The 144179-nt window shown below is 33.9% G+C and overlaps 14 protein-coding genes, 1 long non-coding RNA gene and 1 other non-coding gene across 22 annotated transcripts; 11 read left to right on the forward strand and 5 right to left on the reverse strand.

Moving 5' to 3' along the window:
• The first annotated feature begins 776 nt into the window (after positions 1–776).
• LOC141715168 (thioredoxin-like 3-3) lies at positions 777–2428 on the forward strand. Its single transcript, XM_074518646.1, has 4 exons — positions 777–1010; positions 1093–1118; positions 2199–2217; positions 2279–2428. Exons 1-4 carry the CDS (start codon positions 918–920, stop codon positions 2426–2428), a joined length of 288 nt encoding a protein of 95 aa, XP_074374747.1. The 5' UTR covers positions 777–917.
• A 20662-nt stretch (positions 2429–23090) lies between these two features.
• Positions 23091–24151, forward strand: LOC141715169 (uncharacterized). Its single transcript, XM_074518648.1, has 3 exons — positions 23091–23438; positions 23537–23981; positions 24069–24151. The coding sequence occupies exons 1-3, from the start codon at positions 23091–23093 to the stop codon at positions 24149–24151; spliced, it is 876 nt and encodes a 291-aa protein (XP_074374749.1).
• Positions 24152–24157: 6 nt separating this feature from the next.
• Positions 24158–25017, forward strand: LOC141715170 (uncharacterized). The gene is made up of 2 exons (XM_074518649.1): positions 24158–24503; positions 24668–25017. Exons 1-2 carry the CDS (start codon positions 24158–24160, stop codon positions 25015–25017), a joined length of 696 nt encoding a protein of 231 aa, XP_074374750.1.
• Positions 25018–49752: 24735 nt separating this feature from the next.
• Positions 49753–51637, forward strand: LOC141711128 (uncharacterized). Of its 2 annotated transcripts, none has more exons than XM_074513561.1 (3): positions 49753–49985; positions 50139–50268; positions 50746–51637. In XM_074513561.1, exons 1-3 carry the CDS (start codon positions 49850–49852, stop codon positions 51425–51427), a joined length of 948 nt encoding a protein of 315 aa, XP_074369662.1. In that variant the 5' UTR covers positions 49753–49849; the 3' UTR covers positions 51428–51637. The 2 variants fall into 2 exon arrangements, with proteins under 2 accessions (XP_074369662.1, XP_074369663.1); XM_074513562.1 differs by having other exon boundaries at positions 49801–50016.
• A 7598-nt stretch (positions 51638–59235) lies between these two features.
• Positions 59236–60756, reverse strand: LOC141713570 (bud site selection protein 20). The gene is made up of 3 exons (XM_074517044.1): positions 60460–60756; positions 60292–60354; positions 59236–59484 (listed from the first exon to the last, which is right to left on the reverse strand). Exons 1-3 carry the CDS (start codon positions 60663–60665, stop codon positions 59382–59384), a joined length of 372 nt encoding a protein of 123 aa, XP_074373145.1. The 5' UTR covers positions 60666–60756; the 3' UTR covers positions 59236–59381.
• Positions 60757–61460: 704 nt separating this feature from the next.
• Positions 61461–67230, reverse strand: LOC141713572 (transcription factor-like protein DPB). Of its 3 annotated transcripts, none has more exons than XM_074517047.1 (9): positions 66796–67223; positions 65896–65975; positions 65741–65784; positions 64750–64812; positions 64495–64638; positions 64230–64298; positions 63974–64072; positions 63149–63219; positions 61461–62056 (listed from the first exon to the last, which is right to left on the reverse strand). In XM_074517047.1, the coding sequence occupies exons 1-9, from the start codon at positions 66972–66974 to the stop codon at positions 61762–61764; spliced, it is 1044 nt and encodes a 347-aa protein (XP_074373148.1). In that variant the 5' UTR covers positions 66975–67223; the 3' UTR covers positions 61461–61761. The 3 variants fall into 3 exon arrangements, with proteins under 3 accessions (XP_074373148.1, XP_074373147.1, XP_074373149.1); XM_074517046.1 differs by having other exon boundaries at positions 64495–64641; positions 66796–67221; XM_074517048.1 differs by lacking the exon at positions 63149–63219 and having other exon boundaries at positions 61905–62056; positions 64495–64641; positions 66796–67230.
• A 3631-nt stretch (positions 67231–70861) lies between these two features.
• Positions 70862–78582, reverse strand: LOC141713573 (uncharacterized). Its single transcript, XR_012571996.1, has 2 exons — positions 78400–78582; positions 70862–71348 (listed from the first exon to the last, which is right to left on the reverse strand). It is a non-coding gene; the product is annotated as an uncharacterized LOC141713573 (long non-coding RNA).
• Positions 74512–77904, forward strand: LOC141713571 (glucomannan 4-beta-mannosyltransferase 1-like). Its single transcript, XM_074517045.1, has 9 exons — positions 74512–74829; positions 75433–75531; positions 75613–75865; positions 76059–76169; positions 76264–76400; positions 76506–76619; positions 76723–76922; positions 77022–77216; positions 77605–77904. The coding sequence occupies exons 1-9, from the start codon at positions 74512–74514 to the stop codon at positions 77759–77761; spliced, it is 1584 nt and encodes a 527-aa protein (XP_074373146.1). The 3' UTR covers positions 77762–77904.
• Positions 78583–84279: 5697 nt separating the features above from the next.
• Positions 84280–86578, forward strand: LOC141713575 (heavy metal-associated isoprenylated plant protein 6-like). Its single transcript, XM_074517049.1, has 5 exons — positions 84280–84450; positions 84590–84707; positions 84941–85137; positions 85397–85478; positions 85783–86578. Exons 1-5 carry the CDS (start codon positions 84442–84444, stop codon positions 86331–86333), a joined length of 957 nt encoding a protein of 318 aa, XP_074373150.1. The 5' UTR covers positions 84280–84441; the 3' UTR covers positions 86334–86578.
• Positions 86579–89050: 2472 nt separating this feature from the next.
• Positions 89051–89583, forward strand: LOC141715171 (uncharacterized). The gene is made up of 2 exons (XM_074518650.1): positions 89051–89077; positions 89317–89583. Exons 1-2 carry the CDS (start codon positions 89051–89053, stop codon positions 89581–89583), a joined length of 294 nt encoding a protein of 97 aa, XP_074374751.1.
• Positions 89584–90316: 733 nt separating this feature from the next.
• On the reverse strand, positions 90317–90697 carry LOC141715172 (indole-3-acetic acid-induced protein ARG7-like). Its single transcript, XM_074518651.1, has one exon. It carries the CDS (start codon positions 90695–90697, stop codon positions 90317–90319), a length of 381 nt encoding a protein of 126 aa, XP_074374752.1.
• A 6989-nt stretch (positions 90698–97686) lies between these two features.
• On the forward strand, positions 97687–100520 carry LOC141715173 (TSL-kinase interacting protein 1-like). The gene is made up of 9 exons (XM_074518652.1): positions 97687–97825; positions 97926–98023; positions 98119–98166; positions 98303–98412; positions 98533–98611; positions 98707–98863; positions 99709–99843; positions 99944–100095; positions 100272–100520. The coding sequence occupies exons 1-9, from the start codon at positions 97687–97689 to the stop codon at positions 100518–100520; spliced, it is 1167 nt and encodes a 388-aa protein (XP_074374753.1).
• Positions 100521–104534: 4014 nt separating this feature from the next.
• TRNAG-GCC (transfer RNA glycine (anticodon GCC)) lies at positions 104535–104605 on the forward strand. The gene has a single exon. It is a non-coding gene; the product is annotated as a tRNA-Gly (tRNA).
• A 61-nt stretch (positions 104606–104666) lies between these two features.
• Positions 104667–107977, forward strand: LOC141713576 (uncharacterized). 4 transcript variants are annotated; one of them, XM_074517052.1, is made up of 6 exons: positions 104667–106610; positions 106704–106798; positions 106879–106968; positions 107179–107379; positions 107476–107532; positions 107625–107977. In XM_074517052.1, exon 1 carries the CDS (start codon positions 104721–104723, stop codon positions 106557–106559), a length of 1839 nt encoding a protein of 612 aa, XP_074373153.1. In that variant the 5' UTR covers positions 104667–104720; the 3' UTR covers positions 106560–106610; positions 106704–106798; positions 106879–106968; positions 107179–107379; positions 107476–107532; positions 107625–107977. The 4 variants fall into 4 exon arrangements, with proteins under 4 accessions (XP_074373153.1, XP_074373155.1, XP_074373151.1 ...); XM_074517054.1 differs by having other exon boundaries at positions 106750–106798; XM_074517050.1 differs by having other exon boundaries at positions 106704–106968.
• A 20507-nt stretch (positions 107978–128484) lies between these two features.
• LOC141713577 (uncharacterized) lies at positions 128485–132512 on the forward strand. Its single transcript, XM_074517055.1, has 6 exons — positions 128485–128737; positions 129526–129595; positions 129708–130564; positions 131560–131790; positions 131889–131945; positions 132157–132512. Exons 1-6 carry the CDS (start codon positions 128729–128731, stop codon positions 132358–132360), a joined length of 1428 nt encoding a protein of 475 aa, XP_074373156.1. The 5' UTR covers positions 128485–128728; the 3' UTR covers positions 132361–132512.
• A 1466-nt stretch (positions 132513–133978) lies between these two features.
• On the reverse strand, positions 133979–137262 carry LOC141713578 (phenylalanine ammonia-lyase 3). Its single transcript, XM_074517056.1, has 2 exons — positions 136712–137262; positions 133979–135922 (listed from the first exon to the last, which is right to left on the reverse strand). Exons 1-2 carry the CDS (start codon positions 137119–137121, stop codon positions 134170–134172), a joined length of 2163 nt encoding a protein of 720 aa, XP_074373157.1. The 5' UTR covers positions 137122–137262; the 3' UTR covers positions 133979–134169.
• Between the last annotated feature and the right edge of the window lie 6917 nt (positions 137263–144179).

Raw genomic sequence — 144179 nt, forward strand, 5'->3', positions numbered from 1 at the left:
AATCGTCCTTACAATTTGTGTTATGGCACATTTATTTGTTCTATTTCCTGGTTATTTATGTCCAGGTATCTAGTCCAATTTCATTCCATCTATTAAAAAAAACACTATTAATGCATTTCAATAATCAGTGTTCATGAGTATTTTGATCGAAGCTTTTCGTTGACCTATATGAATCTATTATTTATTTGGAGTTAGATTGTACAACAAAAATTATGTTTACCACCCAAATTATAAAAAAAAAATGTTATGGGATTCTCTTTCTTTTTTAAAATAAGTTTTGACAAAAATTAAAAAAAAAATCATATACATTACTCCCTCTCCCTATGTCCCAACCATTTCTTTACACTTTCCTTTTTAGATATCTCATCCAATTATTTACATTTCAAAACTTACCATAAATAGTCAATGGCTCCCACCATTTTCTCACTTTTCCTTCCTTTTCACACTACTTTTATTTCACTATCTTCTTTTTATACATTAAAAATCAATGGGTCTCACCACTTCACCCGTTTTTCTTTCTCTTTTTCACTACTTTATACTCCCTCAGTCCCTTATAATTGTTTACATTTCTCAGAAAGTGTCCGACACGCATTTTAAGGTTTATAAAAAGTATAGTTATGTAACTTATTTTTACAATTTTTTTTTTCTGAATAAAAGTTGAATGTTTTAATTTTTATTCTAAAAAACAAAATTGCAAAAAACATTTACAGAACTATACTTTATATGCACCTTAAACTCTCTAAAAAATGTAAAAAGGGAAGGAAAGAGTATATATTTCTTGACCTCCGTGCCCAAATCAAACGTAAAGAATTGGTTGGGACGGAGGGAGTATATAATTTCGAGAGTTTTGAATTGGGGATGAAATAAAACAATACTAGGAGGACTTGCAGCCAAACAGGGCCTTGGGGCTAGTACAAATGGCAGAGGTTGAGAGCGGTCGTGTTACCACAGCTGCTGGAGATGAGAAACTCAAAGAAATATTCAATGGTATCAGAACTTCTAAATCCCCTGTAAGCCCACTTATTATTTCTCTTTTAGTTTCAATTCTATACCACTTCGTTTTTTTTTGTTTTCACCGATGATTATTTGCAGGCGGTCATCAATTATGGCGCTTCTTGGTATGCTCACCATCTGTTTGTTCAAATGCTCCAATCAACTTCCTTCTTTTTTTAACTTCAAATTTTTGCATAACTATGAATATATTCAGCAATAATGATATCTCGAGTAGTTAAGAGTTTATGTCCCAGGTCTGAGTTCGATCCTCGCTCACCCCGAGAATTTATGAGAAGAACATATACTCATTTATAAGGTTATAAGCCATATTTGTCAAAAAAATAAAATTCGTAAGTAGAACGAAACACAACGCAGCATAAAAACACGAGTGAACCTGTTACAAGATAATCTATTAATGCTCGCAGAGATTACAGTTTAAATTGTTTGCATGGAGTGGTGTTTCAGGTTGTGTCCTATACTTGCATTATATGATCCATCGTCTGTGTAATTTCAATTTTCATCATAGTGTAATTGTGTTTCACGGAGTTTCAGCTGCATATGCTTACCCTCCCCTGCTTCTTCCTAGTAACTAGGAATATCTTCGCCAATTATATAAAATTCGTAAGTAGAACCAAAAATAACGCAGCATAAGAACATGAGATGAGGAGATGAGGAGAGTTTAATACAGTGGATAACATGACTGACCATCCAAAATTAATTTTTCTCAATATAATCAGAGATGATCCATTGACTGTGTCGTTGTAATGTTTGATTATTTATTTTGAATGATGGATGTTGCATGACTTTGGAAGTTATAATTCTTAAAGGATTGCAATTTGCAGATATGCAGTTTTTGTGTAACAGTCCACCTTGAGTAGCTAATTGATTGAACAATCAGTTAAAGGCTTTATGTGTTGGTTGTGTCTCAGTTTATTAATAATACCCAAAACGTAATACTTGTGGAAGCAGCATTTTCGTACAACAGATCCTCGTGCCTACATTCATTCATCCACTATGAATATTAGTTCGGACAGAGTTGCTGTTTCCTTATTATGGCGGAATCAAATAAATAACATCTTTGTTTCAAAAACATTGATAGCACACCTATAGAACTGCTATTTTATTTTAGTTTACATATTCTAGTTTTTATTATTGTTGAAATTTATACTAGGGTCTGTTATAATTTATTTAAATATTTATGTCAGGTGTCGTGTCTGCAGCCAGGTACTCCCTGCCTATTTCCAGTTAAGCAAGAAATTCCCCAAACTGTCTTTTTTCTATGCAGATATTGATGAATGTCCAGAAACAACACAGCATATTCGATATACCCCCACCTTTCATTTCTATCGAGATGGTGAAAGAGTTGATGAGATGTTTGGTGCTGGAGAGGAGCGATTGCACGATCGATTGTGGTTGCACTCTTAAAGTTGTTTAGCCTGCTATGACAAAATTTATATGTAACCTATAGAAATCTTTGTATTAAGATCTTGGCAGTATCATCCTTGCCGAGTTTGTTGTAACCCTGCTCTACTGCTACAAGACATATATTTCTGCTAACAATTGCAGACTTTAGTAAGGCGTTTTATCGAATTGGCTTGAATTGACTTACTGCTTTCTTTTCCTTTCTTCGAGCTGCTTTTCTTGAAAAAGAGGAATATATTTGCCCTCTCCGAAGTACTAATATGAATCGACTAAAGGAATAAATCGGTATGAAAAAGAGGAATATTTTTGCCTTCTCACAAACCAAAGTGGACAATATGAATAATGGACTCAGTAAAGCCCAAATAAATCTTGGTTTCCTCCGTTTGCATCTTTTGCTATGAGCGGTTTCTGACCTCATCATGACATTTTTTTTTATTCCATTCTCTATATTTTAACATTGTAATTTGTATGTGAGGCATAATTATTTGACATTATATAATATTTGAAATATATAATTTTTGATAACTTCCTCCGTCCCATTTTTATTATCCACTATTATTATTTTCCTCTGTAACAAAATAATTGTCAAAGTTATTAAATATAATATATAAAATGATAAATAAATGGTATGTAAAAGGTAAATAAAAGAAAAAAATTATTGTGCTAATTTTATATTATGACAACTATCATTCTATTTGATTTGATTGAATAAAAAATATTTTAAATTTGCGAACAAGAAAAACGGAACGAATGGAGTATGAGAGCATCTCGAAAGCTGACATCTAAAACTATTAGCAAAAATATGATTAGTTAAAATTTTATTGAACATGTAAGCATTTTTGCTCCGGGGCATTAACTATAACTATTACCTATATATATAATATTATTGTTTTTATTAATTTTAAATATAAAGCTAAAATAAGTTTAGTTAATTATTTTTTTAATGAGAGTTTAGTTAATTATGTTCTATATTAGTGGAAATAAAATAATATATTTAATAAAAAGATATTTAATAATAATATTATAACATTTTTATATTTATAAAATTATTTTAAAGTAAACATTATGAAATAAAAATGAGTAAGTACTATGAACATTAAATAAAATATATGACTAAAACATATCATATAAAATTAATTTTTTTATAAATTTAGTTAACAATAAAATAACTTTATTACACTTAATATTATTTAACAATATTGTTTTATAAATAAAAATAAAAACAGTACATTTATACATCTATACATATAATAATTATGAAGATATATATATCATTTTTATATTATAATATAATATATTTAAACCTTAAATATGTTATAAAAAATAAAAAAATAAAATTTAGACTAGATTAGGGTTAACGTAGGCCGGAAATGAAATGGAGTATTCTAGATAATGGCGGAGGCGTGCGTCTTTTTCGTTATCTTTATCTATATAATATACCAACATATGTATAAAACCAATGAGATATTTTATTTATGAGTTAAAATGACTTATTTGCCCATATATTTATATTTTAGTTAAAAAAATGTGTCGTTGGCTAGGATCGAACTCGAGCCTATACCTTCACCAATAGATGTTTATACAACATTGACACATATGTTATTAATAATACACATAATATGTGAGTGTCATAGATAACAAGATATTTGAATTTTCACTTCAAACATAATTTAGTAGGTTATTTGTACAATTAATTTAAAAAAAATAAATTTATCTATCTATCTAACTTCTTGCATCCTCGTATACCAACATGGGTATAAAACTAGTGAGATATTTTATTCATGAGTTAAAATGACTTATTTGCCCCTATATTTAAATTTTAGTTTTAAAAATGTGTCGTTGGTTAGGATCAAACTCTAGCATATACCTTCACAAATAGATGTTCAGACCATTACACCACATTGTCACATATGTTATTAATAATACACATAATATATGAGTGTCGTAAATAATAAGATATTTTAATTTTCACTTCAGACATAATTTAGTAGATTATTTGTATAATTAATTTAAAAATAAATAAATTTATCTATCTAACTTCTTGCATTCTCGTGTATTAATGTGTTAGAGACTTTTACATTGACAAACCAATAAATAATGTATATCAAAATTTTTAACTTAATTTATTATGATTTATCATGGACTTGACCAGATTTTTGAAAGGTACTCAGTATTTGGTCCAGATTATCGCACAATCAGGTAAAGCTACCAGCTTTGTACTCGACCAACTTTTTTTCCATATTCCACTTTGTTAAAACAATATGTACATTAATATCAAAATTTAAACTATGTGTATGTGATTTTTTTAATAAAGGTAAATTATTAAAAAGCAAATTTTAAATGTATATTTATATTTCATACACAATTAAATGAAAAATATTATTTTTTTTATAATTTTTTTAAATAATCCTAGCACTTAATGTAATTTGGAAAATGTATTGACTTCAACGGTTTTTGAAAGGCATATGTCATAGCCTATTCGTTTATTCGAGGATTTAACTCAACTCAAATAAGAATGTAATAAGTAAATAGTGGATCTATCATCAGAGAGATCTCACTAAGTAACATCTGTCAAAGGATAAAGAAACCTGCAGACTTGAAGATTCACTGGAAGAAGTTCAAGAATTTGATCATGCCTCAGTGATATAAATCAAGATCGTGGATTTAATCAAGTGACAGAGATCTCGTCAGGGTATCATTTATTACAAGGATTCAATCAGAATATCAAAGTCAAGACATGAAGAAACGTCACCGAAGTTAGTCACTCATGAACCAGACAGTACATCGAGTGTCAGCATTGAAGTGGCGGAATTGATTCATAAGTCTCAGTGACTTTCAGAAGATTGTCAGAAGAATGGATGCTGCTCAGGGTTAGTATTAATTCTCTATTAATTAATTAAGTCATATAATTTAATTAAGGAAATAAATTATATCTGCAAAGATTAATTTATTGATTAATTGAATTAAATTGATTAATTAATTTAGAATTAATATTAAGGATTTACAAGATTTTAATTGGTTTAAAATCTGCTTAAATTCAGCAAGACAATTCATTTGAACTAGTATGACAATCGGTATGACAATTGATAGTCATACCGAAAGTCATGCCAATACATTTAATTGTCTTATTAGAATTTCTGTTTAGATTAAAATCTGTTATTAATTCAGCAAGACAATTTATTTGAACTAATATGACAATCGGTATGACAATCAATAGTCATACCGAAAGTCTTGCTAGCTCATTTTAATTGTCTTGCTAGTTGTAAATTTTGTCATACCAAAAGTCTTGCTGGCCAAAGAAGATTGTCATGCCAGTACATGTTTACATTCGGCTGTTTGATAAAAAGGAGCAGAAGTCTATTATTTCACAATCAAAATAAAACAGAACACGGACTCAAGAACAAAAGAAAAAGGAGCATAAAAATATTTCATCTCATCTGCAACTTCAAGATCAATTTCTAGATTGTAAAGTTAAATCCAATCAACTAGAAATACTTATCTTGTTCTTGTGTATCAATCTAGCGGATTAAAATTCCTAGAACTTAATCTCAAATCGCCTTTAGCATTTGATCTTTTAATTACAAAAATAGAAAAAGTTCATGTCGAATTTATTCTAGATTTGTAATAATTGATTTGAGATTAATCCCTTGTAACCGATACCGTAGTTGTAACACCTTTCAAGTTTAATAAAAGTTTTATTTAACTTGAATTTTGTTTCACAATTTTATTCCGCATTTTATTCGATTAAACGGTATTGTTTGCATTCAACCCCCCTTCTACAAACAAATCGGGACCTAACAATTGGTATCAGAGCCTTCTGATTAACGTACAAATCTTGATCCTAGACTTTTGTGTTTCTTTCACTTCTTGAATTTTCTATTCACTCAAAAATTCATAATGACTACACAAAAAGTTGGAACCGTTAAAATTCCACTTTTCGATAAAGAAAATTATGTTATGTGGAAGAAGAAGATGCTACTGTTTTTACAGGTTGCTAATCCCAAATATTTGCAAGTGTTGAAGAAGGGTCCAAAAATTCCTATGGTTATTGAACCAGAGATAATAGAAAATGATGTGGTGATCACCAAAGCGAGAACTTATGTGAAGGATCCTGAGGACTTCTCTCCTGCTGAAATAGAAGAAGCCTCCCTGGATGCTAGCCTTCAATTAATCTTAGTAGATTCCCTTAATCCCCTGATGAATAGACATGTGATGAATTGTAAAGATTCCAAACATATCTGGGAAACTATTGAGATTATTAATGAAGGCACAGAGGAAGTTAGGGAGAACAAACTAGAAATCCTAACCTCTGAGTATGAATACTTTAAATCCAATCCAGGGGAAGGAATCACTGAAGTGTTTGAGAGGTACAATGCATTGATCAACAACCTGAACATTAATGGTAAATACTATTCCATCAGGGAGGTCAACAAAAAGTTCCTTTTAACACTGCCAACTCATCTCGAACATAGAATCACTGCCATAAGAGAAGCAAGAGATCTGAGTGAGATTTCTTTGGAAAGGCTCTATGGTGTGTTAAAGACTTACGAGTTGGAGCAGATTCAGCAGAAGGAAGTTTACGGGAAAGGAAGAGTGGTCAGCACGTCTACTGCTCTAGTAGTTGATGAACAACAACAACAACCACAATATCAACGACAATCTCAACAGTCAGAAAGAATGGTACAGTCTTCCAAGGTTGAAGATAATGTGATAGTAGCAGAATTTGATTCTCCTACTACAAATCAATCAGGAGATGATTATTATTCCTTGGAAGAACTGGAGCAATTGGAGGATGAGTCAATGGCCCTGATTGTCAAGAGATTCTCAAATGTCAGATTCAAAAGGAATCCCAAGTTCAAGTACAAGTCCAACTACAACAGATTCCAGAAAGGTGGATCTTCATCCTCTAACACCAGCAGTGGTGGGTATAAAACAGGGATGGTTGATCGAAGCACCATTCGATGCTTCAACTGTAATGAGTTGGGACACTTTGCCACAGAATGCAGGAAGCCAAAACAAGCTAGGAAGAACTCTTACGATTCTAATCAGAAGAGTAAATCTGAAAGGGCTTACCTGGCAAAGGGAAGAAGCTGGGATGATACTGACAGTGAAGATGAAGAAGTTGGGAATCTTGCTCTCATGGCTAGTGATGTAAGCACCTCATCGTCAAGAAAAGAGGTAAAATTTACTGATGCTGAATTAGTTTATCATCTAGGAGGTTCCTTAGATTGTGCTCGTCGTGATAATGAATTGTTAAATCAACAAATCAAAGACCTTGAGAAAGAGGTCAATGAATTAAGACTTGTGCACATTAATCAAGATAAACTAAAAGAACAAGTATCTTTTCTAGAGAATAGAGTTGACTGTTATAGACAACTCGAAACTATTCTCAAAGACAAGATAACCGGTCTTGAGGCTAAGGTTAAAGCTTACTTTAATTCTTGTTCGAAGTCCAAAGAGTTTTACAATAAGCAAGCTGTTAATCAAACATCTGGTATAGGTTATGATTACAATGCTGCTATTGGAAAATTAGGCATAAACTCCCCTCCACATGTATGTGCTAAAGGCAGGGAAGTACCACATGTGCTTAAGGGTGTTAATGAACCCCTCTATAAAGAATCAATTGTTGAACCATTTGATGAGACCTCTTTTATTATTCAAGAAGAAATCCGTGCTGAAGATAATGCTCATGAGAAAGCTGTCTCCAAGTCAAGTGTGTCAAAAGTTTCAGTCAAGGTTGTAAAAGCAACTGAGACCAACTCAGACACACATGAGTTGGATAACACAAATGCCATGTCTACCATGCATAAGTTGCCTGTTGTTAATCCTTCTCATAAATCATGTGGTGTTCCTGATTGTATGTCTTGTGCTTTTAATCTAATGTATGCTTATTTTAATGGTAAGCATGTTTCTAATGATAAGACTACTCCCCGTCAGCATGTGAATAATAGAAAGCATGATAGGTCCAAGACTGCTAGTCCTCCTAAAGCTAGAAAGGAGACATTTGCACCTAAGCCTAAACAGAAATTTGTCAAGGCTGTTTCAAAGGTCAAATGTTCAGTCACTGAGAACGTTGAGAATATTAAAATTAAGAATGTTGTTTTGCCTGATAAAGGCCAATTTTACAAGTATGCCGGACCCAGCCAAGCTTGGGTTCCGAAGAAGGTCTAATCCATTTGTATTGCAGGGCATTAAACAGGTACAACCGGTAGTGTGGATTCTTGACAGCGGATCGTCGAGACATATGACCGGAGATAGAGCCCTGCTATCAAATGTGGTTGAGAAAGCTGGCCCAGTGGTTACCTTTGGAGATAACAGCAAAGGTTTAACGGAGGGATATGGCTGTTTACAAGCTGGAAATGTTATCATTAAAAATGTATATGTTGTGCAAGGACTTGAACATAATCTGCTTAGCATTAGTCAGTTCTGTGACAACGGCTACAATGTTTTATTCGACAAGCTGAAGTGTCAGATTCTGCACAAGAAAAGTGAAAAACCCTCTTTAATGGGAATCCGGAAAGGAAATCTGTTCGTAGCTGACATGAACTCTGGAAGCAATCTTGAAGTCAATTGTTTCTATGCAAAGGCATCGTCAGATGAGAGTTGGTTATGGCACAAGAGACTTTCTCATCTCAATTTCAAAACAATGAATTCTCTTGTCAAAAGAGAATTGGTAAGAGGTCTGCCGCAGCTGGAATTCTCTCCAGAAGGACTATGTGAGGCTTGCCAAAAAGGAAAGTCAAAGAAAGCAAGTCACAAAGGCACTGACACATCTTCCATAACTGGTGTTCTGCAATTATTGCACATGGATTTATTTGGTCCAGTTAATATCCTTTCTATGTCAAAAAAGTGTTACGGTCTTGTGATAGTTGATGACTATTCCAAGTATACGTGGGTTTTATTTCTTCACTCTAAGGATGAAACACCACAAGTTGTGATTGATCATATCAAGATGATTGAGTTAGATTCTAACGTCCCTGTTAGAGCAATAAGGTCAGATAATGGGACAGAATTCAAGAATGCACTTCTCAATGGATTCTGTACAGACAAAGGGATTACCAGACAATTTTCAGCTCCTAGAACCCCTCAGCAAAATGGAGTGGTAGAAAGGAAGAATCGTACATTGATTGAAGCTGCAAGAACGATGTTAAGTGAATCAGGTCTTCCAATGTACTTTTGGGCTGAAGCTGTCAATACTGCATGTTATACTCAGAATCGAACTCTAATCAACAAAGACTTCATGAAAACTCCTTATGAGATTTTGAATGAACAAAAACCTTCTATCAAATACTTTCATGTATTTGGTGCCAGATGCTTCGTGCTCAAGGATGGAGATTATCGTCGTGGTAAGTTCGAGGCAAAGGCATATGAGGGTATTTTTGTTGGATATGGAAGAAGATCATATAGAGTGTATATCATTGATCAACACAAAGTAATTGAAAGTGTCAATGTTACATTTGATGACACTAAACTCCCTAGTATCCAAACTGAAGATCCTTCTGAGAAACTGAAGTTTGATGATATGTCAGATTCAGAATCAGAACATGGTCAAGAACCTGAGGTTGTTGCTGGTGAAGAACCTGTTAATCTTGATGATACTCAAGGTAATAGTGATGGAAACTTTGGCAACAATGGAGATACCACTGCTACTGACGGAGAATCTTCAAGTCAACATGGCAACAACTCAGGGGGAGATGCTGAAGGATCATCTAGTAGGACACAACATCACAATGAATTTCAAGGCGAATCATCAAGATCAAATCTTCCAAGACAGACTGTCTGGAATAAAGCTCACCCTTTTGAGTTGATTATTGGTGATCCAGATGTTGGAGTCAGAACTAGACGTGCTACTCAAAATGAGTGTCTGTTCTCAGGATTTCTTTCTGAGATGGAACCTAAGAAGATTGAAGAAGCACTAACTGATCCAGATTGGGTAATTGCTATGCAAGATGAGCTCAATCAGTTTGAAAGTCAACAAGTCTGGAAACTAGTACCTAGACCTACACACAAGAAAGCTGTTGGTACTAGATGGGTATTCAGGGAATAAACTAGATGAAGATGGTGTGGTTACGAGAAACAAGGCAAGACTGGTAGCAAAAGGGTATTCTCAAGCTGAAGGCATTGATTATGATGAAACCTATGCTTCAGTGGCTAGACTTGAGGCCATCAGGATATTTCTGGCATTCGCAGCATTTTCTAACTTTAAAGTTTATCAAATGGATGTCAAGAGCGCTTTTCTGAATGGAAAGCTGGATGAAGAGGTATATGTAGAGCAACCTCCTGGTTTTGAAGATCCGGATCATTTGGATTTTGTCTTCTTTCTTTTCAAGGCTATCTATGGGCTAAAACAGTCTCCAAGAAAATGGTATGACACTCTCTCTGAATTTCTTATTGAAAATAGCTTCATTAGAGGTGTCATAGACAAAACTCTCTTTTCTAAAAAACATAAGAATGATACTATATTAGTCCAAGTCTATGTGGATGATATAATATTTGGGTCTACTAATGATAATCTCTGTAAGAGATTTGCTAAGTTAATGCACAGCAAGTTTGAAATGAGCATGATGGGAGAGCTAAAGTTCTTTCTTGGATTACAAGTAAATCAAAGGATAGATGGAATATTTATTTGTCAATCCAAGTATCTCAAGGAACTCCTCAAAAAGTACAATCTAGAGGATTCTGCATCAGCAAGGACTCCATCAACTACAACTGTTAAGCTTGGACCATGTGAAAACTCCATTAAGGTAGATGTCACAAGCTACAGAGGTATGATTGGCTCGTTACTCTATCTTACTGCAAGTAGACCAGATATTATGTATGCTACATGCTTATGTGCAAGGTTCCAAGCGGATCCTAGAGATATTCATCTCGTTGCTGTTAAACGAATCTTAAGATATCTTAAGGGAACACAAAATCTAGGTATTTGGTACCCTAAAGACTCTGGGTTTAACCTTGTCGGATATACAGATTCAGATTATGCAGGAAGTGTTGTTGATAGGAAAAGCACCTCAGGGAGTTGTCAATTCCTAGGCAGCAGACTAGTCTCATGGTACAGCAAGAAACAACAAACAGTTTCCAACTCAACGGCCGAGGCTGAATATATTGCTGCTGGAAGCTGCTGTGCTCAGATCTTGTGGATTAGGAACCAACTACGAGACTATGGCTCTGTATTGAACAAAATTCCTATTTTATGTGACAATACAAGTGCAATAGCCATCACCAACAACCCTGTGCAGCACTCGAGGACAAAGCACATTGACATCAGGTATCATTTTATTAGAGAGCACGTCATGAATGGTACTGTTGAACTATTTTTTGTTTCAACAGAAGAACAAATAGCAGATATTTTCACTAAACCTCTTGATGAATCCACATTTACCAGATTAGTTGGTAAATTGGGTATGTTGAATAGTTTTAGTGATTAATCTAGTTAATATATGAGATCTGTTCTTAAATAAATTCTCAATTGAATTTTCCATTCATGAAAAATTCATTTGCAAATTTATTTTATCATTTTTTCATAATTTCTTGCTTAATTCTCTGTAATTTATATTATCTTATCTATTTTATTTTCCCTACTTGTTAATTTAAAATATCTCAGAATATTTTATTTTCTATAAAAATATTTTTCTATGAATTTTATTTGCTAAAATTCAATAGAAATCTTTTTTTAAAAAATAATAAATTCTGATATATTGTCTTTGTTTCTGTAAAAATTATAAGTTTTTTTTATTTTCTACTGCAATGACAATCGGCAAGACAATTGAATTGTCTTGCTGAAAGTCATTTCAGTATATATTTGTATATGTTTGTCATTTTAGTATTTTTCAGTATAGTTTATACTGGCAAGACAATCGGTATGACTATCAATTGTCTTGCCAGTTATAAACATTATGTATATATATATTCTATTTCAGTTTATACTGGTATGACAATTGGTATGACTATCAGATTGTCATACCAGTTATAAGTTTTATTCTTATTATTTTCTGTTTTATTTTTCTTTCTTTTGCCTGGTATGACAATCGGTATGACAATCCCGGATTGTCATACCAGCTGTTATATATATAAAGGCGTTTGTTTTGTTTCAGCAGTTCATATCATTTGAGCAGTTCACTTGTTTTCAATTCGAACAGTCAGTCTCTCTCTTCGAACACAATCAATAGAACTGTCCTTTTTCTTGCTCGAGTTTTTACTCAGCAAACTTAATCTTCACTCCTGTGATATATACTTACATATATATTCATACAGGAGTGCTGTCCAAATTTTTCAAAATCTGTGATTAATCAGTTTGACCCTTCAAATTCCATTTGTGTTTGTTGATTTTAAACTTTTTTTTGTTTTATTTTTATTTCTGATTTGTGTCGTTTGGCTTGTGTCATCTGGGTTTGTGAGTTATAGATTTTAACGAGATACATTCCTGTCTAAATTTTTCGATTATAATTAATTTAATTCGAATTATTAAATTAATTTAATTAATTCGAATTTTCTTAATATTATTCTTAAAATTCTGAAAGTGTGTGTCTTATTATTATTTTAAAATGGCTCTCAATTTCCAACTTGTCGCGCATAATCAGGTTGGTTATTTTAATCCAGAAAAATGTGATGTTGAAAAATTTAAGCCTTGGATTAGATTTTTAAATGACCATTCGATTGTTAGCTCTGCTATTAAATCAAATGTGATTTTAAATATCGATCTTCTTAGACTGATTTGCACAACCTCTACTGTGGCCGATGATTCAAAATCTTTTTCATTCACCGTGGCAAACACACAGTATGTAGTTGATGAAACAGTCGTCAATCGTGCGTTAAATTTTCCACTTGACAATTTCTGTAATTTACCCTCTGAAAATGATATCTCAAATTTTTTCCATGCTATTCACTATCAGGGGGTGATTAATTTAACCAAACTTTCCAAGTCCAATTTGGTGTCTGAATGGGATATTTTCTTCGATACACTTTCCAAAGTGTTTGCCAACTGCACAAAATCCAATTTTCATAACATCACTTCCACTCTGCAGTATAATGGTCTTGCGGTTGTTTTCAATCAAATGATCAATTTTGGCAAACTACTTTTTCCCATTCTCTTGAGACGTCTAACTTCTGCTTTACGTGATCATTCTACAAATCGTAGGGTATCATGTTACTATGCTCGTTTTCTCATGCTTATAGCAGATCATCTTCTCACTCCCGAACACAAAGCCCTCTTTGCTAACTCTGCAGTAACCGAACCCCCTCCAGTTAGCAAAAAGATTTACACCCGCCAAGACACAACCTTCAAATTCATGCAAGTTCCGGTACTTGTATCTGCTTTCATGGCCACTTATATTCCTTTACCTATTTTCATTCTTCCTGGTCATGAACAGCAACCTCAACCTCCAGTGGTTCAAGCCACCCAGGCTCCTCCAACATCAGATGCTATTCCATTGGAGGTAGTAATTTCTCACTCTCTTCCTACTTCTGTGGAAAGACCCCCAGTGGTTGATAGGGCTGACCATGAAGTTGTAGAACCACAGCTTCAATCCCAGGTCATAGAGCCAAACACAGCGTCACATTCTATCTCAACCTTTCCCCCACTGTCTAAAATGTTACCCAGAAGATTACTAGGAAGTAGTGCAATGTTAAATATGAGTGAACCCTCAGCTCTGCCTCCACCAAAGAAAAGAAGAACTTATTCTGAGGCATCTGAAAGCCCATCCTTGTCCTCCCAACAGGACATGGACTTTGAAATGCCCAATGAACAGTTACTAGATTCATTCTCTCAACAGGATGAATCTATTGAAATTCGCCATAGGGCCATGGCATCCTGTACTGAGTCAAGCACAATTCCATTACTCACAATGGAACCATACACATCACCAGATCTTACTCAGGACACAGAGCGAGGAGTGCACGTCGAGTCTGTTACAGTGCCTGCCATAGTTACGGCAGAAGAGCAGTCACATGCTTCTGAGGGAAAATCTGACTCTCAGCCACCCTTAATAGAGTCATTTTCTCCCCTCCCAGATCAAACACCTCTGGCTCCCTCACGGGATTCTCCACTCGCAAATTTATCTGGAGAAAGTGGAGGGCAACTCGGTCAATCAATCCCTGAAGCAATTCAGACATCTATTTCACATGAAATGATAGTGTTGACTGAGGATCGGGACTCGCGAATTCCCATTGCACCACCACTGACCTCTCTTGAAGAGGCTAGGGTGATTTTATCTGCAGGTACAGAAGAACAGCAACAGGAAGACTCCTCACGAGAAATTATATTGAGAGAAACACAAGCACGTGAGGTGAGTAAACCAAACACGAGTGAAATTCAGGTGAGAGCACACACAGACACAGATACTCAAATCCTGTCAGCTCAAATTGCTGTTTTAAAATAAGAACTTGCTAAAAGTCAAGCTGAAGCTCAAGCATTCAAAGCACAAGTGGTTGAACGGTCTTCTTCTTCCACCTCTGTCAACAATCAGCTGGCACTCATAAGAAATGATATCTCCAATCTCAAGAACACTGTCACACCAAAGCTTAATTCCATTCAGGCAACTCCTACTTTATCAGCTGATGACGTTTCTAACTTCTGCTCTCTACATACAAGGATGACTTCTCTTGAAGATTTAGTTGACATGAATCATTCTCTGGATTCCTCTCGATTTCTGAAGATAGAGACAGGTATGGAACATCTCAATGAAGGGATGAAGCACCTATATTTCATGATCAAGAATTCTCATTGCCCTAATGAAGAACAAAGAACTTATTTTGAAGGACCGTCTGGTGGAGGATCAGGCTCTGGAGGTGATGGAGGTTCCAAAGCAAAGTCGGTAGAGGATCCCTCAACTAAGGGGGAGAAGAAAGGGAGTAGTAGTGGAAAGGGGAAGGAAAAAGAAACCTCTGCTGGAGGCAAAGGAAAGGCTGATGAAGGAAAGGCTGATGATGCTTACTACAGTGGAGAACAGGATGACTTTGATATCTTTGACGTTCCCACTAAACCAGTCTTGGAAGATAAAGATGGTTTATTTGAAGCTGAGGAGGTAAGTGACTTTGCAGAATGGGAAGAGGAAGCTGCAGTGGATCCTATCTTTGAGAAAGAGTTTCAGCAGGAGCAGTCAGAGATGAAAAGAAAAGAAGCTGAACTCGAAAAGGTCTCTCAGATCATTGACAAGAGGAGAGACATTCAAAGAACAGAAACTCTTCAAAAGCAACGTCTTCATGACATTAAGGCTCAAGAAAGGAGAAGAGATATCAGATTGAAGATTGGTGAGAAATGGGATGAAGCTAGGAGAGTACTTGATATGCCTTAGCTGAGCACTAACAATGATAGACAGTTCCTACATCTTCTTGACAAGCTGGAAATCTCAAATCCTAACAATGACATGTACATGAATGCTATCAAGACTGAAGTCTCAAGGATCACAGCTGCTTTTGATAGATCCCTAAATGAGATGAGCATTTTTGTATATTGTCAGAGTGAAGGATCTTTCAAGGTGTCACTTCATCTGTTTGAGAATCGTTCGTTGTCAGAGATCTGGGTTCTTCTCAACAAGGTAAAAAGAAGCTCAGAATTGAATGAAGTTCTTCGAGAAAGGCTTAAAGAGTTTGCCAGCAGGGTTAGTCCTCAAGTGGTCAACAATCCTCATCAGGTGAGATTCTTTAAGTCTGATTGTCTTCAAATCTGTCAGCTAGATGTACAATCTCTTAAAGACTACTCAGCTAAGCATCTGGTCTGGATGGAACATCATTTAAGAACAGCTGGATATTCATCCATGTTGAAGACTCAAGCTGCTGATTTGATTCAAGCTTATTGTGAAAAGAATGTTAAAAGGTACAATCAGATCAAGAATAAGCTGAAGTCAATTGGAGTTCAACCAGTCAGACCAGCAAGCTACACTTCAGAAAAGGATCGTGTCTTTGACAAGGAATTGCTTCAAGATTTAGAAGAAGGTGAAGTCAGAAGAGAAGACAACTGAAGTCAATTAGCTCAAAACTCAATGTAATATGATTAGAGCTTTATGAATCAAGATAGTCAAATGTAGTTATTTGTTCAGGCTAGAGGAACATCTATCTTGTATTTACTTGTAAATTTCATTTGGAATCTGGAAAATGTTAAATATAATCCAGAACTTTTCTGCTATTTACTTTGCACTACTGTTATATCTTTTTCTTATTTGTTAGTTGAGTTATCCTCTAGGTATTTGTTGTTATTGTTTAACAAGCAAATAGGGGGAGATTGAAAGGCATATGTCATAGCCTATTCGTTTATTCGAGGATTTAACTCAACTCAAATAAGAATGTAATAAGTAAATAGTGGATCTATCATCAGAGAGATCTCACTAAGTAACATCTGTCAAAGGATAAAGAAACCTGCAGACTTGAAGATTCACTGGAAGAAGTTCAAGAATTTGATCATGCCTCAGTGATATAAATCAAGATCGTGGATTTAATCAAGTGACAGAGATCTCGTCAGGGTATCATTTATTACAAGGATTCAATCAGAATATCAAAGTCAAGACATGAAGAAACGTCACCGAAGTTAGTCACTCATGAACCAGACAGTACATCGAGTGTCAGCATTGAAGTGGCGGAATTGATTCATAAGTCTCAGTGACTTTCAGAAGATTGTCAGAAGAATGGATGCTGCTCAGGGTTAGTATTAATTCTCTATTAATTAATTAAGTCATATAATTTAATTAAGGAAATAAATTATATCTGCAAAGATTAATTTATTGATTAATTGAATTAAATTGATTAATTAATTTAGAATTAATATTAAGGATTTACAAGATTTTAATTGGTTTAAAATCTGCTTAAATTCAGCAAGACAATTCATTTGAACTAGTATGACAATCGGTATGACAATTGATAGTCATACCGAAAGTCATGCCAATACATTTAATTGTCTTATTAGAATTTCTGTTTAGATTAAAATCTGTTATTAATTCAGCAAGACAATTTATTTGAACTAATATGACAATCGGTATGACAATCAATAGTCATACCGAAAGTCTTGCTAGCTCATTTTAATTGTCTTGCTAGTTGTAAATTTTGTCATACCGAAAGTCTTGCTGGCCAAAGAAGATTGTCATGCCAGTACATGTTTACATTCGGCTGTTTGATAAAAAGGAGCAGAAGTCTATTATTTCACAATCAAAATAAAACAGAACACGGACTCAAGAACAAAAGAAAAAGGAGCAGAAAAATATTTCATCTCATCTGCAACTTCAAGATCAATTTCTAGATTGTAAAGTTAAATCCAATCAACTAGAAATACTTATCTTGTTCTTGTGTATCAATCTAGCGGATTAAAATCCCTAGAACTTAATCTCAAATCGCCTTTAGCATTTGATCTTTTAATTACAAAAATAGAAAAAGTTCATGTCGAATTTATTCTAGATTTGTAATAATTGATTTGAGATTAATCCCTTGTAACCGATACCGTAGTTGTAACACCTTTCAAGTTTAATAAAAGTTTTATTTAACTTGAATTTTGTTTCATAATTTTATTCCGCATTTTATTCGATTAAACGGTATTGTTTGCATTCAACCCCCCTTCTACAAACAAATCGGGACCTAACAATTGGTATCAGAGCCTTCTGATTAACGTACAAATCTTGATCCTAGACTTTTGTGTTTCTTTCACTTCTTGAATTTTCTATTCACTCAAAAATTCATAATGACTACACAAAAAGTTGGAACCGTTAAATATTATGTGCGACTGATACTGAGCGTGGTCGGAGATCCTCTTATAATATTGTTACCCCTCTCACTTTTCATATGTATGTATAAATTATAATATGAAAAGATCAAGAAAGATTCCATGGGCAAAGGAGTAAAACAAGGAAATCAAGGCTACACGTATATATATACATCACCCAACATTACCCAACTTAATCATAGTAACAAACATGTCCAATTTAATAATATGTTTGTACTAGTTGATGGTGTTTTTTCTCGTTAAATATAAGTCGGCAGAGATCAAGGTTTTTATTTAATGGGGATTGGCTATATATGTGTCCCCGCAGCTTTTATCCAATTGATAGTTAGATATGTGAAATAGTACTATTGTTTAAAGAGGTAACGAATCTTAGTTCGCTGGGGATGGATGATGGGTACTCGATGACTTGTATAGGCAGGGCCTGATTAAAAAAATGAAGCCCAGATATATTCAGTTTCGTTTGGGATTTTTAAAAAAATGTAACTTATAACTTAAAATTGAAAAATTATATAAGTGTTATGAATATTGTAAATTATAAGTTATTTAGGTGTTTGAATAATTTTATGTATAAATTACTTATAAGTTGATAATGTGTTTGATATATTATAACTTATAAGTTATAGTTTTTGAAATAAAATTAAAATATAAATTACAAATTACATGAATTAATAATTTTGATACATAAATATAAAATAATAAATAGAAAATTTAAAAATAAGAATAATGACCTCGGGATAAAATTATATAATATAATATTTACTCCGGCTAAAATAAAATTAAACTATTGATCCGGGTGACAAAATGAAACTACATATAATTAGTTAGATTGTCGATATATTTGTCGAATTAAAACAAAATAATATATACTATTCACCTAGATCAAAAATTTATACGATTAAAATGAGTTATAAAAATTAAAATTACATGTTTGGCCAACCCCTTATAAAGGGCTTATTAACATATAAGTAGGGGTGAACGCAGGTCGGGTTGGGCGGTTTAGAGGTAATAAATCGAACCAACCCGATTAATTCGGTTTTTAAAAAATGAACACGTTAACCAAAAAAATTATTTTCAACCCAACCGTAACCTTTATATATTGGGTCGAGTTGATTTGGGTTGGTTTGGGTTAAAACTCGTATAAAACTATTTAAATATTTTTGGGAGTCAAAATTACAAATAATTTTAATAAAAAGTTGAAGTATACCTCATAATTTAACGGAAGATAAAAATTATTAGATATTATATGTACCGTATATTTTTCTAGTTTAAAGTTAATAATTTATAGTGTGTTACCCGTAAAATAATTATTTTATTTCAAATATATTATTTATTACAATAAATAGATAAATTAAAATTTTAAATAATAATACTTTAATAAAAAAATCGGGTTGGGTTGGGTTAATAAGGATTTAAATTTTTTGAATCGTGACCCAACCCATTATATTCGGGTTGACAAAAAATTAAACCAATTAAAATTCGGGTTTTGGATAGTTCGGCTCCGTCGGCCGAAATAAGGGGCGGGTTGGGTCGGTTTTGCGGTTTGGTCGGTTTTTTGTTCACCCCTACTTATAAGCCGTAATTACTTATCAACGAGTGTTTTTCGACCAAACTTATAAGTTGAATTTATAACTTATAAGCTGATAAGTTGAATATTAGTAATTACGTACTTTTTTCTCAAATTATTTTGATATTTTGCTTTTTAATTAACTTTAGTTTTAAAATACATGTTTTTAAATATTTATCTTATCATAAATTTAAGAAAATTATATTTAAAAATTATTTAATTTAATTCATTCAAGTAAAAAAAATTATGACATATATAAAATTATTCAAATGCTTATATTACTTATAAGTATTCATTTACTTATCATTTAAAAGTCACTTATTCAATTTAAGTCATAAATTATTTATTTTAAGATTTCACAAACAGAAAGCAAACATGATTTAATATTTTCAAATGAACAAATTTCATCAATTAAATTTTAGAAAATTATATTTTATTTAAACTAGTACAAATTTAGACACACTAAATAAGGTAGACAAAAATGAAAATGAAATGGGAAAAGTATCAACATTCAACATTCACTTATGTCATATAAGTTAGACTAATTTGCACTTTGCATCCCAAAACTTTGGTCGAATCTCAGTTCAGGTTTAATATTTTAAACTAAAACAGTTTACACCCCAAAGTTTAGAAACGCCATCATTATGCATCCCTTTAATGTTTCTGAGGTTAAGTCAGACGTTAAAGTTGTTGTCAGAGGGGTATTTATGGTAATGCATATTTTTAAAAAGTTTATGCAAACGTAAATTACAGTTTGCACCCTATATTTTATCTTGAATCTCATTTTAGGTCTATAATTATATACTGTAACAGTTTGCATCCCAAAATTAATTTTAAACAAAATAAATAAATTTATCTAAAATAATTCTATTTTCTTTTACCAAGTTTTGGTATAATTTAAAATAAAGTATAATAAGTCGAAGTATAATATTCCCTCCGCCCCACCCCAATTCTTTACATTGGGGACGGGGGCTCGACACGCATTTTAGACTCGTATAAAAAAAAGTTGTGTCAATTTTTTTTAATTTTTTTTTCTTCTAAATAAAAATATAATTTTCAATTTTTTATACAAAAAAAATAATTTAAAAATCAATTATGAAATTTTGATTTATTATAGCCTCAATTATGGGACGAGGGAGTATTATATTAAGAAAAAGGAGTAAATAATCATTAGCTAAATAAAATAAGCGTAATGAGAATAAATAAAGATAGTCAGATCCTAATACTTGAAAATTAATTTAAACGGTCATGATTATATATTATTTACTTAAATCCATAAATAACTTATGATTTTATGATTTGTAAATTTTATAAATAAAGTAATACCGTATTATGAAATTCTTAATCAACTTTCTCTATATTTTCTTTCTGTTTCTAGTTATATTATAACTGTGAAAACAACACTGAGTTAATCATTATTTTGTGACTTTCGTGTGAGCAGTAAAATTTTATAAATTGCATTTTAGAACTTATAATATAATCAAAATAATAAAGATTCCGCGTCAAAAAATTATATACATTAGACCAAATTAACTAATGGTCCAGTTTCAAAATTTTGATGTGAACATAATAAATAATATAACTCGATTGTTTTTTGAAATTACAATTATTTTTTATTATATTACGAATTACAAAATTCTAGGATGCAAAGTGAGATTTGAAGAAAATATTCGGATGCAAATTGAAATATAAAAGTGTTACCAAAAATGCCCCTCTGACAATTAACGTTAACGTCTGAGTTAACGTCAAAACTGTCAGAGGGATGCAAAAAGTCATCGTTTTTTAAATTTAGGATGCAAACTGTTAAGGTTAAAAGTAATGGGACCAAAGTGAGATTCAACCAAAGTTTTGGGATACAAAGTGCTAATTAGTCTATAAGTTATAAATATGATCGTTCCTAAGTTTTGTCAAACAGGTCGTCGGGAGAAAGCCATTCGTCTTTTAAACCCAATGAACTCTTAGTTATGAGGAACCAAAAATGCACATTATTACATGGATTCAAGCCCGAATATATTTACATGGATTCGACTGAGACAAACGAGTATTACAGTATTTCATTGATACGAAATAAAATAAATCCTGATTGTGTAATTAATATGCATTAATTATATCGGGTTTGGGCTACAAATAAAGCTCATTTAAAGTGGGACCCAAAATCCTGAATATTAATTAATTTCATAGTTAATTAATGTGGGTAAAAATAGATGACAAGTAAAAGTCCAAATAAGAATACAATTTCTTGGAGATTGGCCTCTAAGAAACCTCGTGGAACAAGGAATCAATTTTCTGCACTCTAGGACTCCAAAATCCACTCTAAATCTGAGACTTGTCCACCAAGTCTCCTAACCCTAATTCAATTCAAGGCATCCTATGCCTATATACGAGGACTCAACCCACAAATCAGAACTACATTTTTTACTTGATCCTTAGCACATAGCAAGGTACGTAGACATCTTGTGAAGGCAGTTTGAGTCACGAAACACGAGAGCAGTCAAATAGAGCCTTGAAGCTCACGAACCTTAGCAAGAAATACACCCTAATTTTTTATCCATAACATTTGGTACCGTCTGTGGGGAACCAACAACAACCATGGTGAACACACGGAGCAGAAGCAACGTCCCTGAAGGAACGCCGACTAGACCACCCAAACAATTTCATCCGCTATTGAGATTCCCCCACACTCGACTTATTCCCAAGTGATAACGGATCTACTGAATCCACGATCTGAATCACGTCCACCCCCAATCCTAGGGGCGAATCCTCAAAATCCAAATCTAAATGCATCTTTGGGAACCCAATCCGCAGGCTTTGAGATGTCAACTATAGTACATCACACACCCTTGAATCCCCCCTATGGAATGCCGATCTACTTGGAGGCTGGAGGGAGTAGGCCACCCTTACCACCTCGATCCCAGCCTTGGGATGACCCTAATTATCTTAGAGGTCTGCAACTAATCACCAATGAAAAGGATGTATCAGGACCCTATACTACTGACGAAAGTAGAGAATCAACTGATGAGGACGCCCATCATAGAAGGAGAAGAAGGATAAGGAGCTCATTAGAGTTGGAAGGCGTGTTAAGCCCATTGGAGACAGACAACCCGCATTTCAAAAAGTACAGGGAGTGGCATCTTAGACTTTCGAGGAAAGAATACGTGCCAATGAGGCAAAAATCCTGATGCTAAAGAGGGATATGGAGATGAGTCAGGCTAGGCAGCCAACGGGGACCAACCAAGCTAGAGAAAAACGCAGATCAACGATTTGGAGGAAGCTCCTAAGAGAAAATCAGTGGATGCTCCCCCCCCCCCCCGTGGAAACCCATTTTTGAGTTGCTGCCCCTCGGAGATTCAGATGATCCAACCCCACCTTTCGTCAGAAATCATGAACACCCATATCACAAGGAAGTTCAAGATGCCGACTATAAAGTCTTATGATGGAACGAGGGATCCCGCTAATCACGTCAGGACATTCTCTAATGCATTGTTGCTACAGCCTGTGAATAATGCAATCAAATGTCGAGCTTTTCCCCAAACCTTATCCGGAATGGCTCAAAGGTGGTATAGTCGTTTGCCTCCAAACTCAATTGGGTCCTTAAGAGATTTAAGTCAAGCTTTCATAAAGCAATTCATCAGTGGGAAGGTGCATGAAATTTTTTTTGCTTCTCTCATGAGTATAGTGCAAGGGGCAAATGAGTCTCTTAAGAATTACTTGAATCAATTCACCAAGGAGGCCTTCAAAGTCCAAGATCTTGATGACAAGGTAACTATGATAACGTTACAACAGGGAACCGAGGATGAGTTCTTCAAGATGTCTTTGGCCAAGCGACCACCAGAAAATATGCTACAGCTCTAGAGTAGGGCAGGAAAATATATCCAGGTGGAAGAGAGCATGAGAAAATCGTGATAAATAATGAGCCCGCTGGAGGTAAGAATAGGAAAACAGATAAAGAATACAGTGTCAGGGAAAAGTATCCTAGAGTTGAGAAAGACATTGACTCGGCCTCGAAGAAGGGAGGACCTGGACAAAAATTTACCGAATATACGAGGCTGAATGCTCCTAAGAGCCAGATCTTGACGGAAATCGAGAAATATAGGGATGTTCGTTGGCCTAAACCCCTGAGGAATGATCCCGGAAAGCTAGATAAAAGCAAATATTGTAGATTCCACAAGGACGCTGCTCATTACACCGATGAGTGCCACCAACTGAAGGATGAAATCGAATTCCTAATCCGAAAAGGGAGATTGAGTAAGTATACTGGGGACGGAGAGAAACACAATAGTGGAAGAAAGAACTTTGATGATCGTAGGAGGGACCAAGATGATCAGGGGCGAAATCCCCAACCCCGAGGATCGATGATAAATACAATCTTTGGAGGGCCAACTACTGCAGGTTCATCTAAGAACTCAAGGAAAGCTTATGCTAGAGAAGTCATGCATATAGTAGGGGAAGTTCCGAAAAGGGATAGGGTATGAGTAGCAATGGTATTTGATGATTTAGACCTGGAAGGGGTCAAGTTTAACCATGATGATCCCCTAGTCATAACACCCATAATAGGGAACAGTCTGGTGAAGAGAGTCCTGGTAGACAATGGAGCTTCGGTAGACATCTTACTCTATGATACTTTCATTAGAATGGGATACAATGACTCTCAATTAACCCCAACTGACATGCCGATATATGGTTTCGCTGAAGTCGAATGCTCCGTGGACGGGATAATTAAGCTACCTCTAACAATGGGTCAGGAGCCAAGACAAGCCACACAGATGCTGAACTTTGTGGTAGTGAAGGCTGGATCAATATATAATACAATAATAGGAAGGACAGGTATACATGGCTTCAAGGAAGTTCCCTCATCCTACCATTCTGTGATCAAATTTCCAACCAGAGACGGGATAGGAGAAGAAAGGGGAGACCATAAAATGGCCAGAAGCTGTTATGTAGCCTCGCTGAGGGCAGATAGAGTAGGGGGCAGGTCTTGCCTATTGAAGACCTGGATATCCGTGAGAATGATGAGAAATGGGAAAAATCAGCGGAAGACTTGATACCGGTTCCTTTGGCTCCCGAGGACCCCAAAAAAGTAACTTTCATTGGAGCGTCGTTGGAAGAGCCCCTTAGAGGGAAGTTAGTGAGGTTCTTACAAGAGAACAATGATGTGTCTGCATGGTCAGCAGAAGATATGCCAGGCATAGACCCGAAATTGATCACCCACAAGTTGAACATGGATCCTAGTCGGAAGAACGTGAAGCAAAAGAAAAGGAGTTTTGCCGCTGAAAGGCAAGAAGCCATCAAGCAAGAAGTGGAGAAACTCTTAGAGGCTGGTTTCATTGAAGAGATATAATTCCCGAAATGGTTAGCAAATCCCGTAATGGTAAAGATGGCTAATGGAAAATGGAGAATGTGTGTGGGTTTCACTGATCTGAATGATGCATGCCCAAAAGATTGTTTCACATTACCAAGGATAGATACTTTGATAGACGCAACAACGGGACACGAGTTGCTAAGCTTTATGGATGGGTTCAGCGGATATAATCAGATCAAGATGCATAAGGATGACATCCCCAAGGTATCATTTATCACTGACTTTGGTGTCTTTTGTTACCTTATTATGGCATTCGGTCTCAAGAATACAGGAGCCACATACCAAAGACTGGTGAACAAAATTTTTAAGGATCTTATTGGGAAAACTATGGAGGTTTATGTGGATGACATGTTAGTCAAGAGTCTCGAAAGGGAAGATCATATAAACCACTTTAAGGAAGCGTTTCAGGTGCTAAGATATCACAAGATGATGTTGAATCCTTCCAAGTGCGCCTCCGGAGTGGGATCTGGAATTTTTTTGGGATTAATAGTCTCTAAGAGGGGAATTGAGGCCAATCCCGACAAGATAAAGGCCATATTGGACAAGGAGTCACCATGTTCTATAAAGGATGTTCAGATACTCACTGGAAGGGTTGCATCTTTGGGTCAATTTATCTCCAAGTCCGGGGACAAGTGTTTACCATTCTTCAAGGATTTGAAGAAAGTGAAAGATTTTGCATGGACTGATGAAAGCCAAACGTAGTACATGGTTCAAGCATCGCTGTTGGCCAAACCAATCATTGATGAAACGTAGTACTTATATTTGGCTGTTTCAGAAAATGCCTTGAGCGCAGTGTTGGTTAAGGAGGAACTTAAAGTCCATAAACCTATATATTATGTTAGTAAGATTCTACACGGGGCTGAATTGAATTATTCGACCATTGAAAATTTTTCTTTAGCTTTGGTGGCCTCAAGAAAGTTGCGTCCTTACTTCCAAACTCATAAGATTGAGGTACTAACAAATCAGCCTTTGAGAAACATTATTTACAGTCCTAAAGCCAGTGGAAGGTTGATTAAATGGGCCATAGAGCTGGGGGAATTTGACATAAAGTATAAGCCACGAACGGCGATAAAAGCCCATGCCTAGGCTGACTTCGTGGTTGGATGTACCATTCCCAACCAAAAAGTCGGGGGCAGGAAGGTACTGTGCCTCAGGGCATGGAGGAAAAAAAGGAGAATGAAGGAGAACAGACCATGGACAAGAAATTATAGGTTCTCTATTTTGATGGAGCATCAAAAACAAATTCGAGCGGAGCGGGCTGGTTTTACAAATCCCCGCTGGTTTCTTAATTGAATATGCTATGAATTTAGATTTTCCAACAACAAACAATGAGGCTGAGTATGAAGCTCTGATAGCTGGCCTTGTCCTAGCTGGAACATTGAGGGTTAAAAACTTGTAAGTTTGTGAAGATTCGAAACTAGTGATATCCCAGGTCAAGGGAGAGTTCGAAGCAAGAGACGAAACCATGGTGAAATATGTGTGACTAGTGAGAGCGGTGATGACTCAACTCGACGAGTGTCATTTTGAGCACATTCCTAGAGAAGAAAATGCTAAGGCCGATGCATTGTCAAAGTTCGCCTCATCGGAGGTAGAAGAAAGTTCTGGGAGCATGTACTTTCATGTTTTGAAAACACGCAACATTGATGTTAAGCTTGTTGCCCGTATAGGGCTTGGGGAATCATGAATCGATCCCATTAAGGCCCACATCCAAACTGGATGGCTCCCGAATGATGTGACGAAAGCACGAAAATTGGTTGTGTGAGTACTGAGGTACTCTCTAATTGACGGGATTCTATACAAGAGATCTTATGTGGTTCCCTACTTAAGGTGTCTTAGGCCCGACGAGGCACGTTTATATATCCCTCGAGGAAGTACACGAAGGTATTTATGGACAACACTTGGGGGGCAGAGCCCTTGCGCACAAGATAACCCGTCTAGGTTTATATTGGTCGGAAATGATGGTTGATGCCAAAGACTATGTGAAGAAGTGTGATCGTTGTTAAAAGCATGCACCAGTTGTCCAACAACCCCCCGAGATGCTGACTTCCATTAACTCTCCTATTCCCTTCACTATGTGGGGAATGGATATTTCCGGGCCTTTCCCCATGGCCACAACGCAAAGAAAGTTTTTGATTGTGGCTATTAACTACTTCACTAAGTGGATCGATGTCAAGCCTTTAGCCAAGATTACTTCAAAGCAAGTTGCACAATTCTTGTGGGAAAACATCATCTGCAGATACGAAATTCCTTGCATCTTGGTAAATGATAATGGAACATAATTCAATAATGAGGAGTTTAGGAAGTATTGTAAGGAGAATGAGATTGAGCTACGGTTCACTTCCGTAGCCCATCCCCAGGCCAATGGGCAAGCAGAAGTGGCAAATCGAATTATTTTGGATGGATTAAAGTAGAGGATTGAAAAGTCCAAGAATAACTGGGTAGATGAGATACTTCCGATACTTTGGGCTTACAGGACCACTTGCAGAGTCACTACAGGAGCAACACCATTTATGTTCGCATATAAAGCAGAAGCGGTCGTTCCAGTGGAGATGTCACATTCATCTCCAAGAATCCAAACATACAATGCCGAAGAAAATGAGGAGGGGCAAATGTTAACCCTGGATTTAATAGATGAAGTGCGGGATGGAGCACATAAAAAGATTATGGAATATCAGAAAAAAGCTTTATTTTACTACAACCTAAGGATGAAAGAAAGATTTTTTAAGGAAGGTGATTTGGTCTTAAGGAAGGTGGAAGCTTCTAGAGTAGGACACATGGGAAAACTTACCCCAAATTGGGAAGGGCCGTACAAGATTAAAAGCTTCAAGGAAGAGGATCCTACAAGTTGGAAACTATGGATGGTGACGAAATACCAAGGACTTGGCATGCTCAGAATCTGAAAATTTATTACATATAGTTCATTGGAAAGGAAGTGATTACTTATGGTTCAAAAGCATCATGAAGCTTTGCTTGCTTAGGATTTCATATTTCAGTTCAATAGGGTTTCTATTTCTAGTTTAGTTGACAAAAAACTATGTAAGTGATGAATCCCAAAAAATCATGAAGTTTATGAAGTTTTCGATATACGATATTAAGTTCCAACGAAGTATAGAATGATTATAAGCAAAACAAATGCAGATAGATACGAGAACAATTAAGTTCCATAATTTAAGAAACTACATGTCCTGAGCATAAATAAACATAAATAACTAAGCCACGCAGGGCCAATAAGACTCTAAGGAGCAGAAGTCTCCTCTTCATCCATCTCATCATCTCCCCCGCTCTCACTCGATGTCTTTGCAGTGCCGATATCGCTGGAAGAAGAGCTGGGATCCTTCGTGGCATGTCTAGAAGATCACTCTGGAGGAGGAAGAAGCTGGGTATGAGGGATATCCTCAAAGACGACTACGCATGTACTAAACCTTTGTAGTAAAGCCGGACAAGGGTAGTCCGCCGAGTTAATATCCGGGCAGACATCGTTCACGGTCCCAAGGGCCGTGTCTATGAAGGGTTTCGAGCACATAAACGCAATAAAAACAGTAAATAAAAACGTGAAAAATCAAAACTTTCGAAACCCTCCGCAGGATCCATGCGGAAAATATATATTTAATTCATAGATTAGATTGTTTACCTTATGAAGCTTTATAAATTGGTTGACTAATGGAGATCCAATCTTTTTCAATTACCACGCATCCCGCTCTCGCGATCTACGCTCTATCGGTATCCACACGAATGCTTGAACTCAAGGATTGGATGTGTACTAGCACAAACTCGTTTCTTCTTGCTCTCTCCATCTTCTCTCTTGGTGGCTAGGGTTTTAGTAAAAGTCTTGCTTACAAAATCAGCCACACAAGAGATATTATATAGAGAGTAGAAAAAGAATTATAACTCTTAACTAATTAGGAGTTATAATTAATTCAAAATTCCTATTTATATAATAATTAAGTCACACTTAATTATTTAACAAATGAATTTCATAATTAATATTAGTAAATTCGAATATCAATATTTATCTAATTAATTAAGTCATACTTAATTAATATTATAAATAATTCGAATTACTTCAATATAATTTAAATCCAATTTAAATTAAATCTTTCAAGCATTCTTTGTGTGTGACCCTATAGGTTATTATTATGTTGACAACGAATTTTAAATCTAATTTAAAATCGTAAACAATGAGCGGCATCTGGTAATACATCATTGCTACCCAAGTAATAATAATTGAATCAGTGATCGATTAAACCTTTCGTGAATAATGTACAATGTAATATAATCCCTTTAACCAAATATTATAGATTAAACTAGAGACATATAATGTGTCATCCTCATCATAGTTTAATCCAAGTTTCCTTGATCAATGAGTAGACTATCATATCAAATAAACATTTGAGCGTGGCTACGCATTTCATAGTCTAGCTCACACAAGAGGCCAATAATATCACTCCTAAAATAGGAGGTTAAATCTCATCTAGATCATTCATATTTCTCATATGATTCATAATATACCCAATGTCCACTCTTATCATTACCCGGTCAAGGATAACTTTTAATGGAATCAATATATATTAATTCTCGTATAGAAATATAATGACTTCAGGTCTAAGGACCATTACATCATTATCACTGTGAGAATTACTTATGACACAACAGACATGTATAATCTCACATTGGGTTTGTCCAGCACCATGTACATATACATATGCCTGTATTTTTTACTTTAGTATCATCATACCTATGATCAATGAGATATGATCATCAATCAACAAACACACCAGTCTTAATGCATTATTATTGTCCCTTAATAATAATACTCGACTAGGGACCTTTAGGAATATTGATACTATTCTCAAAATCTCATTTCTAAGTCACGTACTTAGAGATATAGAATTGCATATCATATTCCAAGGACATTTATTAATCTAACATTTATATCGCAGTAAATTAAGAATTAATAAATTATAAAGGGAATAATCGATAGAACATAAACATTAATAATCCTAATGTCTTTAACTAAAATATCATAGTGTTGTCTCTAGGGCACAAACACTAACATCAACCAGTCCTGAAAAAACCGGGAAATACCGTATCATCCCCAACCCGCATGGTTTGAGCGAACTCGTTTGTGTACAAGTAGGCGTTGATGATTCTGTCCTTCTCAGCTTTAAGCTTCACCAACTCCGCATTGGCTTCAGAAAGTTCCTCCTCCTTGCGTTTCATCTTCATCTCCAAGGCCGTATGCTTGACCTTCTGCTTCCTTAAGACCCTGTTGGATTTTTTCCGAAGCCTTCTGCCAAGACTCGGCATGCCGCACAGCCGCATGGAAATGAGCATTAGTCTGAAACAGAAATAAGCATAAGGCAAGGTTTATGCTTCAAAAAAAAGGGGATGGTTAAAATTAGAAAGCGAAAAAGCATACCGAAGTAATGGACTGGGCTCCCGTGAGCTTCACACGCTCCAGGTCTCGGCCGGCCATGATGTCTATGAAGTCCTTAGGAGTAATGGAATGATAGGACCAATCCCAAACATGCTTCATGGAACCAACCACAGTGTCCCCTCGACGAAAACCCTAGAGAGGCTGGAATGAGCTTCAGTGCCTGCTGAGGAGGCCTCCACTACAGGCTCTTTGTGCTTTCTCAGGAAGCTGGGTTCAGTAGCCTTCCCACGGGGATTTAGCCCTGCATGTCGGGCCTTCTTCATCCTGGCCGTTTCCTCAACGACCAGCATGGTGGCGTTGTTTATCTCCTGGGATGATGAAAAGGAAACATAAACAAAGAATAAGTTATGTTAATAACGTATAAAAAAGGAAAACAAAGTGTAGAGAATGATAAATACCCTGCAGAGTGACTGTAGAAAGTCCCAATGGATCAGGGAAAATTCCTTCAACAAAGTCCAACTGGGAGTCTTGCCCTCATCGTTTATGAGTTCACTGTATATGAGATGTTCCTCATCTGATAGGCGAAGGTTTTTGGGGCTACCATCACTAACTTTACCAAAGGAAGACCTAAAGAGCGTGCCCCAGTCAACATTCTCCCATATCAACCTAACAAAAGTATCCCTCTAATGCTGGTTATTGTCGGGAATGGAGGCACTGTTAAAAATTTGAGGACACTTGGGCCTCTGTCGGATGTAAACCCAACCACAAGAGGATTGGGCACTATTATAGCACTGAATTTTTTTCTTAAAGACAGCTACAGAAAGGGGGAAACCATGCCTAAGACAAAGGACCATGAAATATAGGACATTCCTCCAAGCGTTGGGTGGAAGTTGACAAGGGTTAACTTGTAGGTCAACTAACAATCTAGGGATAAACTCATGGAAGGGAAACCTAAGCCTAGCAGTGAGAGCATCTGCATAAATAAAAAGTTTATCGGGTCTCCAGTGGCATGTACGATCACCACCGTCAACATGAATTATCTTAAGGGGAGGACAAACATTATAAGTTGTGTTAAGTTTGTTAATTCCAGCTACGTTATACCATTTGTTGCAATAATCAAAAGAATCTAGATGAACATCTGATGGGTATTCGTCTCCCCTAGAGTTTATCATTTCTAATAAAGACATGTAAGAAAAACGAACATGAATATCATTACCTCTCTTTGAAGCAGAGGAAATCTTACACTACACCATATATGACCTGTTGTAACGGTTTTTTTAGTGTAACGAGCTAAAGTGTGACCATAGGTGCCTTAAAATTATTTTTGCCTATCTATGCTTACCCTTTTTTATTATAATCATTGATTTCATTTAGTGTAACCATAGACAACATAAGACATCTACGATTACACCATAACTGATGTTACCATTGGTCTTAAAAAATATGTAACCAATAACCGAAATTTTAGGCGGGTCACTCAAGACATGAGGGGGGAAATGAAAAATTAAAACTTAAACCTAAAACTAAAACCCCCAAAACAAAAAAAAAACTCTGCCTCTTTTCATTTCTTCTCAACTTTCTACCTCTCTTCATCTCTCTCTCTCTCTCTCTCTCTCTAATTTCAACCAATATCTTCACTACAATCGGGTGTCCGAGTTCTTCGATATCTGGTGGTCTTCCCTCAGGTGCCTTGGTTCAATCGATTCACACCAACGGATTTAAGGCTTCACCACAAAAGAATTCAATTGGGCCTTCTTCTTTTTACATTCGTGGTTCTCAGTTGATCCACACACATTGATTTGGGGTTTCACCGAGTCTTCTTGTTCTACAATCAAGTATTCTTCTTCAATCAGGTTTCTCAATTAGGGTTTTAGCTAAAGGTGTTTTTCAGTTAGGTTTTTTCAATTGGGGATTTGATGGGTTTTATGTGTTTTTTTTGTTTTCATATGTTTATATGTGTTTTTATGTATTATAGGTAAATGTTGGATTTACAGATGATACATAAATAAAGGTGTACTAGCAGCTAGAAGGGAGCAAGTTCATGTACCTTGAAATTAACCAAAACGATTGATGATTATGTTGCTATTAAGGTACCTTTTTTTCTTTCAAGAAGTTGATTGTTTGTTTTGGAAGTGACTGTATTTTATTTGGGTATCCGTCTTGTCGGATAAAATTGCCATCCCTGAAATCGGGATTTAGGAGAGTTAGAATGGTCAAAAAGAAACTTAGGCGGCTGTGACAATTTTATGAATTATGTAGAATGGTCAGGTATATATTTAATTTATGGTTGAGCTATGAAGAATTTTGTGAAAAATATCCCAAAAGATGAACACATGGATGTTATACTCCAAGTACGGATTAATAACGGTCCAATAAGCAATGACAATGTTAGTTATTTCTGAACATTTATAGTCATTTTTGAACTTCAACTTGAATAGCAATCACACTGCATAAGAAGAATATTAGGGGTGGTTTGCTTCATTATTTGTTTGTATGCTACTTGTTAAAAAGCATAAGATCACCATCTGAATCACCACAAGGAACGAAATATGTTGTAATTATATGGGATCATTATTATTTACTTTGCTTATAGATATATTTTCTGTAGGAGACGGCTCTTAACCATTTAAAGCATTGGGGCTTACTGGGTGATGGTCTTGGTTCTACACCAAAGCTGTGTAAAAGGAACCTTATTTGGGTTATGGACTTACAGTTGATCGATATCCTAATTGGTAAGACAATACTTATTTTCATGATATTTTTCCTTTCACTATGATTTTGTGATACTAGTTAACTTACAGCCGAATCAGTTTCACCGTTAGTACATTTAACCAGCTATGCTGTGACAGGTACATTTAACTTCAAAGGGTGCATCGATTTTGACTTAGGCCGACATGAGATCTAAATGTGAGGTGTCTATAATGTGATTCTCAGAATATGGGAAATATGGGAGTACATCAGATGTTATATTGATTTCAAAAATATGGAGAGTGATAAGTCGAGAAAAAATCTCACAATGCATCAGACGTGAGATGTTACATCATTCGAATAAAACTCCATGTGATGTGAAGTATCCTTTTAATATAATTAAATAGGATCTTTCACATCCCCATGAGCAATAAATTTTATCCGAATGAAGTAGTATATCCGTCTGATGCATTGTTAGATTTTTTTCCCCTAATGCTCTTGGAAGATCAACCTCGATGAGTCCGAAAATTCGACAAAAGCAGCTGCAGAGTCCGACAAGTCGACAGAAGCAGAGTCACATGAGTCTGATCATTAGGAATAATTTATGCAGTTAACTCATTTTTAGTAGAGTCATATTGTACCTAGCCAGTAATTATCATGATCTTGATGTGGTACCTAGCTAGCTAAGTTAGTTTTAGGCTTGGAACTAGTTGATAGTACTTATCTGGTTGTTGGATTGTTTTTGTTAATGAATGTTTGGTAAACTTTGAAATGGGGAAGTTCTATTTTCAAACATTATATTGCTTTTTTTTCTCATAAAGTGTTGGCAAAGAGCCATGTAAAGTGTTTGATATAAATTGTACATATTCTCTGTTGGTAAATATCAAAAAAAAAATGTTGGTAAAGATTTCAAAGTGTTGGTAAATGCATAAAAGGTCTATATAAAAATGTTACTATAGAGAACAAGTTATAGCTTTTGATAAATTTATTTTTCAAAATTTAGTGTTACAGTAGCTTAAATGGTGTTACCATAGCCCTTATGATTACACCAAATGTGATGTAACAAATACTATAATGGTGTTACCATAGGTCTATAGTTACACCAATTTTAATGTTATCAAAATAACAAAAGTGTTGGCATAGATGGTCTATGGTTACACTTTTTCTGGTGTTACCAAAAATTGAAAAAGTGTTACCTAGACCCCTATGGTAGCGCCGATATTAGTTACGGTCCTATTTTTTGAAAAAGTGTTACGATAGCCATTTTCTTCACTTTCAGCAATGCTTTTTGGCCTTTATTCACATTTTAGGTGTCGTTTATGGTGTAGTGTTAGCAACCCATCCTGTGCTTTTGTCGGCCATTAATGTAGATTGGGATGGAAGCTTGAAATTGAGACTAGAGGAAGAAGATGGAGACTTAACTAGACTTCGATCAAAAGCCTGGTCGGAAAACTTTGCTGATCACCGGAGAAAATTTAGAGAGGAAGGAGAGAAGTGATAAGTGAAATGAAGGGAGTAAGGTAAAATATGATCACACCCCCCCCCCACATATATATACTACTCTAGCCGGTCATTGGGCTTGTAAAAAGGGAAGTTTGATCGGTTATATCCGGTTAAAAGCCCAACCCAAAATCCTGGGCCCAATTCTAGAAACTTCCAAGACATTCTCATATATATATATATATATGTGAAATTTAGAAAACTCTGGAACATTCTGGAAAGGTCAAGAAAAATAAAAGGCCAAAATGACGAACCCAATCAGCAGCCCAGGTTAAGGGCCCATAATTTAGAAAATTCCAGAAAAAAAGGCCCAACAGGCCCAATTAGGAAATCTAGCATAGAAAGCCCAAACAAATGTGGACCATACAAGACCCACAAAAAGATCCCATTTAGGCTTGAATTTAAATTTTGGTTGAATAAATCCAGACCTAATTTTGGTCAGGATTCCTGATCGAAAAACCCGTGGTCGAAAAACTCAAGAGCAGAGTAATTGGAACCTTAATTCGGTCAGAATATTAAGGCCAAGGAAAATCCTGACCAAATTTCGGTCAGGATCCTGGTCAAAATAATCCCGACCGAAAAACTCACGAGCAGAGTTATTGGGACCCTAATTCGGTCAGGATATTAAGGCCAATGAAAATCCTGACCAAATTTCGATCAAGATCCTGGTCGAAATATTCCTGACCGAAAAATTCACGAGCAGAGTAATTGGGACCTTAATTCGATCAGGATATTAAGGCCAAGGAAAATCCTGACCAAATTTCAGTCAGGATCCTGGTCGAAATATTCCTGACCGAAAAACTCACGAGCAGAGTAATTGGGACGTTAATTCAGTCAGGATATAAAGGCCAAGGAAAACCATGACCAAATTTCGGTCAGGATCCTGGTCGAAATATTCCTGACCGAAAAACCCACGAGCAGAGAACATGGGAGCGTAATTCGACCACGATCCTGGTCGAAAATGGATTCCTGGTCGAAATTATGTAAAAAAAAGAAGAAAGAGAAAAGAAAAAATGATGGGAATTTTTGGGAAATTTCAGAAAAATTTCTGGAAAAATTTTCGAAAAGAAAAAGAAAATTTCAGAAAATCTAAGAAATACCAGAAAATTCCTAAAAACAGGAATAAGGTGAAACTAAACATGGAAAAATATGGAAACCAGAAAATATCTTGAAGCCTCAAATAAGGCTAATCATTGTAAATGTGTAGGTCTCTCCACACTTTACGTTAATAACGATACTCTGTAAGGGAATTAAGGAACTTAACTTCTACGAAAACTGTTGTGATTTCCTCTAAGTTGGGGGGCAAATGATAGGAAATAAAATAAACCCTGATTGCGTAATTAATATACATTAATTATACCTGGTTTGGGCTACAAATAAAGTCCATTTAAAGGAGGCTCAAAACTCTGAATATTTATTAATTTCGTAGTTAATTAATGTGGGTAAAAACAACTGACAAGTAAAAGTCCAAATAAGAATACAATTCCTTGGAGATCGGCCTCCAATTGGCCTCCAAGAAACCTCATGGAACAAGTAATCAATTTCCAGCACTCTAGGACTCCAAAGTTCACTCTAAATCTGAGACTTGTCCACCAAGTCTCCTAACCCTAATCCAATTCAAGGCATCTTATGCCTATATAAGGGGACTCAACCCACAAATCAGAACTACATTTTTGACTTGATCATTAGCACATAGCAAGGTACATAGGCATCTTGTGAAGGAATATTGAGTCATCAAACACGAGAGCAGTCAAATAGAGTCTTGAAGCTCACGAACCTTAGCAAGAAATACACCCTAGTTTTTTATCCATAACATTAATGTCACGAATTTTTTACGTGAAATATGTATAATCTGAATATTTTATGAAAATACATGTAATTTGATATATTTTTTATTATATTATAATTTTTTTCCGACAAAAGAAACAGTTTTCATTAATTTGAATATAAAACAACTGGTACCAATATCCAACTGCTGATACAATCAGGTTGAAAAATAAATAACATACTAAAAATAATTAGATGATTTGTTTCCTGATCATTTAACACACGAAATAAAAAATTATTTGAAACTAAAAACGAAATCAAAAACATTCCAAGCGATCCAAACCGTACTAATATCCCTGAAAACAAAAAATCACAATTGATCATATCATATAAAAAGTATTGTTAGCCCCGTGTTTATATACATCCATCGCATTAACTAAGATTGGAGAAGCGACACCCTAGCTATCTATATGTCGAATACCAACTATAGACATGCCGAATGTATCTCGGCTATCTACATGCACACCAGATATAGACTTGCTGAAAGTGTAAACCCTCGAAGGATGAACAATTTTTAGTTGTGAAAGATGAGCTCTTGCAATACTACCACCGTCCCAGGTTTGATGCATGCTTTCCATATTACGAAAAATATCATTAAAATCATCCTCAACCGATCCAATGTCAGATAAACCCAAGTATAACTAAACAAAAATATCACAAAACACACTCCAATAGGAGTGACAAAACACACATTCCAACACGATAGATACACAAACACCTAAAAAATGGGTTTTTTTGAAAAGAAATTATCGAGAACAATAAAAAAATTGGATTTTTTTGAAAAGAAATTATCGAGAACAAAAGAAAATGAAGGGGTTGGAGTTTTTCATAGAAAAAATCAGTGAAAACCCCTCAATTAATTCGAGAAATGACAAAGCCTAGGAGAGGAGAGAGGGAGGCGGCTCGGTTTGAGATATTACTATATTATACGTTTAAATAAACAATAATTTTGAAGAACGAAGAACATATTATTACTATAAATGCAACTCTACAATAATTAGATGCTTGGGGTTATTATGAACCATAAAATTATTGTGAACATGCTGACCGACAGATATTCTCATATCTGTTCAAAAAACTGGATTTGATTTTTTTAATTTATAATTTGTTTTGTAGGATTGACCAAGCAACAAAACAACTATTATTTGCATTTTTACACCGTAAAATCAATATAACATACTTTAGTATTTAATATTATAAACAACATTTTCGTCTAAATTTTATCTCACTGGGTTAAAATTTTCAGGCTTCCCTTTATATCTATAGGAACAAGTTTGATACAGAAAACTTTTGTGAACTGTTATAACGGAAATAATAAAAATTATTATAAACGTAAAAAAAATATAAATAAACAGAAGAAAAAAGTTTTATTGATCTCCAAAAATACAGATTATCACGTATATTTAGGTTAGTACTCTCTAGATGGTTACAGAAAAGATCATAAAACAGGTTCAAAACAAATAATTCATGCGAGACCCCGAAATCCCGCCATTAAAGTCAATTACTGGTTAGGGCATATTCTAATATGAACATCGGGACACGTCATCAATCTGCACTCTTAACACAGCATCCTTATGATATTTTTACTCTCTGTGAATTATTATGAAATACGAATAATTACGAAACAATTGATTATTGTGAACCCGCTATCTTTTAATTTACTTAAACATTTAATTACTGGATACGAAGAACCGTTATTGATCTAAATAGAATTAGAGACACGATATGGTTCACCTCAAATTTAAGTAGTTGAACAACTTTGAATCTATACTAAAATATGTTGATTGTTTAAATAACTAATTGATCACAATAGTAACTAATAATATATTAGTCACTATTGCTCTTACGACTGCACAAAGAAACAAAAAACAAAAAAGTGAACTAGTATAAAAGTTGAGTACGTAGGTGAAAGTGAGGAGAAATTAGACAAGTAGCTCAAGTCGCTAATCAATACACCTTCGAATCTTGTATCAAGGCTAATTTATTATGCTCCGTGGCTTAAGGTTTATTAGGTACAATTAACACCTAGTTAAATGAGCATCATTATGGCTTATACACTTACAAGTTGCAATGCATGGGAAAGGTTAAATTGGAGTTTGAATACAAGTGAATGAGTCTGATCAACGAAAGTCCAAATTTTGAATCGGGTTTTCTAATGTGAGGCTCAAAAGCACACAATAAATATTAACTCTCATAAATTTGGTACATTTTGATTGGTCCTCTAATCATAAATATTGATGTACCATCCTGTATTTAAAACAACTCCACCAATAAAAATGCATCAAATTTATAAAATTTAGTGATTATTGTATACAATTGGGCACACATTAGAAATACCCATTTTAAATTAATAATTTGTTAGTTGATGATGAGAAATGCTCGGAATTGATTCGACCTTGTTGATAAATGCAGCTCTATAGTAGTGGGGACCACAACGAACTTTGCTACAAGTAATACATGCCTATAACGTTGCAATCAAGGTCTAATGTAAGCTTTGAGAATATTTTATTTATTGAAATGGGATAAGCTTTAAATGAGAGTTAAAAGTAAAAAGAGGTGTCTATTTTTTTTAAAAATTAGTAAAATATTAGTCCGAGTTTAAAAATGACATATTGGAAGATATTCAAGTTTCAAATTTTTTGAATAAAAAATTGATATTGTATTTAATTTAATACAATAATAATAATGAATGTGTATCCGTGAATTATGATTTATTAGAAGATAACTCGTGTAAAGTACGGGATCGAGAATTGTTTTAAATTTATTAATGATGAAACAATCAGGGTAATCTATTAATTTATAATTTCAATTATAATTAACTTAATCTATAAATTTAAATTTACAAATTAATTGCAAATTACGTTACCACTTCAACCATTTTTAACATTTCGTTAAAGAATATAGAGTTTTTCGGGTGATAAAGATGTATTGTAATTATAGTATGATTCGAACAAGTATTAGTTTACTATAAATAATAAAAAGCTCTGCGAAAAATAAAAGTATTTACCATTATATGATTTAATATATTTTATTTAATTAACGGCATATAATTAACGGAACTTGACATCCGTCACCTATTAAGTAGTCGGGAGATAAGTTTGGATATTGACTTATCATTTTTAAACCCGTGCCAATATTTTGCTAATTAGAGAAAATTTTAGCCCCTTTATATTTTTTACTTTAAAAATTAAATAGTCCCTAGTGGAGCAATTAAGTATATAATATGAGTATAATAATATTGAATATTGATAACGGTCTCTGTCGTTTTATCTGTATAACACGTTTTTCTTCCTTTTCTACTGTATTGTGTCTTATTTAAAAGATTGAGATGACAATTATTTGTATCCTGCCTGTCCTGAACTTTATTGGATCTAAAAGTCAGTTTAATTTTCAGAACCTTAACATACATGTATATGACTATATGTAGTTATGTTCGCATATTTTATAAATTTTTCTATTAAAAAGTCAAAAATCTCGGAGCTTTCAATATTTGGAGTTCATATTTGTGCTCGATTATAGTAAAGATTTGGATGTTCTTACAGATTTCGGAAATCGAAACTCATCGGTTGATATACAAATTTATAATTTCTCATTTTTTTTAACAACATTGAATATTATCAGCAATTTATCAAATTGCTAAAATATTATAATCAATCGAGAACGTACACAGCCTAGCATAAATTTTTAAAATTATGTATGTACTATGAAAATTAAAATAACTCATGGCATAACATATTCCGAATTCTCCTTTCAATTTGTACCACAATAATTTGACCTTGTCCGATCCAAGTTAAAGGTCTTCCCCCATGTGATAAAACGTAACATGGAGGAAGATAAACATTTCTTGATTGATGGCTACCGTACTATCTCCACAATTTTATAAATGGTTTAAAGTTGACTAATTTTGGTTAACTTCTTTCTGCTTGAAAATTGTATATTAACACCGTAAATTTAGATTATGTGCACTAAAAGAAAACAGGGTAAAATCGACCGGACATAACCGACCGACGTCAGTGGTCGGTTATATGCTAACTAAACGACACCGTATCGATTACGTGGCACACATAAAATCGACCATCCACCGGTGGTCGGTTTTACTGAAAAAAATGACACCGTTTTGCTGATGTGTCCCTTTTAAAACCGACCACCTACATGTGGTCGGTTATATCCACAAATTCTGTAGGTTAAAACCGACCATATCTGATGGTCGGTTTTGTAGAATAATAAAAAATTAATTTAAAGTACAAAAAAAGTACCTGTTACAGAGAAAACGGTGTCGTTTTATATTTCTGCCTAAAATCGACCGCTGACGGTCGGTTTTAACCTATTTTTTTTAATTTTTTTGTTATATCCCTCATTTCTTGATTGTGGGCAAAAAATTAAAAAGACACAAGTGATTGAGGATTGAAGTGGAGGAGTTTTAGAAAATTATAAGTTATTTCCATATTTTGTAATTAATGTTTGTGTGTGTGTTTATGTTGGTGTATGTATTAAATGTTGTTGTATGTATTTAATGTTTTTATTTTTTTTATATAATATTTGTTGTGAGAATTGAAGTTTGGTAGTAGATAATTTGTAAGTTAGTTTCATTTATTGTAATTATAGTGTGTGTGTGTGTGTGTTTTATGAAATACATGAATAATTATGAGATTAATGATAAATTATTTGTGAAATATATTTTTTTTAATTTTAAAAAATATTATTGTAGATGGAAACCATTGATCGAGGTTGGATTGGTAATCAATTGCAAAACGATAAAATTTTATTGACCCCGGAATATAGAATTGGTGTAGAAATTTTTTTAAAATTTGCTAGCGAAAATGGAATGGAAGATGGTATAATGAAGTGTTCGTGTAAACGTTGTAAAAATTTGAATTAGTTAAAGATTGATGATGTTAGATTTCATTTGCTCGCTAAAGGGATGCTTGAGGGTTATACCGTGTGGACGTCGCATGGTGAAAAAATAGGAAGAAAACGTAGTCGAACATCACATCACCGTTATTGTGTTCGGGAACCTTCGAGAGTAGAAGAACCGTTAGATTTGAATGCGATGTTACATGATTTAGCCGGTGAAAATTATCAATTTTATGAAACTACGGATACGGGAACTATGAATGTAGAATAACCTCCAAATGATAGTTCTAAAAAATTATACGAGGTTATTGTTGAAAATGGAGCACCTATTTATCCCGACAATACAAAGTACACAAGATTAAGCTTTACCACCAAATTATTGGAATTAAAAAATAACTCGCATTGTAGTAATAAAGTTTTTGATAGTTTGCTTAAACTTCTTACGGATGTGTTACCAAAAAAACATACATTACACGAAAGTTATTATGCAATGAAAAATATTATGAAGGATTTGAGGGTTGAATATGAAAAAATTGATTTATGTGAGAATGATTGTATGTTATTTTATGGAGATGACAAGGATAAAGTTGTGTGTGATATATGTGGTGAAGATCGTTATCGAGATGTTTCTAGGAAAGATGGTAAAAAATAGCAAAAAAATCTTAAGACACTTTCCTTTGATTCCTCGATTACAACACTTATATATGTCGGCACATACATCCGATCACATGAGATGTTACAAAAATAGAGATGTGAAAGATGGAGAAATAAGTCAACCCGCGGATGGAGAAGAGTGGAAAATTTTTGACCGTCGGTATCCTTCATTTGCTCAAGAGATTCGTAACATAAGGCTCGGTCTTGCGACCGATGGTTTCAACCCTTTTGGCCCTACCGGGAAAAAAACATATAATGTGTGGCCCGTGGTGATAGTTGTCTACAATCTTCCACCATCGATGTGTATGAAAAAGCCTTATATGTTCATGACCAATATAGTTCCGGGTCCAAATAGTATTGGAAAAGATATTAACGTTTATCTAAGGCCTCTCATCGATGAATTGAAGATATTGTGGAATACCGTGGTGAAGGCATACGACCAATCTTTGAAATAAAATTTTACAATGAGAGCGGCTATTATGTGGACAATTAGTGACTATCCCGCTATGAGTATGATAAGTGGGTGGTCGGACAAAGGAAAGATGGGATGTCAAGTGTGTCTTGGAAGCGTGCAAGGGTTTCAATTAAAATATTATGGAAAATATAGTTTCCATGGCACAAACCGAATATTCCTTGAATCAAATGATCCACTCCGTCAAAAAAGTAATTTGTTTGATAACGAAGAAAGAAGATTGTTCCGTGGTCGTTTGTCCGGTGATGGTGTTAAGGAATTGCTTGATGGTTTAGTTTTTTCACCACCCGGAAAGTCTAATTCGAAGGCAAGGAGTGTCAGATAGGGGGAAGAGCATCATTGGACTCATGTCCCAATCTTTTACGAACTCCCTTATTAGTCATCACATAGTTTACGATATTCAATTGACATCACGCATACGGAAAAAATGTTTTTGAAAACATTTTTTTTACTATTGTCAATGCGGTAAAGTCAAAAGATCATAAAAAAACAAGAGCGGATTGCAAGCATTTTGGGGTGTTACCACATTTGTGGATCGATGAACACATTATTCCCTTACTAGAAAATAACGTAAATTTTTGTGTGAATGGATTAGTTCACTAAAACTTCCGGATGGTTATTCCTCAAATATATCACGTTGTTGCAATGTTGAGGAGTGTGCATTTTATGGATTCAAATCGCACGATTGTCACATTTTTCTTCAAAAATTATTGCCTCTCGCAATTCGTGAACTTCTACCGGCGCCTATTGCCGATGCAATCACGGCAATTTCTAACTTTTTCCAAAATTTATGTTCATCCGTGGTTACAAAAACCGACTTGGAAATTATGGAAAAATTGGTTATCAAAGTGTTGTGTTTGTTGGAAACGATTTTTCCTCAAAGTTAGTTTGATTCGATGGAACATTTGGTTGTACATTTAGCCGAAGAAATTAGACTTGTTGGACCTGCTTATTGGCATTGGATGTATCCGATTGAGCATCTGTTGGGCAAATTAAAACAAAAGGTCGGTAATAAAGCAAAGGTTGAGGGGTCAATTGCCGAACGATATATGGAGGAGGAGATTCTTAATATTTGTTCCTTTTATTTTGCCTCTGACACGATCTATAATAAGGTACGTCGTAACGAGGTTTTGTTTAATGTGCAAAATTCCGAGAATTTAGAAGTGTTCAAATATCCAATTCAATCTTTAGGAAAGGAAGGAACTCGATACATGAGTGATGATGAATGAGAGTTAGCGGAAGAATATGTTCTTTGAAACTCTCCTGAAGTTCAACCTTATCTAAGGTACCAAAATCTTACTTAAAAAATATGCGTAATAATTTTTGTTAATGACACATGCATGATTTTTGTTAATTTTTGTTTATATTTTAGGAAGTACCAAGATCGTGTTATGCGACAACGCCCGGAAACAACACCTCAAGATTTAGATCGTATTGTCAAAAGTCGATTTAAAATTTGGTTTAAACAAAAGGTATTTATCTATTTTTAATTTGCATGATTTTTTTTTAAATTCTTATAATTACAATGCCTCATCGATTTGAATTATTTTTAGGTTGATAAAGATGAGGTGGAAGGACCTCGTTTTAGGGACTTACTTGAAGGGCCGGTATTAAAAGTTATGACTTTTGAGACTTGTCAAGTTAATGGATATAAATTTTTAACAAAATCTGCATCTGGTTCTGGTATTGTTGTTAAAGGAAATTTGCACGGAAATAATCTTGATTATTATGGTCAACTACAAGAAATTATTAGACTTATTTATCAAGGATGCAATCATGTATATTTGTTCAAATGTATCTGGTTTGATAGTGTTGGTAATGGTGTGAGGATTGATAAGAATCGTGTGATTACAATTGATATGACTTCAAGATTGAAGTCAAATGAGATTTTTATTTTAGCTAGTCAAGCCTCACAAGTATATTATGCTCCTAGTGTATTGGATCTAAAAGCGAAAATATATACGGTGGTCAAATCAAAAAGTCGCCCAATTGATGAATCTATCATTGCGCAAAATGATATAGAGGACACTTTCCAGGAAGATAGATCTAATGCATCGACCTCGTTTTCGCTCTTTGTCGATTTTGCACAATATGGACAAATACCGTTTATTCAGCGTGAAGAAGACGAAGAAGATGATTTGAAGGATGACGAAGATGAAAATGAAGGAGAAGAAGAAATAAGTGAAAGTGACAATGAGAATGATGATGATGACGAAGATGATGATGGTTTTGATGATTTTGAATAACGTCATTTGTATTTTAAAGATGATTTTTAGTAAATTTTGTAATGATTAGGATACTTTATTTATAAGTTATAGTAAATTTTTAATGGGTTTGTGAATTTTTGGTTTTAATGCTAAATTTTTATGCGTTTACGTTCAGTTAGGGCCAAAAAATCATAATATTTGACCATAATATTTCCCAGAAAACCGACCGTCTTCTTGCCTAAAACCGACCACCTTCTTGATAAAATCGGCCGTCTCCTTAAAGGGGTGGTCGGTTTTAAGATTGGCGGTTATAAGAATTAAATTGGCTTCTGAAATAAAACCGACCACTTTGCACATTTGACCTCGATCGATTTTAGCAGTCTGGTCAAAGTACATTTTTAATACTTATTTTCAACGATCGAACTTTACGGATGTTAACTTCATGTCAAAATATGCTTATGCACAAAAAATTAGCACTTTTGAACGAGTATCATTATGTTTTTATAAGTAAATTAACAAATTTAATTAAAAATTTAAAAAAAATGAATTTGATGTGAAAAGTATAATTTTAAAAGGTATTTTTAACGATCGAACCGTACGGATGTTAAATTCATGTCAAAATATGCTTATGCACAAAAAATTAGCACATTTTAACGAGTACCATTACGTTTTTATAAGTAAATTAGCAAATTTAATAAAAAATTAAAAAAATGAAAAATATAAAATACACATGATCGAACCGTATGGATGGACTGACGCGATGAAAATGAACAAATATACCAAAAATTAGGCTATTTAGAAAATATTATAATCAAAATCATATGGAATATAATTATTTTAGTAAGTATGTCGACATTCCGTAGACAGAATAAGTTGAACTTACCATTCGATACTATAAGTATAATTTTAAATTTTATTTTTAACGATCGAACCGTACGGAGTAAAAAGCAAGGGAGGAGGGCATTTCAAAGTTGTCTTTGAAGCCGCCTTATTGGTCCGTTCCTTTTTGGAAGGACCTTTTGGAGTATTGGGAGAAGAACGAAGGATACTTGCACCGGTCATCGGTTGGATCCGCCAACCGACAACAAGTTGAAAGATTGCATAGTGTCGGTGCAAGATCATTCAATAAAGTTCGGGAGGTAATATTATTATATTCCATCACACACACATACATACACGTTCACCATATTTAATATAATCAACTAATTATTAGGACGTGCTAATATAAGTTGTTTAATATTTTGAAAGGTAATGACGAACAAAAACAAGAAAAAGCCGACGAGACTCGAGGTGTGGGATAAATGTCATAGGAAAGTTAGATCCGATCCGAAAAATCCCGTCTACACTACACCGGCCGCCATGCGTATTGCGGTAAATTTTATGTGATTTTATGACCATTTTATGTGATTTTAAATGCATCTTTAATAAGTGAATTTATATGTATTTTCATGTAATTTTAAATGCATTTTTATGTGATTTTATGACCATTTTATGTGATTTTAAATGCATCTTTAATAAGTGAATTTATATGTATATTCATGTGATTTTAAATGCATTTTTATGTGATTTTATATGCATTTTATGTGATTTTAAATGCATCTTTAATATGTGATTTTATATGTATTTTAATGTGGTTTTATATGCATTTTTATGTGATTTTAAATGCATCGTTAATATGTGATTTTATATGTATTTATGTGATTTTAAATGCATTTTTATATGTGATTTTATATGCATTTTTATGTGATTTTAAATGCATCGTTAATTATTTTAAATGAATTTGTAGGAACGATATGCCGCCATTCTCGAGCGCATGCCCGTGGAGGTTACACAAACGGGTGATCGGGATGAGCCGGGGGATTGGTGGATGGAAGCCTGGGAGGTCCCCCGAGGTACAAGGCCGAAAAAGAATTATGTGGCGGGGTTCCCCAATGCTCGGGCCACCGATCTCTTGCCTACACTTGCTACCCGGTACCGAGATTCCACACAGAATGAAGCCGGCTCATCCTCATCCGCTCCGAGACAACGTGAAGCCATCCCCGACAATGTATATCTTGCCATCGTGAGGAATGTGCTTACGAAGATCCGTGCTAATCCAAATCGGTTTGCTCGCCAACTTTCCGATGCGGAGATAGCTACATTCGCACGTACCGCTCTCGAGGCCTCGGATCCATCCTCCGATCCTGGCCAAAGGTTGCAATGGAATAACCTTATCGGTGGCGAGATCGTGCATATCGTGGGCTCCTTGATTGAAGATATCGTCCAAAAGACGGAAGCTCGTGTTGCGGAGGTATAATTTTTGACCTTGTTTATTTATTTGTTTTCATTCACATGTAAATTTTGTTTCTTCTTTTTAACTAGTTTAATTAAACTTGTGTATCTAGGAAAACAATCGACATGCTATGGAAGTCGATAAGGATTACACGTCCGAGGATGAGGCCTCCGATGATGAGGACTTTGATGATGGCGGCGGTGATGGCGGTGATGGCGGTGGATCGTCCGATGTTGATTTATCGGATTAGTTTATATTGATCGGTTTTAAGACTATTGTAATTTGCTACTTTGATGGTAATGGGATGTAAATTTAATACGTTGTTATGGTTTGATACTTTGTCGGTTATTTAAGATTGCTTATTATGTAATGATATGGTTTGATTCTCCGGTTATCGGAGTTTGTAAATGATTTCATTGGATTTAATTACTATTGTTTAATCATTAAATTTACTAGTTTGGTGGAATGATTTTGAGTAGTATAGGTTATTGATTGGATTGGAGATTTGGTTGTGAATATTGTTTGGTTGTGAATATTGTTTGGTTGTTTAATTTGGTTTTGTATAGGGACTGCAGAAAAACCTGCAATTTTTTTAAAAATCAGACCTTAAAATCGACCGACAAAGGCATAACCGAACACTTTTGACCATTACAAAACCCAGAAAACCGACCGTCAAGGGACATAACCGACCACCTTCTTCATAAAACTGACTGTCGCCTTTAGAGGGTGGTCGGTTTTAGGATGGTCGGTTATGACATTTAAGTTAGCTTCTGAAATAAAACCGACCGATGTGCACTTTTTGACCACGGTCGATTATGAGTTTCAGTCAACTTTTTAAAAACAGGCATAACCGACCACCAACGGTCGGTTATGACTAAGTGATGTGGCAACACGTGTGCCACGTGTACACAGTGTGCCACGTGTACATAGTGACCCCACATATGAATAAAATGCCCAGGCACTTAACCGACCACTATGTTGGTCGGTTATGAGGGTTAAACCCGACCAAAAGTCATAACTGACCAGGCTAAAACCGACCATGCTATGTGGTCGGTTATGACTATTTTAACCGACCGTGTTATTTTAACCAACCGTGTTGCCTCTTAACCGACCATTTTTGACGGTCGGTTTTACCCTGTTTTCTTGTAGTGGTAGTTAGTAACGCAAATATGTTTCGGGTTTAAAAAAAATCGGTTTGGATCAGCTGAAATAGGATTATCTCTTATCGTATTGGTTATATGGCAATCCGTATAAACCCCTGATGGTTACGGTAAATACTCCCTCCGTCCCATAATATTCTTCCCGTTTTGACTTTTCGTACTATTCATGATAAGCGATTGACTACTAATTTACGTCTAATCTATAAGATCAAACATAGTCATAAGTGATTTTGTTGGATTCGTATTTATTAGTATTTTAATACAATGAAGTTTTTATATTTACTGTTATTACGAAATTAAAGATATTAACAATCAAAAGTGTGCATTGGCAAACGTGTCCAACACAAATAGGAAACGTTTTTAGGGACGGAGAGAGTAATAAATAATTATTTTCTGAACAAGAATTGACTTTGAAATGTTGATATCACACATTTTTGCTAAATAAAATTACGTTACAGAACGAAATTTTGGTGAGAGTACATATCAAAGTTAAAATTAAATCGAGTGCGATGAGATAACTTAGATGACATTATATATATATATATATTGAAATCTTAAATATTTTTAAAATTCTGATTTCATACTTTATGTCTTGCTATTTGTTAAAATTGATAATCAAGAGTCAAGACATATAAATATAATTATCCAAAAAAAAATGAAACTAAATCTACAAACCCATTCTTTTGGCGGATGAAAAAATAATACAATAACAATATGAAGTTATGCTTTAGTACTCTAGCAGTCTACCAGAGGCTTTCTTTGCTAGCGGTGAAAAGTACTCGTTCTGTCCCCACCATTTCTTTACACATTTTCATTTTTCGGATTTCTTATCCAATTCTTTATATTTTAAAACTTACCAAAAAATAGTCGATGGATCCCACGATTTTTCCATTTTCCTTTCTTTTCACACTATTTTTACTCCACTATGTCCCTTTTATATATTAAAAATCAATAGGTCTCATCACTTTACCCACTTTTCTTTCTCTTTTCCATTACTTTATACATATTTTTTAACCTCCGTGTCCAAACCAAATCTAAAGAATTGGTTGGCATGGAGGGAGTACGTAATAATGAGCAGCTTTCGTATGATTTATAAGAAATACTGCCATTACTAGCTAGGGCAGACTTTAGATACTTTTTGGGAGAAAAATGTAAAGCAATCAAATGAAAAAGTCTAGCAAGGTCTCTGTTGCAGATGGGAGTGAGGATATATTACAGTACAGTATTATAATAAATAGCTCTCTTAATAAGTTGATGAACAGTTAATAGGGTTTAGAAGAAAGGATCCTACCCTTTGACTTTTCTTATTGCTGATCCTTAATTCGTATTTCAAGAAAAGGTAGTAAAACCATCTTTTTCTTTCCCTTAATAATAAGGGCGCCCCTCTATGTTAGAGATCTTGGACAAATCATATGTTTAAAAAAAAAGTTAATAATAAAAAAAAGTTTAAATCCAAAAATTTAAGCAACAATAAATTGATTGTTGTATGCATTCACATTAATTTCTCTTTCCTCATATTAAATTTATTAGCAAAATTTTTAAGTAAACGACAAATCTGACAATTCACGACTGACAACTTACGATAGAAAAAAGTTCGCGCCTAACTTATCCGGACGAGTACTCTAACCTAATAAGATTGGGATAGTATGTGGGTGTGTAACAATAATATACAGTCTTATATATATTTCCTAACTTAACCAAGTCTTGTGTGCAAACAAAAAGCTCACCTTCCCCCACTAACCCATCTTCAATAGACAATTAAATCTTACTTCTTTGCTCTTCACTTTGGTTAAGAGAGAGATGGGGAGAGCTCCTTGCTGTGACAAGGCAAATGTAAAGAGAGGGCCATGGTCACCTGAAGAAGATCAAAAGCTAAAAGAGTATATAGAGAAGCATGGGACTGGAGGAAATTGGATTGCTCTACCACAAAAGGCTGGTAAATTTACTATACATATTGTGTGGATCAGGTTCAAATAACAGATGATATATTCTAAATTGTTGTGTTTCTAGCTAGCTTTGTTTATATCTTGATATCTGTTTGCTTGTCTTTATTGATCTTGCCGTGTCCATGTTTTGTTTTTATATTCAGGTCTTAGAAGATGTGGGAAAAGCTGCAGATTAAGATGGCTCAATTATCTGAGGCCCAATATTAAACATGGAGAATTCTCAGATGATGAAGATAGGATTATATGCACTCTCTTTGCTAATATAGGGAGCAGGTAACTATATGTACATATGTTTTTCGTCTTTCTTTCTTTACATCTAAAAAATTTATCAATAATTTTCTGCTGCTCATTTAAGCTATATCACTGCATTTTCTTTCTCAAGTGATCATATTCAAAATATATCATCAGTTGATTCTTCTGTTTAGTTCTACATATCTCTCTACATATATCATTTTATGTGAGCGGTGGAATCAGTATTCCAAAACAGCCCGACTTAAAAACATTTATCGCTTATTGTTTGAGCACAACTGAAGCCAAAAAATAATTATCTAGTACTGGTTTTGATCAACTAAATACTTGAATTTGAAAATTAAAAGTATATAAATAATCTTTGACAATTAGCTGGGGTTATAGATTAGATTAGCAAGAATTTGAGACCTAAACTGTCAGAAAGTTAATTTGAATGTTGTTTTGTTTTTCAACTCATATATGTCTGTACACTGTACTCACCCAAACAAAAACAAACTGTAGGTGGTCAATAATAGCTGGTCAGTTACCAGGGAGGACTGACAATGATATCAAAAACTACTGGAACACAAAGCTCAAGAAAAAACTCCTAATGTCTTCATTAATGTTGCCTAATATTCCTTTCAGTTCTTCTAATCACAAATTTGTTAGGCCTTCTAATAATAGTAACTACCAACAACACCTATTATCACCACCACCTTGTTCTTATTCCTCCCCATTGCCACCCACATTGAGATTTTGTAGCAACAACAACAATTATGCAACCCTAGCTGCTGCTAGATCATTCACAAGTGAGGGAATCTCGAATGTTCCAACAAACCTCGTAAATATCGAAAGTCAAGATCAGGTTTTGGGCTCCATGCAAAACTACCAAGACAAAGAATCTCCTCTTATTATGTTTGGAGGTGGAGGTGGTGATGAGCAAGTTGCCAGCAGTGGTGGTTATGAACAGTTAATGATGTTCTCAGACGGCGGGATTAGTGATAATAGTCCTCAACAAGAACAAATAGATGTTGGTCATTTGTCTAATTGTGATCAGTATATGAGCAATGTGTTAAATCAGTATAATATGAGTAGTGATCTTGAGGAGATTAAGCAGCTGATTAGCACTAATAATCTCTCCTGCAATTCTAATCTCAGTTTCTGTGTTGATGAAAAGGAGGAGAAAGTGTTGATGTACTATTGATGTTGATTGTTTCTAGTGCAATATTCAGCTGCAGCTGAGGTAATAATGTGTTATAGTAATAGCCAATAGGTATATAGTACTTGAAGATTCATACAAGAAAGTGTTGTGGGGATGTGATTATGGCATGAACTTTTGTTTCTTTTATTAAGAACATCTTTTTTGGGACAGTACATGCAGTGCTGCTCAGTAGTAATAAAAGTTTCCTTTCTTTTTGGCATTGTTTTTTGGGATAGGATGTGTTTTTTACCGGCTAGAACTTAGGTATTATTTGGATCGTATGGATTTTAACCTGATTATAAGATTTACATGCAAGAAATGTTAAAATCTCACTCTCATTCATATTAACCGGATTGTAATCACATTATCTAAACTGTCACTCTTAATTGAATATAAGGTGTATGTCTAACATTTAACTGTTACAACATATTTCTTATAAATTATAAGTAGGATAAATGAAAATTTTATAAGTCTATATATATTTTTGCCAGGAGATGGAACCCTCAATGAATGAAAAGTCAATGTTACGTGATTGTTCTCGGAATATGTTGTAATAATCATCTGATTGATTGATGAGAACAGATCTCATGGGAACTCGAGAAAGCATAGTTATATATAATTTGGTAAGGAGGAATCATGAATAAAATACGAAATCCCAGCCAGGACATCCCATTTTTCAACATATATTCGTCTCGTAAGTGTGTGACAATGTGCTTGCGTCTTTTATGGTGAGAACTTGGTACCATGTGGGATGTGGCGTTATATACAATGACCTAGACCCTAGTCTCTTCTGAATGTATAAGGAGCACTTGAATCCAAATTCTGACACTGATCGAGCCATCAAGCTCGAAAATTAAACATTCATATACTCTCATGTGTGATATAAGGAACTTATTATATAGTAACTTATAAGCCACTTGTAACTGATAGTACTGGAACAAACACGATTATGCAGAGATGGTCACTAAATCATATTCCCTCCGTCCCAAAAACGTTTCCTATTTGTGTTGGACACGTTTGCCAATGCACAGTTTTAATTGTTAATATCTTTAAATTCGTATTAGTATTAAATTTAAAAATTTCACTGTATTAAAGTACTGATAAATACGAATCCAATGAGATCACTCATGACTATGTTTGATATTATAGATTAGACGTAAATTAGTAGTCAATCGCTTACCGTGAACAGTATCAAAAGTCAAATTAGGCAACGTTTAACGGGACGGAGGGAGTACTAGTATATGTGAGTAGCCATGTTACAGCCACTGAGATCCTTTTCTTAAGAAAATAGTTGATCGCCAGACCTCCGCCCAACTAGGGGGAACAAATATTCAAAAATTTAAGAATTAAATATAACACAGGATCTTAGAAACAAGAGATAAATCTTCGTGCTCGTGGTTGTAAAAATCGATAATCGGTACTAATGGATATAGATACCGATTAGAGATTAATCGGTAAATCAGGTATTAATTGGAGAAATTAATCGAAACAAAAATTGGATATATTTAAATATTTTAATAATATTTAATATATCTACCTTACTTTTTATGAAATCTATAATTTATAAATAATTTATAAATATTAATCGGATTTCAAAAAATAGATCGGCCAAATATTTTTTAAGATTAATCGGGGATTTTTTTTTGAAAATTGGGTATTTTTAGAACACCGCTCATAGAAAAACATAGCATTATATATAAATAGTTTCTAAGAAAAGTTAGTATTCCCTCCGTCCCTTAAAACGTTTCATATTTGTGTTTAACACGTTTGTCAATATACACTTTTGATTGTTAATATCTTTAATTTCATATTAATATTAAATATAAAAATTTCATTACATTAAAATATACATAAATACGAATCCAACAAAATCACTCATGATTATATTTGATCTTATAAATTAGACGTAAATTAATAATCAATCGCTAATATTGAACAGTATTAAAATGGATAACACGTTTTGGGAGGGAGGGAGTACTTGATTGGATTTAGTGTGTTGTTTGGACTTTGGACAGAAACTGAGACATATTTAATAACCCTCGTGGAAAATTAAAGCAAACAGAGGGCTCTTGGAAAATGAATTCACTGACCTGTTCAACGTACGGGTGATCACGATGCTGGTGATGCAAATCAGTCGGTTATTTTTTCAAACCGTTCTAGCACCACATTACATAAAATCGCGGGCGGCGATTTATGTGATTTTTTATTTAAAAAATCTTTTTTGATTTAAATATATATTTTGAATAATATGATAATTTCTAATACTTATTAATAAATTAAATTATTTATATTTTTTCAAATATACAAGTTAAGTTTGGGCCCGTAAAAAGAGATAGAACATGTATTATGACATAATAATAGAGTTGTAAAAGAATCGAACTCGGACAAATTTTTAACGAGCTCGGAAAAAATCTTAACAAACCGAACATTGTTCGATAAATTTATCGGACAAAATTTCTTGGCCGAACTCGAGTTCGGTAATATTCGAACCGAACACGAACTGTTCGCGAACATATCGAACCGAACCGAACACGAACTGTTTGCGAACATCATTTGTATTTTTTTTTAAAAAATTAAATATTATTTTAAGTAAAAAATTATATCAAACTATTAATTATATATTTTTTTATAAATAAAATATTTAATTGAAATAATTATAATATATATTTAATATATATTATTAATAATATATATATTATTTATACATATAAAATTATAAATATACTATTTTTTTCAAACCGAACTCGAGCTTAACGAACTCGAACCGAACTCGAGTCGAACACCTTAAAAATTCGGTTCGGTTCGTTAAGATTATCAGACAAGAAATGTTGTTCGAACTCGAGTTCGATAAGCTTATCGGACGAGCTTATCGAGCTCGAACTCGAACGAATCGGACAAGTTTAACGAACAGCTCGGTTCGTTTATATCTCTACATATTAAGGTTAGAAGCCAATTACAGATTTCGGAAAATCGGAACTATTCGGTTGAGCTACCGATTTATGATTTATCGCACGATTTTAAAAAAATCAAATGATTTATCGGCGATTATCGAAAATCGGTCAAATCGGATAAATATTTTTGACCGATTTTTGAACAATTTATCAGTCATTTTTAAAAAGTCGATCAATTTCTATAACCCAGAAGTTTACATTACAAGTAATAGGCACCAGGAGAACAATAGTAAACAAACCAAACTTAGACGAAATTTTAACGGACGAATTGGTAACTTTGGATTTCTTATTGGCAAAATTTCTAATATGAACTCGAGTTCGGTAATATTTGAACCAAATACCAATTATTCACGAATATATCGAACCAAACCGAACACGAACTATTCGTGAGCATTATATGTATTTTTTCTAAAAAAATTAGAATTTAATTTAAGTAAAAAAATTTATCCAACTATAAATTAAATAAATTTTCATCAATAAAATATTTATTTGAAAAAATTATATGATATAATTAATATATTATTAATAATACATATATCATTTATGCATATAATATTACAAATATATTATTTTTTTAAACTTAATTCGAGCTTAATAAACAAATTAGATATCTTTACATATATCATTTATGTATAGATATTTTTACAAATTTTCTTTGAATCTTATATATCTCAGGCCGAACCTCCATCCTGTTTTTAAAAAAATATAAGATCATGCTCGACATTTCATTTCTGGCCTTTTGGTTTTAGACAGACACGTTTTTAACATCGTATTAGAATTCGGTTTAGGAAGGGATTCGGGTTCGAGTATTATCATCCCCATTTATTTAAGTTAAATATTTATTATTAACATAAATATTGGTATTTATTACATTCATTGTTGTCGATTGTAGCGAAATACATCGTACAAGACCTTAAAATTTTAAAAAATACTCCCTCCGTCCCAATATACGTTTCCTGTTTTGACTTTCGGTACTGTTCACGGTAAGCGATTGACTAGTAATTTACATCTAATCTATAATATCAAACATAGTCATGCGTGATCTCGTTGGATTCGTATTTATCAGTACTTTATTACAGTGAAATTTTTATATTTAATATTAATACGAATTTAAAGATATTAACAATCAAAAATGTATATTGACAAACGTGTTCAACACAAATAAGAAATGTTTTTAGTAACGGAGAGTATCATATAAGGCCTTAAGATTTTATACAGATTGATTAATTACAAATACAATCATCATTTGTCCGGTATCATCTTCATTTATTTGATACGAGTCATATTGGGGTTGACAGCTATTCAAAAACAGTAGCATCTGTAAAATCAATGTCCTTCTGGTGAGCTAGCTTTTTGGAGTATGGATCTTCATGAATGTCTTTTCTAGCAAAACGTCAAAAAGGTCAAAAGGATGTTACACCTACTCACCAAAATATATACATCTCTTTGTGTACTTCCTTTTATCTGTCACAATTATTTAAATACTACTCCCTCCTCCGTCCCACCAGGATGTTTATCTCTGGTGGGCACGGAGACCAATATATATATATATAAAAGTATGTAAAGTAATAAAAAGTGATGAAAATTGGTTAAAATAATGGGACCTATTAATATTTAATAATAGATTTGAGAGAGTGGAGGAAGTTAGTGGGTGTAATAGTGTTTTATATTATTAAAAGTTTACTATTTTTGGAATGTAAAAAATTGGATGGGACGACCCAAAATAGTAACTGTAAAGAAATGGATGGGACAGAGGTAGCAGTAGAATGCAACAAAAGGGTTTGTGCTTTTTTTGGGTAGAGAATGATTTAGCGAACTACCATTTTGTCTCTGTTTCTTCACAAAGATTTGCCTTTCTCCTCATATTAAAAAAATACCGAAAATAAATTGAATCGTCCCTCAATTATGTTATTTTATTATTTGAGTTTCCAAATTAAAAATTTTGTATTTCACATTATTTTATTTTTAATTTTTTTCTGATTAAGTCCATCCGTTAAGAAATTCTAACGACCATCAAAATCTCGCTCTAAAAAATTGAAAAATTCAGTTACCGGAAAATTTTAACTAAGACAAATTCAAGAAAGCCTAAAACATCTCGAAAAAATCAAATAAAAATAATATTAAATTCACAATTAACAGATCTATACATATGCATCAACGAAATAAAAAATGGGCTCGATTTAAAATTTTCCGGTCAAAACTCAAAAAATCCGGCAACATTAAAGTTCGGCCACTAGAAATTTTAAAATTACACCAATCAGCAGCTAAACTTTAACATTTCTGCTGATCTGCAGATGTGTTGCACATTGTTCATCACCTAAAATAAATGTAGCCTGCTTTACAAACTAAGCCTTTCATGACGGTGGGCATTTGGGCCGAATTTAAGATAAGAATATCAGGTCCAATAGACCCGATGCTTCAAGTGTGACTCTCTTCGGCCCATTACATATTCCAAATCATTTTTCCTCCTAAGTTTATTTAAATGTTAAACATTTTACTTTTTGCTTTATTATTTTTTTTATTTGTAGTTTTGTACAAGTACATAAGAAAAGGGTACAGAGTATTGACAAATCTCTACACACGGTATTGACATATCTCTACACACGGACACGTGCAAAATCAAGAAATGTGCCATAATTAGAAATTTTTGAAGTAAATAAAATAATAGAAATATATAAAAATTATATTTTTAACATAATTTTATTAAACTGAAAATTAAAAAAGAATATTATATGTACATAAATAGTAACTTATTTAAATTTATATATGTACATCAATTACTTAATTAATTAATATTTCATAAATGATATCTTATAATTTTACTCAATATAATAATTTACAATTTCTTACCTTTATAATTTTTCGTCCTTTCTTTTATTCATACATTACTTTTTTTGAAAAAATGTGCCCCGCAAAATTTGTATGGAGGCTCTTACGTGTGCTTGCCTTGCTCGAGAAAGACCAGAACTGTTTTTGCACGCCGTCCCTCCACGATGAGAAATTGCCCGTATCATTGCAGTGATAGATGACGGAAAAGTAGCACAACAAGGTTCTCACTCTTGCGGAAAATTAGCACAAGGCTCTCACTCTCATCTAGATAAAAACTATCCTGACAAATGTTACTCGCATATGATATATGATACAGTTGCAGAAGTTTTTGCTCCTACACTTGCCTTCAAGCTCTTACACAGCTCTTTAATATGGTGTTTAACTGAACTACAGAACGTACACTAGTACAAGACTGAAAACCAACAAGATTTTTTTGCAATATTTGTAGTGTAGTGTATGTATTAGGAGCATATAATTGCATAATTTAAATAAATATCCTCCAATTTAATCTTCGATGTATGTTATTTGAATGTAGAGCCGGCAATTTCATACACGGATATATTGTGGATATATTGTGTCTGTTTTGCGTTTATAATTGGGTACACGACACGAAACGAAAGTACACGAAATAAATAAATATTTAAATAAATTTATCAAAATTATATGAATACATATATTTTACAATAATATTTTACATATATTATTTTTAGAAAATAAATACAAAATAGATTCAAATTTAAATTTCATAAAACTTAACTGCACTTGAATATTTATGACTTAATGACTTAAAAACTCGACTAGTAAAAACTTAATATTTAAATATATATTTTATTTATCTTTAATTCTATTATTAATTTTAAATTACACTAAACACGACACGAAACATACACGAAATGAAGGTACACCAACACGAAACGAATTATTAACGATTCGGGTTTGGGTTAGGCATTCATGACACGAAACACGAAATTACATGACACGAAAATACACGACACGAAAGCATACGAAACGAACGAATTGTCAGCTCTATTTGAATGCAACGCCTACTAAACACTTACATGAAAAGAAAACACTGATATCTTACAAGAGAGAAGAATGGCAAGGAAAAACAAACAAAAAGTGGAAATCAATAATGGGATACAGATTGTGTTTGACCGATAACAGAGGCAAGTGTAATTGGGGACATAACAAAAACTTTGGCTAAATGGATAGCTAAGCACTGCCCGAATTCGCATCTCTTCTACTCGACCACTTCCTCGTATCTTTGAAGCTTTCCGTGTATGATTTAATTATAAAGTTTGGAAAACACTATCAACAATTCAACAATATAAAAGGATAAGTCTATATCTAACTAGCAAAAGGGTACTACTTAGACATGTGATGTATATCAACAGTAAATCGGGCATAGAGCGTATTTTTGAAAGGTGAACTGTGACAAGAAGTGGGATCGTCTAAACATATACTTCCACTGAAGCTAATTCTACTGATTCTCATAGAAAGGCTAAAAGTTGAAGTAGATGTATACATACATGGTTGGAATAAAGCAGTTTACAGAGAAAAGGGAGATTACAAAGACATTCGGGGAAGTCCATTTTTCAAAAGGCATCGTATTACTGTGATTAGTTATTGAAAGGAAGCTCTACCTTTTAGTCTAAGATCATAGGATCTTTCATTAGAATGTCAGGAAGAATGGCACGAGTCAGCTAATAACTTTAGCCAAACAAATGGGATGTGAATATAAGAACTCCAGGAAATACTAATAACTCTCATTTCACAACCTCAAGGTATTATCAGTTTGTCTCATTACATGTACAAATAGCCATTGGTGTGTACATTTGATTAAATACAATTAACAAAATCATTTCAAATTGCTTGTTGCTGTGCTATTGACCACAAAATAAAGTAAAGCTAACTACATTTTATATAGCAGCAAACTGAGTGATTCACCAAAGCTAGGATACAGTATTTTCTGAATAATGGTCAACATTTAAAATCTACTGTTGTCATGGAGAAAAAATAATACTAGCAAACTGAGTAAAGTAAAACACTATATTAATGGATCAACATTTGTAACTGCAAATAAATTCTTACAAACATAATAAACGCATCAGTTCAAGTATCTACGAGCCATCTGCAGCTCGGGAACAGAATCCACAACCACAAAATAAGCGGGAAGCTCACATTGACATAAGCTTCGGACCGTTATCTGGCATGCCCATGCCGCCAGCTAGGTCAGCATCAAGCTGAGTATGTGGTGCAGGTCCAGCCATTATCTTCAAGCTGCATATACAGAATAGTTGAGCATCATTATTTATGCCAATTGGCCGCTGAAATAGGAACACGGGGTGTATAATTTATTACATCATCAAGTGAAAATATAAATAATAAGACCACTCTTTGTTACATTTGTTTTCTTTCTGTAGCAATATTTTTCTGTCCAGCATTTGTTGTTTCAGAAAATATTAAAGCAAATTAGCTCAGGAATCAGAAAATATCTTAAACGATTAACATATTTCTATTGATTCTTTAATTTAAGAACACTGGATTCACATTCTTGCTCCTTCACTAATCTAGAGATGAACCAAGCTGCTGGACAGTGTTGGTTCAAAAAGGTTCTGAAATTTGAACATCTTATGTCCAATAAGCTTAATGAACTAAACCAAAAACAACTACTTAAACTTAAGTTTAGCTCAATATTCGATTCAATAAAAAATTAAACTGCTAGATAAAGAAAAAGCCCAGTTTTTTATGACCTTAATCTTCTTAAAATAACAAGTCCAACTGGAATTGAATATTTTTATAACAAAACAAGCTTTCCTAGTGCAATTGGTCAAGAAAATTTATAAACTACAATACATACTCTTCATCTTCTATATAATATATAGTATATACACTGCAAACAAATATCCAATTGTTACAATAGCTCTTCAATTAAACACACCCCATTTGAAAACACAACTCATTATAATATACAGTGTTCTCAATTTAAATGAATTCGTGAAATATGTTATAAGGATAAGGGAGAGAGAGAGAGAGATTGGGGAGAGGATTTGGTTGAGGGCGAGAGAGAGAGAGGATAATTCATACCGCTTCCTATGTTTTTTGGTCTTGAAATGTTCATCTCGCACAGTCACATTTGCAAAATAGCGGCTGGTAATCAAAACAAGAGAGAACCAAAACAAACATAATTAGACAGGCATATAAGTTAAGTTATCAAAAGGAGGTTATGGCAGATAATAATAATGATAATCTTACTCGCAGTGAAGGCAATAGTATTGGCCCATCCCAGGAAGATCTTCATCAAGAGGCAAGGGGGCCTTGGGCTTGTAATCCGGGTCAGTGGTCTTTTTAAGCTCATCATAAACAGCATCGTCGCCCTTGGTTTCAAACTTGTCTCGCCGGAACTGCTTGTGAGAGTATCTGCGCTTCTTTACTTTTCTATGCGGACACTTTCCTCCCATCTCTCCTCTCTCTCTCTCTCTCTCACTCTCTCTCTCTCAATCTCTCTGGGGAGATTAGGGTTTTAGACTTGACTAGATAAAGGGAGAGAGGCATATGTGGGTTTTTGTTGGCGGGTTTTATTGGGACTTGGTTTTGGGCCGTCGTGATATTATTTTGCTTCTGAGTATCAAAGAAATTAGTTTAACCGGCCCAAGCCCAGGACTGTCTAAAAATTAAATGTGGAATACCGGAATTATATTCGGACTATTGAACTTTAAATTAACCTGTGGAATAAAAATCAAAACTTATAAGATTAGATATATGTAAATTTAATAATTTTATATGTAAATAGTATATAACACTTGCAATGCGCGTTCTTTTTTATAAATATATGTTATAAATGATGATTTTTATATGTTGTAATGTTGATTCGAATTTTACACTTTTCATAATAATAAGTTTTAAGTCAATAAGTTTTAAAATTACATATAACGGTAACTATCAATTTAATTTAAAATACTTATTGAATGTGGATTGACTGACCAAATTATGTACGGATTGAGTGACCAAATTATGAATTACTGGATTATCAACAAAATTTTTTAATTTTCCATATTTAATATAATAATATAGACAGATGTATAATGAAAATATTATTTTATTTAGAATATAATTGGCTCCAGCTCCATACACATATATTTTTGGAATGCAGGAAAGATTACGAGCACAAACAAATGCAAAGTATTTGTTGTGTTATTTTTTCGCCGAGAAAACAACAGAAAAAGATCTGAACAAGCAGTGAAAAACAACCAACTCATGTTCTTTGATAAAAAGTTGAGAATCCCGCAAAAAAAATCAAAAATTTACTGCTACTTTCGAAGTCGATGAACAGATGCTATAATGGCTAAAGCTCACAGAAATGTAAAACAAAGATCTGCCAGAACCTGAGCCCCTCCAATATTTCAAAAGTACAAAAGAAAATCTGTAACTCCCTAACACAGCATAACATATAAAGAAAAAAAAATGTCGATGTAATGAGGGCGGCCTACTTTTGGCAAGATACATAATATACATAAGTGATAAATAGGATGATTCTCTAGCATTCAACTTGCGAGACTAATGTTCATGTTTAACACGCGCCTTGAGTATTCCAGGAAGTGGAGGCGAGGTGGGAGTTCTACTCAATGGTAAGCTTAACATGGACGGGTGAGTGCTTCCAGATTGGTACATACCAGGCATGCTGGAGCTTTCACCTCTGTCTGCAGTGCTTCCAGGCTGGTACATACTAGGCATGCTGGAGCTTTCACCTCTATCTGCAGGGATATTGTGTGGCTCATCATTGCCTTGTGGTCTTTCACAAAATTGCATAGCCTTGAGAACGTAGTTGTCGTCATGAAGTTCAAAAGGGGTGCTGCATTGGTACAATTTGTGAACTGAGGAAGTCTGGAGAACCCTTAATAGTAGAAAAATAAACAGTTTTCCATGATAGGTAAAATTTGCCATGAATATTTAAACATAGGAACCGAATTGTGAATCTAACAAAGGCTCTGCCTTTTCCTTGTAAATCTCTTCTCTTGCATTCATATAGAGCAAGTTGCCATCATTGAATTCATATGTTATTAAGAGGGGTAGTCAAAAGTTGGCAATTAACTTCACACATACGAACAAACTCACATTGTGTCTCAACCAGTGTTCTAAAAATCGGCCGATTAACCGATTAATCGGCCGATTAATCGGAGTTCGGACGGGTCCCGTCTCGATTAATCGTTAATCGGGTCAAAGTACGGTTTTTTAAAAAATCGGTCAAAAGGTGGCAGTTCGGAAAAAATCGGCCGAATCGGGTCAAAAATCGGCCGAATCGGTCTAATTTTGAAATTAATAAAAAAAATTAAAGTTTTTTTAAAATAATCATTAACATTTAGCATTTAATAATTAATATTAATAATAATATATTAACATATTGACTCTTTTACACACAGAAATTATCGTATATTCTTATATCCCTAAATCTTCTATACAAATCCCTAATGAATTATTCTCAAATCTCAATACTCAACTTGCTTACTCGATAGATTCACAATTTTGAGGTATTCTAAATTTATTCAATAATTATCACTTAAATATCAAGTAGGTAGTAATTTAAAATCTTAAGATTTGAATTTGTACGTAGTAATTTCTAATTATCAAGTAATATTAGTGAGTAGTCAGTAGTAATTAATTAGTAAAAATTACTTAAATATCAATTATAGACTCGTGATAGTAGTTTTTATAAATCTTACAATTAAAACATCAATACTGAATTAATGATATGTGGTTTTATATTTGTAAATCTAATGGAAGGTCAATGACATTTAAATAGAATTATTTTTATTATTTATTAAATAAATTTCTTCAGATTAATGCTCCGATTAATCAATCTGATTAATCACCGATTATCCGATTAATCACTGAAAGGTCCCTCCACCGAACAATAAAAATATGTATGTGTTGCTCTGCATATTACCTATTGAAGTCAAAGTGCACCAGTTGCATATCTTCTGATATTTCCACCTCTACAGTTGCATGAGGACGGGTCTACAGTTTCAAAAGCTAGAAAGGATGAGAACATTTGCTATACTATAATTAGAAATGCAGGTGCATGAAAAACAACTATTAATGTTCGTGGTGACTGGGTATACAACGCCATAAGCAGAAATCTCATTGTGTGACGCTTAATGAGATCATAGATACAACATCTCTATAGAAGAAATGAAACCCTAATTTTAGTAATCTCCCAACCAACCAAATTATTCAAAAAAACTGTTGGATAACATAATCCTCTCAATTCTATAACCACAAAGTAGTGAAAAGTGGTTGGTTGACACCGATTTCTTTCCATCAAGTTAGCTGTTCCCTTGAAGTAAGGTGTTTAGTTAGAATTGTACTAGAGATGGTCCCCCCTAGCTGCTTTTGTGATTAGGTTTCTATCCCTTCGGCAACGTTTAGAACAAAATCAGATAAAATGTTCTATAAAATAAATCCCTGACCAGTTTCCACATTTTATTTCACTAAATCTGACTCTGAGTGTACTGAAACATGAGGATAGAGATGTAGGATCTGGCAAAGAGGGATGGATAATTTGAGGATTCACAATGCAATTGGTTGGTTATACACTTGTATTAGCAAAAGGACTAAAATTATATCTTGAAACTAGTAACATCCCACTGATTCCTAAACTGAACTATCACAGATATGTTCAGTTATTAAACCACTACATGTAAGGAAAAATATCCAACTTTTACAGCCAGAATTGAAGCACAAAATGAAGTATCTAGATAATCATATCTACCTGCACAAGTATGAAAGGTAAAGCCACCCCTCCACTAGGAGCATCTCCCGAGCTATATAATTGCTCATTCCGTTGTATAAGATTCTGTAGACCTACATACTTTAAGGCAGGAAAGGGACTGTTAGTAATTAGACTAATAGCAACTATAACCGATAGAAATATGTTCATTGCAAAGTACAATAACAAATAGTTGCATGTTGCTTATGGCCTAGGATCTAAACATAGCAGTCAGAACACGATACTAAACACATCTTACTTGGTCCTCTAATTCTTGCAAGTATGCTGCTTTCTTGTCAACTTTACTTTTCAATCCAAGGCGTTCACTCTGCAATTTCACAATAGAAGTGGATCAAATATGAGTATCAATATTTGAAATTCTTTCTTTCTTGCTCTCAGTCTTACTTTTTTCCTTGTAACTTAAAGATGTGACCGATGGAAATCTATTTTCCAGTAAGACTTAATTTGTAATATGAAAGGAAAAAATGATTGGAAGACTGTGCATTTTGACAATATAGAGAGACCTTTAATTCTTCAATATCATTTAAGCTAGTCCGGGGCAGACCCCTCCATTGTATTTCCTTTTTGTCTTTCGAAATAATATCCATAGCCATGAGAACGTTCAGAGCATCATATACCCTTCGCCGAATGTTTTTTTCATCATATTGCTGCTGTTATGTATCAATAAAACAAGGTCACATTCTTCTAAAATTTACACTTCAATTTTAAATTAGAAGATGAGAAGATTGCATTTTCAGAAACCTCTTACTGTGACAAACCTGATCTGGAGATGACAGACTATTCCCGGGGTCAGAGAATTCAGCTACAAGTTCATCTGCAACCTGCAAAAGTTAAAATAGTTAAAAAATATCGTAAAGTAAATGTAAATGAATCATGAGTTAGAATTAATGTATGACCTAGAGATGAACAAAGAGACTGGTCCTATAAAAGATTGGTAAGAAAAAACTCCAGAAAAAGACCCAAATAAGCAGTCCTCTAACTATTAATGAATAATGAGAAACCTAGTATCATTCATTACATTACAAATACGCTTGTGCACTAGTAAATGGCAGCAAAGAAGTTGAAAGATTGATTTCTATATTTATATGTTGTTATTTAGGAATAAAGTTGAGAGTAATTTATTCAAAAGTTTAGTCCTATCAGATTAGTATATTATGACGAACATTACTGTGGTGGAGTAATGTTACCAAAACTCCCTGGTAAGACATGAAAAACCTTATTTACTGGAATAAAACATCTTGCTGCGCAGCCAGTCAACCACCAGATAGAAAGTCCACACTATAGCTTGCCTTTGCCATTTAGCCCCACATATCCTAACCCCAAGGACTCATCTATCTATTAAGTTACGTTATGTTATTATTGCTCATGGCTCTATTGGGAATTTAATTGCTTTGGACGAACATGTTTATAAGAAGCTCATCAAGTGAGATTAACTATGCTACCCTAATGGAAGTCTCACCAATAACTGAGAATATGCAACCCATAGAACACATATAATATTTTAAGGGCATTCCAAAAAAGAAAATGGAAGTTGTAGATATTTTTCGGATCATTATGATGTCCCCTCCATCTCACCAAACTACTTCTAATTCACTAGGTAGTTGGTAAGTAGTACTAATTTTGTAAACTATGTTTTACCATCACACAATCCAGTAATCCATCTACAACAATTCAAAATCCAAAATATTAAGAACAGTCGATTTGAATCCACTCTTAACATCATCAAAAGAAATCTAAAATCAAGCTGACCTCATTATAAGTGGTTCTGCCCTTGCTCTCCACTTTTTCGCAGACTGAGTAGAAAGAAGGTCAAATCACCAATCAGTATGAAACATTTTATTAACCATCACTTGCATACTAAATCAAAAAATAAATTAACTACTGCGACAATATAGTTCACAAACCTTTCATGCTAAACTGGCGGAGTCCTCTACCATTTTTATCCCCTCCAACGGCACGCTGTCCTCTCTTTTTCTTCTTATTACTGTTTTGGACAGGTGATTAATTATATCGCACTCAAAAATAGAACCATTTAGCAAAATAAGCATCAAATACATTGCTAATCAACAACTCCCCTCAACACAAATATGGACATATAAGTCATCAGTTCCAAACTAACCCAACAACCAATTCATATCAACACAGCAACAAAAAATTAACCTCGATACCAAACAAATTGCACAAATTTACAGATCAACAAACCACATTTCTTAATTAACACACAAAATTCATAGTAATAGTCAAAATACCTCCTCCAATTCTTATCAACAATCCACCACAATTACATATACTGCATAACAATTAACAACCAAATTATTCTAACAAAGTATTTACTCAACCCCACAAATTAATCAACACCACCAATACACCACAATACAAACACACACATTAGGGGCATAATTCGAGTCAAACTCGAACTCTCTTAAAATTCAAAATTATCTCAAACTCGTTTATGAGATTCTCAGCTACAAATAAAAAAAAACACACACACATAGGGGCATAATTCGAGTTTTGGCTCGAACTCATTTATAATCAAAATTAACTCGAACTCGTTTATCAAATATCCGACTACAAATAAAAAAAACACACACACATTGCCGCATAATTCGAGTCAAACTCGAATTCTCTAGAAAACCATAATTAACTCGAACTCGTTTATCTAATACCCGACTACAAATAAAAAAAACACACCTTGACTCCAACTCTTTAAAAAATAAAAATAAACCCGAACTCGTTTATTAGATACCCGACTAAAAAAAATATAAAAGCATCGAGAACCAGCGTGAATATCGAGATAATTCAACCTCCAAAAAGTATTCTCACTAGCTCCTCCTCCTCCTCCTCCTGCTCCTGTTGTTGTTATTGCAGAAGGTGACCCCACACTGCCACTAGTGGACACCGATTGGGCCGAGCCCCATGACCTCGTTGCTCCTCCTCTTGACGACGGCCCATTACTTTTATTATTATTATTATGATTATTCATATCATTAACAATTTAATCAAATTCAGATATACGTACAGGATTGAAGATTGTTTGTATAATCGTGGCGGCTGTGGCAGATGATTGTGTGGTGTTCTAGAAGAATGTGATATCAGAAGAAGTTAAAGAAGAAGATCGAGATTGTGAATAAATTTTGATTAATTTTTAAATTTAAAAAATTCGTGGGATGATTTGATTCTTTGTGTGTGATGGAGGCGATGATTCTTTGTTTGTTTTTAAGTAAAGGAGGGAAATTTATATTTGTTTTATTTCATTTTTGTTTATGGGTTTGTTTTCGTGTAAATAGAGGGGAAAAGTAAACAAATTTTAAAGCGAGCAACGTCCCGTCTGCCTTTTTTAAGATAAGAAAAATAGTAGTAGTACACTAGAGCTCTGTAAATAAATATTCGATAGATAAATAATTTCTTCAAACGAATAATATTTTCCAGTCCTAAGATAATAGAAATAGTATATTTTTAATTTTGATTAATAAATAATCTTGTTAAATAAATAAAAAATTTCAGTCTCGAATATATTCATTTAATGAGATTTAACTGTATAATTTTACTCAAATATCATGTCAATATATTTTTTTGAGTATTTTAGGAAATCAGATTATATATTTCACATACTGAATCCAAGGTTTATTTGAATATATGTTATAGTATATATACTATGGCATTTACTCTGTGTAGAACGATCTTATATGAAGAACCGTGGAGAACCATTATTTTTATCATAGAATGTAATCATAAATTGTAAATTTTTATTTTAAAAAATATAAAATTCGATGCTAATCTATAATATAAATATAATAAAAAATTTAACAATTAAAATTTAATAAAATTACTTGATTTTAAATTTGATTATACAGTGGAATAATTTTTAATAAGTGTGATTCTACTGTAATTCTGCTATAAAACCAATTTAAACTTTTTTACTGATTTTTTAAATAAAAAATTGTGTAACTTCGATTTTTAACTTGATAATTAAAATTTTTAACTATATATGATGAAAAATAAAATAAATTATATATTTTATATTTTTTAAATAATGATTCTCCACGATTCTCTACATAAAAGGGTACTCCATGGAGTGCTATCCTATATATTATACTATATTATAATAGACGAAACATTAAATGATTTGTAGTCGGTCGGTTGGTACTTGTTTGAAATTACTTAATTACCCTTAATTATTTATTCTATATCTAATTGATCAAAAGTTTGGTAGTCGGTCTTCGGTAGTAGCTGAAATTACTTAATTACCCTTAATTATTTATTCTATATCTAATTGATCAATTCTAATTCTTACTGATACTGGAGTCAACTTTCTCTATCAATTTAAATTCTATTTCATATCCAATTCTATATTATTATTAATTGATATTAAAGTCAACTCATTAAAAGTTTGGTAGTCGGTTAGTCGGTACTTATTGAAATTAATTAATTACCCTTAATTATTTATTCTATATCTAATTGATCAATTCCAATTCTTATTGACATCGGCGTCAACTTCCTCTATCCATTTAAATTTTATTTCATATCCAACTCTATATCATTATTAATTGATATTAAAATCAACTTTTTCTACCAATTTTAAATTCTAATTCATATTCAGTTCTATATTATTCTAATTGATATTCCAGACTAAAATAAATTTAAACAATCTAATTTTAATTAGTTGAATTTAGTTGATATAATGTGCATCGGGCTAAGAAAATAATAATAAATACTGTCGACTATTCTAAAAAATTATACTATTTAACTAGGATAAACGAAATAATATATATTAGTCATCCAAGATAATTAAAATATAATTCAACCAACTTAAATAAAATCGCATATATTAATTATTCAGGTTAAAACAAATTTATCTTAATGATCCGGACATAAAAATTAAAATTAAACTAAATTTAATTAGTTGAATTGGTCGTAATAATGGAACTTAGGCTAAAATAAAATAAGGTAAATCACTAATATGTGATAAATCAATTTAATATCACATTAAGCATAATTCGTATCATATTGACATGAACCAAAATTTGACTTTTAACAAAACATAATCATAATTATTATTATTCTTAAAATACACACAAAATGATCAATAAAACTATATCGTTCAATCAGTACTATTATATTTTTCAAATAACTCTTATAGTTTATCGATTAAGTAATAACATCTATAAAATAATATTTATGTTAAAATTCCAACATAACAGAAACATTATAATTTTATTCTCAAAAAATTATAAAATTGCTATAATAATATTTTTAAAAAATCATGAACATATATATATATATATTAATATAACTATCACGAACTCATATCATTTAAAAAGGTAGAAATAAAAAAATTAATGTACAAATTTAAAAAATTCAATTTCAAAATATTTTTTTAATTATTTTTATATAATATTAAAAAAGATTTGTATATCCGTGCATCACACGTTTTAAGTCGGTAACTGTATAATAGTATAAGTAACAAATCAATTGAAAATTCAAATAAATGGAGCATATTGTTTGGCTTACATGCTAAATACCAAATATGAGAATGAAAAATCAAGTCGGAGATTATGAAGATATATTTTGAGTATCTTAGGAAATCAGATTATACAGTTTTAAGACAAATAATAAAAATTTGAGAAAGTTAAACTTGTGTGTCACTTCGAGTATTCATAGTCAAAATCGAGTTTTGACTGATTTTTTATCAGAGCAATTTTGAATCTGATTATTTGAAAATCGAATTAGATAAGGGTTTAAAACAATTACTCGGATTGAGTACTCGGCCCACTCGATTATTTGTAGAACATTAAGTTTAATAAAGGAGATATTAACAAAGAAAATAATGAAATTTCAAATAGAGTAATTGGTAAATTAGAAATTTAGTAAAAAATTTAATCAATAATAAGTCATCTATCTATTTTATTAAAAATAAAATATTGAAATTTTGGTTGTTCTCAATTGGTCACTCAATCCAATCCCGATCGATATTTCAAATTAAATTGATGAGTAATGTCACATAAACCTAAAAATTATTATATAAATGTTATAAATTTTGAATCCCGCCAACAACATGTATTAAATTATTATTTATGATATAATATGATAAAAATAACCGTAGTTTATATACTAAAATCAGTAAACAATACAATTCAATATACATTGTTTATTACACCTTTCTTAAAAAATTTACTCTTTCAAAAAATAAAAATTGTTTTCATTTTCATGAATTAATACTAGATTTTAAGAGTTTTTACCGTCTCACAACCTACCAAATTCTTACCGACGATTTTTCGCTTAATAATCATCCATCTAGCAATTAGTCATTAGATTAATCACCACGCTTAATAATCATCCATCTAGCAATTAGTCATTAGATTAATCACTCAAGTGGCCGATTTTCCGAACACTTAAAAAAGTTTATTTTAAAATTGTGTGTGTAATCATTTAATTTATTGAAAGATTTTTATAGTTTTAATTAAAACAATTCAGAAATGTAATTTAACATATTTACAGTTAATAAAGAAGTAGAACAAATAAAAAAATTCAAAAATATATTAATTTGTTAACGCTGTGTGACTTTGCATGTCCTTTTTCCAATTTTATAATTTGAGGTCGCATGTTCAAAATTTAGTAAAGACATACGAATATTTAAATTGATACTAGGCATTATTATCAATTTAAATATTTGCCGCTGACCAAAAATTTTGAAAAAAATGCGTTGAATCGGTCTTAACAGAACATGTACTATTTTACTACTCCATGTCCCATTAATTTCTATACGTTACTTTTCGGCACGCTTTTCAATGTTCATCTAAAACATAATTCCATAATATTTTTTTAATTTTTTTTTTCTGAATAAAAGTTTCATGTTTAAACTTTTATTCAAAAAAAAAAAAATTAAAAAAAACATTACGGAACTATATTTTATAAAGGTCTCAAAATGCGTGCAAATAGTAAACGTATAATAATCAATGGGGCGGAGGGAGTAATATCAACAAGTCTTGAGTCGTGACTTGAGCTTGAGAAATCAACTTTTCACGTTCCTGTTTACATCTTCACAGCTCCATGGCATAACTCTCTCTATACATGAGAAGAGAGGAGCGCAGCTGCATAAGTCAATTCCTACTTTGTTGACAACTATACCTTTCAGCTCCGAGACATGATAGCTGCCTCTCAATAATCATGACACTGCAGTAGCTAAAACCGTAAAACAATCGTCAGTACAGAATACTGGATAATTGCTACATCATTTCTACAAATTAAATTTGAGGTTCCAAGGACATCCATCGTTCTTAGAAATACTATTTTAAGCAACGCTATCCATCATTTATATGATCAACACCAATTTTTTTTCCCTTCAAACAAGATTAACCTGCAAAGAGCGAAGATAAACTGGTCAAGTCGTCTTGTTTCACTTGCTCGTTAACCAGATAGTGAAAAGATAACAAGAGCCAAGATGGTAATAGTTAACAAAGATTACTCCATATACCCCGAGTAAACCATCAAATATATACTGAAAACATTCTGAATAGATTTCAGAAGTATCTGGAAATTGCCAGGACCCTCACTGTCACCAAGATAGAAAAAGTTAACAAAGATTACTCCATATACCCTGAGCAAACCATCAAATATATACTGAAAACATTCTGAATAGATTTCAGAAGTATTTGGAAATTGCCAGGACCTTCACTGTCACGTCATCCCATTTAAACTGAATAAAAAAAATCAAATTTTACAGAATGGGTATAACCTATGCATTCCTAATTACCATAGGCCTGGCAGTTCTTCGTGCTTGTACAAAAATCAAGAAGAAAGCGACACCGACCAATGTTCACTTATTTCCAGATGTAGTTACACTCGTCAGTAACAAAAATCAATCATTTTTTAATAGTTTTCTTTTCACCCGGATTAGACTATTACACACGAGACTCGCATGTGCTCTGGGTTGTAAATGAACTGAGCCCAACTCTCATGTGTTCGTGTATTAGCTCATTAAAAATATCTCGAACTCGAGCTCGAACTTTTATCGAGTCAAATTTTTTGTTTGTATATCGACTTATTAAGAAAAAAGTTGTTCATGAACTATGTTAACAAACAACTTATGAATATCGTTGACGAACTCTTAATCACAAACAACTCACTTTACTAACTCGTTCTCAACATTCCCGATTTTTTGCATGAGTTTCACATATTTTTTTAAAATAAATCTCAAATAAAAACTTTAAAACCCTTACAAACGAAAATAATAATTTTGAGTATTTAGCATTCTGATTTTGATTAAATTTTGTCATTTCAATTTAAATAATTAAATAATGATTTGTACAAATGATTTGAATACATAAACGCAAGTTATATAAAGTAGTTGTATATTTACCATCCAGCATGCGTTATAATTTAAATCCTATAAATATAAAAAATAATCATTGAATTAAAAAAATTGGTAACTATATTTATAGAATTAATATACACACAATTATTAACTAATTAGTGTGTCATAAGTGTGCGTTCATAACATTTTTACGAGTATATATAACCAGTAATTCATATATTTATTCACGAGTTATATCAACGAGCATGTTCACGAATATTACTCACGAACTATATTTAAGAACTAGTTCACGAACATTGTAATCGAGCTTGTTCACGAACTTTTGAACCGGACTATACTGTGCTCAAGTTCAGCTCATTTACAAACTGAACCTTAAAATTATTTTCATATTCTACTCGTTTATAAATTGAACCGAACTCGAGCCGAACTTTTTTCAGGTCGAACAACGAACTGTTCGTGAGCGTATCGACTCATTTACAACCCTACCTCTCATCGAGTCCAACTATCTTTTCTTTCCCGAATGTCTCTGGTACCATTGCCAATTTGGCAACACCTTTTTGTTTTGGGATAAAAAGAAAAAAAGCGGTCACTCCACCATTATAGCTAATTCGATAGCGAAATCCTTTCTTTATCTTTTTATCATGAGAAAGAATTATTCCATCTTACACGGATATCAGTAATCGTCGAATGATCGAGCCCGACCCGGGAAAGAGAAATTTTACCATATGTGACTTTCTGGCTAAGGAATAAGAAATCTTTTTGTGTTCCATAAATCCAAGCCTATCGTTTTCTAAGCAATGTCTTCGTTTGTTGATCCAATAGTGTTATGTTACATAAGAATAGAATTGATAAAAACTAATAACTATTGGAAAGATTATTAGAATAGAAAGATCCATTAAAATTAGATTATAGACTAGTGATTCTAAACCAAATTTGGAAAATAATCAACAATTCAAAGTGCTTTCCTTACGTCTTGATAAAGCATGGTGCATGGTTCTTGCCTTCTATAAAACTCGTATTCAAAATTTTTTCTAACAAGGGAAGAATTAAGGAATGAAACTATAGGAACTCTTTGATTTTCTAGTAAATAATTTGATTATATGTAATATTATTTAAGGGTGTACAAGAGTAATGTGTATCCTACTAACATTTTATTGACTATGTATGTTGACTTTGTTAGCAGCTTAATACCATATCATTATTAGTTAAGTGGAAGTCAAACCACTAATATTTACCAAGTTATTTGATAATTAGGATTCAAAAAAGATCTTTAATAAATAGTTATTTAAGGAGGGTGCATGAGCATAAGCAAGTAACAACATTCTAGAGAATATGTAGAAAAGGCAAAAGTAAGATGACATTTAAGCAAATAGTAATAAAAAAAATTTATGCTCTCAGCCACCACAGGCCATCTAGCTCTAACAGCTAGATTTAGCATCTAACTGGTAGCATGACATTCCACCATAATGGGCGTGGCCATAAAGACAGAGACAACTCGGCAGCAATGACTTCCTAATTCATGGAAGACCAGAAGAAATAGCGCTAAGTTGTGTAAATATAGTCACTTGGTAGCTTCCTAACTTAAAATGATACGAAAATATTATATATCATCATTTTTTAAGTATGTAAAAAGGCAATTTCCTTTCTTATTTTTTATCAGGGTGTGAACAAGACCCTTTAATAAATACCATAAATTATTAATATATATATATAAATATATATATATATATATATATATATATATATATATATATATGTATAAAAGAAGTTGGGGAGCAGTAAGAAGTGTAGTAATAAATAGTGAGACACAAGCAATATTTTGGAGTAACTATATCATTAGCTTGGATAGTTTAATTTATCACTAAAGACCATAATTCCAACTAACATCCATTTTTCGACTTTCATTTATTGCTGGCAGTAAATGCCAAAATTACAGCTAAGAGGTTGCTACTTTGCAACATCTTTACTTGCAAATACGCCGGGTGTCTCACCTACTATGTCTACTTTATTACTCATCTCACGTGGTTCTGCCACCTGATCCAGCGCATATCCTTATCTCCACCCGAAACCATTACAATTTTTCAAATGCACAAAATGCATATCCGGACATAATTGAATGCATCGGCTGTATCAATTCCTTATTTTTCATCTCTCAAGAGTCCTCTTAATAATCAAGTAATTTCTTAGACATCACAGCTCAATCACAATGAGGAATACATTCCATGAAGAGACTGAGATGAGAGCATCTAGTAATATTGCCGGAAAGCTAACTGACCTTTGGCAAGAAAAACGAGTTACTGTAGTTGTCCCAATTTTGACTGTTGCACTTTATATATGTGTAGCCATGTCAATCATGCTTTTCATAGAGAGGCTTTACATGACGTGTGTAATCTTGGGCATAAAGTTTCTCGGAAAGAAAAGATACACCATGTACAGGTTGAACGCTTTAAAGGAAGAGGTAGAGAAGAAAAAGAAAGAATATCCTAAGGTGTTGGTCCAAATACCTATGTATAATGAAAGAGAGGTACAATACAATGCTTTACTTGAATGATTTCTGTTTATACGTACATAATATCGTAACTATAAACAGTTTGTGTGTGACAATTGATATGCACGAATACAATTATAGAAATAATTCGAGGTGAAATTTAGATAATCCACAGAGATTGTGTACTTAAAAGCATATAAAGCCTTCATGTCAGGCAAATATCATAAAGATCATTTCTTAACATAAAATAGAAAAAAATTAGCAGACTCATGTTGATGGAAAGTTAGTAAATCACTCTACAAGTAATTGATACCTTGTAAAGTAACTCGTTGCTCTGGCGCAGTGACGCTTTGCTTGACTAGTTTGCTTACGTCTTGCAATAAGATGTAAAGATTATCTTCAGAGGTCCTGTAGACTAGTATAGCTATAATATAGGCATGAATGACGTAAACATATATTTTAAACATTGTGACGTAATCCAAGTGACCGAGTCTAATTCTTCAATTCTACTCAGAAAGAAGTCGATAACTGCCAAAGTTCTTAGAGACTGAAAAGACCGAATCCAAGGAATGAAAGAAGTTAATTTGAATATAATTAATTATCATAAAGACTCTCACCTCTAATTTCCTCTTGGTTTAGGTTTACAAGCTGTCAATTGGAGCTGTCTGTGCACTTTCCTGGCCATCGCAATGCCTCATTGTTCAAGTTCTGGATGACTCGACCAATAAATCAATTAGGGTATCGCTGTCAATTCAAATTGCGAACGAATTTATATTTGATGCAATGACGAGCTTTAACAATTCTTTTATCCAAATGCAGGATATGGTGCAGGCCGAGTGTGAAAAGTGGAGTTCTAAAGGGGTCAATGTAATGTATGAAAACAGAGACAACAGAAGTGGGTACAAAGCTGGAGCTCTGCGTGAAGGGTTACAGAAGGAGTACGTCCGAGATTGTAAATTTGTCGCGATATTCGATGCAGATTTCCAGCCTGATGATAAATTTCTTTGGAAAACTATTCCTTATCTTCTTGAAAACCCAGAACTTGGTTTGGTTCAGGCCAAATGGAAATTTGGTAACAATTTTGACAATATTATGCTCAAATTAAACATCAAGATTACAGCAATTAGGTTCATGGTGTCCATGCTAAAGATTTTTTATCTAAGACCTCCATGAAATGATTAAATTTAGTGAAGAAATCCCCTACCCCAGCACATGAAATATTGATATTCATATACACATGCTAATGAAATGTCTTAACTTTCTAGTAAATGCGGACGAGTGTCTGATGACCCGGCTCCAAGAGATGTCACTAGACTATCATTTCAATGTGGAGCAAGAAGTAGGATCTTCAACATATCAATTCTTCGGATTCAATGGTAAACCAGATATCATCTTTCAATACAGTATTTTGCATCCCAGAATAATAGTATGTAAGGAAACTTAGTTAAAGTCATGGTTCTATGGTTCCAGGTACTGCCGGTGTTTGGCGGATCGAAGCAATAAATGATGCAGGTGGATGGAAAGATCGAACCACTGTGGAAGACATGGATCTTGCAGTAAGGGCCAGCCTAAAGGGTTGGAAGTTTATCTATGTTGGTGATCTGCCAGTAAGTTCTGTTGCACCCATTTACTATTGTTATAGGCGATACAGAAACTATAAATCCAAAAGAAGACAAATATATGAATAATTCTGTAATCTTTCATCTTTACAGGTCAAGAATGAACTCCCCAGCACCTTCAAAACTTTTCGCTTCCAGCAACACCGCTGGTCATGTGGCCCAGCCAATCTTTTTAAAAAAATGACCAAGGAAATTATATTTTGTGAGGTAAGACAGTTTGGAACAGCCAAGTAAAGTACATCATTTACAAAACTAACACAGTTATTCAAGGACACGATAAAAAAGCTTTCTCTTTCTATTGTTTTGGCAGAGGGTATCAATTTGGAAGAAGATCCAAGTCGTTTACGCATTCTTCTTTGTGAGAAAAATCATTGCACACTGGGTCACATTCTTATTTTACTGTGTGGTCATTCCCGCATGCACTGTGGTTCCGGAGGTCTATCTCCCAAAATTAGTAGCAATCTACATTCCAGCGATAACTACACTCCTAAACTCTGGAGGCACCAAAAGGTAGTACTAATCCTACATTACAAATAGTAAATATAAATCAAAGTGTCGTCCAAGTATCATGCTTTTTCTAATCTATTGAAAGCTCCCATTGGTGTATAGATCCTTGCATCTGATAGTTTTCTGGATCTTGTTTGAGAATGTCATGTCTCTTCATCGATCTAAGGCAGCACTTATAGGACTCCTCGAAGCAAATAGAGTCAACGAATGGGTGGTGACTGAAAAGCTTGGAAACGCAAATAGACAGCGCCAATCCAATCCTCGATTAACAAAGAAACGACAATGCCTCGGAGAAAGGTAATTTCACCTTCCGAATGTAAATTTAATACGAATTACCTAGAAGCATTTTAAGCTTAAAAGATATTCCCTCTGTCCCATCCAATTGTATACCGTTTTTTTTCAATGGCCGACACACGCTTTAAGGTGAATATAAAATATACCTCCATAATTTATTTTTGAATTTTTCTTTTTTTGTATTAAAATTCAAATATCAATTTTTTATTCAGAAGAAAAAAAATTAAAAATTAATTACGAAACTACACTTTAGAGGAGCATTAAAATGTGTCGAGCCCCCGTCCCCGATGCATACAATCTAGGGGGACAGAGGGAGTAGTAGGCAATAAGTCGTGACCAAATACTTTGTACATAGTATAATATCTAATACAAATATTAATATCTTATACAGGATACATATGGGGGAGATATGCGTGGGAATCTACCTACTAATCTGCGCCATAATTAACATGCGCTTACGCAACGATCACTTCTTCGTATATCTGTACATGCAATCTGCAGCATTCTTCATAGTTGGATTTGGATATGTTGGAGCGACACCAAATTAAGGTACTCAGAAAGAGCGCGCTTACAATGCTTGTGCAAAATCTATTGTAGGCGAGAGGTCAATAGCTATAGCACCAAACTTTTGTACTCTCATAAAGTTGCATAAACTAACCGTTGTTTGTTGTTTTAATCTCTTAAACAAAGTTCAGGGTAGTTATGCGTGTAATAGAACCTTGTATACTATAGTAATAGAACTATAGAAGCCAATTCCTTGATACAAGCTCGATAATTGTAAACTAGGCTTTTGGTTCCATACTCATACAAGTTCGAGCTCGATAATTTTAAACTAGGATTTTTTGCTCGATAATTTTGACTCGATAGAAGCTAGAGCTTGATAATTCTAAACTAGGATTTTGGCTCCATATAAGCTTTGATAATTTAAATAAACCGAAAATGAGTACTTAAGAGTTAGTTCCCTGGGCTCGGCTCGGCTCGTTTCGTTTACGGTCCTAGTTATCATGTATGAGATGCTATTGTAATTAGGTCCACAATCTCTTCAACAAAACTGTAGATTCGCCTAAACCTAATTAAAATACTGTAAATGAAATCTTAAAAACTAGAAATTTGTAAGTACACAACATAATCAATTCAAACAACATGCATATAAATTTATATATAGAAAATATGCAAGTGGCCGAACCTCAGTGAGGAGAGGAGATGCAGCTCCGGCGGAGGGAGATCGCCGGAGATGTTTTGGGCTTCAGTTTGTTAAGTCCACAACATGTGATTGGGCCGAGGATAATATAAGCCTTTTTTGGGTAAAAATACAAGCCTTTTTAGTAGTCTAATATGGCGGTGGTTTGTTTTCTTTTTGGGTCAAGAATGAAATAACTTCATTGATCAAATTTTGAAATACAAAGAGTATATCTTTCGATCACAAAGTTTATTATTGAACCGAAAAACACGTAAATTTCCTCCGGACGTTTAGATAATAAAATCTTAATATATGAAATAAATAACCCAAAAAAAGGCCTCTTTAAAACCTAACTCATGAAGGAAAAAGAGTGCCCTTTATTTTATACAAAACTAATAATAACTAGTGTCTCGGAATTAATCGTCCGCAATACCAAAAAAATAGGGTAGAGTATGGACTCGGTTTTCGGATATAACCGGAACCGCGATTATAAATTCTTTTATTTTTTAAAATCTAAAATTGTAACTGTCGTTCGGATTTGATTTCGCTTTCGGTTTAACAAATTCCACGACTCAATTTCGATTATAAAACCAACAAATATAAAAAGTAAATTTGTAAGTAGTGCAGCAGATACACGACATTAAAAAACAATCTAATTTTTTCACATTCAATCACCGATATCAGTCACTCAAGAGCTTGTAAAAAAAAAATTTCATAAACTAGTCAAGCAGCAAAATACTTCAGAGCTTGTAAAAAAAATTCATAATTATATATAAATTATATGTGTAAAATATAAAATTTATTTTTTAATACTAGGAATCGATTCAGTGCGGTTTCGGATCGGTTTTCTCCGGTTTCGGTTTAGTACAGTTTCGATTTTAATTCGGTTTTCTGCTCAGCCCTACTTAAAACAGTCACGAATGCTAGTGTATGATACAGATGGTGAGTTAGAGTTATATGTTAATAGACCTTACAAATCGGATAATCGGATCGATTTCGGATTAGATCAATTTCGTATCGGTTCCAGTTTCGGCATATGATATAATTGGAGGCCATCAGATCGGATCAGATGAGATTCAATTCGGGTCTAATTCGTATTAAGATCAGACAAAATTCAGTTCATATATTTTTAGATCATAATTTATTTATTTTTTCACTTTGTGAGACTTAAAATTTTTTTTTATTAAATGTAGTACTTTTAATATAATATATTGTACTTTTATAAAATATTATGATTAAATAATTATATTATCACAAATATAAAATATTTTTTAGTATGAATTTTGCTTATTTCAGATTATATCCGATCTAGGTGAAAGCAAATTAACAAGTCCTATTAATCTCCCGTCTAGGTACCTGTCATGGGATTGACGAAGGCATGCTTATAGGCATACTTTTGCCAAAAAGCATGCCCAAATCATATAATGACCAAAATGCCTATATTTCAGTTCTGCTTGATCGAAATACCAATTGACAGTAAGTGCTGCCTTTTTACCAACTTTTTACGCATTGCTTAATTGCGTATTCTTACTAATACTGTTGATCACTTTTCTGGCACTTAAAAGGTGAAAACTAATTCCAAAAGTATTAAAACTACACCCTGTTCACGTGTCAAAAGTTGTTGCAGTGAGTACATGTGGTTCCGTCAAAAGAAAAGATGCAGTCTGGCAAGTAGGAAAATATATACTTTTAAAACTATATGTGTTGCGTGTTCAACAATACGCAAAATCAAAATGCGTACATTCCTATATTATGCGCAATATGGGAAATATATTAATGCGCATACTTTCAAAATAATTAAAATATATATATATAATCATTCTTTACGCAAAACTGTTATGCGTATAGTAACAACGCAATTCCTAAATGCGCAGTCAGCAGATATTTTGGTATGTGTATAACTCCTATGGGTATTTTGGGATCTACTTTAACTAAAATGGGGTAAAAAGGGCATTCACCCTGACCAAATGACATGTCATTTATCAATTAAATATAATAAAATTTAAAACATAATTATTATACTAATATACAGTGAACTTGAATATAAAATTAAAATTAGTTGATAGTAACAATCGAATACCATCATAAAACTCATTTATATAAATAACTTTTTAGATATTCAAATATATGTAAATATTTTAGAGTTATATTTATTATTTCTGGATATTTCTAATATTAAAAATAATTATTAAAAATATATAAAAAAATTAATAAAAAGGCATGCCAAATCATGAAAAAAATATCTGGCTAATTGACGTCATGTCAAACCCATATTGACATACCCGTACCGCTGTGACATGCACCCTACTCCCGTCACACTCCCGCAACAATTAAATTATAAATAGAACTGAGTGGTGTCTATTTCGTTCCTGTACTGGTTGAATTTATTTGGTTATTAAATTAAGTTTTGTCCCAATCCAAGTAGCTTCTAGTTACTTGAAACCCCATTACACCGTCATCCAAGACGTGTCCAATTGGCCTTTCTAAGTTTTTAGTAGTATTTTTCAACGGGCTTTTAAATCATTTTATCCATAGTACAATCAAACAGGTAGCCTTTGCATCATGGATGATGAATTCAGATCAGACATGTGAGCCCACAGCTCATTGAGTAGAGAATGTTAAGGCCTAATTGTAATTGTTTACTCGATAGTTTAGTTTTAATTATTGGTAATGTGGATAAGACGCGGGTTTATGAAGAAAACAAAAGATGCTGCTGAAATGATGCCAGTGTGAGTGATTAATAAAAATGTCAAAGGATAATCTAGTTGGGGTCGCGTCTTTTGGTCTAATACTAGAGACTAATCACTCACTTAACCTTTTCTTATCGGGCTTATTTTATCACTACAATCTTATAAATATACTGTTCGTTTCAGAAATCTTAAAATAAGTAACTTATGACTTGAAATGAATAAGTGACTTACCCTTTTGCTCTCGAGTTTTAAAAGGGAAGGAAAGCAAGTGAAATGTAAGTAAATTAGTTTCATTTCGCTTCGTAATCGTGCTCCCGAGTTTTTAAAAGGGGCGAAAACAAGTGTTAATAAATGTAAATTTAACAATCTTTCATTCCAAAACTTTCACTCCTAAATTGGGATGAAAGTACTTTATCTCCTAAACACTTCCTTCCTTCCCATTAAAAAACTCGGGAGCAAGCCCTTATAAGTGACAAGTAGATGGATACTTATAAGTTAAATAAGTGTTTGGTTAAATGTCAGAATATTTTTATTTAACTGAGCTAAAATAAATAAATTTTAAATATATTTATCTTAATTCGTAAATTTAAAATTAGAAAGAAATATAAAAACATAAATTTTAAAACAAAAGTTAATAAAAAGACGAAAAATCAAACTAAGTTGAGAAAAAGTAGGTCGTTGTTAATATTCAACTTATCAGCTTATAAGTTGTAAATTCGATTAGCTGGATCGACAAACACTCATCAATAAGTACTTATTCCTTATTCGCTTATAAGCGAATAAGTGGCTTATTTTTTTAGCCAAACAGGCCCATAGTGTAGATTTTTAATTGTTTGTTTTAAAATTCAAGAAAAGTAAAAAATTAAACTTAAACTAATAAAATGTTAATCCCGTGATTGAAATTTCATAATATTGCGGGAGGTTAAAAGTTCGAAAACAGCGTGTATTTACATAATGGATTAAAGAAAAAAAGTTAAACTTGGGCTTCTTCAACTTGAGCAGTATTTGTGGTGAAAACGCTGATCCGCACACCATCCTGAACCATTCAGATGAAGCAGAAAGTTTTATTTAATCAAAAATTACTAGGTGGTATGTCGATTACAATGTGCGATTAAACTTATAAACGACGTTTTGATGCATTAACCTGTGACGATTAATAAAAGTAGTGGGCCGTAGGTCCATTAACTCTAGAAGCCACGAGCTTTAAAATTTTCCTGGTAAAGTCGTAAGCGTATCTGTACGCTTATTCAAAGCTTTAAAATTAGATTCAAGGACTGCTTCCCTAAATCTTAATTTTGCATAGTTTGCATGTGACTCCGATTCTAAGATAGGAAAAGTGAAGCATTTCCGTGTTTAACCTTATTTTCTGTTCATTTTCCGAACCTAACCTATTTTGTTCAGTTCTTCCCAAAATGACCTACTTTTTTCAACTCTTCCCAAACTAACCTACTTTTTATATTTTCTAACTTTTAGTTATAATTATAAATTATACATTATTATTAAATTATATATATGCTGAATTAATTTTTTAATATAACATTTTCAATAAAAAAATAAAAAATATTAAAATACAGTAATTCATTAATACTTGGTTAAATATAATGCATATTTTAATTTTTTTCTATTTTGTTTCACATATTTTTTGTTTCAGCTATTAAAAAAAAACTTGTTTGGACAACCACACTACATTATTAATATCAGATATGATCAAATATGAAATCTGGACAACCAATAGAAATGCAAATATTGAGATAATGTTTTATCTTTAAAATTTAATAAAATATCTAAAAGTTGTGGTTGATATCAATGTAATCTTGACAACCAATCAATGTTTTTAATATATACATTATTAATTATAGTTTAAATTCCACGATGTACGGGTTCGTTTATATTAAAATATTTTTTTTAATATAATAATTTTAATATATTTACTATATATAAGGCTTAATGACTTTTTAAAACTAAAGTTTTGCACAAATATACCCGTCTCATGTGGTTTCAAAGTGTTACTTTTTGCTCATGAAATACTAAAAATGTACTTTTTAAACCTTGGACCGCCCGTTTGTACCGGTTCTGACTCCTGGTCCTTCGGTTTTTTTCCCCGTTCAATGTTTAAAAGGTACGTTTTTAGTACTTTAAGGGCAAAAAGAAACATTTTGAAATTGCAGGGACAGATAGGTATATTGGTGCAAATTTTGAGGTTTAAAAGATCATTAAACTTTTATATAAATATATAGTAATTATTAATTTATAATAAAAATAATAAAAGAATTAGGAAGAAGTTGTACTCATAGTTTAGTAGGATGCTTTGATCGTAATTTAGGGGAATAAAAAGACTATATTTGATAATTTAGTAGTTTAGCATATATAATACTATTTTTTTATTTATAAAAATTAAAATAAAGGGATAACAGTTAGTTGGGATTGAGTTCTTGTTCCCTCCAAGATGTTAAGAGTTCGAATCTCACATATGCGTGTTTAATTAATTAGTGCAAAATAAAATTATTACAGGTGAAACCTGCATGTCTTGTATACATTGATCCCCAGTCAAATACTAAAACTAGTCCGGGTAGCTTCTGCTTTGCACAAGTGTTTTCTCTTCCCTCTTACTTGGGACTTAACTATCCACTACCCAGTCAAGGATTATGCTACGATTTTAAAATCGATTAATTAATTTATTATTTAAATACTCCATTAGTTTCGGCCAATTGTTATCATTTATGAGAGAGTGTCCGGCATACATTTTAGGATGAATATAAAGTATAATTCTATAACTTTAAAAAAAAATATTTTTCTGAATAAAAATAGAATGTTTAAACTTTTATTCAGAAAAAGATTTTTTTAAAAAAAAATTATTGAACTATACCTTCTGTTTATCTTAAAATCCTGTCGGACACTCTCTTAGAAACGATAACAACCGGGAGGGACGAAGGGAGTACTCATTTTTGGCATTCAACTATTGAAAAAGTCAATTAAATACTCGTTTAAATAAAAATTTATTAATTTTCAAGCATCCAATAAGATTAATTCGAAATTTATCATTTGACAAATATAAAATAAGGTAATTAAATTTCGAATAAAACAAATAAAAAGACCTAAACTGGCACATAAGACAAAGCCGTCCGAGGATAAAATATTTTGGAGATGTATGGGGTTTGGTTGGCTGATATGTCACGGCATCTAAAATCAGTCCAGTATGTACAAGTTAGCAACCGACGGCATAAACTATGACATAAATAATTATTTCTCCTTCCCTTTCATATTTCTATAAATACCATCATTTGCCTCCATTTCTTCTCTTCAAACCAATCACCAATTTTACTTTACCATTCGTCATTCAACAACTTTATTATTCCCCATGGGCGAGGTTAGTCAATTTTCCAGATTATCAAGTTTTGTTAACTTAGTTGTACTCTCGTACTCGGTATCGAGTAACCAGCTCATCAATGACTCAATAGGATCGTATAGTTAACCCTCTGTTTAATTAGCTTATGTAAATTTCGCAGAAAGATGATAAGAAGGACGGAGAGAAGAAAGGCGATGCGATCACCGTCGTTCTGAAGATCGACTTGCATTGCGAAGGTTGTGCCAAAAAAGTTCAAAGCTCCGTTAAACATTTCGAAGGTATGATCTTAATTTTTTAATTTTGTCATCCTCGTTCTGCTGAAATTTAATTTTTGTAATTTCGAAATTAATCATCGATATAACAAGTTTTGGAGGTAACGAGTCAACGACCAATATAACAAGTACCGTTTAGGGGTGATTTAAACTATTTTCGCGGTAATTTAAGTTTTAGGCTCCAGTTCAATACAATTTACAGGAGAAGTTAAATTTTGTGTGTGTTATTGATAATGAAGGTGTGAGCAAAGTGAAAGCTGACAGTGCAAGTAACAAGTTAACGGTGACTTGTACTTTGGAACCGGAGAGGCTGAGAGAAAGAGTTGCATACAAAACGAAGAAGAAGGTGGAGATTGTCTCTCCTCAGCCGAAAAAGGATGAGAAAAAAGCCGAGGCCAAACCAGAGAAAAAGGTCGAGGAGAAGGTCGAGAAGAAGGTATTTAATTTCCAAGCTAATAATTAGTTTGTACCTTAAGTTTACTCATGGCCTAGCGCATACCATTAACGAGGTTGAAGAGTCGAGTCACAGTGAAAATACGCGAATGTCAGAGACAAAATCGAGTGCATTTGACTATCTGAAAAATAAGAAAAAGTGGTTGTTATGGTTCAAATGTCATAGCTGGGATTGGTGATCTTGTTTACTATTTGTACATGTTACCTAATCAGTATTATACTAACTTTGGTTGTTTAATTAGGTGAGCACAGTTGTTCTGAAGATTCGACTTCATTGTGATGGATGCATACATAAGATTAAACGAATAATATCAAAGTCAGAAGGTGAGATTACAGAAGTTTGGATTGTTTGGATCATGGGAATTGAAGCGAGTTAACGGGAATGAGATTGAGGTTCTAGTACATTTTTGTATTGAAATCAAGAATGAGATTGAGGTTCTAGTACATTTTTGTATTGAAATCTCATTCACGTTCCTATTAACCAGATTGAAATCTCATGGTTCAAGCCGACACTTTTTTAATTAATCTAGTTGATCTCATGATCTGTTGAATGAGTAATTACCTACTCAATCAACTATTAATCTGCCTAAGTCAAGTGTTTATTTAAATATCTTTTGATCAATTGCAGGAGTAGATAACGTTTCTGTGGACTCGAAAAATGATCTGATAACAATAAAGGGCACAATGGACGTTAAGCTACTTGTACCTCATTTAAAAGAGAAATTGAGGCGAAATGTGGAGATTGTGCCTGCCAAAAAAGACGATGGAGGAGGCGACAAGAAAGACAAGGCAGGCGGTGGAGACAAGAAAGAAGGCGGTGGAGGCGACAAAAAGGACAAGGGCGGAGATGGAGACAAGAAGAAAGATGGTGGTGGCGGAGCAGCCAATGTGGAAGTGAAAAAAATGGACTACCATGGTTACGACCCTTATACGACATTTATTGTACCACCTTACGGTCACAATCACTCAATTCATGAATATGGTTCGACGTCAACAGCAATGTATAATCAGAGCTACTCTAATCAAGATTATGGTGTAGCAATGCATGATCAAGTTCAAGGTCATGTAACTCAGGGCTATGCTGTTGATCACTACTTACATGCGCCTCCTCCAACTGCGTACTACAGGGGGCCTCAAATGTTCAGTGATGAGAATCCTAATGCGTGTTCAGTAATGTGAAATAGGAGCTCAAAATATATTATCTATGATGCAGAGTGATAAATTGTATATATACTGGGTTATAGTATTTAAAACAAACTTCTACAAGGTATATCTTGATGAAGTAATTGAGAAAAAGGCTGTATAATTAGCTCATTAATTTGATTGAAAGGCATATTTGTTTAAAAAAAATTAAACACTTATGATCAACGCAAAAGTTGTTATCAAATGCGTTAATGAACAGCTCCATTATTTACAATGGCGAAGCGAAATTTGTCGTGTTGTGATTTCTTTTGCCTCAATGATTGGAACAAACTCTACTAAACTGCAACGTTGTTTAGGCTATTTATTATAAAACAATTATTTCATTCAAATAGTAGATTAGAATTTGTAATCTATTTTACAAAAAGGTTAGATGAATAATAAGTAATTAAATCGAAAAGTGAGATTTTTTTAGACAAAGAAACATGTAAGTTTTTACGTTTAACAATTCTTTTAGCCTCCTCTTAAAAACCTAACATTCTCTCAAAAATCAGCATTCTTTTAACGGGGCTTCCGTCGATTTATCCGGTGGAAAGCCCCAAACCTGTTAATTTATTTTATTTCTTTTGTTTCTTTCAATAATCTTCTTTTTCGGGGAATAATTTTTATCTATTTAGTTTGTTTTTAGATCTAATTGTCAGAGTTTGGATTTTCTTTCATCTTAAATTCGATCGGAACATATTGTATTTGAGGGTGAAATGATTATCTCTTTTGAGGGTGAAATGATTATCTCTTTTTAAGTTTGCTTTTTTCATATCTAAATTTTTTATTTAGATTTTCAGTTTATTTTTTCTTCTTGTTGAGAGTGTGTTTGTTTCTCTGCTTTATTATGAGTGTTGGATCTGATTTAGTGCTAGAAGTTTATACTGGGTTACATTTATGGTCGATACCTCAAACGTGTTGGGATTGTGATGAAATAGGTACATATAAATATATCTTCTTCAACATATCGTTTGGTGGTCTCTGCACGAAAACTTGCATGAAGACCGACGATTTGATCCATTTTATACTTGTTCGACTCGATCATTTCTGTAGATGCCGTATAACTTTTTATTATTAAATTAAATCTATTGTTCTTCAAAAAAACAATTCTTTTATTCTTAAAAAGTAAATTTCAACTTATATTCATCATATAAAGTTTCATATTATTAGAATGACTAAACTTTGAAAAATATTAGGTTCCTCAATTTTTTATTCAATTTTTTTTAAATGTTAATAGATCATATAATAAATTACAATTTTCTATAAAAAAATTATGGGATTTCATATATAATTATACTCCCACAAATTAAAAATCGGTCACATGTTAATTGCATAATTTAATAAAATTTTTGAGTAAGATTTACTACCTGCTGAACTTACTTCAACATGAACATGAGAACCTTATCCTAGAAAACACTCGTGGTATGTAGCTGACCAATGCTTGTGTAAGCATTATTTAACAAGCATCCAATCTTTTGCAACTATTTGTTTAAAACACGACCATCCAGAAGCCAATCATTTTCCATATATATAATCATTTTTAACGTATTTCTTTGCGTCATCATCAAGCTTACAAACCCTTGAGGATTTGATTATCACGAAATTCTCTCCCACTCGCTACTAACTCCGAGGCATATATTGTTTGATTGCTGCTCTCCCGTGCCTAAAAACATTTACTATTTATGCTGAACACGTTTCTCAATACACATTTTTTATTATTAATATTTTTAATTTTGTATTAGTATTAAATATAAAAATTTCATTTTATCAAATTACTCATAGATACGAATCCAAAAAAATGGCCTATTACTATGTTTGATATTATAAATTAGACATAAATTAGTAGTTAATCGCTTATCATTAATAGTATAAAAGGTGAAAACGGGAACATCATTTTGGGACGGAGGGAGTAATGCTTAAGAAAAAGGGGTGACGTATTTATAACCGTAGGGTAGGATTCCCTTTGGTTGATGTTTTTACTTTGTGTTTGTAACCAGTGATATATTGTTGTGGTTGGTTTTTCATAATTGTTTTGCTTCTGTAATTGTTATTTCAGACTTAAAATATTATTTTTTTTGACAAATATGGCTTATAACCTTAAAAATTAGTATCTATTCTCTCGTAAATTCTCGGGGTGAGCGAGGATCGAACCCAGTACCTGTACCTGTGTAAATCATTTTTTCTCGATTTTATATAAAAAAATTAATTAATTGCATAGCTTCGCCTAAGGGTATTTAGTGCACATGCGCTTATACGGCCGCCTAGATCGATTTTTAAAACACTATCAAAATCTTGAAATGACAGTGAAGTTTGTTCATTTCATTAAAATAAATACAAATTTCACTTTTTTTTCAAATTTGAACATTTCATTTTAAAATTGAACCACATTAACGATATCGTTTTGAGTTGTCTAGTTTGGTGTTTGAACAAAGAGTCACGAAACATAACACCCATTGTGGTTGATTGCTTAGGAGAAAAGCATTTTGTTTCTTGACTTTTTATATGATATCGATCGATTTGGATAAGCTTTAAAATTATAAAATATGGTTACTTGAATTGACAATTTCACCTTTAACTATGATTAAATCCTACTTAACAGAAAGAGTCAGCAGAATTAGAGCCTTATTCTCCAAATATAGCGCAACTGCATAAGGCCACTCAACATTCATTTCCAATTTCTCATCCCTCAACACACATTTCTCATTGCCTCAACTATGTCAGACTCCGACCAGCTCAAAATGGTAAGTATTCTCCTTCCTGAGTTCCTGTCTTAATTTATCCGTCTTGTTTATATTTTTTTTATCGGGAGTACTGTAGTGAGTTCGGTCCCCGCCAACTAAAAAATATGAAATAATTTGGGTTGGTTCCCGTAAACTATATTCATGGTTCCGCCCCTGGCAGGGAGGTGGGACAGTCATTTAAGCGATAAATTAAAAATGTGTTTTTTCGAAAAATGAAACATTTGGTGTGTGGTGTGCAGGTAAGGCTTGAAATTAAAGGAGTGGTGCAAGGAGTGTGTTACAGAGACTGGACAGTAGAGAATGCAAGTAAGCTAGGATTAAACGGATGGGTTCGTAATCGTAAAGACGGTTCGGTTGAAGCTGTGTTTTCTGGGAATGTTGGTAAGGTTGATGATATGGAACAGCTTTGTCGTAGTGGACCTAGTGGTGCTATTGTCACAAGTCTCAGTTCTTTTCCTTGTTATGAAGATCCTGGCTCTGGCTTTCAACGGAGACCTACTGTTTGATCATCTGTTTTCGATCTTGTGTAATGCAGTACTCTAGTATTTGTTTCCGTTTGTTGTTTTGTTGTTGCTTTTAACCTGGTATGATTCTAACATATTCAAACACAGGTGTATATATTTAATTATAAGCGTAAATAAACATTACTAGTATTCAACCTATAGTTTTATGAGAACTAGTCGCACTTTTGTTCGGACAAGATATATTATATTCGAGAATAGTATCGTATTATTGTGGTGATATGGCCTGCTTAGCAAGTCTAACGTATACATATACACTATATGTTGCTACGGATATATATTGCCTTCTGGCATGATTAGGGATTTTGAAAATCGGAACTATTCGGTTGAGATACCGATTTGCAATTTATCAGGCAGGTTTTTAGAAATCTGATGATTTTTCAGTAATTTATCGGAAATCGGTCAAATCAGACATATATTATTTTTTTCAATTTTTGAGCGATTTGTCGGCGATTTTTGAAAAATCGGCCAATTTCTATAACCATGTCTTCTAGTAACAATTGTTCCGCTGTAAAATTCTTTGAGAAATTTGTAATAGCAAGTGATTAAGTTGCAGATAGTGAGCATAGAATGCAGATATGTACTTCATAGAGTTTTCGACCTTCTTTCTGGGGATTTTAATAAATTGAGTTAAGAGGGCATTAAGTTACCTAAAATCAGTTCTTAACTAACACGTTTACTTCAATCAGAAGAGCCGTGTCTTAATATATAATCATATCTAGTGAGATGCACAAACTGAATAGTTGAGCTTAGGTCTCAGTGATTGTCTTGTAAGAATTTGTTCAAGCTCACTTGCTTCACAAGGTATGACTAGAACTCCTGGTTGATCAAATCCAAATTCTTGTGCTGCTGCTTCCAGAAGCCTGACAAATGGAGGATGTTGCAAATGATATAATGCAACCTGAAATTTCCTCATCCCATGGTTACCTTTAGCAAGCACAGAAAAATAGCCATCCACGAGATTGCCCCGCGCCTCTTTCAACTCTGTAAGGCTGTTGCCAATGTAGTCTTCTGCAATTACAATGTTGTGAAAACTTCTACGGAACTGCCTCAATGCAAGTTTGAACCGGATAAAGAAGCGTATCTTGTTGCATTTCATTTTAGAGTGATGACTATATCTTAGACTTCTTTTCTGGATCATGAACACTTTCTCTGCAACCAGAAACTCTGTCTTTTTTCGTTTGTCTCTTTAGCAGGAGAGCTTCTATCGGATGCGATGTGATGCTTAAAGGGCTGTCTCGGCTTAGTTTATATACAGGACTCTAATTTATTGCCATCTCTGACAAGTCATTTTTGAGGTAATCCAACATGGCCCTCAGGGAAAGCAAAGTTGTGGTACTGGAATGAATTTTGCTACTGTTCCTTGAGCATCCTTATCCTGTTATCTATATTGTTTTCTTTAACACACCTTATTACAATATCACTAAAACTGTGCAGAGAATACAACTCAAGAATCAACGACCACTCTGTTAAGTAAACAGTTCATCTAAGAACTTAAGGTGGTAGAGGAAGACTCGAACATGATTTTATACTCGTTAACACACTCATCATTAGAATTAGCTTTCTACCGAGTTCCGAACCTCGGAATGACAGTATTAGGCTGATTCTAATGTGTGCCTGGCAATTTGTTTCATGTAGAGGTAACCTTGTTCAGAGGGAATAGAGTTTTAGTGTTGAAAAATATCTGTTGTTAAGAGTGTCTACGGAATGCAAGTGGTACGGCCTCACATTTTTGGTGACCGTGGCTATGTAGCAACCATAAAAAGAGTGTACATACATGACATTTGAGAAAATGACACTTCAGAGCTTGTGTTCTTCATGCTGTGTGGAGAATTTGTACATTAGTACAGTACCTGGTTCCAAGAATGCATCTATACAGAGTTTCAAATAGTGCATGCATCTGGTAGAAGATTTTTTTATGCACTGTGAATTTTTCTTAATTTCCTAGATGTGAAGGTAATAAGGCGAAAAATGGTCTAAAATGTCATTTCTAAAAATTATAACCTTAAATGTTACTCTAAAAAGATATATTGTGTAGCATTTATGCAAAAAGTCCAAAACTCTACATCGTGTAGTGTTTTGACATTTTAATTTTTTTTAATAATATGCAAAACGTTAGATAATGTAGAGTTTTAGTTCGAGGCGTTATATCATGTAGCGTTTTGACCCCAAAATTCTACTTTATCTAGCATTTTACACATATAACTTTTAATTTTTTTACCTCAAATAAAAAAATTATTAATTCCTAATATACTAAAAAATTATTTAAATTATTTCTAAAACCCAAAAGGGGATTTGTTGAGCCCTAAATGTTAAAAATTGTTAAATTATGGTATAATCTTTGATTTAAAAAATATCAAATAAAAAATATCGAAAATATAACATTAAATGACATTTCCGGGGCCCTAAACAATACACCAAAAAAAACTTAAATTAAGAAGAAAAAAATTACGCAAAACGTTACATGAAGTAATGTTGACACATTAAAAAAGTAAAAGAAAAATAACAAAACGCTACATCATGTAGTATTTTGGGTGATTTTCCAAACGCTACATGATGTGACGTGATCAAGTGATAATTTGGGCCAGTTTTCAGGAATAATATTTTGGAGCATTTTACATTCCAAAATAATATTTTGGGCCATTTCTCAATGTCGGGTCTCCCCATGTAACTCCCTCCTGCAATTTTAATTAGAGCGGGCAATTGGGTCGTGTCGTGTACTTTCGTATCGTGTAATTTCGTGTTTCATATACGTAAACATGAAACTCATATCCGAGCCGAAATGATTTCGTGTACCCATATGTGAAACTCATATCCGATTCGAATCGTGTCGTGTACTTTTCATGTATTTTCGTGTATATTAAATAAAAAATTAAAATAATATATATACATATAATATATAAAAAAATCTATTTTAATGTATAATTTCATGAAATATGGAGAGTGTATATATAAATATATTTTTACATAGTATTATATAAAAACTTGTAAATATTTATATTATATATATAAATATATGCATGTATTAAATATATTAATTTATAAATATATTTATCTCGTGTAATTTCGTGTATTTTCGTGTACCTAAATTGAAACCCATATCTGGCACTAAATCTGTCGTGTAATTTCGTATTCGTATATATTCGTGTTTCGTGTATCAAAAATTAAAACTCATATCCGTATTTTTTCGTGTCGTTTCGTGTCGTGTTCACGTGTCGTGTACCAAATTGTCCGCTCTAATTTTAATGGTATTTTTGTAAATATAAAAAAATATTATGAATTTACAAAATTAACCTTGTGTATTTGTACCAGAGTCTAAAAGTTGTTATAAACTTAGATAGTTAGATGGTATCCGAATTCCCAAGTCATTCTCATGTCCATGTTTCCCTTTATGTTTTTACAAGTTAATTGGGACTAGGCATTTTTTCTATATTACGGTTTAGTTTATTTGTAAGATTGGCAGGATAATGTTTTAAGATTTTTTAATGATACCTGATTGAAAGTTTTAAATAATTCGGTGATCTAATCGCAAGTTTTTTGAGTTAGATTTGGCTTGTCAATGGATTGGAGGTCAGGTCCGATCCGATTCGGTCCGACCCAAGTCTTAAGATATATATAAATTATATAAAAATGAAACCGATTCAATCCATTAAAAAATTAATATAAATTTTCACTCATCCGGTCCTATCTATTAAAAAGTGAATATGAATTTTCACTCGTCCAGTCCGATAAACATCCGATCCAGACCACTAAAATTATATATTTATAATAATTAAATTTAACTATAATCAATCAATATAATTTACTTTTATATGTATCGATATTCTTATTTTCTAAAATTATTTTATTGTATTTTCATACAAACTATTATTTCAACATATTATAAGTTCTTGTAAACACCATATATCATCATATTCTTATTGGTGAATCACGTGAGTCGGAAATTATTTTCATACATAGCGTTTTATTCGCAATTTATAAAATTTCTCTATTTTAATTTATAAAATTGACATATATGATTAATTTTCATATATTTCTCAATTTATATTATTATTGTTTTGATGTATTCATTTCACAGTTATTTTAAATTCAAAAGTTTCACATATTTTCACATATTTTTAATTTTCACAATATACTTGATTATAAAATAGCATTTTGTGCTTAGGTTTATTCTATTATTGAATTGTGTTAAATTAATATTATTCATCTCAAAAAATTTAAATGGACTCGGAGATCCGATCCGATAATCCAAGATCATAATGAATTTGGATATGGATTATATTATTAAAATTTTGAAAATTGATCCGACCCGGATTCGATCCAAAAAAATTAAATAAATATGCATAGGGCTGATCATTCGGTCGATTCGGTACAAAACCGGACCGGACCGAACCGAATAGACCGAATAGTCATTTTTTCTTGGACCGAACCGGACCGAAGTTATATTATGGACCGAACCGCACCGAACCGAAATAATTCGGTTCGGTCCGGTTTTGGACCGAATAGACCGAATTTTTTTTCAAAAATAAAATTGCATTAAAAATTAAATCATAAATTGTAAATTTTAAAATATAATTAAAGTAATGTGATATGTAGAGTTCTAATACTCCATAAATATAATTACAAATTAAAAATTTTGATTATAATTTTTAAAATATAAGTAAAATATATATAATACAAAATTATAGTATTTATGATTTGGTCTATTCGGTCCGGACCAAAAAATTTGTGAAAAGAACCGAACCGAACCGAATTTTATTTCGGTCTATTCGGTCTGGACCGAATATACCGAATTTCTGAAAACTTTAGGACCGAACCGAACCGAATTAGCATGGTTCGGTTCGGTTTTTCGGTTTCGGTTCGGTTTTGCTCAGCCCTAAATATGCATATGAATTTAGTTAAATCTGATCTAAATCCAACCCCTTGACAAGTCTATGTTAGATGACATACTGACAATTTGAGCTTGAGTGACATTTTTCCCATATAACACCGGTTCTAATTATTTCACATTTAAACCTTATTTTTTAGTGAATCAAATAAGTTAATACTCCTTCTATCCCAAAATAAGTGTGACTTTGACTTATTATAATCGTCAAGGCAAAGCCCATTGCAAAATAACTTCCCATAGAGACAAATTCAACAACTTAGAGCCCTAGAATGAGAACTATTGGGCCTGGCCCACTTCCTTCTGCCATCCAGTCGACAACATTGAAAAACGATATTCATGGAGCATAAAATGAACTGAATTTTATTATTGGCAGATGCGAATTCGAATTTTTTATCAAAATACGAGTTTGATAATATTTTATATCTAATAATTTTAACGAATTAAGCCGAAATTTTAAAGTGTTCGTCTTTGTTTGGGCTTGTTCGTTACGACGGAGTTCGATTCAGAAAATTTAATGCTCCATTCGAGGAATAATTTGCCGGCCTAATCTATTTTATATTTACAACTAATCAATATGACCAAAAATAACATAAAAGTAGATAATAAAAAAATTTTAAAAAAATTATATGATTATTGAACATGTCTATTTTACTTTAAATTGTATTTTTAACCTTATCAAAATCTGGTCAATTTCACGTAAGTAAGTTTGGAGCACAAAATTTAAATAAAATCCATTTGGAAATCTTCGAAATGAACAAATTTTGTAGTGTAACTTAGATTTTAAATATAGTTGGTCAGGTTAAATATAACCACCTTTTTACGAAAAAATTGTGATACATATAATAAAATAGAGAATATATTTTTTTTCAAATTATAAGTATCATTTTTTTAATCGTGAGATTCATGTTGACAATTTCATTTGATTATCAGACAATTTGGGATGGAAACCGGGTCGGTCGAAACGGATTTAACAAAAATCAAACTCAAACTCGATTTTATTTGTCAAACCCTAACCAGAGCCTAAAAAAATCCGAATTACCAAACCCGTACCTGAGGTTTGTAGATTTCTACCAAATTGGAATTCTCATAGACTCAGACCAAGTATTACTAGAATCTGATTTGAGCAAAAGGCTCGTAGATCTGACGATATTAAACTTTTAGGGTTGAATTAGGGGATTCAGAGTATGCAATAGATCAGACTTTTAAGGATGAAATTGTTGATTAAACAATACAACACGTAAAGTATACTTGTATCGAACCCTGCTATTGAAAATATGTTTAACGATAATAGTCCAGTAATGTTAGACTTTAATGCAATAGTTTATACAAAGTATAATATTTTTTAGTACTAATATTAGTAATATATGATATTATATATTATATTAATACTTTCAACATGTAAAATATTATTTATATATTAACACGAGTTTTGGGTTTTCGAGCTCGTTTGAAACGGTACACCTAAAGATTTAAACCCAAATCCTACCCAAAAAAATTAAGTTTAAAAATTAAATTCAAACCTGAAATCAAACCGAAATATTTGAATACAGTAAAATAAGATTGGATCGATACAGATCGGGTATTAATTATCGGTCCGTACATGTTGTCATCCCTATAATAACACTGTTGCTTGTCAAGTGAGTGAGGGGATGATAATCATTTGAAAACGGTTTAGGAAATGTAGTATCTCTTTTATGACCACTCTCTCTGTCCCATCCATTTCTTTACAGTTACTATTTTGGGCCGTCTCATCTATTTTTTTACATTTCAAAAATAGTAAACTTTTAATAATATGAAACACTATTACACCCACTAACTTCCTCCGCTCTCTCAAATCTATTATTAAATATTAATAGGTCCCAATACTTTAACCACTTTTCATCACTTTTCATTACTTTATCTACTTATATATATATATATATATTGGTCTCCGTGCCCACCATAAAGATCCTGGTGGGACGGAGGGAGTATTATAAAATCTTGATCGAATGTTCTTAAATTTTTAAAATTTACACTATATTATAATAGCCGGAATAGAGATAATTTGGTTCAACGGTTTGGTTCAACGATAATTCCTAATTTTGATTATTACAAAAATAGATAAATAGTGTTATATATCTAATAAACTACTAAATTATTAAACTATTACTAAATATAGTATACTTATCCTACTAAACTACGAATACAACTTATCATATTATTAAAAAATATAAATAATAGTGTTACATATATGCTAAACTACTAAATTGTTAAAATATTAGAAATAGTCTATTTATTCTACTAAATTACGACCACATGTTATTCTATTATTTTTATTATAAATTTATAATCATTATATATTTATATAAATATTTTAAAAATATAATATAACTTAATAAATAAAAATTTAAAATATTAATAGAAACCCGTGCATCACACGAGATTTATGCTAGTCTACATTAAATACTAATACTTTTTGCAATAAATATTTTGATATCTTTACCGAACATTTTCGAACGTATTAAATCTTGAAAAATCCAAATCCCATTACACATAATTTTGATATCTTAAATACCATATATCATTTCTATATTTTCGAAAGAAATAAATTCGGGTCTTTAGAACCTTGACATAGCCTGCGATTCACTCGGAGAAAGAAAATAATTCCGGCACCGGTGCAAAAATTCTCAGTCACTTGTCTATTTCATTTTGTAAGTAATTTTCGCTTCTTTATAATAAACCCCCTATTTCTGCATACAATACACACCTTTTGATCATCTGTGGTGTATATCTAGTATGTAATCTAGTTGATGCATTGCAATTTTAGTATTTCTCTCATGCACTCATGTTAAATTTTTAGCTCAGAAATTTAGTATTAAATGATTGATCCAGCTAAAGGTTATTTGGAGTTTTCGAAAATGAAGTAAATTCAATAAATTTGTGTGTGTTAATGTTCAACGTAACATTTTTTGTTAGTTAAACACACTCCCACAACCACCACCCCGTCTTTGACAAGGTTCGAATAGTAGACATTCCGTAAGGGCACGAGAAAAATACCACAACACTGAGAGGTTTTGGGTAATATTATGTTGAACTACTTGTAATTTAACCAATGCTACTGTAATTTGCCAAGGGATGGAAGAATTTAGCAGTCTTTTAGCCGTATTCGCGATTATTTATGGCTAATCTAGTCTTTGTAGGTTGAATGGAAATGTAGAAAAATGGTAAATGCAATGGAGCCACCTGTTTCATCAAACTGTAGAATGATTATCGGTACTGATGAAAATTTGCGCGAAAATGGGACTTCAGGTGTAACTATTACCTCATCTTCACATGATCATGTTACTTCTCAACAGCCAGGTCTAAATTTTATTTAATTTTTTAATATATGTCTTCTTATTTTCGATTGTAAAATTGTTGATTAGTTGAGTCTAATTAGGAAATATGACCTATTTTACAGTTTCTGATGCAGCAGAAGAAAAACAAAAGCGGAAATGGGATGCTTGGACAGATCAAGAAGAGGAAATGTTCTTTACTGCACTTTCTCAATTTGGGAAGGCAAGATTTTGCTAACATTTAGTTGAACTTCTAGCTCTTTGCCTGATGGATTAATATATTTCTTTCGATTGATACATTGTAATATCGTTTGACAGAAATTCAGGAGTATCGCTCGTATTGTTCGAAGTAAAGACATGAATCAGGTTGTTGACTCGACGGATATGGCATGGATTTATTTCAATTGCTTGTAAATTATTAATCGTTTTTTCCAATCCATAGTAGCTAACATTTTTTCTAGTATACTTATCTGTATGTGCTGCACACTTTCTGTATATTCAGTCCAGGTATTATTATTATCGATTTTTGCGTCGTATGAACAAGGTGTTGAGCCCAGAACTTTGTTTTGATGCAAAAAACACTGAAGTCACTAATGCTGCAATGTTCCAATGGTAGGCAACAAGATCATATTGGAACTTCGTTTTAATTGGTTTAGCATGGACTTTAATTAGATCATTGATTACTACACAGAAATTATTCAATTTCTTTTCATTTCTTTACATACCCATCAGGTGGACTCTACTGAAGAGTTGTAAAGTTTCCAAGCTTCGGTTGAAGGTTGAAAATTTAAAGATATTTCTTAAGGATCTGGTTAGTCAAGACTAACTATTTCTGAAAAGACTTTTTCAAAATTAATATTAAGTTATCTTTACTAACTGGACTTGCTTGCTATTACGGATCAAAAGAAGCATCAATTCTTGATGGACTGGACAAAAGATCTAAAACTACGACATGCTCGGAGTGAAGTTTGTTCTACAAAAGCTACAGAAAATGCCTTTAGTCAGGGTAAAGCTTTGGTGAATGATAGACAGGCAGTGGAAGCAGTTCTTCTGGACCGTCAAGGTAATTTAATTCCTTTTAAAGCAGTGATAGACATGCTATGAATATTTCAACAAAGTATAAATTAACAATATGTTTTCAATAGATATCTCTATAATTATTAAATTAAATCTTTTCAAAACGTCGATGCATTGCATAGGTTATAGGTTTGTTATGATTTAGAGCTAGTCAACAAAGTAACAAATTGCTACTGAAATATCGCTTTGATAAACGCACACCTTGTAATGTAGTCAAGTTTTAGCATATATAAGTCGCGTCTTTGGTCAAAGCTAAGAATGTATAGTCAGTTTAAGTAGATTATGATCAAATACTTGGTAGCAGTTTTACTTTGAATATTGTTTTCAAGGCACTTACTGTATGAATATTAGCTGTTATATTTTTCGGTTAGGTTAGTGTAATGATTCTCATTTCCGAATTTTCCATTCATAACACCTCCTTGGTCACTATTTCCATGTTTAGCACATCACATGGTTCTTGATCTCGCGTTGAGGAAGTAGCCGCTTTTTTAACTATGAAAAATTTGTTTAAAACCTAAAGAACTACATATAGCACTTGGCTTTGTTTTTTAGCTGGAAATGAGGTAATATTGACTTTAAAGTCAGTGCAAATAGTTTCAAGTTGTATAGGAAGAAATAAGAATCAGTTTATTGTTGGTTTATGCTTTTTTGTTATCCAGACAGTATTCTTCATCATGTCTCTGAAGCCAAGTTTGTTTTGCCATACCAGTTTTCTTCTTGCTTTTACTCATAAACACGATCTAGTATTTTAAAGTTCAATAAGTGAATATTGAATATCATATTAATCAGCCGTTCACCAAATTTAATGTCTCCTCACTGTACGGGTGACAGGTTATGCTACCTCCGCAGCTGCATATAAAAGTCTAGAAGACGAAGAGGACGCCATTTATGGCATTTCTCTACTTGCTGATGCTGCTGAGCAAATGGAGAAGACTGCCTTTGATAAAACTAATGAACCTGGAAGAGGTAAATATCAGGGATTTGCTGGAGATGGGCCCTTCTGTGCTGTTCTTCACTCTATCGTCTACTTTTTTTTTGTGTTCTCTAAAACTAAAATGCACTTCAGGGGAAAACTGTGTGGATCCTACCGGAAATGTTGTACCTTCCTCGGAAACTTCCTCGCAGACTCTTTGTGTTGATAAAAGTGCACAAGTATCATCGAAGCTCAAGCTGCAACTGTTCCCAATTGATAAAACTACTCGACGAGCATTAGAAAAGGTAGATGCAAAAGTTCAATTGTTTCAGAAGTTTAGATTCAACCTCTTCTAGCATTTCTAATGCTACTTAATTCTGCTAAAACATCGACAGTGATCGAGTATACTTGCTTTGTCTTTGTATCATATATGTCCAGGAATATTAGATAAATATAGGTATACTGAATAATTTGCTTATAGGATGATCACAATCCATACTTGGAGCTTACTTTAAGTGCTCGAAAAAAGATATCATCAGTTTTGGAACATCTCAATCGCAAATGGGGAAAGTCAAGCGCACGTGGAGAATTATTGATTGTACCGTACAGCGTCCAGAAGGAAAACCTAATTAATTATCAGAGATGGACTCGGGATTCTGTTCTTACTGTGGCAGATGTATTTAAAGAGATAGGCAGCCCTTCGATTTTTCGCCTAAGGTTCCTCCTTTAACTTCTTTTTTTTTTTCACTGTTATATTCATTTTAATTTCTCATTTGACTATTCCCTAATTGCAAATTAACAATGCTCACATATTATCTTTTAAGGTACTGTTGGCTCCCCAGACATGGGAATGAATTGTCTGCATGTCAAGGACCTGAACCATTGCCTGGAAATTTTAAGCAAGCAACAAAAGTAAACAACACTGATCAGCAAGATGTGAATAAAGTCCCAGATTTCACTCCTGTGCATGTGCCATATGTTTGACCTTCGTGGAGATGAAGTAGTCTCAACTGAGAACTTTGTTGAACCGGCTACTTCAAACTATAGATGTGGACAAACTACTGAGTGGATTAACACAAACTATAGGTATGAGTTTCACATCTAGTTCCTCTAAATTCATCCGAGTTACCAGTGCACCAGATGGACAGCATTTATGATCTGTGATCGCGCCTTCATACTGTTCTCCGTCTTTAAAAAATAGAACCTACTCATGTAGGACTATACACAGTAAATACTTTGATCAAATGTTCAGAATTTCACATATGCATTGTATATTTTGCTCAGTATCATTATCGAGCGGATTTTGTGAAAATACATCTCATTATGAAGTCGAGGGTGGATACTTTTTCCTTTTTAAATGACCTCAAATTATTATCAATGGTGTAGATATTTGATATTTTTTTTCTTTTATCAAAAATTTTCCGTGCTCTCTCTATCTTTGGATGATTGCTTAGGTATAATATTAACTACATTTAAATAAATTAAGTAGGTTTACTTCTCATACAAGTTGTACACTAGCATATTTCCCTGTTTCATGTTGTAGCTTTGACTATTGCATGATAAATCAATTGTTTAAGGACAATCGATTGTCACGGACCATGACCCTTTTATCAATACTTTGGTGGATAAAAGAGGTGTAGTTGTTCTAGCAGTGAAATTTCATAATCTTTTGGTACATTTGTTCTACAAAATTGACATAATAAAAGTGTTTGTTTTTCACGGTTGTAGTCGGAGGCGGTACTACTGTCAGATTTGGAGAAACCAGCATGTAAATTGATGATCTAATGTCATTCTTTGGCCGGGACAAAATGGAATCAGCAGCTGCGGTTGAATCCTAAGAAAGTGCTTCAGTCCAGATTACAAAATTGCTAGTGAATGTTTCTTATGTTTGAACAAAGAACAAATATTTAGAACTTGCAAAGTTCTAGTGTTTTGCTTATTCTGCATAAGTCTGTATAAGTCTGCTGCCTGTTACCTGGAAACGAGGTATAAGAAAGGAAGGGGGAGCTGCAGCCATCTTCCAGATATTAAGTAATTACTCATACAGGTATAAACATACAAAATGTATGACCCGCTGTTAGAGCATCTCCAATAATCGGCACCCTTCAAGAATCGGCAATTTTGTCACATGATCAAGAATATTACTTTTTATATTCTTTCTCCTCCACATATTTTTTAGCACCAATTTTTTATTTAAAAAAAATACTCCAATAATTTACTACCCACATATCAACTTCACTAATATAACAAAAAAATATATAATACAAAATATATTAGAGAAATAATACGAATGAAGTTGTTACTACTCTATTTTGGATGCCAATTTTTGATACCCCTCTTGACATCTCAATAACTCTAATGAAGTGCTAACAAAGGTGTCCAACCAAAAAAATTGCACCCCTCCTCGGAGAAGAGGCGGTTCCTCTAAGGGGCAAGGCGGTCATCCGACTCCACTTAAATTTTTAGTTTAGTTAAATATGCATATTCAAAATTATATAAAAATTAAAAATGACCTCCTTTAATTTTTGCAAAAAAAAAGTACCCACTACTTAAAGTTTTTTGATTTCAAAAGTCTTTCTATTGGGACACCATTTATAAATGAAAGTTATACATTTTTTATCATTTACAAATGAAAGTAGAAGTTAGGAATACATGACAAAAAAGGACAGGAATAAGTATTGAACGAGCATTTCCGGTGAAGCCACTTTAACACCACTAATTTTGATTTTGATAGAATTATAATAAAGTTAATATGCAGTTAATTGAGGCGAGCCGGCTTGTTTAGTTAAACGAATCTAAGCCTCTGCCCGAACCCGACTCGCCAATTTTCACGAGTCGAGTCGAGCTGAGCCGGCTTATTTAGCTAAACGAGTCGGTTTTAACGAGTCAGGCGAGCCGCCTCATTCAATTTTACACTAAATCGAGCCTAAAACGTTACCCGAATTCGACTCGTTTAATTTCACGAGTCGAGTTGAGACGACTCGTTTAAATAAACGAGCCAAAACCTCTAACCGGACTCGAGCTCGTTTACGTAATGAGCCGAGCCAGTAAAACGAATTTGAGCTGGGCGAGCTCGCGAGCTGCCCGGATCGTATTATAGCCTTACACAAAGATATTAAATATCTTTGAATTTATATGTTGGTAAAATTGTAGGTGATTCCAAAGGTTGCAACTGCAAAAATTAAGAAATGATTTTCAGCCAAAATTTTTCTCATTAATCTAATAAACTTCCTCGGTCCCACTGGATTGTTTACGTTACTTTTCGGCACGATTTTCAATGCTCGTTTAAAGTATATTTCCATAATATTTTTATTTTAAAAAAAGTCTGAAAAAAGTTTCATGTTTAAACTTTTATTCAAAAAAAAAAATTAAAAAAATATTATGAAACTATACTTTATTGAAACTTCGGAATACGTGCAAACAGTGTACGTAAACAAGTATAAGATTGTATTTTTGATTTTTTTTTGAAAAAAAGAGCTTGAGCTTATTTTGAGCCGCACATACCAAATGCTCAGCTCGAACTCGTTAAAATTTTTTTTCGACTCCCATTATATTTAAAACTGGATCCGCCACTGCCCGAGAGCTCCATTAGAGATTCTGAAAATTTTCCCGGGGAAAAGTTTGCGTAATTTTTTTGTTTTTGTAAAGATCACTAAATCCGTTTTTGGAACGTAGAAATCTCATGACCTAGATTGCGTAAACATAACAGAGGTAGGTGTTACCCGACCTGGCAAGTCTGGGGTGCAAGTTAAAGTATGTATCAAATATTCACGTTAATCCTAATGTGTTTAGGAATTAAGTGGGTTGTAATGAAAACAATCCTTTTACGTATTGGAGATTGTTTTAATGTTTGCTTAACTTACTGTCATACAGAATCCACATAGAACTCTGAACCCCCAGACATTCTATAAATACCATCATTAGTCCCCTTCAACAAACACATTGAGAAGGATATATCTGATCACAAAAGTACTCACATTCTTTGAGACAACCTAGTTTGAAGATAATGGAGAATAGTACATTTGATGTTATGAAGAAGAAGGTTGAAGAGCTGGAGCAAAGGAACAAAGTACTAGAGCTGCAATGTAAAGAGAACGAAAACTTGGTGATTCTCATGGGAAAACAAATGGAAGACATGGCTGCTCTCTGCAAACTTACTTTGTTATCTACCACAACAACAAAATCGCATGGAATTACAATGTAGTGTAGATAGATTAATTTTTAATCAAATAATGATGTATTTACAATGTTTGCTTAATAGATTTTGTTTTTGTGCTTTTGCTATCTTTGCCAAATATATAATATTTTCATAATTTCATTACTTTGATTAATAATATTTCTTTTACGGGTTTGTCTATTCACTATCTATATACGGGGCATATACTAACTGTAAAAATTTACAAATTAATCTAATTTTTGTTCATATAATAACTAATCATAATAAATTTAACTTATAAATTTTTGCATACATGTGGACACATACTAAAACAATCATTTTCGAACCTGCGTGATATGTAACACCACCGCAAACATATGTCGCACAGTTTTGTGAACTCAGAGATAAATCAACCATTCATCCTTTTTTGCTATTATAGTTCAATGTTGTAAGAATTAAGAAGACAAATAATTTTCTTAAAAAAATCAAGTCATGCTTATTTACATGGGTCAGAGCCTCATAGAAAAAACAAAAAAAAAACATATTATTTTACAGTCAAATCATAAAAAATCCATCTCCTGCCAATAAGCACCAGTGGTCTAGTGGTAGAATAGTACCCTGCCACGGTACAGACCCGGGTTCGATTCCCGGCTGGTGCATTACTTTTTTTCCTAAAACCCCTTTTCTTCTCTTTTTACAACATATATATATCTGTGAGCTTAAAACCTCTCCATTCTCTACCATTTTGATTAGCAATTTCAATCTCCAAATGTGATGTCGAACTCAAATTTCTTCAACACCGTAAAGAAAGTTTTCCCCACCAACCCATCTTCAAAATCAGATCAAAATCTCGCAAAATCAATTGCTAAAACCCTAATAAACTCAACCTCAAAACCCCTTCAAATCAACACATCCACTCTAAACCCAACCATAATTCGCTTAGTTCTTTCAAACCCACATGTCAAAATCCAATCTTGCTTACATTTCTTTAGATTTCTCAAATCAAACCCCTCTCCATTTGCTCAAAAACCCAATCTTGAAGCTCATATCACTCTTGTTTGCCGCCTTTTTAAGGTCAGAAAGTTTGCAGAAGCCAAGATTTTGCTCAACCAAGTTGTAAGTAATGAAAATCTGGAGTGCCCATCTTGTAATATTGTGTCTTTAATGATTGAAAGTTATGAGGAGCCTTGGATTGTTCATAAGTTGTTTGATATGTTGTTTAGGGTTTATGCTGATAATAATAGGTTTAAAGAATGTTTAGAGGTTTTCAAGTATATGAAGAGTAATGGGTTTGAGATTGATGATAGGTCTTGTATGGTTTACTTGCTTGCACTTAAGAGGTGTGATCGGTTTGAGTCGTTGTATGATTTTTTTAGACGAATGGTTGATGCGGGTGTTAGGATTACGGTTTATTCTATGACATTGGTGATTGATGGTATGTGTAAGGTTGGGGAGGTTGAGAAAGCGAGAGAATTGATGGATGAAATGGTTGGAAGAGGGATTGAGCCTAATGATTATACGTATAATACGTTTATTGATGCGTATATGAAGAAAGTTGATTCTGAGGGTGTTGGAGAAATGTTGAGTGCAATGGAGAAGAGGGGAATTGCTTATAATGTGGCAACGTACACGCTCTTGATTGGTTGGAATTCAAGGTTTGCAAAGATGGAAGAAGCGGAAAGGCTGTTTGAGGAAATGAATGAGAGGGGTATAACGGGTGATGTTCATGCTTATACTAACATGATAAGTTGGAATTGCAAGTTGGGAAATATGAAGAAAGCGTTTAGGCTATTTGATAAAATGGGTGAAAGAGGGTTAGTTCCTAATAGTCATACCTATGCAGCTTTAGTCAATGGTCTGTGCAAGGCTGGACAGATGGAGGGTGTAGAAGTTTTACTGAATGAGATGCAAACTAAAGGATTTGATCAAAATCGAGTAATTTTTAATACTTTGATTGATGGGTATTGTAGGCGAGGTATGATAGATGAAGCATGGAAGTGCCAGAGTATCATGGAGCAGAAAGGTTTTGAGGCTGATGTATTTGCTTACACAACAATTGCTCATGGATTATGCAAGCTAAATCGCCACGAGGAAGCAAAAAGGCTGCTATTATCAATGGTGGATAGAGGTGTGGCTTTAAACATGGTTGCATTTACTACGTTGATTGATATATATTGCAAGCAAGGAAACTTTGTTGAAGCAAAGAGAACGATTCAAGAGATGGAGAATAAGGGAGAAAACCCCACTGTTGTAACGTACAACGCCCTCATTGATGGGTATTGTAAAAAATCGATGATGAAGGAAGCTCATAAAACAAGGAAAGATATGGAAGTTAAAGGGCTGATGGCTGATGTTTATACATACACATCACTTGTACATGGAGAGTGTATCTCTGGAAACATAGATGAAGCAGCTAGGTTGTTCAGTGAGATGCCTCAGAAACGTTTAGTCCCTAATATAATAACTTATAGTGTAATGATTTCTGGTTTGTCAAAGGTTGGAAGGTCAGAAGAAGCTTTTAAATTGTATGATCAGATGAAAGAGGCAGGCCTTACCCCCGACGACAAAGTATATGCTTCCCTCGTGGGTAGTCTTCATTCTCCAACTACTTAACATTCAGAAGTCTTCAAAAGAAATTTCGGGTTTCCCAGTCATTCTATCCGGGTAAATGCTAAGTATGAATTCATGGAAATGCGTTTACATTTAATCCATAGGCAGCATGCAACAATATATTTACTTGCGTTACATCTTTTACAGCACCCAAGGCATTTTTGGCCACTTGAGCTGTTTAAATTCTTTACAGTGCCATGGGTTCTTTACTTGCTTGCACGTAAGAGATGGTTGTTGAGAAGGTATCCTAGTAACTTCCGGATCTGGAATTGATGTTTGATACTGATGACAAACCGGTGGTGAAATCACATTTGTATTGCAGATCCAATACCTCCACTCCACCATTATTTAGATATTGTGGTGATTAATGGACTAGTGATATTGTCTTTCCTGATTGGTCCTTCTGGGGTTGGTAAGTATCAAATTTTAACTCAACTGTTAATAAAATTGTTTCTTTGTATCTTAAATGTTTACTATCTTATAGATTCCTCTGTAAATATTGTTGCGGATCTTGAAAGATATCATCAGATTTATGTTTTGGACTACATTAAATTACATCTATTAGATTAGAATGCTTATATTAAAAACCTCAAAGATTGAAAAGCTGTTGATGCATTTCAAGGGCCGAAATAAATTTGAAAGCATGGGAAATGATACCGAAAGAAATGAGAGAAGGGAACAGTATGGTCATATAAGATACCAGTTGGACAGGGAGCCATACGCTTATTGGAAAGGAAACCCTTTCGTCGTAGACAACAGAAAAAACCTGCTCAAGTGCAATGTTTCTCAAGAACATGACTGGAATGCTCGCCTTTTCGTTCAGGTAAAAAAAATGAATTCACTAGGCCAGTGAGTAAATACCATTTGTTCAAATAATCTGATGAAGGTAATCGATTAAATTTTGGGTTTTCTTTTCCAGGACTGGATTGGGCAACAAGGATTTCAACAGTCAAATGTTGCAGATCAATGCACTTAGGTATGCAAATTTTACCTTAATTTCATATTATAGTAGTTTCTGTTTTCATATTTGTTACTTACAAATTCAGACACATGATCAATAATGTGTAGGTACAAGATTTATATTGAAGGACATGCTTGGTCAGTTAGTGAAAAGTACATATTAGCCTTTGATTCAATCACTTTATTAGTGAAACCAGATTACTATGACTTCTTCGTGAGAAGCCTAAAGCCATTGGAACATCATTACTGGCCAATCAACAAATGCAAGAAATATCTACTACATTCTTTTGTAGAATATAACTTAAATTTTATTTAATTATAAATTGGGGTAAACCATGGCAGCAGTCCATGAAGATATCTACCATTAACTTGTGCACATTCTTAATTTGCAAAGAAACCTAATCTTGACTAAGCTTTTATATATTGATTGATGTAAAAAGTGTTCATTCCGTTTCACAATACCTGTACTTGTGATTTTTAATGATGAAATAAAAAAGAGAGTTTATCAAAAATACAACTTTTTTAAAAATTATTTGTGATTTTATCAACTTTTGAAATTTTTGCAAAAATATATTTTATTCTGAAAATATTTACAAAAATACAATGTTGCATAATATGTTGCGTTTAGCGTGAATATTTAGCATGAATTGTGCAACTGTTTTAGTTTGTATTTTAGGTTACAAATTATGTTACAAATTTGTATTTTCGCAAATATTTTTTTAAAATTCAAGTTGCAAACCTAATTTCAAAGTTGCAGAACATATATTTGCAAATATTTTTAAAAAATGATAGTATTTTTGCAATTTTTTTAAAAAACTTGGATATTTCTAAAAAATCCCATAAAATATAGTTTTATAATAATTTTTCGAATATTCTTTTTTTGAACAAAAGTATAAATTATTAAAATTTAAGATAGAAATGAATATTTAAAAAATAGTACGCGGAGCTATCCGTCATTTATTTTTTGATAGAATAGAGTAATACACCTTAAAATACACTATAGAAAGTTAAAAATTCTTAGTTCTTTTCATATCAGAAAACAAAACGTAAAAAAGTTCTTTTCATATAAAATAACTAGTCGACAAACGTGCGTTACGCAGCGGTCCTAAAAAATATTTTTAAAAAATTTCATTCGAAAATTATTTAAGAAATACATGAACTAAAACAAATAAAAAAAATTAATTATTCATAATTATTGACCATTTTGTGTCAATATTTGTTAGACCGACACCCGTTATAATATACATAATAAAACAAAATTGCGTACATATTTTTTCATGATACCGGTTTATATCACATTTTCTTAAGTCGATAATAATTGTAGTAATTATGATCTTTTGTTAACCCGACGCCTATTATAATAAAAAAAGACTAATTAGATAAATTCTAATATGAACTATTATCACAATTTAGATAAAAATTAGTTTGAGCCGCTCTACCGTTAAACATAATATTGGATTTTATTTTCTAAAATATAGAAACTAAATAAGGAAGTTTTATTTATAAATATAAATAAATATAAATATATATATATAAATATAAATATATACAATACCGGGAAACAATTCTACAGAAACTAGTATTCCAGAAAGCTACTATAAGTTTTCCATTCTATATTGAATAGGAAAAGGGCTCTAACTCTCTGTCTATATAATTGGGAAGGTGATACTGATTTTTTCACCTAGCTGAAATTTTTTATGATCACAAGAATTAAAACTTTCTAGCTAGTATAAAGTTAAGTTTGTTGTTAATCATGGGTGATCATGCTGATTGAAAAGCTCTTCCTGAAAAATTTATCAAACTTATAGCAGGCAGGTTTGATTATTTGTCCGATTTTATAAGGTTCTCGGTTACCTGCAAGTCATGGAATCATGTGGCATCTGAATTACTAGGGAACAACAAGCCATGGAAGGTGATAGGGTACAGGCAACCTGGATAGGGCCCAACTCGGATTTGAGGGGTATCAGACTCAATTGATAAACTAAGATTCCCCTCACCCGCTCAAGGCCAACCTAGGACCTGGATCACCCCCTAACCAGGATCCAGCCTATGATCTGGATCTCCTAATCAGGGTCCAGCCCATGACCTGGATCACCTGCCTACCTAGATCCAGCCTTGAACCAGGATCACCCTGAGGGGGGTCCCAGCAAGCACAAGCACACTCCACAACCCGCCAAGGAAGGGTACGTGGGCACGTGACGCTGACAGCTATCAACAACCAACATATCAGACAAACACGGCGCGTGTCAGAAGGCTGTTAGGACGCCCTGAAGGTGGCCATCCCCTGGACACGTGTGTGCAATCCACCCAAGCCAGGCGTCCTCCGCCTCCAAGAACCAACGGTCCTGATCTAGAGGTACCAACCCCTAAACCCTACTTTTGGGTTATATATACCCCCAAAGATGAAGGGTTTAGGGGTTAGAAAAACACTTTCATTACACACACTCTCATATACTCAGAATATACACACACAGCAACCTTAGTCCTATCTATCTTCATCTTCCCCAACCAGTTTCTTATTCTTACACCGGAGGCGCCGCGGGGACAAAACCCCCCTCTAGTATTGTTTTGCAGGGTCTCAACAGCAGCTACACCTCATTCTCACCCAGAAGGTTCAGGTACGGCGCTGGAAGGAGACGCCCTACTCATCGGAGTTATCATTTGGCGCTATAAGGAGGGGCTCTCCATCCTTGGGTCTCGGTGCCCCTGGATTCACCTTCATCAGCAAACTCTTAAGAGAGTCCACATCTTAAACCTGTAAGAACACAAGCAACCATACCCCCTCTTGAATATGAATGTTCATTTTAGCCACGTTTGTGTGAGCTCATTACTTTAGGCCACGTTTGTGTGAGCCCGCTCTCGTTTGTTAATTTTGGTTGTTTAGGGTTTGATAATCTTGATAGTCTTAAAGCCTGGGGTTTGATAGTCTTGATAGTTTTAAAACCCAGACATGCTTTATTTTGCATATTGTCTTTGTGTTCTAGAGCCTGCTGTTCTTGTTTGGTAGTATTGTTAGCAAAACTTAGAAAGTTTGTTTGGTGTTATTCTGAATTTTTTTTTGTAATCTTCAAAAAAGCAAACTTAGATGCACATTTTTAGCCTCAAATCTTGGTCAGTTGTTTGTACAATTGTGGTAATGGCAAGAGCAGGAAAAAGCACGGTCGGTAGGCCCTCCGCCAGTACCCAGGTTCAGGACCAGGACCACTCTCAGGCTCAAGGACCTGGGGGGACCAAGAGACCCCCCAGGAGCAATCATTGACACAACGTACCCCGATCCGGGATGCCAGGAATGTCATCGAGCTCAGTCAGTATAAGTATACTAATGTTCCGGTGGCAGAGGAGTATATGACCAACTTAACAAGCCATGAGCTGGCTGAAGCAATCAGGCTCTACAGAGATGAACAAGCCCGGGCTCAGATAGAGTATGAGCAAGAAGAGTCCGGGGATTCTCAGCAATCTAGAAGATCTGTCTTCGACCGAATCGGAGCTAAGGAAAAAAAGAATAAAAAAGAACCTAGTAGGAAGGAGACGGAAGCAACCAGGAAGAAAAAATTAGAAGAAATGAGGGAGCAAATAAGAAGGGAAGAAGAGGCAAAGCTTGAGCTAAAGATCCAGAAAATGATGCAACTGGAAAAGGAGATGCTCCTAGCTAAGACAAAAGGCAAGAGGACCCGGAGGGACCCTACCCCCGAGATCATTTCTGATGATGAAGAGGAGGGGCAGAAAGACCTGAAAGACATGATCTATGAGCTCCAGAGAAAGATGGAAAAGGACTCCGGAATGGAAGTTGGGGAAACTCTAACACCCTTCATCCATTCCCTAGAAACCATCCCTCGACAGAAAAATCTCAAGCACCACAACTTTGATTCTTTTGATGGATTGGGGGATCCAGAAGAACACCTGAATTATTTTGAACAGATTGCCCAGATATACTATTACAATAACTTGACAAAGTCTAGATTCTTCGCCTCGACCCTCAAAGGGGGGGTTCAAAGATGGTTCAGCAGGATCCCATCACGAAGCATCCACTCCTGGAAAGAGTTTAGAGGAGCCTTCTTCGGAAGATTCGGAGCCAATAAGACACACGAAATGCACATGTGTCACCTGGAAACCATCTGCCAATATGACAATGAATCACTCTCAGCTTATATGCGGAGGTTCCATGAAGCAATCAACAAAATCTCGAATCTTGATGAGTGAGAGGCACTGAGCATATTTCGAAGGAACCTGGATCCAGAACACAATGAGAGGTATATTGTAGAGTTGATAAACAAAGAGCCACAAAGCCTAGCCGTTGCCTACTCTATGGCATCCAGGTTCATAAAGGAAACAGATGTTCTTCAGGCGATGAGAATGACTCGGAATGGAGGATCCAGGAATAAAACTTCTGATGCCCGACCGAAAGGGGGTTACCATCAGGAGAAGAAGTTCAAGCAAAAGCCAACAAGCACAGCAGACCAATGTCGTGCAAAACACTCCAATATTTCAAAGACTGGGTCCTAAGCCAGAATCTAAAAGCGATCCCGGATGACAATAGTGAATGTCGTCCTACGAGGGTCACACTCTCCCCCTAGGAGCCCGGGCTCAGGAGATGAAGTATTCTCCATCCAATCCTACCCGGATATGGTGATCTCATTCAGCAGCAAAGATTATGAAGGGGTCAACCCGAACCACAATGAAGCTTTGGTAGACACGAAATCTTTGATAATGAAGTAAGAAGGATGTTGATAGACAATGGATCTTCAGTAAACATACTTTTCAAGCATACCGTGGACCGGATGAAGCTTGGGAGCGTACGCTCCAATGAATGCCGAAAGGACCCTCTCTACGGGTTTGGGAATAACTTGGTCCCGATCCAGGGAACCTTATACTTTCCAGTGATATTTGGATTAGTCCCGAACCAGGTCACCCATGTGATAAAGTTCTACGTGATCAACACTCCCTCATCCTACAACGGCATAATCGGGCGCTCAGCCCTGACCAGGATCCAAGCTATCACCTCCATATCACATTTGAAAATCAAATTCCCAACACCAACCAGGGTAAGAGAAGTTAGGGGAGATTATGAAGTCGCTGAAAATGCTATAGCCAAGCTCTGGTCATGGCTGAAACTCATCAAGACAACAAGAGGAAGGCCGCAGTACTTCGAAAATAGCAAAGTATTAAGAAACATCGCCCCCACTCAAGGGATGATGCGAGAAAAGAAGTCCAAATCATAGAATCCCTCCCAGATCCAAAAGCAACCAAGCCAAGCTCGAAAGAGCAAAAAAACAACCAAGTCACAACAAAGATTGAATTGAGCCCAGGCCTCGACCAAGGCAATCCTGCTGTGCAAGCAACCAATCCTGAAACAAGTGAAGTAGGGGAAAGCAACCAAAAAGAGATGACATCCCAGATCTATATGAAGAAGAATGCAGACGCCCGGATCCAGCAGTTGGTATCAAATATGGATCACGCCAAGATTGAGGCCGTTATAGAAACGGAAACAATTCTGATCAGTACAAGTGATCCATCCAAGAAAGTAAAGACAGGTATCGGACTCGAGACCACCTTCAAAGAAGAACTGGTATCATTACTCCGGAGGTACTCTGATATATTTGCCTGGAGCCCGAGAGACATGCCCGGATTGGATGAATCCATAGCAATGCATAGCTTGGACGTCAACCCCGAGAGGAAGCCGGTTAAGCAAAAGAGAAGAAATTTTGCCCTAGAAAGGCATAAAGCAATAGATGAAGAAATTGAGAAACTACTCAAAGTTGGGATCATATATGAAGTCAAGTACCCGGAATGGTTGGCAAACTTTGTAATGGTAAAAAAGGCAAACGGGAAATGGAGAATGTGTATTGACTACACAGACTTAAACAGTGCATGCCCCAAAGATCCTTACTCATTGCAAAATATTGATTAATTGATTGACGCAACATCTGGGCACGTCATTATGAGCTTCATGGACGCCTACTCGGGGTACAATCAGATCAAGATGAATCCCAAGGATATCCTAAAGACAACCTTCATTACTCACAGGGCGGTCTATGCCTATGTAATGCTGCCTTTTGGATTGACTAACGCGGGAACAACCTACCAGAGGGCAATGAATAAAATCTTCAAAGACCAGATTGGAAGGAACTTGGAATCCTATGTTGACGACATGATTGCAAAGTCCACAAGCATCCCCGGTCACATAGGAGACCTAAGAGAATGCTTTGACAACTTGAGAAAATACTCACTCAGGCTCAATCCAGAATAGTGCACATTCGGAGTAGGGGCAGGAAAATTTCTTGGATTCATGATAAGCAACCGGGGAATTGAATCCAACCCATAAAATATAAAGGCAATCCAGGAGATGAAACCTCCCAGAATACAAAAAGATGTGCACAAGCTAGCAGGGTCACTGGCAGCACTCAGAAGATTTATCTCAAAGCTAGCCGAGAGATGCCTATCGTTCTTTGATCTTTTAAAAGGAGCAACCAATAAGAAAGAAGTTAATTGGAGCCCGAAATGCCAAATCGCACTTGAAGAAATTAAAAGGTACCTCTCTCAACCCCCTGTGTTAAAAAAAGCCCAACCCGGAGAGCCCCTATCCCTTTACCTGTCAGCAGGGGCCCTGACAGTTGGAGCAGCCCTGATCAGGGAAGAAAATGGCAAACAGCAACCAGTTTATTATGTGAGCCAAGTGCTAAAAGATGCGGAGACCTGATACCCAAGGATAGAAAAGTTTGCTTTTGCCTTGGTCACAGGATCAAGGAAGCTCAGGCACTACTTCCAGGGAAGGAAGATACAAGTGGTAACTAACCAACCCTTAAGGAAGATAATACATAAGTCAGATATCTCAGGAAGATTGGTAAAGTGGGCGGTTGATCTAAGTCAATTCAATTTGAATTTCATTCTAAGAACAGCAATCAAAGCCCAGGCTCTAGCTGATTTCATCATAGAATGCAACTTCTTAGAAGAAGAACCTGTGCCCATAAGCATTGACACTGATAGAAACACTGATCAAGACATAGGAGCCTGGGTTCTCAAAGTTGATGGTTCCTCAACAAATGAAAGACCAGGAGCCGGGCTCATCCTAAAGAGCCCAGAAGGATTCACAATCCAAACAGCAATCTCCTTTGGCTTTTCAGCAACAAACAACCAAGCGGAATATGAGGCCCTGATAGCAAGATTGAAGCTAGCAAAAACCCTCAGGACCCAGGATCTCAAAATTTACAGCGACTCACATATCGTGGTAAAGCAAACAAACGGCGAGTACATAGCCAAGGATCATGTTCTAGCCAAGTACCAGGCTCTAGTCCAAAGCTACCTGGCCTCAATACCAAAAACACAAATCCTTCAAATCTGCAGAGAGGAGAATTCAGAGGCTGACACACTATCTAAACTAGTTCAAAATTCATCAGACCTGGATTGATCCGTTTACTTCGAAGAGTTACAGAGACCAAGCATGGAATCTGAGGAGGTCATGGAAATAGATAACAGCCCGAATTGGATGACTCCATTTATCAACTACTTGGAGAAGAGAGAGCTCCCGGAAGACAAAAGGAAGACTCAAAGATTAAAAGCCAAGGCAGCAAAATTCTTCATTGAAGAGGGGATACTCTATCACCGGACCTTCTCATCTCCAATCCTAAAGTGCATTGGCCCAGGGGAGGCACAGTACTGTCTGATGGAAGTTCACGAAGGGATATGCGGGGATCATATGTCCGCAAAAGCCCTAGCTCACAAGATCATAAGATAAGGGTACTACTGGCCAACTATTCACCAGGATGCAATAGATTTTGTGAAAAAATGCAAGGAATGCCAGATCTTCAGCAATGTGACCCGGATGAGCCCAGTCCTACCCTCCTCAGTCTTGTCGCCAATCCCTTTTGCTGTATGGGACATTGATATCATGGGACCCTTCCCCAGGGCCAAAGTAGACCTCAGGTACTTGCTAGTCTCAATTGATTATATGACAAAATGGGTAGAAACAAAGGCCATGAGAATAATAAACCAACAAGATTGCATCAAATTCATGGACAACATCTTGATGAGGTTCGGGATCCCGAGAGTACTGGTCTCAGATAACGGGCCACAGTTCGTTGGATCAGAATTTGAATATTACCTTCAAGAGCGGGATATCCGGTACAGGAAATCATCTGTAGCATACCCTCAAGGGAATGGCCAAGTAGAAGTAACCAACCGGATCCTTCTCCGGGGGATCGAGAAGAGGCTCAGGGAAAGCAAAACCAAATGGCCAGAAAAGTTGCCTAATGTACTATGTGCATACTGAACAAGCCCCCGAACAAGCACAGGAGAAACACCATTCAAACTGGCTTATGGAACTGAAGCTATGCTACCAATTGAAGTAGGATCCCCCTCCTATCGAGTAATAAACTTTGATGAAATAGCAAACGAGGAGGGGCTCAGAACAATTATTGAGCTAATTGATGAAGTTCAAGACCAGGCGGTGGCAAGGATGGAGAGGTACAAGGGAAAAACTAAAGAGCACTTCAGCAAGAAGTCCCGGGTCAAAAACTTCTAAGTTGGAGACCTGGTTCTTCGAGACACGGAAGCTTCAGATCCTACCAACACTGGGAAGCTAATGCCAAGGTGGGAAGGCCCATATAAAGTCAAGGAAGTTCTAAGGACAGGAACATACAAGCAATCATCAATCTGGATTGGTAGAATACCCGGATTGAAAGCAATATTATAAGCAAAAATAACACGGATAAGATTCCAGATCCGGGTTACCACAACCATTATGTACTTGGATTGATTTCTAAGTACATAAAGCAAATAAGCACTCATCAATCCGGATTGATATACCATAAGAAAAGAAATATCAACCCTGACAAGGCTTCATACCCGGAACCACCCGGCTATAAAGCCAATCCGGGTTGGGGGACATATCCACAACCCGGATTAAAAGTCAAGATCCGAACTGCTCATGAGAGAAAAAAATTCCGGGTAGAGTGTCCTACCCGGACCAAAAGATAAGCAGAAAATATTTCCTAGGATGAAAGGAAAATACAAGGCAAAGAAAGTCAAATTCAAAGCAGAATCCGGATTGATGCCTAACTCGGAACAAGTCTAAATATTACAGTTAAGTTCAGAAAATCGAAGTGGGAGAATTGGAAATCGTAGAAAAAGGGAAATTATAGGGGCTAGGCCCGAGAAGCTTAACAAAGCTGCAACAGATCTAAAGAAAGCTGGGGCTGGGACTGTCATAGGGTTCCGGTTCACCCTGACCATGTTCGACAGCTGACTTCGCTGCAAGGAACTCCCGGATGAAACTGTCCCAGTTCGCCAAGGGATCGGTTTTGATGTACCGTTCAGCAACGATCCAGGATCTACGAACCTCAGGCACCCCGGCTTGGGCAACCTCGAAGTCATACACATCACTGGCCTTGAACTCAGCAATTATGGCTTCCTTATTTAAATATTCCTTGGCCGCAAGTTCAGCTTTCAGCTTCTCCACCTCCTTAGCAAGACCATAAGCCCGGTCCTGCTCTTCCTTCAACTTTTCCTTCAATCCGGATTCAACAATCTGGAAGCTCTCCCGGGCCTCCTCCAGCTCACCAATTAAACAATCAGCCCGTGACTTCTCAGCACTAGCCCGGTTGTTGGCCTCCCTGATCTCTGTAAAAGCAACGTCCGAACAGATGGATATGACGCTCCCAAGCTGGAAAAAGACAAGGTAGAAACTACGTACAGAAACAAAGTTGGGGGGCACAATCTGGGACTAAAAACTTGGAAATTCAATAATTACCTGCCCTCATTGCCCAATTACCCTCTTCAAGGCAGCAGCCTTGGTGTATCCCTCAACCTCCTCCCAGTCATCTTCAGAAGGGATACTGGACATGAACCCGGCTAGGTCGACCAGAGATTTGGTGCCTATCTTCATGGCTTCTCCATCCGGGCCTTTCCCTTCCGAGTCACAGACGACCCGGTTGGAAACAACAGCTTTGCCCCGGGGAGGTTTGTTTGGAACTGACTTCCTTTTCTTCCTTGGGGGATTCTCGTCACCCGGGATCTCCTGGACCTCAGGCTCAGATTCATGACCCGGATCTGGGATGTTCTGGGGAACAGAAGATTCGGCCCCGCCCTCAATATCGGCAGACCCGGATTCGGGGCCCGAGGCCCCCTTACTAGTCTTGAAGGCCAAACCGAGGGTATTGAACGTCGCAGCGTAAGCAGAAGAAGACATGGTTCTGAGGAAGTTACGGTTGAAATGAGGAAAACCTGAAGAAGTAAAACAAAAGAAGGTCAAATCCCGGAACAAGGGACCCGGATCAAAAGCAAATATATTATGTAAACAGATTACAAGTAAAAAAGCAAACGGGACCTTGATCCGGATCATCAAGCGAAGCAAGAGACCCGGATCGAAAGCCGACATCTTATGTAAACAGATTACAAGTAAAAAAGCAAACGGGACCTTGATCCGAATCATCAAGCGAAGCAAGAGACCCGGATCAAAAGCCGACATCTTATCTAAATGAGTTACAAGTAAAAAGCAAACAGAACCTTGATCCGGATCAGCAAGCGGAGCAAGGGATCCGGATCAAGGGCCAACATAGTTTAAATAGAAACTTACAGCCAAGATTAAAAAGCAACTTATGGTTCATAAACGTGTCCCAGGTCGTCTAGAACTCAAGGGAGTCGCAGAAACACCTCATCTGGTACAAAGCCCGGCCTTCAAGCACAGCCGGGATGAACTTAGTCTGAACACCCTCCATTGTAAAATAGGGGAGATAAGCCAAGTCATATCCCTTCAGCAGAATAATCTCCCCATTCCAGAATTTCAAAGTGAACTGATGCATGATAGGCTTGGCTCTACCCGGGCCATAACCACACTCAGCGGCCCGGAACCTAATCTCGTAAAAAGGCTTCTGACTGGATTTAGAAAGATAGAAGATCCGGTGAAAGAGCTTCAGAGTCGGCAGGAATCCGGATTTGTTGCAGCAAGTGATAAACCAGGTCATCGACTTTATCCCATTCGGTGTGATCTGCATCAGGGATATCTTGTACACATGCTTGCAGAGGTGCTTGATGAACATATGGCACCGGGGGCTCCACCCGGATCTAAGATGTTCCATCCAGACCGGAACAAAGCCGTCTTCCGGGCGGTGATAGATCCTTTCATGAGGTTCCGGTCACCTCCACTCGATATCAGGGGTCAACTGGAAAGCAGCCCAGACTGCCTCATCCATCTCACCTGGATCCGCCTCAGAGAACGAATCTTTCAGCTGGTAATGATCCCGACTTATAGGAAACTCGGTAAACATCCTCTCGAGAGCTTCCTGGTTGTACACCCCGGGGTGACCGCTAGGCTGTCTATCATACCTAACCCTGCTATAATAGACTTCGTTTTCAATCTCCGCGGGCTTCTCAACAAAATGGTATTTTACGTCTATCCAGTAACCCTCAAGTGTGAAGGGGACCGAATTTCCCGAAATCTTCTTATACCTAAATTTCGAAATTATCTCAGAAGTAGGGGAGGCTTTCTTGCCCATCTCTACCCGGATATGTGTCCTCTCGGCTGAATCAGAGTGACTCTCCTCGCTACTAAAACTCGGGTAACAGTTTAAAGCTCTCCTGGGAAGCCTCTTGATCCGGACCATATACCTATTAAAATGAAGGTGCGTTAGTCTGGAATCCTACCATTTTTTAAGTTTCTGCTAAGTGGTCCGGATCAAGGACGTTATGTTAACTTTACCATAACTTAACGACCCGGACTACTAATACAAGTCCAACCCGGAAAAACATCAACGATCCGGATCATGTTAACTATAAGCCAAAAAACCAAAGATCCATAGACCCGGATCCTGGCAGCAAACACCCAGATCCGGATCCAAAGCAGCCAAACACTTTGAAAACCACATTCGTAAAATTATAACCAAATAGACACCACGAATCTGGGTCCTATACCCCCTACCCGGGTCCAAACCAAAACCCTCACCCAAAAATAGCAACTTCGAGAATCAAAAAGCAAATTATACAACTTCCACATATACACACAACTATTTGCTTCCAAGAACACGAAGAACTAACCCAAAAAACCCAGAAAAGCCGAACCCAAAAACCCGATTTTCGTGCAAAAATAAAACAAAAACAACAAAAAACACACAGATATGAACACACAAAGCAACCAAATGGCCATATCAAGAGCAAAGCACAACAAAAATAGTTAATTACACTACCAATTAGCGAAGAAAAAAAACCAAATTGATGAATGCATGAAAATGAAGAAAAGGTGCGAGAAATCGAGAAAAGAAACCGAAGAAAAGCACGAGGAAACTCACAAATCACAGATGAACGGAACAGCGGCGAACCAGCGGGGGAGAAATTCAACAGAAACGCAGCCCTTCGAAAAGCTTTGAGAAGAAAAGGGAGACAACAATTGATTGTTCAGTTTTTGTGGGAATAAAAAACAAGAAAGAAAGGGGGTGCAACCTTTTATAGGCAAGGAGAATTAGAGGGCCCCTGCCACGTGGCAGGGGGTGATTGGTCTGGGGAGCGGTTACAAAAAAGAAAGAAAAATATATATATACACAAATATATACACATTTATGTATATACAAAAAAAAAGCTCATTTACACCCCATAATCATTATGGGGCGGTTTTCAAGGGAATAACTGCCAAAATTCAAAAAACGTGGGGGGAAAGCTGAAAGACGTTACAAATTCATCAATTTACGCAGAACCTGAGCCTCCTACCCGGAATATTGACACCTACGTGGATACAAATGAATCCGGACCTAAAGACGGCAAATTTCAAGCAATCAGCCTCAACCACTTCAATCCGGATTGGGGGACAACCAGGGAGCAGGAATTTTCAAAAGCTGCTAAATTCTTCTAACTTAACCCGGATCTTTATCTACTACTACAGATCCAGATTGGGGGCAACAAGGCGTAGAAAATTTTCTAAAGCAACAAAATTCTTCTACCTTAATCTGGATTGACATCTACCACACCAGATCCGGATTGGGAGCAACCAGGCGCAGAAAATTTTCTAAAGCAACAAAATTCTTCTACCTTAATCCGGATTGGCATCTACCACACCAGATCCGGATTGGGGGCAACCAGGTGCAGAAAATTTTCTAAAGCACCAAAATCCTTCTCACTAATCTGGATGGGCATCTACTACACCAGATCCGGATTGGGGGGCAACCAGGGGTAGAAAATTTTCTAAACCATCAAATTCCTTCTACCTTAATCTGGATTGGCATCTAGTATACCAGATTCGGATTGAAGAACAACAGTGAAGCATAAACTTTTCTCCTAAAGCAACAACTAGGTGATATTACTCTACTCCCTCATCCAGATAATCTGCAAAAGGGAGTGGGGGCAAATGATAGGGTATAGGCAACCTGGATAGGGCCAACCCGGATCTAAGGGGTATCAGGCTCAATTGATGGACCAAGACCCCCCTCACCCAAGATAATCAAGTGGAGAGACCCAGGCTCAAGGCCAACCTAGGACCTGGATCACCCCCTAACCAGGATCCAGCCCATGACCTAGATCTCCTAATCAGGGTCCAGCCCATGACCTGGATCACCTGCCTACCTGGATCCAGCCTTGAACCAGGATCACCCTGAGGGGGGTCCCAGCAAGCACAAGCACACTCCACAACCCGCCAAGGAAGGGTACGTGGGCACGTGACGCTGACAGCTATCAACAACCAACATATCAGACAAACACGGCGCATGTCAGAAGGCTGTTAGGACGCCCTGAAGGTGGCCATCCCCTGGACACGTGTGTGTAATCCACCCAAGCCAGGCGTCCTCCGCCTCCAAGAACCAACGGTCCTGATCTAGAGGTACCAACCCCTAAACCCTACTTTTGGGTTATATATACCCCCAAAGATGAAGGGTTTAGGGGTTAGAAAAACACTTTCATTACACACACTCTCATATACTCAGAATATACACACACAGCAACTTTAGTCCTATATATCTTCATATTCCCCAACCAGTTTCTTATTCTTACACCGGAGGCGCCGCGCGGACAAAACCCCCCTCCGGTGTTATTTTGCAGGCTCCCAACAGCAGCTACACCTCATTCACACCTAGAAGGTCCAGGTACGGCGCTGGAAGGAGACGCCCTGCTCATCGGAGTTATCAGAAGGCCTCTAAATATCCCTGGCTGCTCCTTGCAGAAGACATTGGATTGGATTTAAGCGCGGTTAAGGTCAGTTCTCTCAATGCAGTTCAAAAGCCCTTTGATCCGTTTAGATATTTTGGGGAACCTGATTTTGGAGATGATCAAACAAAAGAAATTGATCGTATAATCGACATTAGTATTGCTGATCTGTATAAGAATATTAGCAGTACTCGCGGTTTGTTCAATCTTGGTACGCAAAAAATATATTATCTTGATTTGCCTGAGGCCACTGACAAATTAGTATTAGGAACAAATAAGGGATGGTTAGTAACATTAGGCAAGGATTTAGAAATCAATCTTTTGCATCCGCTGCTGAGGGAACAAATTCCACTTCCTCCTATGCTCAAATTGCCTAAACATGATAATTACGATGATGATTTTTGTCTACAAGATCTCTGCGATAGGTTTATCAGTAAAGTTGTCATGTCTTCAGAAGTACCTAAGAGAAACGCAATAGAAAATCATGATACATGTCATTTTCCAATGATAATGATCATCTACAGAACTGGACTACTGGCTGTGGCTAGATTAGGAGACAAGGTGTGGAAAAATATGGAACCATCTGACCATTTTCTATTCGGAGATATTATCTATCACAAAAACAAATTTTATGCAATAACTTTTCGGGGGGAAGTATATAAGTGTGACATTGATAATGATCACCAAAGAGGAACAATGATCACATCGATTCTCATTCAAAAGAAGGACTGGTTTCCATGTTATATGGTCGAATCACTATCTGGAACTAATATCTGGGTAGTATTGCGCACCAGGGAGACTGCTTCTGAATCAGCAGTTTCTGGAGAACTTGAGTATTATACAAGTAATTTTGTTGTACTCAAGTTGGCATTACATGACTCTAACTCTACTGATGCTACAACATCATGTACTTGGACAGAAGAAGTAAAAGACTTGGGGAGCGAAGCATTATTCATCGGGAGAGCTTCATCAGTATCCATACCAACGTCAGGATTCATAAAACCGAATATCATTTACTTTACCGATGACAGTATGGATCAATGTATTTGTAAAGAGGAAGGAGGCCATGATATGGGAATCTTTAACTTGAAGACGGGCCAAATCCTGCCTCATTTTCCAGGAACATCTATCAATCCCTTCTCTCAATCACTTTGGTATATGTGAATAATTGAGCAAGGATGTATGTTTATTTTTGCTCTAGTTTTCAAATTTGATGTATTACAGTATTGTGTGTTCAAGTTTCCTTTAAATATCTGGTTTATTCAAACTTCCTTTAAATTATTTATTAAATGCTTAATTTTTACACTTTAGGGTTTTGATGACACAATTATTGTAAAACTAACATGATCCTCGTGCAAATGTGAACCTCACAGGCCATATTCTGTTAATCAGAAAAAGAGCATCTGGTTTTGCAAACAATACTCTTTTTATTTACTCTCTCGCATGATGTAGGAACTAAGCTCTAAACCATAAGGTCCAGAAACCATAATAGGCGATCATACAACTTATATAAGACGATGTAGGAACCGAGCTCTAAACCATAAGGTCCACAAACCATAATAGGCGTCTCGTTCATACAACTTATATAAGACTTCTTGAATCCTCTGCTCACTCTCTTCATTTATTCCTGCTGATCTGTCCTCTTTCAGCACATATTCAACATTCAATGACTAAAAGGTTCATCCCTGACCTCAGATGGAAAAATTATTTTGACAAAATTTTAAATAACTCAGCACTCAGCAGCTTCTGAATCCTATTTACCATCAAGTAACTGAGTATACTAATTAAAAAATACCCAGCTGAAAAGGAAAGTTGAAACGTTTAAGCCAACTATAAAATCCCAAATGGCATTGTAGTTCGCTTTCGTCCTTGGTAAGCCAACTATAAAATCCATAGCAATGTGCTCCCACTTCCATTCTGGAATCTCTAGTGGTTGTAATAATCCGCTTGGTCTCTGGTGCTCCGCCTTAACTCTTTGACACGTGTAACATTTGCTAACTCATTCCGCAATTTCTCTCTTCATGTCTGGTCACCAATAATTCTCTTTTAAATCTCTGTACATCTTGGTACTTCCCGGATGAATGGAATACCTTGAATTGTGAGCTTCTTGTAGAATTTCATTCTTCAATTCTGCCACTGGTGGTATCCAAATTCTAGATGAAAATCTGAGAATACCTTGATCGTCCTTCTAAGTGCATAACTCTTCTTCAACCAAACGATTGATATCCTGATCCATCATTTCCTCTTGGCATTTTCTTATTTTTCTAGCAATTTTGGATGAAAAGACATACTGTACATCTTTGCTTCATTAGACTTGCAAATCCTAACTTCCAGTTCCAATTTCTGAAATTCCTTGTATAACTCTTTAGGTACTATGAACACGTTCAGTCTTTCTTTTCTGCTTAACGCGTCTGCCACCACATTCACTTTTCTTGGATGATAGTTAATTGTACAATCATAGTCTTTGATCAGCTCCAACCACTTTCGATGTCTCATGTTGAGTTCCTTTTGCGTGAATATGTACTTCAGACTTTTATGATCCGTATAGATCTCGCATTTTTCTCCATATAGATAATGTCTCCAAATCTTCAAGGTGAGTACTATTGCCGCCAATTCCAAATCACGAGTAGGATACTATAATAGGCGTCTCGTTCATACAACTTATATAAGACGATGTAGGAATTGAGTTCTAAACCATAAGGTTCACAAACCATAACAGGCGCATAATAGGGGTTTCGTTCATACAACTTATATAAGACTTATCGAATCCTCTTCTTACTCTCTCCAGTTACTCCTGTCAACCTGTCCTCTTTCAGCACATATACGACCTTCAATGACTAAAAGGTTCGTCCCTTATCTTAGATGGATAAATTATTCAGACAGATTTTTTAAATAACTCAGCAGCTTCTAGATCATATTTACCATCAAGTAACTAAGTCTATTAAGAAAAAAAATCCTCAGCTGAGAAGGAAATTTGAAACTTTTAGCCAAGAAGGAGCCAAAATCTTCAAGAAAATTTTAAATTTACTGTCACTGTGGTGTGATTCCGTTCATAATCATACCTTTACTTTTAGTTGCAAATGAAGGGATACGAAGGTTATACAACTTGAAAATCGGTTATACTTGGTTAATCGGCCTGATATTCCGATTACTTATTTTCAACATCCGAATACTCGATTATATCTGAGTCGATATATCTCTGATTTTCAAGTACTTGTTTGAGTACTCGGCCGAGACAGTTGATATTTCGATTCCTATCCTTTTATGTTTCGGATATCGTCCAAAGATGAATGAATAGAGCTTTCCAAATTCAGACGAGGGGGTTTATCAAAGAATAATATTCTTTGATATTCACATAAAATCATCAAAGATGATGGTGTTTCTGAAGTTTTTTGCTAATAATTTGTTACTAAGTTGTTGTAGGTATGGCCAAATATTTAATTCACGATTTGTTTAAATTATTTAAGAATAATAAATTTAAATTTGAGTTTTAGTTGGTTCGAAATTGATAATAAGTTGGTTCGAAATTGATAATAAGTTGGTTCAAATGGGTTTTAATTTTCTTTTTTAAAATTTAAAAGATTTTCTTCTCGAACAGTTTGTTAAGGGCTCGGGTTCGGCTCGGCTCGTTTTGTTCGATAAAAGCTCGAGAGCGACCCTATTCGTTAACGAGCTCAAACTCGCACAAAATTTTTATTCGATAAGAAAACTAGGCTCGGTTAGTTAAAACAAAACGTTAAGGACAAAACTTAGATCGACTCGATTTGTTTATAGCCTTGCTTTCGCATTTGGTCTAGTAATTATACTAGTTTTACAACCCGTGTGACGGGTCCTCATTAATATTTTATATATTTTATATTATTTATAATTATATTATAAATTTATTTTAGTTAAGATAAATAATATTTGGTCGATGTGTATAAATAATAATAAAATTATTTGTTGTTGGCGAGATTTGAACCTGATAACTTGAGTAGTGTATATTTTTTTAGTATTTGAATATAATGGTCCTAATCATTTGAAGATCCGGCGGTCATGACCGAGGATAATCAAACCAATAAAAAATTACATATCAAATTATACCATATGCATGTTATTACAGTTTAGTATAGATACCGTTTATTTTAATCAAATGGTTAGCTAAAGTGACCAGATTTTAACTATAATTTACTTGTTATTTTTATTTTTATGTAACTTAATTTTTTTAATAAAATGTATCCGAAGTAAATTAAGCATATTTTCCAATAGTGTAACTTTTATAATTGTTCTTACTTATATATATATGTTCAAAATTTAGGTAATTTGACCACAAAAAATTAAGTAAAAAATGATCGAACGAATAAATAACTTTTTGCAATTTTGAAATTATTTTGCAACCATATTTTGCAACTTGAATTTATAAAATTATTCACGAGGATACGTTTATAAATTATAGCCATAATTTGCAAACTAAAATGTGATATTAAATGCAACTTAAAATAATTGTATAATTCAAACTAAAATACAACTTATAGCGTAACATTGTATTCAGAGAGAAATAGTAATTTGTAAATATTTTTTAGAAATCGGTAAAATTGCAAATAATTTTACAAAAAATTGCATACATCCTAGAGAAGCATGTAAACTGAATTTCGAAAAATTAATGAAATTGATAACTACATGTAATTTTAGATAATACAAAAATGAAAAAAGAAAAAGGAGTTGTTGCGCCGTGATAGTTTAAAATTATAAATTCTTAATTATCAAAAAGAGCTTAAATTATTCCTAACTTTTAATAAGCAAAAACAAACCTTAATTTCTAAATTAAGTCGATGGGAATTTTTCTTTCAAAACTAAGAAGGGTGTAATCCAAACATATTTATTGGGATTTTTGAAATAAAGAGTTATTTAACTTGAAAATTTTAAAAATACTTTGAAATATGACGATAGTTAATTTAAATTTTTAAAAAATAATTAAAATCTGGATGTATTTCAATTTAAATTTAAAAAATCTATAAAAAAAGTTCATGAATCTTTTTTATTTGATAACTTGGTGGATTTTAATGAATTTATATTTTTTTCTTTTAAAATCTTTCTAAATTACATGATATTTTGATAAAATTGTGAAACACTCAAGTAAATTATCCAGAATTTGCGATACTTTTCATCAAATAAATTAAATTTGATGTAAAAATAAAATAAAAATAAATTTACAAAATTTATGAACAATTATCAATCCTTTAAAATTCATATTGAAAAATATACTCGTAAAAGTAAGTCTAAGAACGCCTTAAATGATTGATTTCTTAGTCAAAATTTAAGGCATTTGCACCTTGTGAGACTAAGTCCAAGATTGTCTTAGAAGTTGTCTTGTAAATATTATAAAATATAATGTCATAATCATTTAGGATATTATATATATATATAATATATATGAACTCTAACAATATATCTTATATAGATGCCATATTATTATAATATTAAAATATTTTAAATGTAATAGTGGAGCGAAGAGAAAAGAAGTGTGCGAAAAGAAATAATAATAATTTTTTTATTAAAAGCGAAATAAGATTTGACACGCATTTCTTTACAATTTTTTTACATGTTTGACACGCATTTTAAAGCAACTATAAAATGTAATTCTGTAATTTATTTTCAAATTTTTTTTTATTTTATAAAAGTTTGAACATATATTTTTATTTAGAAGATTTTTTTAAAAAAAAAAGATTTATGCAATTATATTTAATAAAAACATTAAAGTATGTGTCGAGTCCCAGTCTTCCAATGTAAAGAATTGAGGGAGACACAAAGAGTACTATTTTTTGCAGAAAACCGGTAAAACTTGTGTATTTATTAAAAAAAGAGATAATTGCATCTTACATCCCTTATCTTGGGCCCAAATTCAATATTGTATATTTATTTTCTGAAATTGCAGTATTCAACCCCTAACTTTCAGTTCATATGCAAAAACACCCATTTAATTACAACTAAAATAATGAGGGATGAAATATGATTTTAATATAAAATATGAATTAATTTAGTAATTATAGTTCGAAAAAAAATCAAAAATATTTTTATTAGTCAATTCTCCCCCTTAATGACACACTAAATTAATAATAACGCCAGATAATTAAAAAAGTGATACAACGAATTTAATATATTGTTAAAATTAATGTTTAAATTTACAATGTAAAAATTAATTTTAGTGGAATTATAAATTTTTGGAATTAATACCATGTAATAAAAACTGAAATTGAAATTACTAGTATAACTCAAAAATTCAAAACTATAATATATATATATAATTCAATTTTAATACAATTAGAACATATAAAATATACGTTAGTTATTTTTTAAGCTAAAATTCCTATTTTGCCCTTATCTAATAAAGGAAATTAGATAAAAGGGGTGTTATTTGTACCGGATTTCAAAAAAAAAAGTTACAAACTATAATTTCTGAAAATAGGTACTCCCTCCGTCCCTAAATACTTTCCTCGTTTGTGTTGAACACATTTGTCAATGTCCACTTTTGATTGTTAATATTTTGAATTTCATATTAGTATTAAATATAAAAACTTCATTATATTAAAGTACTCGTAAATACGAATCCAACAAAATCACTCATGATTATATTTGATCTAATAGATTAGACGTAAATTAGTACTCAATCGCTTATCATAAATAGTGTAAAAAATCAAAAGGGGAAACATTTTTTTGGACAAAAAAAGTATATAATATTGATTTTTGTTCAAAAACAAGTGATGCAAAATGCAGTTATTTTTAAAAAACCCAAAAAGAAGACCAAAAGGGAACGGACTCCAAACCAAAACTAAACTAGTAGTCCGTGGCATAATTGAATATAAACCCATTTGGGTTCCGTGTATAATTCGGCAGGGGAGGGAAGAAGAAGAAAAGAAGAGTGACTACTACCAAACACTCTCTCTCTCCCTCTCTCTCCCTCTCTCCCTCTCTCTCTCCCTCTCTCTCTCTCTCTCTCTCTCTCTCCCTCTCTCTCCTACATATATATATTGCATTGCCCTATAGTGAATTTAAAGTGCAAACATAATCTTGATTTACAAGAAAGGGGTTGCTGAGGTTCAATTTTAGAGTTTAACATGGATCAGGTCTTGTTTCAACTCACATTACATTACAATTGCATATAACTATATCCACTTCAAAGTTCTAATCTTTCTGATTCTAATTGCTTGTTTTTTTTAAGTATCAATTTCCACATTTATATTATTGCATATTTAACTGTTCTTTAAGCTTTGTTTACTGCTATTGTGTGGAATTAGATATTAAAGTTGCTATCTTTTCTCAAGAAAGGTTAAGAATTTTACCCTACTAATTTGTAGTTCTTAATCGTTACCGCGTAAATTATGATTCTGAATGAATTTGGAGTTGGTACCTGTTAGACATTTGAATTGAGGTCTTCTATTTACTTGCTGATTATGTAATGTTGTTAATCATATCCTTGTAATTAGTTAAAAAACTGACTTCGATGTAAACGTATTAGAATACGTTACATTTTGCTGCTGCAGACTGGTTTAATGATTAATGTTCATTGCCTTGTGGTCGCTGCTCTTTCTGTTATTTGGTCTTTGTCCAAGTAGGAGTTCCAACATTGCTATTAGTGGTAGGTGAAAAGCGTATATATCAAAATGGCTCGCTTTTATTTTGTACTGCTTTTACATGTAACTTAAAGACGCTCCAACTAGAAGATATTTCAAGCAATGATTTCCATATTAATTTCCCTTTTTCCAGTCATTGTTTTTGTGACTATGATTTTCGTATTCAGCAGCTTATAGTAGATAGTACTCGTCAGCTGCTTACTTATGAGGAAGTAAGAGCTTTATGCAGATTATTTATGTAAGGTGCTGTATTTATGGTTCTTTTAATGGGCATTCAACAGGTACCTGATAGAATGCCGCCTGAACGTCAACCAAGGCTTCTACAAGAGGCAAATAGCATCTTAAACACATGTGAGGAGGATATCATACAGATGAATTATATATGTTTTGCTGTTTTCAGAGATAAATTTGATATGCTACTTGTTAATTTTTTGTTTTCCAACATATCTTGACTTGTGCACAGACGTAGGATTTTCCGATGGTGTTGCCCGTTATAATTATGATTCACATCTTGAAAAGTCCAAATCTGGCTATATAAATGATGATAATGCTACGGAAGTCGTATCAGGTTCACTAACGAGCACTCTGTCTCCAGGATGGAAGAGTAATTCAACTGAGAAGACTATTGGGGAATCAAATAGAATAAGGTCCTCTAAACATGAGTTTGAAACATTTAAAGGCCCCGATCTTTCAAATCTTCATACATCATCACCAAATGCTGAGAAGCAGATGGATGTTTCAGATTGCTTGTTAGGAGGTGTTAGTTCTGATCACATTGAGAAAGACACTGCTTTCTCTCCGGGTATCACTATTGATGGTGCGTCATGTTCTAGAAAGGTTGTGCAAAGTGATGAAGGTAGAGAAGTTGGTCGAGACATAGGAGTTAACGGCTTTTATGTGCATGAAAGTGAACCCTCCTTCCAGCATAACAATGCACGTGCTCTTCTTTCACAGAGAAGATCTCGTAAACCGACACTAAGGTACATTGAAGAATCATCAGAACCAAATTCCAAGTGTTCTAAGAAGACACGGAAAGTTTCTACTTCTCTTTCAGGTACCAAGTCTCCAGGAGTTGGAAGCAATGTTATTAAATCTAGGACGCCAGTGTTGTGTTCAGATGAACCATTTATGGTAGCAATTCAAGTACCGTTTGACTCTCAAGTACAGGTACCAGTTGAGTCTCAAAAACAGGTACCAGTTGAGTGTCAAAAACAGGTACCAGTATACTCTCGAGCACTAGTACCGGCTGACTCTCAAAAACAAGTACCAGGTGACTCTCAAGTACGGAAAGAGTGTCGGAAGCAAAATGCTCTTATTGAGGTAATGAAGAAGGTTACTCTGACATAATTCATGAAATCTTCCAATACAGTTTATAACTTTGAGTAGAACACATCCATCTCTCTATCTTTTTGTCTCTGTACATACATTTATACATACAAAATCATACACATACTGAGTAATCGTACTATTATTGTTATTTAAATGAGTAGAAAAGTATGCATCATACAAAGGCGTACACATACCGGGTAATCGTGTTAGTATTTTTATTTTAATTGTGAAGAAAAAAAAGTATGCCGAGTTGGTGAAGGAAAATATGAAGTTAATAGGCAAAAACATCGCTAAACTTACCACCAACTTGCAATTGGGTGATCGAAGTCAATTACTAATATGCTACTAAAGTAAAAATAACTTATAATCTAGTCATCGAACACAAAAAAAATATTTCGCGACCATTAACAACAAAAAAAGTGAACTTGTTACATATCATCACCCAATTAAGCAGTGATGTAACGTAGAACTCGTTTAACTTGAATTGGATCTATATGTTACACCACTACCACCATGTTTATATGCTATGCCTACTTTCTTGCACAAGTTTATATGCCAGTTACATATTTGACATTGAGAAAACGTAAAGATATATAGTTTGAAGTGTTTGTATATAGTGTACAGTTTTATTATTATTTTTGATGATATAGTTTAAAATATTTGTGTTTCATTTAAGTTTAATATATGTGGCAATTAAGATCATAAATCAGGAATAAATTGGCATTTGGTTCCTCCCTTCTGTTAAGCTTGGATTTATAGGATTATGCTAGTTCAAGTGTTTGACATTCTATTGAGAATTTGTACTCTCTTTAACATACAAGCATTTATCAAATACTTCCCATTGTACAGAGACATGAAGCGATGGGTTTAGATTGCTTTCTGACCAGTTAAGAATATTACATATTCTGTAATTGGGTGGCAGTATATATTGAAGTTGTTCGAATTGATCCTAGTGGCTCTAACTAATAATTAAATATGATATTCAGTATAAGGTGCGAGACACTGAAATGGAGACATCCCAAGATAAATTAAAACAAGACTTTAATACACCAGTAATTTTTAAGAAGGTTAAATGTTCACGGAAGCATAAGGTGTGGTCAATTGTGGAGGTGAGAAACTTGATTGATGGTGTATCGCAGTATGGAGTTGGAAAATGGACTGATATAAAGAGAGACTTATTCTCATCTTCCGCTCATCGCACAACGGTGGATCTTAAGGTTGTGATTCCATGTTTACTATTTGTCACTGCCGAAACAATCTATTATCCATTTTAATGATCTTTTACTTTGTTAACCTAAGATTGCTAATTATACAGGACAAATGGCGTAATCTTATTAAAGCAAGCTGTGCTGAGGAACAACGGATGAAAGAGGTTACTTGTTTCTCCTTACTTTCGTTTTACCAATCTGATATTTTAAAGGGGTTAGGATTTTATTATTTTTCTGATTTTATCCTCTAATTATGCATAATTGACAATAATTTGGAGCCTAAACAAACATGAATTGATGTGCAATAGGAAACCTCAAGGATTATTGTTGTGATTTCGTTATTAGATAAACTGATGAAATTATTAAAATCGGCAGATGCATGATAAGAAAGGAAGAAATCAGCCCTGGCGCCCTTTGCCCAAGTCCATTTTGCGACGTGTTCGTGAACTTGCGATGATGTATCCATGTCCGTATAATGGTAACTCCGAGGATTTGCATGTTTTCCAGGATTCTTCTCCCTCGTGTTCTGCCATAACAAATTGTAGCCCACTTAAAATTGGGGAAGAAAAAAGTGCATAGGAAAACTGTACTTGAGTAGCATAGTTAAACTGTGGTTTGCCAGGCAGCTTTACATGATCATGTGCCAATCTGTGTTTTAATCTAGAACATCTTTTGACCATGACTTTAATTCTCTAATAATATGAACCCCATTGTGCTACCACATTAAAATACATATAACCAGAATCCAACATGAAGCGCATATATGAATATATGATCATCATCTCAACTGTAAGAGATGCTTTGTACGTCGGCATCTGCAAGTATGCTAAGTAGGAAAAGATGTAGTTGACGGTCTCCTAATGTATGATTCCGGTTGCCTTAAATTTATCTACACAGAGTAGTTATCATTATTTTTATTTACTAGTAGTAGTTAAAACTTAATAAATCATGTATCTCTAATTACGTGCTAATTAAATAGGTGACTAATTAAAAGGATTCAATTTGATTAGATTTTTACTTTGTTCTACCCAGTGTTACAGATTTTGGAAATCAGAATTATTCAGTTAAGGTACCGATTTGTGATTTATCGGACGATTTTTAAAAAATTGGATGATTTATCGGTAATTTATCAGAAATCGGTCAAATCGAACAAATATTTATCGGCAATTTTTGAGCGATGTATCAGCGTTATTTGAAAAATCGGCCGATTTGTATAATAGAGGTTCTACCTTGTAATTTATGTATGAAAACTTATTTTGTTTTTTTGTTCTCTTTTCATCCTTTTAATTGAAGTTTTAATATTTAACTTTCCTTTAACATCTTTGCATAGATGATAAAATTTACTAAAGGAAAGAACTTCTTTTCTCAGGTCTTTTATTATCTTGCGTGAGGGTTTCATTAGTTTAATTTGGTTAATAAGAAGTGACTTGCATTTAAGTGTTTGGCATTGTGCCCAACGGAAGTTCAAACTCATGTTTTCTATTTCGAATTTTCTATTGTGCGCGCAATGACACCTATTAAGAATTCGTGTTAGATGAGTTGTCAAAATTTTATTGATGGAGAGTTTATCAATAATAACGACCTTTTACATGCACAAAAATCTCCACCAATAAAATTTTGATAACTCATCGAACACGGATTATTAGCATGTGTTCATGAAAACATACTAGAAAAACCGAATACACTATACAACAATATATGACACGGGTTAATTTTAATCGCTATGATTAGTTTAGACGCAATTAAAACTTACTAGGATATGATTATTAGAGTAGTTTAGACGCAATTAAAACTTACTAGGATATGGTTATTAGACGCAATTAAAACTTAATAGAATATGATTAGATTAATGGGTAGTACTAAATGCAATAAAATTTTATTTCACACCGTAATCGAAAATTACCACTATGTACTTATATCAATTAAATGTCTTGTTTATTAATTAAAGGCACTTTGATACGGGAGTAAAAATTTACTGCATTTAGAAATCAATCATGCAATCATGAGTTTAATCTGTCCCAGTATCTTGGACTTATCTGAATTGAATCAAACGTTCCAAGTTCATGAAATATTTTGCAGTATATTCAATTGGCCAACTATGTCAAGGTGCCAGAATATACTAATTACTTGGTCTCTTTATCAAGTAAAAGAAATCATCCTTTTATATCTACAAAGACTACAATCAACAAAAACAGAGTTAAGTAAATTCACAACTTTTCATTATTTAGCAGTAGACTTGTACATTAGTAGTATTACAAAAAGATTTTACAGAGTTTTAAAAGAATTTTACAGACATTCACTTTGAAGAGACATCAACAAACAAACAAGAAGAGAAATCTTGACAGAGAGATTAACAGTTCCTAAAACAACGTTTGACTGCATGCCTATTTAGCAGATTGGAAGAGGAGCACCATTCCATGACTGCAGACACTCCAGCAATGGATCAATTATCTCACCTTTAGACATTGCTGTAAATACCTTATCGAACTCTTCCCCAGGTGATCGCGCTTTTTCTCCAGTAAGATACTCTGTTCCCAGTTCTTCCCTCACAAACTTGTACAGTGGGTAAGACCTGCATTCCTTGATCCTGTTAGGGATTGCCGGATTTCCACTTTCAAGCGCGGCTCTAGCACTCTCGACTTCTTTAGGCAGAATAGCCTTTAGTTCATCCTCAAAGGCTGCAATCTTTTGGAAGATGGAAGTGCTCAAGTTCCTCTCTTTGTCACCATTGTTCAATGCATGCTCAACTAGAGTCTCCCTTAGTTTTTGCATCAATGGGTAGGTTGCGCTGCAGGGATCATCAATGTAGGCAAAAATGTATTCACGGTCTACAACTCTAAGCAAATCTTTCTCGCAGAATCTTGAGGGATGGAGCTCACCGTTAACACCCATGGTTAGTACTCGCTTAGCTACTTGGCTCACTGTGTTTTTAACAGTGCTCTTCAAATTCTCTTCCAAATGCCTCAAGTCTATAGCTTGGCACAGACCCACTAAAAATGTAGTAGACATGAGTTTCAAGATTTCAACAGCTTCTGATGTTTTCCTTGAAGATATTAAACCCAAAGAGTTCACATCTTGATTGTGCTGTTCAGCGCTCTGGACATGGTTAGTCACTGGATTGGCTAAAAACTGGAGTTCAGAGCAGTACGATGCCATGGCAATTTCAGCACCCTTGAATCCATAATCCAAGCTCGGGTTACGCCCTCCAGACAAATTTGATGGCAACCCGTTGTTGTAGAAGTCGTTGACAAGCTCTGAAAATTGAGCAAACATAAGCTTTCCAATGGCTGCAATAGCCAAACGTGTATTGTCCATTGAAACACCAATTGGGGTGCCCTGGAAATTTCCACCATGTATAGCCTTGTTCCTGGAAACATCAATCAATGGGTTATCATTGACAGAGTTGATCTCTCTTTCGATCATTTTAGTCGATGATCTGATAACTTCAATTTGAGGACCGAGCCACTGAGGAGATGTTCTGAGAGCATATCTGTCCTGTTTTGGTTTCTGTAATGGATCCATTTCATGTAGCTTTTGAGCAGCCTTAACGTACGCGCTTCCATCCAAAATGTGTTCCATTATAGCTGCAGCCTCAATTTGGCCGGGATGGTGCTTCAACTTATGTGTCAAATGGTCGGTAAATTCAGGCTTCCCCTGCATCACTTCAGCGAAAATTGCTGACATAACTTCAGCTAACACTGCTAATATATTAGCCTCGAAAAGTACCATAGAGGCCATGCCAGAACCAACAGCTGTTCCATTAACAAGTGCCAGGCCTTCCTTTGGCTGTAACTCGAAAAATCCACCTTCCACACCAGCAAGCTTAAATGCCTCTTCAGGGCTGAGTGTTACTCCAGTAGGTCCAACAGCCTTCGAGTTAGGCCGACCAGTGAGAAGTCCAGCAATGTACGACAATGGCACAAGATCTCCAGAAGCAGTGATCGTACCACGGAGTGGCAAACAAGGAGTAATGTTGTGGTTAAGAAACTTGGTGATGGCTTCAAGGATCTCGAATCGGATTCCTGAATAGCCTTGGAGGAGTGTGTTGATTCTCACAAGCATTGCTGCTCTTGTTGCCGAGTGTGGTAATGTGTTGTTACCAGCTTCAGCTCCACTACCAAATATTCCAGCATTCAAGAACCTGCAATTATTGTAAATTATCTAATCAGATTCTGCAATTTTGATCATTTTGAAATACAACCAAAGTAAAAAACACATCATGCTATCTAGAGTCCATTTACCGGATCGTTTAACTTATTTTAAGTAACTTATAAGTTAAAAATGTATACACGTCTAAGTTATGTGTGCGTAACAGACATTTTAATTATATGGTTGAGGAAAACAAAAGCGAAATCGTGGAGGACTAAAACGAATGACAAAACTGATGTCGATCGCTTTCGTACTAAAACAACCTAATCAACCACCTAACAACACTAACCCCCTCGTCTTAAGTACAATTTTTCCATTTATAGGACTTTTTCATACGTCAATTTATCTATAACCGGATATCTAAAATTAGGTTTTGTGCTATTCTTCCACCGCACACATTAAATTCTCTTTTAACATGTTTGATTTTCTACAAAAACCAAGCTAAGATATATAAGTATGCAGGCCAACAAAGTGTTGGTGCAGTGATTGGACTCGTGTCCCACTTGCGGAAGGTCATGAGTTCAACTCCTGAAATGTGCTAAAATGTTCACAGTCAGTGTTTTGACCACTTTGTGGAGGGGATCGAAAATTATTATTATTTTTTTTTTTCTAATTTTAGTTTAGATCAACTAGCTCGAAAAATAATAAATTATCAATAAAAGTAAAAATTTAAGATCAAGATTGTTTTCCTAATTTTCTTCTAGTTTCAAGATATCATGTTAAATAAGTAAAACGGACGTATTAATTAACAAAGAGGTAGAGTAAGAGATAATTAACATACCTAATAAGCTCCTTTTGAAGAGCACCACCTTGTTTAGTCCTCCTATGAGAAGTAGCACCAAAACCAGTAGTAACACCATAACTATCTGTCCCTTTATTCATACTATCCATCACCCAATCACTACTAGCTTTAACGCCAGCTCTCGCCGTCTCGGAAAGCTCCACCTTAAGACCACTGTCATCCCTAGCTGACACAGCTGCCACCTGAGCTATCGTCAGTGTTTCTCCTCCCAACTTCACCACCGGCTTCCTGTACTCAGCCACCATCCTCTTAACTTCATCCAAATGACTCCCTGTCAACGCCTCCGCCGCCACTCCCCAGCTCAGCGGATCCTCGTTCTTCATGCACAAATCAACCCCGTTCCCGTTCCCGTTTGCATGCCCGTTCGCGGTACCATTTACATATGCCATTTCTTTAAAATAGAATAATAAAATCTATTTACGTTACAATTTTTGAATGTAACTTAAAAGTGAATGCAGAACAATGTAGGAAATAATTTGGAATGTAAATGTGTATTTATTGTAGAGAGGAATTGGGCAAGTACAAGTTCCTGAGGAGTGGTAGCTGAGACAAGTGGTTTATATAGAATGTGAGGTGGGCTGAAGAGGGGTAGATAGTACTAGTGTATGAAAACATACACAAAGAGTTTTTGGTAGATGGGATTATGATTTCAATTTTTTATATTATTTTTTTATTATTTAATCAATATTATCAGGTATCCTCAATATTATCAGGTATCTTGAATATGTTCCCAATATTATCAGGTATCCCGAATATGTTCCCAAAATTCTTTTCCGAATGACGTTAATATTACGTCATAATAAGCATATACGTAATACTTATACGTAAGGTGTTATTTCATTATAATGAAACTTATCAACTACACACCGTACATATCTGTTAGAAATCATTTTGATTTTTAGAACTGTTTGAAGGACTCTAGCATTTCTCGTATAGTCTTATTTAATAATGGGGGTGGTGGGTTGAGTGACGGACGGCCATAAGGAGGGGTTTGTTGGAAGTTGATATCCACTGTTGATCTTACCTGTTTGATGGTGTTAATCAAGGGTTTAGATCTGTGTTGACGTGGGTCTGGTTTGTACATGAGTTTTTAACACGGTTGTTTTGGGTTTGGGATGAGATCACGAGTGGGAAAATTGGTATTGCGGTTGGTGAGGATTTTTTTTTATTGCGAATTTATTGTTGTTATGCTCTTTCGTGCTAGTCTTGTTTATGTGTTTATATATGTTGTGGATTTAGAAAAATAAAAGGTTATGTAAAAAAAATCAACTTTGTGAAATTGTTTGACTAGTGCTCTAATTTGGGCCGAGTTGACCTGTATAGCTGAAAAATGAGTTAAAGTTTGGGTATTGTAAATGAGTTGAGCCGTTCGTTTAACTTAAACAAGTCGAGCTCGTTTAATTCCAATTGGGTCTCCTTTGGAATCTCGACTTATTTAACTAAACGATTACGAACTTGGTATATATATGAACTAAGCTCAACCGAACCAAGTCAAAATAAAAAAATTGAGTTCGAGTATTCATGGTGCATTTCGATTTACATCGTTATTTCCCTACATACCGATCGGTATTATTTAAAATGTTGATCGATTAGCATTCTGCTTTACAAAAATGTATTTTGAAGTAGAGTTGTTCACGAATCGAGTCTAACCGAGTTTTTTTGCCGACAAGTTGAGCCGATCCGAACTTTCTTATCAACACAAAAATTTGTTCGAACTCGATAACTAACGAGCCGCCCAAGAGTTTTTATCAAATACAAACGAGTCGAGTCGAACTGATACGAACACAAGCTTTCTCCATCAAAATGACTCATTCAAGCTCACAAACATTTTGATGCATTTGATGGAAAAAATTATACGCGTGCTCCTTTTATTTTTTTGTTTTAATTCGTTATTTGACTCTTTGGTAAATTTATCAAGGTGCATAAATTGCATAATTAAAATTTTTACTTAAAAAAAAATCGTAGTACTAGAATGAAATATTTTTCTTCGGAAAATGATTGGAATAAAATTGGGCAGTGAGCCGATTTCTGCAAAATATGGTTATGAGTCAGAGTAGGTAGGTCAAACTAAAGTAACACGTGGTCAGCTTATTTGTACTGGAAATTAAAGTAATTACGCTGAAGATAGTGCCGTATTCAACAAAATTATCACAGTAGAATATCAACTGATCAGTCAATCGCCACCGAAAATGTATTGGATTATATTACTCACTCGCTCTAATTTTTTATACATTTTAAAACGAGTCCTTAACAAGGTATCGAAAATAAATTGATGTTTCAAAGATGTACGCAACGGGTTCCAATTCACTTTTTCGAAATTTAATTTTATGGGTGTATTTATTTCAAATTTTAAAGGATTGTTAATAATTTATGGATTTTAAAAAAAAATTGTTGATTTTATTTGTTCGCAAATTTTGATAGAGTTGTTCTAAAGATCTTGTACAGTCTGACAGATTTTGTGTAGTTTTTCAGAAATCCATCTAAATCTCATGTATTTTAAAGCAATTTCAAAATATTAAAAATGTACTAGTAAATCTATCAAAATTCAAAACTTTTTTAAATAAAAAAAAATACATTGGATTTTGAATATCATCAGATTTTGATGAATTTTTTAAAATCCAAATGAAATACCACCAAATTTTGACTTACTTTTTACAATCTAAATTGAATACACTTCAAATTTTAAAAAACTTTTTCTAATTCTTGTTGAATAACTTCTTATTTTAAATAATTATTTAAAATTCAAATTAAATACCCCGTAATTTTCAAAATTCATAAAAAAATTTCAAAATCACAATTGAATACACCTCTTAATTTTTTTATAACAGCAGTAGTAAATATTTTTATATTTTGGAAAATTTACATTTCTTATGGGACGGAGGTTTTAAATTATCCGTTGTATATTTATATATTTACCCCTTTTCTTGTTTCACTTTGTGCTTTCTAATATTTAAATTCTACCGTTTCATGATTATTTTCTGGGTGCCCTTCCATTTTCATGAAAATTATTACTCCCTCATTCTCTTCCAATTGTTTACATTTCTAGGGGCATAAAAAGTATAGTTATGTAACTTATTTTTATAATTTTCTTTTTCTGAATAAAAGCTGAATGTTTTAATTTTTATTCGGAATAATAAAATTGTAAAAAAAATTATAGAACTATATTTTATATATATATTAAAATACGTGTCGGACACTCTCTAAAAAATGTAAATAATTGAAAAGGACGGAGGGTGTACATCAAAAACAAAGAAGCACTAGTCTTCCAAATGACCACCAAAATTTTAAATTTATTAATTTGATGGCGATGTTAACATGTGTTGTGTTGGTGATTACTGAAATTTGCAACTTGGATGACGGCTTACAAGGGAGTTCGCTTTTATAGATAAAAAAAAGAGTCGAAACTCGTGGATATGAATAATGTGCGTGACAGCTCAAAGTCAAATTGATTGTGCTTCATTGCTACTCCATATGTTTTTTCTATTTGATTTTTTGATATTTTTTTCGTATATTTTAATGTATTTCAAACGGGTAGTCATAAATATATATGTTTTAATTTGTTTTTGTGAATTAAAATATTGTATGTTACCTAATTTTTGTAAATCAACAATTGTCATTGGGGTAATTCATACACCTGGAGCGGGAAATTGTATGCCAAATAAAGATGACATAAAAATATTACGGATTTCGGTTAACATTTATACTAAGGGGACACAAAAGTAAGGAAATACAGAATTATGTGTATAAATTTAATGTCGATTTTGAATTAATTTTTGGATATACCACATGATAGAGAAATAGATGAAATAAACAAATTCTTAAGTAAATTTATTTATTAAGGATATATGAATGCATATTTAAAAATAATATTTAAAATAATACAAAATAATTTCAAATTTAAGTTTCATGAAACTAGGCCACACTTGATTTTTTGTGACATAATGACTAAAGACTCGAATGATATAAAATTTAATATTTAAATATAATTTTTTTTATTTTTATTCAAAATTTACAAGAAATACAATAAAAACGTACACGGAATGATGGTACACGAATACAAAATAAAACGTATCCTTAATAGACCGGGTTTAGATTTCGCATTATCTATACAAAATATGAAAGAAAACCCTACGAAAGTACACGAAACAAATTGATGAAAAGTTCGAGATTTGGCAGATGAGAAAATGGCATAAAAATACAGTAAAACCTTCATACTGTAATTTTTTCAATATTGATAAAAGAATATTATTATAAACAGATTATTTTTAAGTAGATGTTAATATATAAATTTAAAAGTTAAAATTATAATTAAAAAATATTTAATTAAAAAAATTGATGAGAGTAAAAAGATGAATATCAATAAATTTCTCGAACATTCGAAGTGGTTTATGCCATAAGTGAATAAGAAATAATTGCACGAATAAGGTAAGAATAAGAAGGGCAAGTTGATAACACATAACAAGAAGTAATCTCTTCTATATATAATAGCCCAACAAGGGTATAAATTTATGAGATTAAAAAGTCTCATTGAAAAGACTAAATTACCCCTGTTTTTAAAATTTATATAAAAGATGTGGTTAGTGGGAATTGATCTCAGGTTATTTCATTCAACCATACAACCTTTTACCACTACACCATATTCTCACATGTGCTTTTTATCATACACATAATATGTAAGTGTGCTAAATAAATATTTTATTTAACTTTAAAGATACTTCCTTGAATTATGCAAAAAAAAAGATAGTTAGTTAAATATTTGTACAGTTAATTTTAAAGAATTGAATTTCATATATAAAATTAGGCATAGTACAAAAATGAATTATTATCTTATTTATTAATCATTTTTTAGTTTGAAAATATATCTCATATATTTTTAACATATTTTTTATTATAAAAAGTAATTAAAATGTACATATATATATTTTTTAAAAACAGATATAAAATTAGGCATAGTACATAAATGGATTATTATCTTATTTATTAATCATTTTTTAGTTTGAAAATATATCTCATATATTTTTAACATGTTTTTTATTATAAAAAATAATTAAAATGTACATATATAATTTTTTTAAAAAATATTGAAAATAGGATCGCTTATATATAAATAATTTATATTGGTATTACATATTTAGATAAGTTTGAATTATAATGAGTCAATGCATTTTAGAACTTGGCCCATTGTTCAAATAATACTCGAAATTTGACTACATGACCCGGCCGAAAAACATCGTCACATTCTACGTTTAGTAAATTAAAATTATAAGCTCGACGATAATATCTTACCAATAATGTGAAATTTTTTAATATCTTTTGTTAATATAAATCTCTTCCATATATAATAGCCCAACAAGGGTATAAATTCATGAGATTAAAAAGTCTCATTGAAAAGACTAAATTACCCATGTTTTTAGAATTTATATAAAAGATGTGGTTCGTGGAAATTGATCTCAGGTTAATTCATTCAACCATATAACCTTTTACCACTACACCATATTCTCACATGTGCTTTTTATCATACACATAATATGTAAGTGTACTAAATAAATATTTTATTTAACTTTAAAGATACTTACTTGAATTATGCAAAAAAAAAGATAGTTAGTTAAATATTTGTACAGTTAATTTTAAAGAATTGAATTCTATATATAAAATTAGGCATAATACAAAAATGGATTATTATCTTATTTATTAATCATTTTTTACTTTGAAAATATATCTCATATATTTTTAACATATTTTTTATTATAAAAAGTAATTAAAATGTACATATATATATTTTTTTAAAAACAAATATAAAATTAGGCATAATACATAAATGAATTATTATCTTATTTATTAATCATTTTTTAGTTTGAAATTATATCTCATATATTTTTAACATGTTTTTTATTATAAAAAGTAATTAAAATGTACATATATAATTTTTTTAAAAAATATTGAAAATAGGATCGCTTATATATAAATAATTTATATTGGTATTACATATTTAGATAAGTTTGAATTATAATGAGTCAAATGCATTTTAGAACTTGGTCCATTGTTCAAAAAATACTCGAAATTTGACTACATGACCCGGCTGAAAAACATCGTCACATTCTACGTTTAGTAAATTAAAATTATAAGCTCGGCGAGAATATCTTACCAATAATGTGAAATTTTTTAATATCTTGTGTTAATATAAATTAATGTGTTTGAGGTTCTTATAGAATCAAGTCAATTGATTATTTATATTAAAATTACTAACTTTACTAGTAACGTATTATTGTTTTTGGGATTTGTCCCGATTTTAAGAATATTTGAAATTTGAAATGAGATCTCACGAGATTTGTTAAAACTACAATGATATACAAAATCGATTTATTTTTCATTTTTCATTTTAAAAAACTAACTTTTAAAAATGAATTCTTTTATATCAGCAATATTCATTGATCATGATCATATTGTACAAATATTTTGAATTATTTTAATATTTTGAATTATTCAAATAAATGTTATATCTATACGATATTGTAGCATTTGAATGAATGCATTTTATATTATTTAAGGAAAAAAACATATATTGTTCAGTAATTTGAAAGAATTAAACAGTTCAACTCATATTTATAAAACTTTATCGAACTGAAATTTTTTAATTTTAGGAGAATAGTATAAAATGTTATCAAATTATTATATGAATAAATATTAGAGTCGTAATGAAAGAAACTTAAAAACAGTTTAAATAACGATATAATTATAATTTTTCTTTCGAATTCTTGAAAAAAATCATGAATATCCATAATAAGTCTTAAAAATATATAATTCATTTTTATGTTACAACCATGATTGATACCCGATTGCGTAAAAAATAGATATGGATCGTTTGTCAGTGATAATGTGAATATCATATGTAAATAATAGCAATTTATTTATTACATAATTTTAATTTTTGAATAATTATAAATGCATGTTAGTTAAGTATCATTTATCTCACTAGATGTTAATAATGATTATACATGTACATAAATCAGATATTTAGCATATAAATAATTGAAACCATCATAATTTATTAAGAGATATAACATACAATAATTTACATGATAACACACACATATACATATAACTTAATCTTACTTTCTTAACAGTAGTGTAAATAAAAACTAACATTTTCCCGTACATGCATGATATATACATACGTTCAATTTCAAAAACTAATATTTTTCATTAAAATCAACTTTATTAACAATAATGTAAATTTTACATTATTGTATATTATGATTGCAAGACATTCTGACTTCAGTTATGCATTTTTTATCTTTTTAAATTGAGTATGTCAATTGTAAGTTAGTAGTGAACTCGGTAATAATATAGAGCAATACATAAAGTTTTTTAAATAAAATTCAAGATTTTGGTCAACTTTGTATTCAACATGTATGTTAATTTTTAGGTTTTTATTTGTAAACATACT

The sequence above is a fragment of the Apium graveolens genome, chromosome 3 (genome assembly GCF_009905375.1).
Source record: "Apium graveolens cultivar Ventura chromosome 3, ASM990537v1, whole genome shotgun sequence".
Taxonomy (NCBI): domain Eukaryota; kingdom Viridiplantae; phylum Streptophyta; class Magnoliopsida; order Apiales; family Apiaceae; genus Apium; species Apium graveolens.

Bases quoted from the DNA above. Each gene is read 5' to 3' on its own strand.
- LOC141713576 (XM_074517050.1), top strand. From the start codon at position 104,721: ATGTCGAACTCAAATTTCTTCAACACCGTAAAGAAAGTTTTCCCCACC.
- LOC141715171 (XM_074518650.1), top strand. From the start codon at position 89,051: ATGTCAGACTCCGACCAGCTCAAAATG. The intron at 89,078-89,316 runs GTAAGTATTCTC...TGTGGTGTGCAG, and splicing joins ACTCCGACCAGCTCAAAATG to GTAAGGCTTGAAATTAAAGG.
- LOC141713572 (XM_074517046.1), bottom strand. From the start codon at position 66,974: ATGAATAATCATAATAATAATAATAAAAGTAATGGGCCGTCGTCAAGA. The intron at 65,976-66,795 runs GTTGAATTATCT...TGTCCAAAACAG, and splicing joins AGTGAGAATACTTTTTGGAG to TAATAAGAAGAAAAAGAGAG. The intron at 65,785-65,895 runs GTTTGTGAACTA...CTTTCTACTCAG, and splicing joins CCGCCAGTTTAGCATGAAAG to TCTGCGAAAAAGTGGAGAGC.
- LOC141713577 (XM_074517055.1), top strand. The intron at 131,791-131,888 runs GTTGTGATTCCA...CTAATTATACAG, and splicing joins GCACAACGGTGGATCTTAAG to GACAAATGGCGTAATCTTAT. The intron at 131,946-132,156 runs GTTACTTGTTTC...TAAAATCGGCAG, and splicing joins AGGAACAACGGATGAAAGAG to ATGCATGATAAGAAAGGAAG.
- LOC141711128 (XM_074513561.1), top strand. From the start codon at position 49,850: ATGGGGAGAGCTCCTTGCTGTGACAAGGCAAATGTAAAGAGAGGGCCA. The intron at 49,986-50,138 runs GTAAATTTACTA...TTTTATATTCAG, and splicing joins TGCTCTACCACAAAAGGCTG to GTCTTAGAAGATGTGGGAAA. The intron at 50,269-50,745 runs GTAACTATATGT...AACAAACTGTAG, and splicing joins TTTGCTAATATAGGGAGCAG to GTGGTCAATAATAGCTGGTC.
- LOC141713575 (XM_074517049.1), top strand. The intron at 84,708-84,940 runs GTATGATCTTAA...TTGATAATGAAG, and splicing joins CTCCGTTAAACATTTCGAAG to GTGTGAGCAAAGTGAAAGCT. The intron at 85,138-85,396 runs GTATTTAATTTC...TTGTTTAATTAG, and splicing joins AGGAGAAGGTCGAGAAGAAG to GTGAGCACAGTTGTTCTGAA.
- LOC141715168 (XM_074518646.1), top strand. From the start codon at position 918: ATGGCAGAGGTTGAGAGCGGTCGTGTTACCACAGCTGCTGGAGATGAG. The intron at 1,011-1,092 runs GTAAGCCCACTT...GATTATTTGCAG, and splicing joins TCAGAACTTCTAAATCCCCT to GCGGTCATCAATTATGGCGC.
- LOC141715173 (XM_074518652.1), top strand. From the start codon at position 97,687: ATGGTAAATGCAATGGAGCCACCTGTTTCATCAAACTGTAGAATGATT. The intron at 97,826-97,925 runs GTCTAAATTTTA...CCTATTTTACAG, and splicing joins TGTTACTTCTCAACAGCCAG to TTTCTGATGCAGCAGAAGAA. The intron at 99,844-99,943 runs GTAAATATCAGG...AATGCACTTCAG, and splicing joins AACTAATGAACCTGGAAGAG to GGGAAAACTGTGTGGATCCT.
- LOC141713571 (XM_074517045.1), top strand. From the start codon at position 74,512: ATGAGGAATACATTCCATGAAGAGACTGAGATGAGAGCATCTAGTAAT. The intron at 75,866-76,058 runs GTAACAATTTTG...TTAACTTTCTAG, and splicing joins TCAGGCCAAATGGAAATTTG to TAAATGCGGACGAGTGTCTG. The intron at 76,923-77,021 runs GTAGTACTAATC...ATTGGTGTATAG, and splicing joins AACTCTGGAGGCACCAAAAG to ATCCTTGCATCTGATAGTTT.
- LOC141715170 (XM_074518649.1), top strand. From the start codon at position 24,158: ATGGTATTTGATGATTTAGACCTGGAAGGGGTCAAGTTTAACCATGAT. The intron at 24,504-24,667 runs GTATACATGGCT...TGCCTATTGAAG, and splicing joins TACAATAATAGGAAGGACAG to ACCTGGATATCCGTGAGAAT.
- LOC141713570 (XM_074517044.1), bottom strand. From the start codon at position 60,665: ATGGGAGGAAAGTGTCCGCATAGAAAAGTAAAGAAGCGCAGATACTCT. The intron at 60,355-60,459 runs GTAAGATTATCA...TTTGATTACCAG, and splicing joins TACTATTGCCTTCACTGCGA to CCGCTATTTTGCAAATGTGA. The intron at 59,485-60,291 runs GTATGAATTATC...CTGTATATGCAG, and splicing joins ACCAAAAAACATAGGAAGCG to CTTGAAGATAATGGCTGGAC.
- LOC141713578 (XM_074517056.1), bottom strand. From the start codon at position 137,121: ATGGCATATGTAAATGGTACCGCGAACGGGCATGCAAACGGGAACGGG. The intron at 135,923-136,711 runs GTATGTTAATTA...CAATAATTGCAG, and splicing joins CTTCAAAAGGAGCTTATTAG to GTTCTTGAATGCTGGAATAT.
- LOC141715169 (XM_074518648.1), top strand. From the start codon at position 23,091: ATGCCGACTATAAAGTCTTATGATGGAACGAGGGATCCCGCTAATCAC. The intron at 23,439-23,536 runs GTAACTATGATA...GCTCTAGAGTAG, and splicing joins TCCAAGATCTTGATGACAAG to GGCAGGAAAATATATCCAGG. The intron at 23,982-24,068 runs GTAGGAGGGACC...CAACTACTGCAG, and splicing joins AAGAAAGAACTTTGATGATC to GTTCATCTAAGAACTCAAGG.
- LOC141715172 (XM_074518651.1), bottom strand. From the start codon at position 90,697: ATGAAATGCAACAAGATACGCTTCTTTATCCGGTTCAAACTTGCATTG.